The sequence below is a fragment of the Malaya genurostris genome, chromosome 2 (assembly GCF_030247185.1).
Source record: "Malaya genurostris strain Urasoe2022 chromosome 2, Malgen_1.1, whole genome shotgun sequence".
Taxonomy (NCBI): domain Eukaryota; kingdom Metazoa; phylum Arthropoda; class Insecta; order Diptera; family Culicidae; genus Malaya; species Malaya genurostris.
This window is the reverse complement of record NC_080571.1, coordinates 257,462,021-257,583,916: the sequence shown is the minus strand read 5'-3', so window position 1 is coordinate 257,583,916 and position 121,896 is coordinate 257,462,021. Positions and strand designations below refer to the sequence as shown.

Below are 121,896 nucleotides of genomic sequence, written 5' to 3'. Positions count from 1 at the left end.
AGAAGTTAAATTTTCAAAAAGAAGTTTATGTTTCGCTTATGTCTTTTTCTCCAATACAACATCGTATTTATACCTGCAAATATAGAAAAGATAACCGCGACTGAAATTTTTTTCGGTAGTAGTGTGCCATCTAGTGGCTAGTAGTCATTACGGTGTTAACGAGCGCCATATAGCTGCTAATTGCAGAAACCAATTCAACCATTTATGTTGGTTGAAAACAACGTTTTATTTCTCTAATTCAACTAAAAAATTAGTTGAATGGATATGAAGCGTGCCTTAGCTAAGAAATGACAGCACGTTTAATTGGTGAATTCAACTAAAAAAAATAGCCATTTCAACAAATATTTTATTATTATTATTAAGAGAATTAGAATTAACAAATCTAAATTAGCAAAAGTAAGATTTTTTTAGTTGTCTCAGAAAATACCTAACTAAAATCAGAAAATCAACTAATTTTTTCGCCAAAATGCTAATTTCGGTCTTTCCGTGCACGGATTTTTTTAACACGGTACGTAACCCCGTGTAAAAAGAGACCTTAGAGACGTGTAAAAAGAGACCTTAGTGTATTATGCTTCACCGATTTGAGTGAAACTAGTTCAATTTTGAAGAAGGAATACACTTTCGGGCCCTTATTACCGTTCTCACTCCACTTTCACATTCACTTCACTTACATGTCACTTCACTTGATTTTACCTATTACCGGCATCACGCATAGTGAAGTGATCACTGTGGTGGAAAAAACTAATTTTTTCAACAAAGTGTTGGTGGCGTGATGTTCATAATGACATCAAGTTCATCCAAGTAATTACTTTTGTCTCTGAAGCGACTTCCGTAATAAAGACCTACATACACTTCACTTGATTTCCACCGTGAAGTGATACCCATAATAAGGGTCACAGTCAATTCACTTGGTTTTCACCGTGTAGTGACACCGGTAATAAGGGCCTCTATTCGTCTCACATTCACTTGGTAGTACTATTCTGTTTTTTTATGTGAAACACATTTTTATTTTCTATATAGGGGTGCAAATTAGAAACTCAAGGAAAAATACACGTTAAAATGTGGTCAGGTTTTAAATACTTACAGCTCAGTATATTTTGTATCAATTAATAATATACTTACCTTACCTAACAGCTATAGGCCTGGGGTGTCCTTTGCTGTATCAAGAATACGTCTCCACATAACTCGGTCCATGGCTGCTCGTCGCCAGCCACTCAAGGCACGGATGCTTCTGAGATCACCCTCCACTTGATCGATCCACCTTGCTCGCTGCCCTTCTTTTCTTCTTGTACCAGTCGGATTAGATTCAAGAACCATTTTCACTGGGCTGTCGTTCGACATCCTTATGACACGCCCAGCCCATCGTAGACGTCCGATTTTAGCTGTCCGTACGATGGGTGGTTCTTCTAGCAGCTGTTGCAATTCGTGATTTATACGCCGTCTTCCATCTACACTCCGCCGTAGATGGTCATCAGTACCTTTCTTTCGAAAACACTGAGGGCGCATTGGTCCTCTGCCAACATAGTCCAGGTCTCGTGGCCATAGAGAACAACCAGTCTAATAAGCGTTTTGTAGATGGTCAATTTCGTGCGGTGGCGTACTTTTCTCGATCGAAGGGTTTTTCTGAGTCCAAAGTACGCTCGATTCCCTGCCAAAATACGTCTCTGTATTTCTCTGCTGGTGTAATTTTCGGCGGTCACCAGTGAGCCCAAATACACGAACTCGTCAACCACCTCGATATCGTCACCGTCTATCAATATTCGTGGTGGGAGGCGTAGTGTTTCTTCTCCAGAGCCTCTTCCTCTCATGTATTTTGTTTTCGACGCATGTATTTTGCCAGTCCGATACGCCTAGCTTCAGCTTTCAGTTGGATGTAGGTTTCCGTCATCTTCTCAAGGTTACGTGTTACAATATCAAAATCTTCACCGAAGCCAAAAAGTTGTACGGACTTTCGGAAAATCGTGCCACTCGTGCCAAAACTCGCTCTTCGAATCACACCTTCCAAGGCAATATTGAACAAGATACAAGAATCGTGCCACTCGTGCCAAAACTCGCTCTTCGAATCACACCTTCCAAGGCAATATTGAACAAGATACAAGAAAGTTCTTGCCGTAGCCCTCTCCGAAATTCGAAGGGACTCGAGAGCGTCCCAGATACTTGGACGTAGCACATCACTCTATCCATCGTTGCTTTGACCAATCGCGTCAGTTTATCCGGGAAACCGTATTCGTGCATGATCTGCCATAGCTCTTCTCGATCGATTGTGTCGTATGTCGCTTTGAAGTCAATGAATAGGTGATGCGTGGGTACGTCGTATTCACTATTCTTCTGGAGTACTTGTCTTATCTCGAATATGTGATCCGTTGTGGCGCGGGCTCCAGTAAATCCCGCTTGGTACGGCCCTACGAATTCCTTAGCTATTGGTGATAGACGACGGCAAAGGATTTGAAAGAGTACCTTGTAGGCGGCGTTCAGCAATGTGATTGCGCGGTAATTGCAACAATCTAGCTTATCGCCCTTTTTGTAGACGGGACATACCACTCCATCCATCTATTCCTGCGGTAGAATCTCCTCCTCCCAAATCCTAGAAATCGTCCAGTGCAGCGCTCTAGCCAGTGCCTCTCCTCCATGTTTGAGCAGCTCGCCTGGCAACTGGTCATTGCCGCGGCTTTGTTGTTCCTCAGCTTGCCGATCGCCTCAATTATCTCCGACAGATCAGGTGCTGGGAATCTGTCGTCGGCTGAGCGTGCACCCAGATTGATTCCTGTACCGTTCTCTGTATCTTGTGCTTCGCCATCCAGATGCTCGTCATAGTACTGCTTCCACCTGTCGATCACCTCACGTTTGTTCGTGAGAAGGTTACCACTGGCATCTCTGCACATTTCGGCCTGTGGCGTGTAGCCTCTGCGTGAGCGGTTCACCTTCTCATAGAATTTCCGTGTATCATTTGCGCGGTACAGCTGTTCCATTGCTTCGCGATCTTGGTCTTCCTGGTGGCGCTTTTTCTTCCGGAAAACTTTGTTTTGTCTGTTCCGCGCCTGTCTGTATCGTTCCTCGTTCGCTCTAGTGCGGTGTTGTAGCATCCTCGCCCTTGTTGCATTCTTCTCTTCGACTAACTGCTGACATTTGCCGTCAAACCAGTCATTTCCTCGATTCGATAACCTCGTACCTAGAACGGTTGCAGCAGTGCCTCTCACGGCGGACCTTATGTTCCTCCAGCCGTCTTCAAGAGTCGCCGCGCCAAGCTGCTCTTCCGTTGGTAGCACTAGCTCCAGTTGTTGCGCGTATTCCTCTGCAGTACGAATGCTACGTAGCCGCTCGAGATTGAGTCCCGGCGTTCCTGTGCGACGAGTATTGTGCACCGTCGATAGTTTTGAGCGCATACAAACTGCAACAAGGTAGTGGTCAGAATTAATGTTGGCACTGTGGTAGTTGCGGACATTGATGACGTCGGAGAAGCATCGCCCGTCGATGAGAACGTGGTCGATTTGATTTTCCGTATGTTGATCAGGTGATCTCCAGGTGGCTTTGTGATTATCTTTGCGGGGGAAGAAGGTGCTTCGAATTACCATTCCTCGGGCGGCTGCAAAGTTCACGCATCGTTGGCCGTTGTCGTTTGTTACTTCGTGCAGGCTCTCCAGCCCGATCACAGGCCTGTAAATTGCCTCCCGGCCTACCTTAGAATTCATGTCGCCGATGACGAATTTTACATCCCGCCGTGGACAGCTGTCGTACGATCGTTCCAGCTGCGCTTAAAATGCTTCCTTCTCGTCATCGGGTCTCGTCTCATCTGGGCAGTGCACGTTGATGATGCTGTAATTGAACCAACCTCTCCCTACCCTAAACAAATTAGATAATTTTTTTCGAGATATTTCTACCTGTTGTAGGAATCTACCTACTTCCGTTTCATATAATAGGAACAACATTGCAGCATTCTTTCAATAATTAAAAAAACCTGATACACTGAAGAAGAATATAAATTGTATTCGAAATACGTATATGTGATGTGACGTTCATTATACATGATTTACAGTGTTGTGAGATACTTAGTGAATTTGTATAGTGACGTGATATACTTAATTTGGTAATTTTAATATTACCATATTAATATATTTATCCTTGTAAAATCATTCTGTTCAAACCAGGCATGGCAAAAACACGGATCCGTTCTGCACGGTACTCACCTTCACTCGTGAGCACACCACCAGGAGTATTGAATGTTACGCTTCGTGCCCGTGTTGAAAAACACACACCGAACGCAGTAGAAAAAGCACTCGTAGCGGTGGTCGTGTAATTGTCAAACACCGGTGCTTGGATTTTCGGGCAGCACTGAAGTCGAGTGTTCCTGACTTCGGCAAACACCGAAGCCGAGTGTTTCCGATTTTGCCACATACGTTGCTTGTACTATAAGCACATATAGCGCCACGGTATAACGAAAAATGCGTTTGAATGATTAATTCTTTTTTCATCAATACGCGTCTGATTGAATTCAATTGATTGACAATATAACTAACGCATGGGTGCTCTTCGGTGCCTTCGCGAAATTGAAAACACTTGGCTCCGGTGTTTAACGAAACTGAAAATACGCGGTTTCGGTGAATGCCGAAGCTTGAAACACCAGTGCCGAAAATAAAACAGCGCCACGAGCACCGTGGCTTCTGATATTGCGTTTCGTGTTTCTCTTTGTGCACTGGCACGCACTGGCATTCTCAGTACACGCGGTGGCGGTGGTTATATGAAGCACGCAGTGCAGTGCAGTGTTTGGAAATGCCTGGTTCAAACACTCAAACGAAAAGTTAATTAGCGCAAAATTAGTTTTTGGAGACACTCTTTTTGATATAGTTCCGATGTCATTGTCTTATTTGTAACGAAAACATTCGTTTTTTTGCCACAGCTGCAAATGCCCTGCCAAATCATAAATTTTCTTGCAAATTTGTCGGCAAAGACAAATTTAAATTTGGCTGGAACATCCCCCCGAGCCGTTGCCAAGTAAAATTTTTGACCTGGGATTTGCGCGACGTCAGCCTTAACATAGGTTTCATCGTCCATCAGACGACACCCGTCTTATAGTTTCCGAGCATGAATTTTGACCACACTATTCTGTTTTATAGTCCGATTTGGCTGTTTGCTAGCTCGATACGACTTGATTCCTTCCCGGAGTCGAGCTCTTCTCACGGTACTATGGGCAGCACTGAATTTTTTGGCCAAATCACGGTCCGACAGATTACACAGATAAAAATATTTTGTGATTTTACATTTATTTTCATGCACATATTTGGAGCAGGCAATTAAATGGAAATTTACATTATAAAACGAAGCGGTTTGTAAATATACAGTCTTGTTCAATGAAAAACTAAATGAATTTTAATGTAATTTTACATCAATCATGGTTTTTAAATCAGATTTCCGTTTCAACTGATGTCTTTTTCATAGTACTATCGGTTTACATGTCGTGTAAGTTTCATCTTTTCTTTCTGTGTAGGATTCCTCTTAATCGTGTTCAAAAACTTATCACGCAGTTTCCGATCGACAGTTCCACTCCGACGATTGGCTTGAGGCTTCCGAATCATCGTCAATGTTTCCTTATACCGTTTGATATCGCGCCATACGGTATTTCTGGGCAATTTCAGCTATTTAGCTAGCCTTGATGCATACCACAATGGATTTTCCAAATAACTGTGCACAATTTTTTTCCTTCTTTCGGCTTCCATGTTGATTGTTTACAATGTACAGTCGATTTACGGAATATCAAAAATCAAACGTGAAGCTGACGAATTTCCTGACACGTGGGCGCCAAGAACTTCCAAATCCGTCCACCAAGAGCGCCACAATATGAGAAAAGGTTTGTTCCAATTCTAAATGAAGCAAGGTTTAGCAGTGAATAATGGGATAGCTTGCACAATTCACACAATCGATCAACTAATTGATATTCGGAAGTATAAAGAAAGAGTGTCAGTTTTATTCGTATTCACGACATCCATTTATGTCCCTGACATAACACACCCGTACTTGTTTAAATTCAGGACGTATTTGTTCATACTGTGGATTATATTTTGCAATGAAACTAAATGCAGATCATCATCGAAAAAGTATCCACAAAACAGAAAAAAGATCATATAGGATTTTATGTAAACGTCGGGAGAAACTTTGTGCAAGGCTGTTACTGATGGAAAAACTCATGTATTGTGTCTTGCTTGATCTGGTGAACCTCATAATCAGGAACCGAATTTCCACTGGTTAGCACAGCCATGGATAGAAGACTACTTTGAGTGTAACTTTTTTAGTTTTTGTAACAGTTATAAATATTTAGTAACACAACAGGTTGTCAGTAACGGCATGCAATACTTAAGTCTATTGTAGCGTTTGTTGTACTTACTAATTGAAAGTGCGCTGACGCGACATGGAAATAATTCAGAGTTGATGGGTGACTAACATTGTATAGTTGAGAGTAGTCTAATGCACGTCAAGAAAATAAATTAGACAATAACCGAAACCATTTGCTAAACTACTGTGATATTCGTAATCAAGAATAGTTCAAAATACATGTTTCTATCTAAAATGTTTTTTTCAATTACGTTGACAATAAACTAAAATTTGAAAACTTTCTGTCAAGAACAAATTTGAATATGAATGTGCGAATAAAAAAATATTTTCGTTTTATATCAGTTATAGTCGAACCGACCAATAATTATATTGATGAAACAATAGTCGACGGTTCAGAAATTTATGATAATAGTTATTTGGAACTATTTGATAGTGTTCCATAACGCTTAATTTGAGTGCAAATGGTTACATAGAATCATTCCATCGCAGCACGAAAACGCAGCCGTCGTTCCGAAAAATCAATACCCCACATAAAAAGACGAAAAACCCTAATGGCTGAAATTAAACCGTTCAACGTTAAATACACCCGCTTTGTCATAGTGTGATTCCCCATTTTGAATCCTGCTCTGCTCGTACGTATTTTATTACCCAACCTCGTTTACCACCCACACCACCCACGATTTTCAATCGCAGTCCAGTCGTCGAGGAAATCCAATTCATTTCATTCGTTGTTGACTCTTGCGTTCGATGCGAAATGTTGTGATTGTACACTTTTCCTACCATTCTCATTTGTATCTCCCCTGTTCACCCTGTCCCACAATGATCTCCACTGCTGGCAGGTACTAGTGTGGGTGTGCTAGTTGATGTTCAGATTGCACAGCCAAACCGAAGGCATTCTCTCACTGTCATGCAATATTTTTTTCAGCAGATTACTGTCTTTTTCTTTCCTGTGAATTTGGCGAGGAATCCTTTCGATATCAGTTTCTCACTAAAACTTTCTCTCTCACTCTCCCTTATTCTTGTCGAGAACAAGTGAGCACCGAGTGCTCTTTGTACGTATTTTCCATGTTCCGCTGCAAACTCCGCCCTACTCAGAGGCGTGGCATTCGCGGATTAAATAGGCAAACTACGTGCGGCACAAGAAGCAATAAATAAACATCACGGAGTGTGAAATGTAGAAAGAGGAAAGAGCGTATCATAGTTCACCGACCATTCGCTCAGCTGCTCCAGTCGATCCGGCTGCCGTGGGTGGGTGGGGTAAGCTTCGAAGGATTACTGCGTCTATGCCGGGAAAGGACGGCAATTCGGATGGAAGTGGTGGGCCAAAGTTGTTGGTAGAATCCTTTTCAAGCGCTTAACGGTGTGGAAGGAGAGTTTTATATCCATCGATAAAGATTATGATGTTGACTTTGCTAGGTACACTAGCAGAATTTGGTGAGTTCGTTTGTGATGGTATTAAAAAATAATTGTTTTAACGGACGTAGACTTTTATCTAATGGTTCTGTCAAAACTTTTCGTATCCACGTCGCGTATTCCATTAAGAGTGTATCCTTTTTGAATAAAGAATTTATTGCATTCTTTTTTTCGAGGTTCGGTCGCAAATAATTACCTTTTACTCATCAGTGCGTAGCTGTTGCAGTGTTGTTAGCGAAGTTTAGTAAATTTCAATTTTGCTATGTGGTTTATTTTGTACTTGCATTAGATTCTCCATAACTTTATAATTTTTTCTGTGAAGCATGGAGGGCTGAGTATTGTGTATGATCTTTCATATGTTAAGTCATATGCCCAGTTGAATTAAAATCAATCGACACTGTCGGCCATAATTCGTTTTGTACACGACGAAATTATGTTAGCAGCCGACATGTATGCAATTATATTTATACACTGTGCTTGTTTACGTTCACTGGATTTGGGTATTGAAACATTTTAAACCAAATTTTTACTTGCATGCATTTTTATAGCATTAAGTTTCGCTTGGGATTGCGTTATGCATCTATTCGAGTTCACACTATGGCTTTATCAATCTGCGATTTTGATGTAAGCTATAAAAATATTTTTCTAATAAAACGTGTTCCTTCAATAAAAAAAATATAATCTTGAGCATTCAAGTAAACAAACAAGTGCAAACAAATACATTTGCTCAAAGCAAGCTTGTCAGAGCGTGCAATCGTTTTGTATCGCTTCTTCAACCTTTCCCTAGCAAATTTCGTGTGAGACTGAAACATAAGCGCTAATATTGCTTATATTTATAGATTCAAGCGTTTTCTCAGTTTTACTTTTGCTTTGAATTATGAACCAGAGTAATGCTTCCTAAGTGATATGTCGTTCAGTCGGTGTTGAACAGTCGTTCGCACCGCACGCGTATAGCTCTTGGCTCCTGGATTTTTTTTCTGGCTACCTAGAGTTTCATTGATTCAAGGCTTCAGTCTTTTTCAAGGCTACCTGAATCACTAACTAAGTGATACAAAGAGTGATATTAGAGTGACTAAGAAATTAATCAGCCTTTTTTAAGGCTAGCTAGGAGTCTAATCGAAGACTAATTTAGCCTAGTTAATTTAATTTAAAATTTCATTAATTTCAAAAATGCCCGCGTCCAACCGGAAAGGCAACAAGCCTAAGGCTAAAAATAATTCAATACGGAATAAATCACAATCCGTTATTCAACATTTTTCTAATAACATTCACGATCTTATAGAATCTGAATGTAAAAATAAAAGACAACGGACGGATTTCCCTTCCGTTGATCCTATGCCGTCTAACAATATTTACGAGATTCTTCCTGAATCCGATTGTAGCGACATAGAAGAAAATTCTTCAAAAATTCCCAAAATGGACGCTTGTCGTTCTGGGAAGAAACATCAATCTATGCCACCAGTGACGGTGATGATTTCCGACTTCAAAGCATTCCGTACTGAGCTTTCTACTTTTCTCCCGGAAGTAAAAGTCTCATTTCAAATCGGACGAAGAGGAGAATGTCGAGTCTTGGTGGATGGATTGGAAGATTACGAACGTCTTATTCGATATTTGTCCGAAAAACTTCATAAATTTTATTCATATGATATAAAATCAGACAGACCCTTCAAGGCTGTCTTGAAAGGATTATCAAATGATCAAAGTATTGATGAAATTAAAAATGAACTAAAAGAATTGCTTGGTTTTGCCCCTTCCCAAGTAATACTTATGGAAAAAAGAGCGAATGGTACTTCTAAACCACGCTCTGGAATTTCCCATGAACTTTACCTAATACACTTCAATCGAAGTGATGTAAACAATTTGAAAACTTTAGAAAAAGTACGTTTCATTTCCCACATTAAAATTCATTGGGAACATTATAAACGGCATAATCGTATTGCTAACTTAACGCAATGTCGTCGTTGCCAAGGCTTCGGTCATGGAACCAAAAATTGTCATATGGATATACGGTGTTTGAATTGTGGTAAATCGCATTCGAAAGACGTTTGTCCAATGAATGAAACCACTGATAAATTTTCATGTTCAAATTGCAATGGAAATCATAAATCCAATTATTTGAAATGTCCTGTCAGGGAAAAAATTTTAAACGCTCGTTCGCTTAGACAACAAGTCAAATCAACGACCTTAAATTTACAGAATATACCTGAAAATTCTTCTAAGGCACCTGCCAATTCGTCTTCTAACGAAAACAATTTATTGACAGGTAGATCGACCTCGTCATCATCTTCTTCTAATGTCAGTTATACTGGTATATTAGGTAGAAATCTTTCTCCTATTTCTTCTAATGTAAATAATCAAAACACAGGACCGCCTTGCAGTTCTTCTTCTAACGAAAACAATTTATTAATAGGTAGACCGGCCAAATCATCTTCTTCTAATGGCAGTCTACCTACAAATATTCCTTCAATGCCATTCGCTTCTTTAAATGAAGTCGATATAGGCGATATAACTGAAAATAAAATGATCTACCTACAAGATCAACTTTTTCAAATGATCATCCAAATGAATTCGACTTCATCACTTTTTGAAGCATTTCAAATCGGATGGAAATTTGCAAATAATATTATAATGAATTTAAAATTTAACAGTGATGTTAAATAATTATTTGAATATTTTAAATTGGAATGCTCGATCTTTGAAATCGAGTGAAGATGAATTTTATAATTTTCTCAAAGTTCACAAAATTCATATTGCCATTGTGACAGAAACTTTTCTTAAACCAAATGTAAAATTGAAAAGTAATCCACATTATGTGGTTCATCGATTTGACAGGTTTACTCGAATTGGTGGTGGAGTTGCCATTTTTGTCCAACGGCAAATTGAACATCGAATTTTACCTTCTTTCAATACTAAAGTTATTGAAAGCTTGGGAATCGAAGTTGAAACCATTCATGGAATTTATTTCATCGCTGGAGCATATTTGCCATTCCAATGCACCGGCGAACAATTAAATTTCTTTAAAGGCGATTTGCAAAAACTTACAAGATATCGATCGAAATTTTTCGTAATAGGGGACTTAAATGCTAAGCATGTCCAGTGGAATTGTAGGCAAAATAACAGTAATGGTAAAATACTTCATAATCAACTCTCAGCTGGTTACTTTACAGTTCTTCATCCCAGTAATCCTACTTGTTTCTCTTCCGTGAAAAACCCGTCTACAATTGATCTGGTTCTAACAGATCAAAGTCACATTTGTAGTGAACCGATTACTCATGCTGATTTTGACTCAGATCATCTTCCTGTAACATTCAGACTTTCCAACGAAGCTTAAATTAATCCAATTAGTTCTATTTTCAACTATCATAGAGCTAATTGGTTGGATTACAGATCTCACATTGAAAATCATGTGGATCATGAAACTATTTTAGAAAATTCTGCGGACATCGACACAGCAATTGATAATTTGAATCATTATATTATCGAAGCTAGAAATCTTTCAGTTCCCAAAGCTCAAACTAAATTAAATTCTCCTATCATCGATGACAATCTTCAACTGCTCATTCGGTTGAAGAATGTTCGTCGACGACAATATCAACGTTCTCGTGATCCGGCTATGAAAAACATAGTTAAGGATTTACAAAAAGAAATTAAACATAGATTTACTCTTTTGCGAAATGAAAATTTCGCTAAAGAAGTTGAACAAATTAAACCATATTCTAAACCTTTCTGGAAACTTTCTAAGGTTCTTAAGAAACCTCAGAAACCAATTCCTGCTCTCAAGGAAGGAAATCAAATACTTCTTACAAATGGTGAAAAAGCTCAAAAACTTGCTCAGCAGTTCGAGAGTGTCCACAATTTTAATTTAAACGTTGTGAGTCCTATTGAAAATGAAGTCTCACTGAAGTATGATCATATTTCAACCCAAGTGTTATCACACGATGACATTATTGAGACGAATTTTGATGAAATTAAATCAATTATTAGGAAACTCAAAAACATGAAGGCTCCTGGTAATGATGGAATTTTTAATATTCTTATTAAAAATCTTCCCGATGTTGCCTTGAGACTCCTGGTTAAAATTTTCAACAAGTGTTTTTCATTAGCTTACTTCCCAAAAAGATGGAAAACGCTAAAGTAATTCCTATCCTAAAACCTGATAAAAACCCAGCAGAAACATCAAGTTATCGCCCAATTAGTTTACTTTCTTCTATCAGTAAACTTTTTGAAAAAATTATCTTGTTAAGAATGATGACTCATATAAATGAGAATTCAATTTTTTTACCAGAGCAGTTTGGATTTCGTCACGAACATTCAACTACTCATCAACTTGTCAGAGTAACGAACATGATAAAATCAAATAAATCTTCTGGGTTATCCACTGGAGTTGCTCTTCTAGACATAGAAAAAGCATTCGACAGTGTTTGGCACAAAGGTTTAATAGCAAAAATGTCTGATTTCCAGTTTCCTATTTATTTGATCAAAATGATTCAAAATTATTTAACTGATCGTACTCTTCAGGTTAGCTATCAGAATTGTAAATCTGAATTGCTACCCGTACGAGCCGGTGTTCCGCAGGGTTCGAGTGTAGCTCCAATCTTGTATAATATTTTCACTTCTGATCTTCCAAATTCCGTTGGTTGTCAGAAATCGCTATTCTGTGACGACACAAGTCTGTTAGCCACAGGTAGAAATCTAAGAGTGATCTGCAGTCGCCTACAAAGAAGTTTAAATATTTTCAGTGATTATCTGTCAAAATGGAAAATTAAACCAAATGCAGCAAAAACGCAATTAATTATCTTTCCTCACAAGCCAAGAGCTTCTTTTCTAAAACCAAACAATAATCACATTCTCAAATTGAATGGCTTGGAATTGACATGGTCTGATCAAGCTAAATACTTAGGTTTAACGTATGACAAAAAACTCACTTTCAAGGATCACATTGAAGGAATCCAGGCAAAGTGTAATAAATATATTAAATGTTTATATCCTCTTATAAACAGAAATTCTAAGCTCTGTCTAAAAAACAAATTGTTAATTTATAAACAAATTTTCAGACCAGCCATGCTTTATGCGGTACCAATTTGGTCAAGCTGTTGTTCCACCAGGAAGAAAACGCTTCAAAGGATTCAGAATAAAATTCTGAAAATGATTCTGAAGCGTCCTCCCTGGTTTAGTACAAATGAGTTACACAGACTCACAAATATAGAACCATTAGATGTAATGTCACATAATATTATAAGCAAATTCCGACAAAAATCGATGCAATCTTCAATTGAATCGATTCGCTCTCTGTATTAGTTAGTAAGTTAGTATATAAGTTCCTTTTCCCCATTACACAATACAAGTAGGTTTAGAATTTTCCCTACACAAAAATCTCAGAATTGCGGAAGCAAATGATTCATGGTAATAACCAAATCATATATATATATATATATATATATAACAGGGCTGAAAAGTCACCACTTGTGGCTGAACACCCAATTTAAATCTTAATAATTTAATTTTAACTCATATTCCAATAAATAGTTATTAAAAAAAAAAAAAAAAAAAAAAAAAGTGATATGTCGTTTACTCCTTCAAAACCATTGTCTCCGTTAGGGAAAGCCAGTTAGCCAGCGTAGTGTTTAGATGTTTAGCAGTCGAAATAAGACACTGCTCGCTATTAATAACAATTTAATTCATATGTACATGACAATAAACGGCTTAATCCACTAAAATCGATGCGTACAAATATTTCCAATTAGTTGGTGAAATAATCTTATAAACTGAAACAATATTGACTGAGCTGTTAGTGTTCAAAACCAGATCATTTTTCTGTACATTTATTTCCTTGAGTTTCTAATTTAGACCCTCATATAGAGAACCAAGATATGTTCCACATAAAAAAAATCACAGTTAAAAAAAAATTTTTTTCAGTAGAGAGCACTAGACATCTGATATGCATTCAAGTCGTGCGAATTTCATGTTTGCGCCTAAACTAACTTGTTCCTTCATACGTTGCACTCATTCAAGATGGATAATGCTCTCATAAAACTCTAAACCCTAATGCATTGATTTAATGTAGCAATTCAATTTCTATGCACTGTTATCGATAATGTTTGATTGCAATAAAATAGCATTAAATACTAATATATAGCATGACAACAATCTGTTATAAGATAATGCTTCATTATATTTTGAATGCAAATTTAATGCACGCTGCTTTAAAGCATGGTGAATTAATGTTCTTCTACATTAACGATGTTATATTTAAGTTGAAAATGTGCAATGATATAATGCATATGGTTAGATGGGTAGTAAAGAAAGACGTAGTCCTTCGTCACAACTGTGCACGTTTTGACACGAACACGATTGACACCAAACTGAATTGACATATCTAGTCATCCAGCTAATGGACAGTCTGTCTGTCACATGAAAGCGCTTGTGCAAAATCAATCCATGGATTGGAATAATTGTTGGTTTGTAAGATAATTAAGCTGGCCTGTTTAACTCCGTGTCTTGACTAACCCCGGTCTCCCATACGCAATAAAGAGTGTATCGAAAATAAGCTATCCACATACATTTGTGTTGTACGCATGTATTTGTAATGGTTTTTATGCTCAGATCACAGCATGCTATGCGTTTGGCTGTCAGCTTTCGTTTGTTTATTTGTTTGTGCAGTTGAAATTCTGCGTTTTCAAAATGTCGCGTATTGAAAAGGAAGTGAAAATTTAGGTTCGAGTAACATGGCTAAGTAAAAAGGGTATTACTATGCGAAAATCGGCGAAGCGGTTTGGAATTCATCATGCTAGTGTTAAATCATCATTAATAAGTTTGGTGAACATTATAATGCTCTCATAAAACTCTAAAATCCTACAAAAATAAGATAATTACATAACTGTTTGTCAATTACGATCAGCAATCTTCTCATTTAGTCAGATGAATGGATGGCCACAGTAAAAGAATTTTTTAACTGCAACAATACCTTGTATTTGAAACGCAAAAAACTTGTAGTAGGTAATGTTAGGAACATAACCGTGAGATTGATTGAATGCACATTTATTTTGGTACATTGTTCTATTAATAAATTATCCATTTCAAGTTTAATCTCATAAAATTTTTGTAAAATGCTTTGGATTCTTTGGATTCTGAATTCCACGAGCAAAATTTCGAACAAATCGGTTGCCTCTTGTTTGGCGAACGGCGCACAAAGGGAATCTGCCATATGCTGATGTATGTGTGTGCCCTTTCCTCCAGCGCTAAAGTTCCGCACCGAGTCGTGGCATCCATGAAGTTGGACATCGTATAAGTGTTGTCTGATTCTGATTAAACATCGATTTTATAGAACCAAATTAATGTATATGAGGAAAACCAATTAACTCTTTGTTTGATTCTATTTAGAGACACTGAAAATGTTTAGGAACTAAACGATTTGACCGTTATTGCGGATTATAACACTATCATTTATGGCCCTTAGTATTGTCGATTTGTATATGTATTGTCTCCGATGTGTTCATACTTTAATAAATTTTTCGCACTTGTTTGAAGCAAATGCCGCACTGCGAACGGAGTGAACAATTAACATAATGGATCAAAAGCTCAAAAGAGCAGCTCTAACGGCTACAAAAATACCAAAGTATAGAATTTTAAGGTTGACTACTTCATTACTACTTGACTACTTCGGATTATCACTTTTCATTTTTCGGACCGATTAAATGTATTTGTGAGGCAAACCTTGCACTGAAACTACGAAAACAAACAAAACAAACAAAAACAAGGACAACCGCTCAACAACGGAAACTAGTGAGTGCAGTGCTCCTGTTTCAAAATCACCTTCACCATCTAACCAAACAGCAACTGCAACCAATGTACAACAAGGCGCTTCTACAGTAACTAGCAACGAGATCAAGACTGCGAATAACAAGGAAAACGAAAAGAAGACGGAAATCAACAATGCCACCGATGCGTCAATGGACGACGAGACGAGCCACGAACAAAGTGCCCCTCAATCCTCGCAGGAGGGAAATGGAAGCTCCTCTCCCCCTAGAAAAAGGGTGACAACGAGATCGAATACAAAGAATTTTTTATTTAAAAAATCGGCTCAATCGGCCACGTAAAGCTTGTACGCAAATAGGCCTGAATAAAGATGTCTTTTAAATAAAAAAAAATGTATTTGTTCTGTTACTCGCACGCAAACGGCCAGCAGCTGAATGTTGTTATCGTGGGAGTCATTTCAGGCTTCCAAAAGGTGGTATTATCTACGATATTGATATGCCGTATAATGTTCCCCATCGTTTTCCACTTTTCGTTTTCTTTTCCTCCAATGCAAACGACCAGAAGCTGGATGATACAATCTCTTTTGTTTAAAGCGAATGTTTAACAGCAGATATGCTCACAGGAGAACTAGTTGTTGTTTGTCTGCGTTTAGACTGGATGAACGGAACCTCATATTTGCTATTGACTGAAGCACCAGTTGAATAATGCCAGGTGAAGTTCCACTGTCTTGACGTAGATGGCAGCCTGCGCACCTGATATGTCTTTCATTGGATTATCATGGACGGAAGCTAGCAAATGTGCAACAGGGTCTATTTATAGATTCGGTTGATTTCAATGTTTCGCGTTTGGACCTATTTGTTCACTATTTAAACAATGTTTTTGTAATAAACGTACTATTACAAAAATCTAACATCTTTTTTCATTCGTTTCGTATTAAAGAAAATACTCAAACAGGGAAAAAGTTAATACGAAAATAAATCTGCACTTTTATAATGTAAATATACAGTGAAAATGGGCACTTACACGACTAATAAAAGATTATATGTGTTTAACATGTTAATTGCATACATAATGCTGAAATACAGTATATAAGTTTTCTTTATCGATTGAATCATTGCATCCCAAATAACAATCAAACCTTTTATATACACTGCGAATGAACGCAAGACAGATATAAGACCACTAAGTCGTATGTCTGCTTTATATTTGTTTATATAATGTATATAAGACTTGTAACATAAGATGTTATGAAACATCAGCAATTAATTGAAAAACTTGAAAATGATTTGACATTTGTGAAATAAAATATGTTATGCGAACTAAAAAAAATTGAATGGCACATATCCATTACACATGGAAAGTATTTTTTGGGATCGAACATTTAGCTTCGTATATTTTTATTTAGTATATACTCATTTTCTGGAGTTGATCCTTGGATCACGGTAACATGCATTTGTAGTCCGGTAGCCTATACACTCTTCTCTGTAAATAAATCTGTACATAACCTGTTATCTGCGCTCTGTAAGTGAATGCCGGTAATACATTTTACTTCTGTTTTAGACTAGCTTTAATTCGATGAATTTTTCAACACTTTTCAACCCTAATGCATTGATTTAATGTAGCAATTCAATTTCTATGCACTGTTATCGATAATGTTTGATTGCAATAAAATAGCATTAAATACTAATATATAGCATGACAACAATCTGTTATAAGATAATGCTTCATTATATTTTGAATGCAAATTTAATGCACGCTGCTTTAAAGCATGGTGAATTAATGTTCTTCTACATTAACGATGTTATATTTAAGTTGAAAATGTGCAATGATATAATGCATATGGTTAGATGGGTAGTAAAGAAAGACGTAGTCCTTCGTCACAACTGTGCACGTTTTGACACGAACACGATTGACACCAAACTGAATTGACATATCTAGTCATCCAGCTAATGGACAGTCTGTCTGTCACATGAAAGCGCTTGTGCAAAATCAATCCATGGATTGGAATAATTGTTGGTTTGTAAGATAATTAAGCTGGCCTGTTTAACTCCGTGTCTTGACTAACCCCGGTCTCCCATACGCAATAAAGAGTGTATCGAAAATAAGCTATCCACATACATTTGTGTTGTACGCATGTATTTGTAATGGTTTTTATGCTCAGATCACAGCATGCTATGCGTTTGGCTGTCAGCTTTCGTTTGTTTATTTGTTTGTGCAGTTGAAATTCTGCGTTTTCAAAATGTCGCGTATTGAAAAGGAAGTGAAAATTTAGGTTCGAGTAACATGGCTAAGTAAAAAGGGTATTACTATGCGAAAATCGGCGAAGCGGTTTGGAATTCATCATGCTAGTGTTAAATCATCATTAATAAGTTTGGTGAACATTATTTGTTGGACGAACTACCAGAAAGAGGCAGGAAATCCGATTCTTCCAACCCGAAACTGGACCAGAAAGTGGTATCTTTAATCATGAAGAACAAATCAATGTCAATACGTGATTTGGCCAAAAAAACAGGAACGAGTGTCGGAATGATCCAGCGTATCAAGAGGCGAAATCACCTGAAGACCTACAAGAAACAGAACATCTCGAAACAAAGTGTAGAACAGAAGAAGCGAGCAGAAACAAGGGCTCGGAAATTGTATTCGTGTCTTTTGCAGTGTCCGGATGCATGCGTTTTGATGGACGATGAGACTCATGTAAAGGAAATTAATCCTTCCAGGTCCACAATACTTTACTGTCGTCATTGGGAGGATGTGAGCGATGCGGACAGGTCGATTCAAGTGGAGAAATTCGGTCGAAAGGTACTGGTGTGGCAAGCAATATGTTCCTGTGGTTTGAAGTCAACCATTTTTCACACTACCGGAACTATAAATGCAGAAATCTATTGATCTAAGTGTCTCCAGAAGAGATTGCTGCCTTTATATAAGAAGCATAGTACACCTCCACTGTTCTGGCGGGATTTAGCGTCGACTCACTATACCAAAACCACTCTCAATTGGCGTGCGGAAAAGGGTATAAATTTCGTTAAGAAAAATATCAATCCACCAAATTTTCCTCAGCTTCGACCCATCGAACGTTACTGGGCAATAGTGAATAGGGTCTTCAAGAAGACTGGTAAGGCAGCTTATACAATAAAGGATCAATTTTTAGTTTGAAAAAAATATCGTTTTTTATCATAATTTGAAAGAAAAATTTGTGAATAGCTTATTTTCTATACACTCCTTAAAACCCGAAAAAATAACGAAGAGATAAGGAAAAAGTATTGACTTTCTATAACTTTTTCTTAGATTCGTTTTATGTACAATGTACACTTGAAAGAAAGTTCATGCAAGAAATACATCTGTAAGTTTTAAAAATCCGTTGTTACAATATGAATGGCCGCATCGAAGACGGGTGCAAAGTTTCATTTAAATCAAAAAAAGTCGATACAGATTTTACAACCTTTTCAGTTATTGGAATTGCTCTGCTTGGAAAGTTCTTAATACAAAAACAGGATTAACAAATTTGCTGAGCAATAACCGGAAAATTTTAACTTGGCTTTTGCATTGAAAGTTCCTATATCAGGAATTGAAATTTTTAAAGGATTTTTACATTTTGAAGTCTAATATTTGCATATGTAATTTTGATCTGGTATTGAATATTCGTATTTTACATTCATGTTCAAAATGTCGGCTAAATTCAATGTATTGACAAATACATCATCGTAGCCAACAAACTTATCAAAGCTTCAGTCGCGAAAAACAACGCAGAAACTATTATGATAATCATCCAAAACTTTTCCACTCTCAATTTTCAGTGCACCGTACGTCGCCACTATCTTACGTTAATATTTAGCCTTTACGCCAACATCACGACCAATGCACATGTGTGCCTGTTCGATGCCCCCTCGAAACAGTAAAACGGAAGAGGGGAAGTATTTATCTCCTAGCTTCACATTTGCTCTGCTACGGTGGTGCCATTTGCCATTTTGCTACAGTGACCACCCATATCATGGGCTGGGGATGGTGGAAAAACACCCGTATTAGTCTTATATACTTGGTATTTCCTCTTTTCGTTTCACGTTAGCACAATGCACCTCACATTTACCTAGCTGGAGTTGCATTTGCACAGTGAAGGTAAAATTTCATTCACAACCGACTGCAAGCAACTACTGGCACTACTGGTAGAATTCAAACTGACTGGTATGACACGGAATCATTGTGGTTCAATTTAACGAAAGAGCAAATACATTGCTAACACCGGTTCGAGACAGAAAACGAAATACTAAATTGAACTCGTTGTTGTTCTTTCAACGAATAGTGGGGCAAATAGTGGACAAAAATAATTGCCGAAAAAGATTTTATCTCCAGACCTCCAGAAACCGATAGTCGTGAAAGGATTCTGATTTTGAAATAGTAAATGGGATAGGGATTTACTTAAAACATGTATTCATTTTATAAAGTTGTACATGAAATGTGTTAATTTAACAAATATTTCGTTGTTTTTAAACAAACTCAAACAAACGTTGTTCTCAAACAAACTAAGCCTTTCCATGAATCCCACCATGCAGTTGGAGCTCTCTCAGCCGAACGCTCTGCTGTCCGCTCTGCTGTCCGCTCTCTCTCCGAGTTCAAGTTGGTTGGGTAGCCTTCCGTAGGATGGAAAATGCCCGTCTGTTGGAAGCATGGATTGGACCGAACCACACCATTTACTCCTCCACGTATGATTTTTCCTTCCCGTACCACCCAATGACATCACCCATCGCAATCAGATCAGCAAATGTGTGTTGTGGCCTGACTTTGCTCTCGATGTTGTGTGTGGTGTATGTCTTCGTGAACGGAATCGTCCCCGCCGCCGCCGCCGTCGTCGTCGCCGTCTTTGGTTGGCAGCGGCAGAAATACGATATGGTGGAATTATTGTGCCATTTGGTATATAACATATACCAGCAGTGAGCCTGGATGCTCGGTGCTCTGATACAGGTCTGGTGCAGTGGGACAGAACGAGACGGAAACTGTGCGAGATGAGACAGATTCACACAGTCACCGACAGGGAGGAGGAGTTTGCAGTGGCTTATGGCAAAAGTAAAAAATGTGGAATTTCGACATCAAGTAGGACGAATCATAAAGTCTCCATTGCATGCATTTTCCTCGCGCGTTCTGATCTCCGGGAGATGATGATGGTGATATGACGCGGCTGCAGTAGCATCGGCAGTGCCAGCAATATAACAGTGGCAGAATTCGAGGGTTCCGGTCTCTCCGTGATGACGACGGTGGTGGCAGTGGTTGTTGTTTTCGAATTAACAGAGTGATTTTTAGTCACTGAGCTGATCGAGACGGGCGCGTATGGAAAATTCCGGAGACAGTGATTGAGCGATATTGAGCCTTACGGGATCACAGGCGAACGAAGTTCACTGAAACCTAATCATCGAATGTGTGAAATAATTTCCAATCAAATTCGTGTGAATTGCGTGAAAAAATTAAATCTTCGCATTTTGACTTCCGCTTAGAGCAAACGAGAGCAAGTGTTAGTTGATTGGCCTGTTCAGAGTTCTCGAGTGCTGCAATGGAATAAATTGAACGGCTCTTCCTATGACAGTTGAAACTACCGTCGAACACGACGAATCGGATTGTGAATCATTCTTTCAAAGTGATTTCTGAGATAGCCTGGAAAGGCTTTTGTGCGAAAGTGTTATTTTAGGAAGAAACAGTGCTGCGTTTCGCGGTTTATGCGAATGAATGTTTTCCTTTCGTAACATGGAAAGCTCGACGATTCTGCAGGATACCAAAACAGGTAGACATTCTGATACATTGATTAACTAATCGAATGTGAGTATCGAATGAACTCACAGTGTCGCGTCCCAGTAACGTTCTCTACACCGAGTACTGATATTCGAACTGATGTTTAGGGTCTTCGATTTTGTTTCGTTTCGAATATGTTTCGTTTTGAGATTTTAAGTACGTTTCAATTTTCAAGTCAATTTTTGATTCCCTCATCAGAAGGGAAACAATGACCCGAACAAAAAGGGATAACAAACTAATAACATAGTAATAGTTCCATTTACTATCATTGCTTGTTTTGGGTATTATTTTATTATTGAAATGGCAAAATAATGCTTAAATATTATATAATAATTTGTTTCGATATTATTCTGCAAATTTGAGATTATAGAACTTTGAATAACTTCTAGGGAATTTTCTGAAATTTATAGTAAACTAGCTGACCCGTCGAACTTCGTCTCGTCCTAAAATTATTTGTTCGAATTTATGTTTTCGGACAGCAGAATTGTCGACTAAGTGGTTAACGTTTCTCTCCATTATTTTTCTGAATAACCTACAATCAACGGAATTCGACACACATTCGCTTCAGCCCAAAAAAGAAATATCACCAAAAAATTAATGTGAAAATGAGAAATACTTCTGTTAAGCAAAAATTGAGCAAAGGTACAGTTTATCATCTCATTCTTTGTATCAAAGCACTAAACAGAAATCTCTCTCTAATGACTCGACATAAAGGATATAAGGTGCCACGTTTTCTCTTCCAGATGTGATTCTTGCTTTCGGTAATCGATGAAAAAGCTCACTAACCAGAGTTTTGTATTGACAAACTTAACAATATGTTGAAGAGTTTCTTTTCTAGAGTTCTTCATTTGGTAGAGTAGGATATATTTACAATTTGTATTTAGCCAAAGTAACCAAAATTTCGTAAAAAAAATGGCTTAAGAAGCATACAAAGTATTCTAAACAGTCCTTTTTTAGGGAATCACTCATACTTGAATATTTACCCAACACAACAGAACTAACTTTGAACAGTTTCTTTTAAAGCTTTTAAGTAGCGACAAAGTTTTCCAAGAAATTCGCCCAAGTTGCCAAAAAGTGTCACGCGTACTCTATAGCTCTATTAAAGTGGATATTTTTCAGGTACTGTGGAACTTGTTGTTGCTTGGTGAGACGACGCTTAAATTTTAATTTGATATTGATTCACAGAATAATGCATAGAAAATGTCAGTCTCAATCCATTATGGCAATCCTCTTGAACATTGATCTAATCAGAAAAATTCAAGGGAAATCTCTAAGTTTGACCTTAGCGCTTCTACAGCACAATCTTTTCATTGATTAATTCAAAAATTTTCAGATTTGTTAAACTCACACTCACAATGACCACAATGACCAATATCAATATCAACAATCCATCAACTGGTGAACGATATCAGGACATTTTCTCCTGCCTATTTCTACAGGGTCCGGCACTCGAAGTGTAACCAACTTCAGACCGCTCGCGCAGCTGACGCACAGGCATCAGCTCTCTAGAAATTTGCTAAATGACAGTTCGGAGTTGTATTGTTTACAAGCGCAAGAAAGCATTTTGCCAAAAGTGAACGCGAAAAAAAAATCAGTGATGGAGAGAGCGAAGGAGTTGCTTCGTTTGGCCGAAAGCGGTCAATTTCCGAACATTGTATTTTCTGACGAGAAAATTTTTCCAATTGAGCAATTCGTAAACTCTCAAAACGATAGGGTTTACTTGACCGACCGTTCATACGAGAATTTGAGTCATCGATTGGCCATCAGGAGGCAGCACCCGCAACAGATAATGGTTTGGGCCGCTGTAACCGCAGATGGGCGCTCTCCAATCGTTTTCATCGAGCCTGGCGTCAAGGTAAATGCGACATATTATCGGGAAAGTATTCTGGAGGTTGCTTTGAAGCCATGGGCAGACAAACATTTCGGTGGCAGACCATGGACGTTTCAGCAGGACTCGGCACCGTCTCACAAAGCTCGAGTGAACCAAGAATGGCTGAAAAACAACGTTCCGAACTTCATCACGTCCACACAATGGCTCTCGAATTCACCAGATGCGAATCCAATGGATTATTCTCTTTGGGCCATATTGGAGAGCAAAGTCCGAACTAAAAGATACACCAGTCTCGAGGCGCTGAAAAAAGTTATTGTCCGCGAGTGGGCCAAAATACCTGAAAGTCACATTCGGCAACTTGCGATTCGTTTTTTGAGGCCATAGTCAAGGCAAAAGGTGGTCATATCGAGCAAAAGTGAATTGATTCTGAATTTTGTATTATTTTTACACATTTTGTACTTTGAATTAAATAAAAGTAATTTTCCAAACTGAATTTATGGCCTTTTTAATTGGTTACACTTCGAGTGACGGACCCTGTAGAACAGTATACATTCCGCCAGTCATTTATTTAGTTTTCGTTTAATTCTAAATTTAACCCATTTACCTCCACGACTACTGTCGAACCGTTTGTTTGAAGCTAGTTTTAACATTGTTGAACTAAAAATCGAATCAGTTTCGAACCTGGTTTTTATATCAGGTTTGTTCAGATCCTCGTTGCTAAGTGCGAAACCAACACAGTTTTGTTAAAAAGTGTTTGATGAAACTACCCTGGGTCAGTTTCAGTTTTCTCAAGCAAAAACGACATTAGTAAGCAATAATGTTGATACCCAATTAAGAGCAAATTCAGCAGCTAGAAGTTATGTATGGAAGATCTATAATAGAGCAGAAACTGGAACAAATGTATCCCCAGCAAACCGTTCTAGTTTTATTTATTCGACCAGTTCTTCTGTCAAATTTTAAACTGGTCTACGAAGCCGTTCTATTTTTTGTATATTTGAAACACGAGTAAAACACTGCCGGGGCTGCCAGTTTTTCTTGTTATAAAATTCAGATTTAAATCTTGTAACTGACATAAATTATGCATCTAGAACTAAAACACTCCTGAACATGAATCTAGTATGAATGCGAAAACTTCACACAAAACAACTCGTTGCGCGCCAAAAGATTCTTTCTTTCGATGGCCAAGCACTTATGCAACTCGTTGCGCGCCAAACATCAATCGCAAATCTAGCAATCATTGGCGACTTTTTCAGTGAAAAATTCCATTGTCCATACAAAATAACTTTTCCCACTTTTCCGGTAAGTTTTCTCAATTTTTTTTATGTACGAACCCGGTGGGGGTAAAAACTGACCAAACAAAAAAAATCATCTCAATCCGTCCATCCGTTCTTACGTGATGCGATTACAAAGCGCATTTTTCTCTACGTGAGCATTTCGTGAAAGTTGAAATATACTTCCATCTTGCACGCGTTTTCACTCTCCCTTTCGATCAGAAGAATAAAGGTAAAGCATACCTTATTATGCCCTTATCTCCGACTATAGTAAAAGTGCTTAATGTGACTATCGTGAGGTTGAATTAAGAGGCTAAACAGAGTACATAAAATTGTCACCCGCTTGAGCAGAGTAATATCTAGTTGAGGTATTTCCAATGTCAAAATAGTAGCACAGCATAGAAAAATATAATGAAATTTACACGACTTGAAAAACAATAGTACTATGAAATAGGCATTAGTTAAATCGAAAATCTGATTTGAAACCATGATCGATATAAAATCATATAAGAATGTATTGATTTTTTAATGAACAAAACTGTATATTTAAAAAAAAACGATTGGTTTTGCTGTCAAAGTATTTTGAAAAATGAATACCTGTAGAGAAACTTTCCATTCAATCGTCTACTTTAAATATGTGCACGAAAATTGATGTACATTTACAAAATATTTTCATCTGTGTAATTTGTTTTGCTATTGTTACGCAATTAAGAGATAATATAATTTATGTAGGTATAAGATCAAAATATTTAATGAAATATAAAAAAAAATTGAGACCTTTTAATAAGGTTTTAAAAATCTTGAGTGAATCGCCCAACACCCGCCAAGGGAATGCTCCTGCCATTTGGCAATTGTTCGCTGTTATTTTTTTGAATGTATTATTTATTGCAATAGTAGTTAAATTCAAATTGTTAAGATTTATGTTAGGTGTTCAGTCACAAGTAGTGACTTTCCAGCCCTATTATATACATGATTTGGTTATTACCATTAGGACACCATTTGCTTTCACAATTCTGTGACTTTTTGCAGGGACGTTAAACCTAATACCGTGTTCGTTTTTGAACCTACACGCGAGCGACTCTGACTCTGAATAAAACGAACACGTGGTACGCGCCCTTAAAACAACTCATAAAAAAGAAAAAAATAGACAAACTTTCATGGATGCGTGGTTCGACCCGAGAAAATTTCCAGAGCGAAACTACGCGATTGGAGTCCGATCTAGAGCGACTCCAGGTTGCTAAAACGAACATATCAAAAGTTGTTTGGCGACTCTGGGTCAGCTCTCGGGCTGCTCTGATCAATAAATGAAAACGGTAAAAATATTATTCGCATCAAGAATAAGAACTAGTTGGCAAATGGCATGCTCCTTTTGTCAGCACTAATGAGTAAATTTCTGTTTTTTAAAGTCGTATGTGTAACACGAATCAATTTACATTCGATTTCCAAAAGCATGGCGGGAAAGGGTATTCAAAACCCTACAAATTTCTATATATGGGTTTCCCGTGTGACCTTACTTTTGTTTTTGTAAGTTGTTATTGTTATCGTAAACATTTATTGGGGTAGATCGGCCGAATTTTGTGCGTAAAGCAATGCGCACTTGGATATTCGTGAAATACTAACCTTTATCTGGGAAATAATATAGATATTAAGTATGTAATATGAATAGATATAAATAATTGATAAAAAGAATAACAAAATTAGAATCATACAAGGTTGGAGATTGTTGATAAAAAAGATGACTCTAATGCCATCGAAACTTCAAATGTATACAGTGTTTGTAATAATAATAATTTTGGTATTGGAGAACCACATAAAAATTCAAAAATAAATAAATTAAATAGATTGAAGAGTGGAAATATTTGATATTAATCTTGCAATTATCAAAAGTACTAAATTTGTTGTAGTGTTAAAATGTATGGAAGAACTCATTTTTTTGGTAATTTATTTAATATTAGAATTTCACAAATTAGTTTTTGCAGATGAAAATAAAGTATTGAATGCCATATTCAGAAAAACACATTTTCTCGCACTTTGAATTAAAAAAAATGGTGGTCTGCTATTGAATTTTATCCAGATTTGACTTCTGGGAATACTGGTGTGTGCAAAAAATGTTAATTTCTAGAGGAAGCGAATTTTTAGAATTGATCAGTAACACCGAGATTACAGGATTCGCTAGTTGATAACTAAATAAACGTATCAAATTCGTATCAGCTCCTTAGAGACACACCGGGTTGGCGGTTCAATGTATAGGACGCTGGTCTTACAAGCCAGTTGTCGTATGTTCGAGCCCCGACTTAGTGTCAGTAGGATCCATAGTACTTGCCATGCAATGATTCTGTACACTAAGAATCGGCTGCGAAGTCTGTTGAAACAGAAAGGTCAAATTCCACAAAATGAATGTAATGTCAGGACTTTGCTTTACTCCTTAGAGACACTGGATGAATTTTCTCTAGATCAGATTCAAATGAGGCAGTAAAAGAGACAAAAACAAAATTCCAAATCAGTTGCTGGCGGCAAAGCAGAATAGTGAGGATAGACTTATGAATAATTTCCTCAGGAGCTAGCTGCGGGTTCGAGTCACATCTCTGTGGTAAAATTTTGGCGGTCTTCGTTACATAGTTGCATTCACATGTTATTTTTTCAATCAGTTTTCCCCGCTAGATACTTATTAATCCACCTAGTGATGTAATCATGCCTTTCTTATATCAATCATACTATCATATATAATACGGTGAGATTCTTCAAAATAATTTTCTTCGATTCTTAAAAAAATAGCCGAAATCGGTTTATTTGACCGTCTACTGATAAAAACTATCAATTGGAGAAGATTTGAGGTCGATTTAGAAATTTTTTTACGGTTTTTAACCCTTTTCAATGATGGTATGAAATTTTTAACACACTTTACCCTATATTTCCGGATCCGGAAATCGGATCTGGATGAAGTTCAGAAATTATGTATGGGACCACAGGACCTTCCATTTGAACCTAAGTGTGTGGAAATCGGTCTCGCCATCTGTGAGAAAAGTTAGAACACATATTTTAATTTTTTGCACATTTTACCCCATTACTCCGGAACCGAAAGTCGGATCCAAATAATATTCAGGAATTTTGTATCAAACCACAAGATCTTTCATTAATTCTAAGTTTGTGAAAAACGGTTCTACCATATCTGGAAAAAGTTGGTGCACTTATTTTCACAATTTTTTGCACATTTTACCCCATAATTCCGGAACCGGAAGTCGGATCCAAATAATATTCAGGAATTTTGTATGGTTTCACAAGACCTTTTATTTGAATTTGAGTTAGTGAAAATCGATTCAGCCATCTCCGAGAAAAGTTAGTGTAAAAAGAGTTACATACACACATACGCACATACACACACAAACATTTTGCGTACTCGACGAACTGAGTCGAATGGTATATGGCACTCGGCCCTCCGGGCCTCGGTTCAAAAATCGGTTTTCACAGTGATTGCGTAACTTTTCTATATGAGAAAGGCAAAAAATCAAATGGTACATAAATAGTGCAACTGTCTAAATGTCAATCCTAATGGCGCCAAGAAGGAATGAAATCTTCTATACTGATCTTCTCAAATCTACAGATATTCTTAGTTGATGATCAAACAAACTCATTTCTAGCTGCGGATTCATAAGACTCCGAAGACATCCCACATCGATTCCGCAGAGATAGCTGGACCGATTTCAACAAACCTAGATTCGAATGAAAGGTTTCATGGGTTGCCATGGGATATATAATCAGTATTCGACTTCCGGTTACGGATCTATATAGTCTTGAGTGTTAAAAATTACATCCTTTCATATAAATGACTACACAAAATAAATTAAAACTTCAAAACTGATCCCAAAACTAATCAAATTTTAGAGCTTGTTATCAAATGGCTTTTCCTTCTTGTTCGGAGATATTATGATATAAGTGACGTAACCGACAAAACGCGATGTTTTTTACCACTCAATTTTCTCAGAGATGGACTAGTCTAGGCTAATTTAAAAGCTACTATTAAAATTTGGATGATGTTCTAAAAACAAACGGTTGTCACTTCTGACTCTGGAGATGAAATAAATATAAATGACGTAACCGATTAACCGCACATTCTCATCGCCTGAATTTTCTTTATGATGACTCAGCAAATTTCGATTCTGTTAGCAATTTCGACTTATTTTTAAGCTAACTATGTCGATCAAATTTGGAAGAGTTGGGATGAACATTCCCGATTCCAGAGATCAAATCTCAGTGTTTTTCAATACTGCAAAATTAATCGAAAATGGAACAATCGATTTCGAAAGACTTAAACTCGTTTGAAAGCTACTATTAGGTTATTTGATAAGCTCGCAATACTAATGGACGGGGATAGAATCTTACAAATGTTTTAATGAAACTATTTAAATGGCAAGAGAAAAGCATTACTAGTTGGATTAAGAAGGAGTTGAACATCACTAGTTGGATTAAGAAGGATTTGTTTTCTTTCGATCAACAGTTAAACGTTCGTTGTACCGATTTAAAGCACGAGATACCGTAGATTTTGTAATTCCCAGATTCCTGCCGATGGTACGATGTGATACATCCAGATTTCCAAGTTGTGTACGCAAAATTATTTTACATCACTACTGTTCTTACGACTGCATATTGTCAACGATTGCAAAACTACTATTGTCACATACACAATTTAAACATTACACATTTAGCTAGTTTCATCGAAAATTCTAATTGATAGTACCAAAATGGGTAAAAGGTTAAGGTCATTAGAGAGTGATGAAATTCGAAACCGTACACCTTATACAAGGTAAAAAAAGTCCCAAACCGGAAATGAAAAGTAATAAATGAAACCCACACCGAAAAATTTTACACGAAGTTGTTCACTAAATCATGTATCATCGTAAAGGATGATGAAACTTACGTATAGGTCGACTCCCGTCCACTTTCTGAGCCTGTATGTTCCGTTGCAAGTCTAAGGTAGATGTTCGAAAATCAAATTTTTTAAAGAAATTTCTGATTTGACAACCGATATGCGGATAATCGGGGTATTTAAGCTCACGGAAGTGTACCTTGAAGAGGTGTTACATGTGTAAAACAAAAATCGATTTTTTTTCGTACAAATAGTAAAGTTTTTCGACCGATACTCATGAAATTTGGTACAGATCTTCTCTCAATCATTTGCTTCTAGTTAAACAACAGAAACGCCAAAAAAATCAGTATAACTTTCCATTTATAACCCAAAACCTATTCAAAAAATAGGTAAAAATAAAGTTTGAAAATTTACTATATTTGGACTTTTTGTGTTTTTCGAGGTTCAACTGGAAAACTTATGTTTTATAAATACGCTCATACTAAAATTTTTGTTATCTGATTGCTAGTCTAAGAAGAATGGCTACTAGGGCGGCCGTTTTAATAAAAAATGTCTGATACTTGTATTTAAAAACGTAATGAATAACACACTATTTCTTTTCAAAAACGTGCTTAATCCACCTAGCAGTGAGATGATACCTTTTTTTTATAAATCCGCATGTGTTTTTTGCATGAATAATCTTCGGTGTTTCAATTCTCGTGACATTATTTTAATGACCGTCGATTTAAGCGGCAAATTGAGATTTTATTCACTCATTACTCTGTAATATCGAAACCGCAAATTGGATCGAATTTGAATCTAAAAGTGTGACAATCGATTGAATATTAAATGATATGTCGGAGTAAGTTCCACTTTAGAGTTTACGGTAACTTAAGGTACTTCCAGGGCCTGTTTGAATTTTAAAAATTCATCATTCTGTAATTCCAGAATCGGAATTCAGAATTGGATAATATTAATTAATTTTGTCTTCGTAGATCTGGCTTTTTTTTAGAAAACGACCGAACTTTGAGAAACGATTCGATACTGGAACCGGAATTCGAAAATCGGTTTAGCCGAAGTCAGATAAATTCACCTGAGTAGCTGTTTAGTTTACATTTGTTTCAAAATGTTTGAAAATCAGTATAAACATCTTTGAGAAATCGTAGTGCGAATTAAATCCGAATCGAAAACTGAATACCACTAAAAATTGGAATAAGTTTGTTTGGCTATCGACTATCCAAATCTGTAAACCCGCTAAACCTGATTAATTTATGTGAAATAGACATTTTTATACTAATCATCCTGTATCCCCTAAACCGGAAGTTGGATCTGACTGAAAAGCAAGATGTTTTACAGGATCTTAAAACTTTTCATTTGAATTTTAGATCGGTTCAGCCATCTACGAGAAAAATGGGTCAACAGTTTTCATTTCGTTTCACATATCATCCTGTAGTTCGGGAACCAGAAATCGGATCCAAACATAATTCAGGAACCTTGTTTAGGAGCATACGACTTTTCGTATGAATCTGAGTTTGTAGAAAACGGTTGAGTCATCTCCGAAAAAAATTGAGTGAAATTATTTGTCACTCACGCATTTGCCGATCTCGACGAACTGATTCGAATGGTACATGGTTGTTATGTTATTCCAGCATTTAATGCTGTAAGTAGTTTAAATCAATATAATTATGAAATTGCTTTCAACTGAAAAATGCTGCCATCATTTGGTTTACATATGTCATATTCGAACGATTATGTTGCCAAAAACGAACCGTGCTAAAATCGGTCCGAGGCAAAATGTCATGAGAAATGTAATGTACACAGTCTTTTTGGTACTTAAAAACAATTGTATGTGACAGTATTAAAATCGTGTTTTACGTTGCTCCCAAGCATTGCTTTGTCATACAGCGCTCGAAATTCCTACTACTGGAATAGGGAGAAAAGTCGCTTACACAAAAATATCTCCGTTAAAAATGAACGGATTTTAACAATCTATGGCTTGTTGGATAGGTATTACCGTGCGGAATCTAAGTCTAGAAACATATTCTGTTTTCACGGTCAAATGTGATAGATACTGTCAAAAAACTGAAAATTTTGACATAAAACTTCATATAACTCAAAAAGTAAACATCCGATCTCAAAACCATTCAATAACGTTCTGGGTGACGGGGAGACCTTTCATTTGCGACTAGTTTGATCGAAATCGGTCCATCCATCTCTGAGATCTCGACCTCTTAGTTGACAACACACATACAGACACACACACATACACACATACACACACACGGACATTTGCTCAGTTCGTCGAGCTACACACTTAAATTTTTTAGCTGAGTCTCGGCAAAAAAATGCCGAGATTCGCACAGCCGAGTAATCAGCAATCATCTCGGCAAAAATAAAATAACTGAGCGTCTCGGCACCCTCAAATTTGACAAACGTCAAATATTGCCGAAATCGCCAGCATAAGATTTACTGTTTGCTCAGTGAAACGTTCGCTGAATATTCGGCAATCCAATAAAACGAAAAAATGAAAAAAACAAATTACCAAATCATCAGTAATTAAAAATTTAGTCAATTAATTTTGTTTGTAATTTCTAAACATTATAAACACACCATTCAGGATCAAAAATTCATTTTATTAACACTTAAAGGAGGCTTATAAATTTGTTGCCAGTAGTGCTTAAAGCCTCTACCTTAAAACATGTAGCATAATAAAAAGCGGCGTTTCCGGATGCGGCCACCTTGAGTCGAGCTGGAAATATGAAAATAAAAATAAATATACAAAAATTTTCAATATTTAATGATGCATATACGGTATTGTTCAAAAAATAAACTTACTTTGATCTATTGAATTTGTCCTCCGTTTTGTCTCGAGGACTCTTTGAGCCGTGTTGGGTGTTTTTCCCTTATAATGTGATCTGATAAAGTCGCTTTTTATAAAGCGAAACATGTCACTATATTTATTCAATATTTTTACTTGCAAGTGGTGCCACGTTTCTTCGAAGATTATTCATTTTTTCACTCGAGAATTTCATCAGAAAATAATCGCGCAATGCGAAGCGAAAATGTAACGCAGCAATAAATGACAGCTGTCGTGCTGAATCTCGGCAACAGCTAGCGCATATTCCGAAATCTCGGCAAACGTCTCTGCTGATGTCGGCATATCTGTTGTTTACTGATAAATTCAGCAAGCAATTATGCCAAATTTCGGCAAAGTGAAGCATTTTACCGAAATATCAGTGAATGCATTTAACGAAGTTCAGAAACATGCGTATTGATTACTGAGCAATCAGCAAATTTAGGTGTTGCTGATCAGTTTCGGCATTTTATTATGCCGAGCTCAAGAAATGGTTTTAAGTGTGTAAATCGATTGGAATATGATACTCGGCCCTTCGGGCCTCGAAAAATTTTTCTAAAGTTTGAGCGAATTCTATACCTATTTTTTATATATATAAAACCTGTTTTAATCCACCTAGTGGTGTAATGATGCCTTTCTCATGTACATATTGTGGTATTCTATTCAGAAATTTTCTCTTCGATTTTTGAAAGAAACCAAGTGATTGTTTACGCATAACATACAGAATAAAACAGTGCTTTGATTGCGTAAGCCATCCTTAAGAGAAAGAAATGGGTTCACTATTATATGCACTTCCGGCGCCGGAACCCGAGAACCGGTATAATCGAAGTCGGTTCGTACGGCCACCAACTAACATGACACACAAACTCTTCTAGTACGCACCCTATAACTCCGGATTCGGAAGTCGGATCCGGATGAAATTCAGGAATTCCGTATGGGACCGGGAGACTTTTCATTTGAATCTAAGTTTGTGGAAATCGGTCAAACCATCGCTGAGAAAAGTGAGTGAGATCCATTTTGGTATATATGACCACTATTTCTGGTACTTCAGGAACCGGATACTGGGAACCAGGATAGCCGGAATTGGTTTGTTTAGTTGCCTACTGATAATGACTATCGATTTGTGTAGTTTTGAGACCAGTTTAGAAAAATTTTCACGTGTTTTGTTTCGCCGGTTTAAGTGACGATGTACAATATTGAACACACTTTACCCTATAATTCCGGAACCGGAAGTCGGATCCGGATGAAATTCAGGAATTCCGTATGAGACCGGAAGACCTTTCATTCGAATCTGAATTTGTGGAAATCGGTCAAACCATCGCTGAGAAAAGTGAGTGAGATCCATTTTGGTATATATGACCACTATTTCTGGTACTTCAGGAACCGGATACTGGGAACCAGGATAGCCGAAATCGGTTTGTTTAGTTGCCTACTGATAATGACTATCGATATGTGTAGTTTTGAGACCAGTTTGGAATTTTTTTTACGTGTTTTGTTTCGCCGGTTTAAGTGACGGTGTACAATATTGAACACACTTTACCCTATAATTCCGGAACCGGAAATCGGATCCGGATGAAATTCAGGAATTCCGTATGGGACCACGAGACCTTTCATTTGAATTCTAGTTTGTCAAAATCGGTTCAGCCATCTCCGAGAAAACCTAGTGAGATTATTTGACACATACACACACAGACATTGCTCAGCTCGATGAACTGAGTCGAATGGTATATGACACCTCCGGGCTAATTTTCACTAGTCGGTTTTTCAAGTGATTGCATAACCTTTCTATATGAGAAAGGCAAAAAAGGTAAAAAGCTTCTGAAATACGGTCGAAATTCAGTCAATTACATTTATTGTCCCCTCTTCCTTTTGTCCTTCATAAGAAAGCCTAAAGGATCAACTCTATTTTGGTCTGCTCTAGTATCCTGCCATTACTCTAGTAGCGGGTGGTACCGAAGCAACGGAGTCAATTTTGTGCCAACTGATATAACTCCACGAAATTCACCGGAGCTTCGAAAAATGCTATTGAAATTGAAAATTCGCAAATATCCTAGAACTATTCAAACAGGGGTGGAGTTGACAAAAATCTGGCTAAAAACAACGAAAGCAATTGGAAAATCGGTTCTACAATATTTGATGTGCTTAGTGCCAAGAAGGGTACGGTGATTCGGGATGGAAGACGAAATCGAATAAAACAAATTATGAAATTCACCATGAGCTGTAAAGTCCCGGGCCTAACACATAGATGGCGCTAGTTTTATTGCAGTCATCTTTTTTTCAGTGTATTCAAATCCTAACGTTTAAAAGACAGCTGTTAAAATTTCATGATATTCTATTCATTAGTTTGTGATATATTGTGCTAAGAGTGACGCTAGTTTTGTTATTTTCAGAACAATGGATCAAAAACAATTTCGTGTTTTAATTTTACACTGATTCTTGATGGGGAAAAATACCGTTCAAGCGAAGCAATGACTTGAAAAGAGTTATGGAGACTCCGCTCCATCAGAAACAACAATTAAACGTTTGTTTACTGACTTCAAACGCGGTCGTACAGATACTGATCATACAGAACGCAGTGGATGTCCAAATGAGGCTGTAACACCAGTAAGCATAAAAAAATCCGAGAGACCTTTTGAAAGACTGAAAAGTGAAGTTGCGTGTGTTAGCTGACATCGGAAAGATATCAAAAGAACGTGTTGGCTTTATATTGCATGTGCATTTGACTATGATAAGGTTTTGTTCAAAGTGGGTATCGCGTTTGCTCACTGTTGACTAAAAACGAGAACGTGTTGATGATTCTCAGCAATGTTTGGCCATGTTTAAACTTACAAACCGGAATGTTTGTGTTGATATGGGGCAATGGATGAAAGATGGATTTATCACTTCACTCCGCCTTATTCGCCAGATTTGGCTCCCAGCGACTACTGGCTGTTCGTAGATCTGAAAAATATGCCCGCCGGTAAGAAGTTTCGCACGAATGAAGAGGTTATCGCTGTTACTGAGGCCTATTTTGAGGCAATAGATAAATTTTGAACCAAAAAAATCCGTGTTCCCTTTGATAGGCCTAAAACTTTTCAGCCCATGTGTTTTGTAGTTTTAAATTTCCTGAAAATACGATAATCGGTTTAATTTTGTTGAGTGAATATGCGAGTGTCAGTTTTATCGGATACACCCTTTACTTGTAGTGAAGCATTGAAAGTTGCATGTATACAAAACAAAGGGAAAGATTCACCCAAATGTCACAATGCGTATCGAAGTGTGTTGTCGAGATGCTAAAGAGCTAAATAAAAGACTGACTGTAGTGAAGAGGATCAAAGAAACTTGCGTAATTTTGCACAGCTAATAACACTGAACTACCATTTCGAGGTCCATACCGTTTGTTGGTCTTAGACAGCTCATCGAACAATTTACCCATAACGGATAAAGAAAGTGATGAGACATCCCGAGTGACTTACTTCGAACAAAATGTATCATTTTTCCCTAGTGTTTAACGAACGCAAACAGTTTACGGAGCAAAAAAGCAGAAGCGATGTCGGGTTGAGTTGTTTGTTTCGATTTTGGTGCTGTACGTTGTCGTCTGATAGACATAAAACATGAAGTATAGTCAGACTATTTGCACAGGTTGTTCGTCCGTAAACAGAGTGTGATATGCTTTGTTGCGCGATATTTTAGAAGCTAAGAATAGTTTCCAAGTCGTATTTTCTTCAGGAGAAAAAAAAATATTTCTTTCGCTCGTGTGGAAAATTCATTTGTGAAAGTTTATAGTTTTGGTGACATTTCACAACTTGTCCATTTCAAACCGTTTCGTTAAGTGCGATTTATTCTAACGCATATTATGTAAATCATGTTCTCTCTGTATTTATATGTCGCCTGTAGTTGATTAAATTTACATCTATTGCTTTGATATGGTCCAAACGGTGATGGCGGCCTTGTTACAGCGACATACCCTTCCAAGACGGACGGTCGGATATTTGAACAGTCTATGAGTGCCACGCATCAATAGGGTCGCCGGAACGTGATTGTAATATCGATAGCAGATTTATGCAAATTCCGCTTCTCGCAATGCCATTAAAAGGCACTCTCTGTGTTGAACAGAATGGGATAATTTGCCAAGCACATTAGCAGAGCTGATTTAATGATTTTCCTTCGGAATGGGGATCGTCTTTTAATAGTAGCGCATTTAGCAATATTAAAAAAAAACTATTTATTTCAAAGTAAACTACAAAACTTATTTCTATTCTCAAAAGGTTTCAACAAATCATCCATCGCAGATTTCTATGACAAGCTAGAGAAGGATGAAAATGGTCTGCCAAGTAGTCGTGGTTTTGGACTAGATGACTCCGGCCACGTTGGCTTAGTAAGGACTGAAAATGGACTGGCGGGAAAGTCTGGTAAGTGAAGATAGATATCTTCCATAGTCCACCGGAACATAATGATACGATAATGATACCTTTTTGTTTGCAGAACACCGAGGATCACCTATTTCCTGCTATTCCCCACAAAATCGACTGCTTTCTTGGCCTTCGCAACACCTGACTCCTACCAGCGAGGGTGGAACAGTGAGTGCGCGAAAAGCGCAAAATCTAGGTCTGATTTGTGTTGTTTGTGGGGACACCAGTTCTGGGAAGCATTACGGCATTTTAGCGTGTAATGGATGTTCCGGATTTTTCAAGCGCAGTGTACGGAGGAAACTTATCTACAGGTATGGAATGATGCATTAGAAATCGGACCAACAATTCGCTGACAGATTACAACTCACCTTCCCAAACGTGGCAATCGTTCAACTCGATTGTTTACATATTTATGTTTTATTATCATAAGTTATATTTAATTTACAAACACACAAAAGCGCCTCGCTCCTGATCCCCTGCTGGACCAGCTATCAGAGATAACCTCTCAATATTCACATAAGTGAATTCGTCCATCGACGGTCGGGTCACATTTGGCCGAGTGTATCCTCAACATAATTCCGATCGATCCCTCGGGACAAGCACTGAGCCTGTCCAAATACGCTAACGCTCGTACGGCTGTAGTCAATTCACCCTTCTCGTTTTTCGGTGTAACTGATTTTCCACTTTCTTTAGTTGAGTTGAGAAGGGGAACGTTGGCCGGAAACATCGTATCCGTGTGTGCAAACAAAAAAAAACGACCATCATCGGCATCGGCATCAACCTCGGTAAAACTAGGAAGGCTGATCGTACCGATAAACCCATTGCACTAAATGGTAGATTGCATAGTAGCTATCCGAGGAGCAAACCATCCGTGAAACCCAACTATGGGTAACCACAAATTGCCGGTCATAGTTCGGGGAACGATTGATTTTATTGGAAAATACGAAAATGTTTTGAATTATGATTTAAATTGTAACGTTTATTGTTTTATTACAATTTTCCGTTTTGACACTATCATAACAAAAAAATCCTATGTCAGCTTAAGACAATTTTCCGGTCGGTTCTAGATTCAAGTACCGTTTCTTCCCGAAACTCTACGATGCGTACATATTTTCTTCCACATGAAAACTTCATTTTGTACGCTCCACCTGCCAGTCAAATAAGTATCATAGTATTATATCGGCTGACACAAGGTTCATCAGATTTATCTTTCATGTAGTACCCTTCCGGTGCCGGAACCCCATTGCCGACGGTTCGGAAGAAAAATGAAAAATAAAACAACTTTGATATCCACCCAGGACAGCACACACTCGCACTCAGTCCACATACATATCAGCCCCCACCCAGCCGGTGGCGGTCAAACATGGCTGAAAGTGAATAATGGCACTCCTGGGGGATCACACTTTATCCTCGTGTCGGCCATTTCTTCCCATGGCGCAGGGAGGACGAAAAAGCCCACGGTAGATAGAAGCGGCCGTGTATTGATGCTTGCTGGGTCGGTCTGTGCTATCACAGCAGAGCACATCAATTTGCACATCCGACGACCGAGTTCGAAGTCGACGCCAGTCCCGTAGTGGAACCCAGAGTCGGTAATAATCCGTATAACTTTTCCACTCGGCCAAACCCGAACAACGAACGACATTCTCGCTGTAGTGCTCTGTGGATGGAAACGCAGGACCACAGCACAAATATCAAAATATTGAATCAAAATTTATGTATACAGGCAGGATTATGTGGGATTACATTCTTATGATTTATGGGATTTCTTGTTTCTGCCGTTCTGCCACCGCACATCGACCGGATTCGTTTGAGCTCTGTGCTCCGACGGATCCTGCTCGTTGACGACGATGATACGACTGCCTTCGCATGCCACGGATGTTGGATGTTGCCGGATCCACTCTGTACGAGAAATGTAGCAATCCGAAAGGTCCCCGAGCGGAGGACTATGAGCGGATTATATGTTTGATGGGGCGCTCGTTCCGGATGGCTCTCAATATTTGTATCCGAATGACAAATTCGAGTTAGTTTTTATGATGAAACATAAATCAGAAATGTGATTTCTGTGCAGAAGCGTCCCTACCGCGAATTGTGCGAGTATTGCGCGAACGCTCCTGAACATTCCCGATGGAGGCAGGTGAGGCTTTCGCAGTCATTTGACTGTAACGGCCGTTGAAATGATTGCCTTTCAAAAATTGTGGCCGATTCTGCTGGATAAACAGTAATGCTGGAAATTATTCTTATTCATAAAGTTTTGAATGTGAGTCTGACTGTTTGGTCAATAGGCTAATAAAAAAGATATTTACAAATGGTAATAATTACAGGCCGTATTTTTATTACAATTCGGTGATGAAATTAAAGTTTTAATATTAATACAATTTGCTTTAGTATGGGGCTTCAGCAAAATAGAATAATTTTTTGTGAGAATGCGAAGAGCTTGATCGAAAATTGCTTCTATTGTACTGAATATGATAACGTATTTCTCAGCAATGTGCGACAAAATATCAAGTGGTCAAAAATAGTACCAAAATACTTCAAACCAAGTTTTCTCTTTTTTCTAAATCAAGAAGAACTTCTAAAATCAAGAAGACAATTTTGGGGTAAAGAATTAAATGTTATTCGGCAGCCTTAAGCCATTTTACACTTGACATTATTTCATAACTGTAAATGTAAGGTATTTAAGTATTTATTGTACCTCCTTACTTCCACTATGATTTTTTTGTGAATTGAATATGAAATTTTATTGAAATTTGGCTCAATGCATTCTCCATGGCGGGTGTCTTCAATATCTGTGAATTCGATAAACCCGATAAATTTATGTGAAATGTTTACACTAATCATCCTGTATCTCCTGAACTGGAAGTCGGATCTGATTAAAATACAAACTGTTTTTATGGGACCTTAAAACCTTTTATTTGAATGTTAGATGGACGAAATCGGCTCAGTCATCTACGAGCAAAATGAGTGACACTATTTTAATTTCATTACAAATATCATCCTGTAGTTCTGGAACCATAAGTTGGTTTTAAATGAAATTATGAAACCTTATATGGGAGCATAGGATTGAGTCACACAAGTCAGTCTAAGTTTGCAGAAATCAGTTAAGCCAAATCCGAGAAAAATAATTGAAATTATTTTTCACACACAAATTTACTTATCTCGACAAACTTAATCGAATGGAATAAGGGTGTAAGAAGTTGCATTCTTTCAATAGTTATTGTTGCAAGCAGTCTAAATCAATATAAATATGGAATTGCTTTGAATTTAAAAATTATGTTGCCAAAAATGAACCGTGCTAGAATCGATACGTCATGAAAAAGGGTGCTGTGCATATTCTTTTAGGTGCTAAGAAAAAAATTGCATAAAACAGTATGGAAAATCGTGTTTCATTTCGCTCCGAAACATCGCATTATCATCAAGCGCGTATAACTGCTACTACCGGAATTAAGTGAAAACTCGCTTAAACAAAAATATCGATATCTTCGTTGAAAATGGACGAATTTCAACAATCTATGGCTTGTTGGATAGCTATTACCGAGCGGAATCTAAGTTTAAAAACATATTCTGTTTTCAAGTTCAATTATGACAGATAAAGTTTTCACATAAAACTTCGTTTAACTCAAAAAGTAAACTAGTTTGACCAAATTCGGACTAGTCATCTCTGAGATTTCGACCTCTTTGTCAACAACACTCATACACACATGGACATTTGCTCAGTTCGTCGAGCTGAATCGATTGGAATAAGACACTTGATTCCCCGACGTCGGAAAATTTTTCTAAAGTTTGAGCGAATCCTATACCTACTTTTTATATTTATAAAAACCATTCTTAATCCACCTAGTGGTGTGATAATGCCTTTCTCTTTTTTCATAAAAGTCTCATGAAAATATATTTCATACTTTTATTAAATAATTTCGGATACCAATTTTGACACCAATTGATTCAGATTGATTCGAGTAGTTCACAAAAGCATGCTTATGTCACATAGTCAGCATCAATTTTCCAAACCAGTGCTTGACATTTGCGTTGCCTATTTGTATGAGAACAGTGATGCTAATCTAAAAAAAACCTTCTTAATCCACCTAGTGGTGTGATAATGCCTTTCTCTTTTTTCATAAAAGTCTCATGAAAATATATTTCATACTTTTATTAAATAATTTCGGATACCAATTTTGACACCAATTGATTCAGATTGATTCGAGTAGTTCACAAAAGCATGCTTCAGTGTTTATGTCACACAGTCAGCATCATTTTTCCAAACTAGTGCTTGACATTTGCGTTGCCTATTTGTAATCAGTGATGCTAATCTAAAAAAAGCCTTCTTAGTCCACTTAGTGGAATTTTCATATATCTTGAAAAATCACCATAGGGGGGAGTACATGAAATTTTCGAAATCGAAAAAAAATTTTTGATGCCAAAAGGCTTAGAATTGCATGAAACGTCGAGATTTAGTGTCATCTCGAAAAAATTTTTAGTCGAGATTTAGTGTCATCTCGAAAAAAGTCCCAGAAAGTTGATTTTTTCAAACAAATTTTTTTTGAGAGGATACTAAATTTCGATGTTTCATGCAGTTTTAAGAGTTTCGGTATAAAAAAAAATTTTCGATTTTGGAAATTTCATGTACTCCCCCCTATGGTGCTTTTTCAAGATCGAAAATTGTCAAACCTTTACCACCGGGCAGCACCCCTTAAGCATGTCCGATTTAGGTCAAATTTTGCATGAAGGCTTTTTTCGAGGTGCCTAAACTTTTGAGCACTAGAACTTTACGAAAATAGAGTTGATCCCAAAATTTTGGCACCCTTATATATAAGAGCGGTAAAAATCAACGTGTTTTGTTGGTTACGTCACTTATACCATCATATATCTGGAACCAAAAGTCACAACCATTTGATCTTCGAACTTGATCAACGGCCCGACAGTAGCTTTCAAACGAGCCCAAGTTTGTTAAAATCGGATCAGCCATCTCTGAGAAAATTGAGCGCGTTCAAATACAACGCTTTTTGTCGGTTACGTCACTTATACAATCATATCTCCGGAACCAAAAGTCACAGCCATTTGATCTTCGAACTTGATCAATGGTCCGACAGTAGCTTTCAAACGAGCCCAAGTTTGTTCAAATCGGTTCAGCCATCTCTGAGAAAATTGAGCGCGTTCAAATATCTTCGAAAAGTGCACACACATACACACACATACATACACACACATACACACACACACAGACATTTTCCGATCTCGAAGAACTGAGTCGAATGGTATATAACACTATGGGTCTCCGAGGCTCCGTTCGAAAGTCGGTTTTTCCAGCAATTCTAATACCTTTCTATAGAGAAAGGCAAAAAGGTAAAAATGATTAAGGTAGTATTTGTTCACAAATTCATTCTTTTACAAAAAAATATCATGAATTATGATGTATAATAAAGCTTGCTTCATTTAGAATTGGAACAAACTTTTGCTCATATTGTGGCGCTCTTGGTGGACGGATTTTCAAGTTCTTGGCCCACGTATCGGGAATTTTGTCAGCTTGACGTATGATTTTTGACATTCCGCAAATCGACTGTACTTTGTAAACAATCAACATGGAAGCCGAAAGAAGGGAAAAAATTGTGCACAGTTATTTGGAAAATCCATTGTGGTATGCATCTAGGCTAGCTAAACAGCTGAAATTGCCCAGAAATACCGTATGGCGCGTTATCAAACGGTATAAGGAAACATTGACGACGATTCAGAAGCCTCAAGCCAATCGTCGGAGTGGAACTGTCAACCGGAATCTGCGTGGTAAGATTTTGAAGACGATTAAGAGGAATCCTAATCTGTCGGACCGTGATTTGCCGGAAATCGAGGAGAACTCGACTCCGGAAAGGAATCAAGTAGTATCGAGCCAGCAAACATCCAAATCGGACCATAAAACAGAATAGTGTGGTCAAAATTTGTGATCGGAAACTATATGACCAGGTGCTGACCATGTTCGACGGGGGTCTTCTGATGGACGATGAAACCTATGTCAAGACTGACTTTCGGCAAATCCCAGGTCAAAAATTTTACTTGACAACGGCTCGGGGGGATGTTCCAGCCAAATTTAAATTTGTTTTTGCCGACAAATTTGCAAGAAAATTTCTGATTTGGCAGGGCATTTGCAGCTGTGGCAAAAAAAAACGAAAGTTTTCGTTACAAATAAGACAATGACATCGGAACTATACCAAAAAGAGAGTTTTCAAAAACGAATTTTCCAGTTCATTCGATCCCACGACCATCCCGTAATGTTTTGGCCAGATTTGGCAAGTTGTCTTTACAGCAAAGTCGTTCAAGAATGGTATGCAGAGAAAGGGGTCCAGTTTGTTCCGAAAAACCTTAACCCACCCAACTGCCCCCAGTTCCGCCCTATTGCGGAATACTGGGCAATCATGAAGAGGAGACTCAACGCAAAGGGAAAGGTTGTCAAAGACATCAATCAGATGACGACCTGGTGGAATAAGATAACGATGGACGAAGAAGGAGTGCGCCGCCTAATGAGCCGTGTTACAGGAAAAATTCGAGAATTGCTTCGAAACTGTGACGAATAATTTTATCCATATTTTTTCTTAAAAGTATAAAGAAAACGCTACATTTGTATAAAAAAAGATCTTGAATTCAATAATAAATAACTGAAATACAGGCAATTGTCTTTGTTCCAATTCTATCTGAAGCAAGCTTTAATCGACTCTTGAGTTGTAATGCGATCGAAAAATATTTAAAAACCAATTTTTTATTTTGTGATTCCTACTCATAAATTTCACATGAAGTCTTACCGTCGTCTCGGCAGTCAACATCCGCCAATATTTACTTACTTTGACACCCGCGAATGTCAATATTGACAGGTCACCGTTCCGAGTGTGGACATTATAACAGAAGGGCGAGCAAAACAAATTTAGCAACGATTTGCGGTACGAGTGGAAGAAACAATATTTGAGCAGGGCATGTACGCTACTTAGGAGAGGTAGCTACAACTTAATCCCCGGTATCAATTTAACGAAACACAATCGATAACACAATTGAACGAACTGGTTCCCTTCAACCAAGAAGAAGGTGCCACCGTGACTGCTGACTGTGATTTCGAGGGGAACTTTGTGGAATCCTTGCCAGCTTGAGAGACGGTGATCTTTTTTATGCTGGGGTGACACGGGCCGGTGCTAGCTAGAGTGCCACTCAATAAATTAAATTCTAATTAATCAACGATTCCAGAATGGACTATTTCCTTTTTTGTTTGGCCTCTGGCCGGGTGCGAAGAGCAGGAGGCGCAAGATTAGGGTCAAAATTTATCAGATGTCGCTATTCAATTGTTCGTAGACCAGAGTTAATGCACTTTGCTGTGCCCACCTTCACCACCCGATGACGGGTGGTGATGCCTAGAGCGAAGGGTTCGCGATTTCGGGACACCAGTTGGCGTTTTTATTCACCGGATTCGGTAAGCATGAATACAAATTTGATTCAGTTGTCTGTAAGGATGAATATGTTGCTTTTTAGCATAATGTTGCGAGAGCTTCCGATGGCAAGTGTTCGTGTTCTGGCGGCCAGGAGCAAGTTGGATTGGAGGGTTCCGCTTTGCATAGGCGACTGTCGTCGTGGTGCAACAGGGTTTTGACTATAGAGATTACGGCGGTTGATGAATGGTGTTATGATAAATTGATATTTTATGGCGTGTAATTTTTCTATCTTGATGCTGGTAATCCCCTGAAAAATTTGCCCATATGTTTGATGACATAACTGAGGGTGTGTCGAGCAATGTTTGAACAAGTTGCCTATGTGTATTCGGATGATCCTGGTTTACTCGGGAATCAATGTCCTAAATATCATGAATTGATTCATGAAAATTGAAAAAAAAATTGCTTCTTTTACCAACCATCGTCACAATTGTTCAAGGCCAAAAACTTTCTGGAAGACTTAAAGCAAATCTCGTCTTCTCTTGTATTAAACTCATTTGAATGTCGCTCTCATGCTTTAAGCACTTTTGTTGGGATGTTTTATACTTGAACGAAGTTGATTGGCAAATGGTGTAGTTTTTGCTTCTGTATTCCAAACACGATGGCTGACGGCTGTGTTCTCCCCACGAGAACACCACAAAACATGGCGACCGGCATTTGGTGGAGTCGGATTCGGATTCGACGAAGAAGGGACGGACCAGAACTTGTAGCATTTTGATGATGCTTTCTGTTCTCTCTCCCAAAGTTCAATACGTGGCCAATAGGGGGCGCCAATCGGTCGATGTTCCGAAGTTTGCCAAATGGCATTCACTTCAATTCCAATTAATGTCGCCGTCGAATGGCGGTGCTCCGTAGTGCCTCGGTTCGGATCCTATTTGCCTGGTCTTTGTTGCTACTCGCCTCGCTTTGATAGGATTTAGTGACGAGATCCTTGAAGTTTCGCTGGAGCGATACGGCGAGGGTAGAATCGACCGAACAGCACACTGCTATTCCGTACCAAAAACGACTGTCATCAGCGCAAAGTCATGCAGTCGTACTGGGAGGGAAAAGGCTAAAGAACAAAAACGAGACAGAGAAAATAAAACCAAAATGCAAAAGGATGATCCGGTATTAAAAGTCTATTCAATTGAGCACCCAGCATGCTGTTGTGCGTTTCGACGTGCCATACATACTTGGGTGGGTTCGAGTGCCTTGTCTGTTTATATGTATGCCTTTTCCGTTGGGACCCCAGCTCTGTGCACATCCACTTGAAGTCCTGTTCGTCCTGTTCCGACGGGCGGTGGCTTTATTTCGTGGCTGAATTAAATGATAATGCAGTACGCCGTCGGTTTGAGAGCAATGATTTTATTCGGGTTTAGTCAGGCGCATCCGCGGTTCTACGCAGTGCATATGGCTAAATTCTAACTTCTGTCACTTTGTCATATGAGGTTTTAAAAGGGATTAATAGCCCTGCTATTTCCCAAATTATAAATTCTATATGTCCGTAGATTAGAATAATCTTTACACAAGTGAATAAATAAAATGATTTACTCAATGTTTGTTCATAGTTGACTGCAGAGAAACTGGACTGAAATACACTAATTTCACGTAGATCGTCCACAAAATGTATGTTTTGCTTCCTTTTCTTTTCCTTTAAATCACAATGAATCATTGTAGTCCGAATTTTTCCTCAACAGGTGTATAATTTTTTTCCTATCATTCAAAACTGCTAGATAAATAATTTATAAATAATAAACACGGTAAATGATGACACTGGTAAAATTGTCTTGGATAAGCGTTTTAGTAGAATGCTTTTAGCAAGCAAACATATGATTTATTTGGAGTTTTGTCATAAACTATTAGAATCCCACTGATCCGATCGGAACTGTTCATCTGTTCTATGACTGTTGCGATTTATTTTACCTGCAGGCATTATTGGGGTGCGTATTGTTATTTATTATTTTTATTCATATTAATTCATTTGCGGTTTTAATCTTTTTAAGGTCATTCACCGACGAGTGTGCATTGTATCTTTCATATTCATTTTTCCAGATTTGAAATTTGTGATTCGTATGTAGACCGACTGAGCTGACCAATCTTTAGATTCATTTGCATGTTTTTTTCTCACCAGAACGAATGAGAATTGTGCATGTTTATTATAAGGAATTGGAACACAACCCCTGCCATGTTGAAAGTTTGAGGACTTTTGGGAATTGAAATCAATGCTGACTACACCATTTTTCTCTTTTCACTCGCTACCGGCTCGTCTCCGATAATTCGAGCGGTTGTCTTCTTGAAGGAAGTACACTGGGGTCTCTTTTTACGCGGTTTCCGAAGTTACGCGTTTTTTTTACGCGGATTTCCGAAGTTGGGTTTTATATAAGTTATTAGTGGGAAATTAATGAAAACGTTCGTGATCGCTTCTCAACAATCGGAAAAGAAAATAAACTGCAGCCTTTGTGAAATCCACCAAGAAATGATTCAAGCTATGCAAACAACATCATCATGCATTCCACATGATAATTAAGCCTAAGCATTTTCAGCAGTTTAAATGACAACTAAATCGCAAGTGTCAAGTCAATTGAATGTTGGGTTGTAATACATTTGTAGTATATCTACTGTTCGATTGATGGAAAGATTCATATTGCAATTTAAGTGTCGAGTCATCTGCGATGAAATGAAGTATAAAGTACTTCCGTCTAACGTGTCGATTTCTATCAGTGTAAGACAGTTGGTTGACAGGTTACCAGAGTTGCCTTATTTCCAAATTCATCTAACATTTGCCATCTTATCATTTCGACAGACACACTTGCAAATCAGATCTGATTTTACCAATCACTCCTCATAGTTTTTAAATTTCAGCATACCTCAATAAACTATTCATTGTCGTCTAATATGAGTCAGATTATAACTGGATGGTGGATGTTTACATCCATCAAAATTCAACAAGTCGAAAGAAACTAAAAACGTTGGATAATTTTTTCAAATTTTGTTCACTTTTGTGTTATGGCTCTAGTTGAACTGCTATGCATATATTAATGCACGAGTCAAACAAATCGAAGATGATACGTAGAGTAATAAAAATAAAAATAGAACTTGGCATCCCTGATGTGATCATTTTTCAAATCACCGCTATTATAGAGAATTTGCATTCTTCTCGTCATTTAAAATTAAACATTTGTAACATATATCCGAGTGAGTAATTGATTATTCGTTTACCGTTTACTACGACCGTCTAGTTAGATAGACACGATAACGATTACAGGTATGTGCAGAACAATTTAATATTTAAATACGGTTTAATATTATATAATACGAAGGATGTTTGTGTGTATGTTTGTAGTGACATAACTAAAGTGAAAGAAATGCAAGAAAACATTGGTACTTAAGTATCCAGTGATATTACAATCCACACAAATAAGCGTAAATTTGTAATTTACAATAGTGATTAATTTTTTAATTTTTTGTTTTTTTTTTTAAATTTGTTATTGTTGTATGCTATATTTTAACTCAACTGTTGTATGAATTTTGAAAGTCGAATAAATAAATTTGAAAAATCGAATAGACAGCAGGATATATTGTTTTATTGCCAATACAACTTCCATTTATTCTGTGATTTTGAGCTGCTCGTAAAAATTTTAAACTTGTAAATTTGTATGAGAAAAAAGCATGAAGAAATATTCCAAAACTATTTAATGGCTCTCTATGAGGTTTTACGTGGGTTTCTGAAGTTAAGCGGTCTCAAATTTCAAAGTCCCAAAGTCGATTTTTACACCAGATTACACCAGATCTGGACGTTCATGCATTCTAAGATATTTGCATCAAAAAATTTTTTCCTTAAGTTTTTCGGTTTTTTACGCGGATTTCCGAAGTTACGCGGTTTTTTTTACGCGGATTTCCCAAGTTACGCGGTTTTTTTTTGCGCGGTTTTGTTTTATGCGGTACGTATCCCCCGCGTAAAAAGAGACCCCAGTGTAACAGTTCGGCTGAAAACTTCGTATCGTTTAATAGAAACACACATTTTTTTGCCAAAATTCGTTTTTATTATTCAACATAATTGCCATCAGAGGCGATACAGCGATTATAGCGATCTTCCAACTTTTCGATACCATTTTTGTAGTACGATTTGTCCTTTACCTCAAAATAGGCCTCAGTTTCAGCGATTGCCTCTTTATTGCTTCTAAATTTTTTACCAGCGAGCATTCTCTTGAGGTCTGAGAACAGGAAAAAGTCACTGGGGGGCCAAATCTGGAGAATACGGTGGATGAGGGAGCAATTCGAAGCCCAATTCGTTCAATTTCAGCATGGTTTTTCGTTGTTGTTTTTGATCGATTGTGAGCTCACGCGGCACCCATTTTGCACAAAGCTTTCTCATATCCAAATATTCGTGAATAATATGTCCAACACGTTCCTTTGATATCTTTAGGGTGTCAGCTATCTCGATCAACTTCACTTTACGGTCATTGAAAATCATTTTGTGGATTTTTTTCACGTTTTCATCGGTAACACCCTTTTTTGGACGTCCACTGCTTTCATTGTCTTCGGTGCTCATATGACCAGTACGAAATTTTGCAAACCACTTACGAATTGTTGCTTCGCCCTGTGCAGAGTCTGGATAACACTCATCAAGCCATTTTTTGGTATCGGCGGCACTTTTTTTCATCAAAAAGTAGTGTTTCATCACCACACGAAATTCCTTTTTTTCCATTTTTTTCACAATAACAAAAGTAGCTTCGCTCAAAATACAATATCTCACAAACTAATAATCAGACAGCTGTCAAATTTATACACGTATCTTTTGAAAGTTGGTACTAACTGAAAATGGTATGGATTTAATTCTAGTGACGCCCTTTCATAGAAACGATACGAACTTTTCAGCCGATCTGTTAGTCTTCGTTTTGTCTGATAAGTTGGTAATTGGCAGAAGGTAATAAAGATGATTATTGGTACTCAGACTCTGTCAGTAATTAAGACCAACCAATCCCCAAACATGAACTTTCACACGGTATTCTACAGTCCGTTGGGATAGCATATTTGTGGATGATTTCCAGATAACCTTGATCGTCGGATAAACCCAAAACAGGACGTCTCAAAAGGCAACCACAGAGATTGAATGCCCCTTCTGAAGGATGATTTTTAAAATGTTTGGTTTATAGTTTCCAAAAAATTAACAGAAAAATTGACAAAAAGTTTTAGATTTTTATTTAGGATATAGAAATTTTTAATTGACTTAAATACAGGGTTGCGCGAAGGAACCTGACACATTTTATCTCCGGTTACTCTGGAACCAACCAAGGAAGGGAGAAACCGAGCACGACATTGGAAAGTAGAAGAATGAAGGTTTATTTTTGTCTAGTACTTTTCCATCATGGAGTATTGGAGCGTCGCTCATGAGTTTTTATTTATAACTAGTTTTTTTTTAAGAATCACTCGTACGTTACAACTGTTCGTGTGTTTAGAAAACATTTTGAATTAAAGCCGAAACTGCCGGTACCTTCGCGTAATATTGTGAAGCTGTGAGTGAAAAATTTTATGAAAACGAGCTATGACACTAAACTTAAACCTCCGGGCCACGTCCGGTCTGCCCGGATACCAGAAAATGTTGAACGAATTTGATCCGCTCTTGTGAAGAGTCCCGTGCGTTCGGGTAATTTCCCATGTGGCTTCTCTTCGAATTTCTCGTAGTTTTTTTTTCATTGAATGGTCGAGAAAGATTTGTCGTTTCATTCGTATAAGATCGTAAGTGGTGAGATTTCTCTAAGCGACATAATGATGAGTGACGAAGCCTACTTAAACCTGGACGGCGCGGTAAACAAGCGAAATTGCAAAATTGTTGTTACTATACCTAGACGAATCCGTTACATGTTGTGGAGAAACCCCTTTATTAATTTAAAATGTATTTTAAACTCACAAATAGTTGTAATGTACGACTGATTCTTGGAAAAACGAGCTATAAACAAAAACGCGGTGAACGACATTCCAGTGCTCCATGATGGAAAATTACTAAACGAAAATAAACTTTACTACTTTCTACTACTCTACTTTCCGATGCCGTGTTCGGTTTCTTCCTCACTTTTTTGGTTCCAGAGTAACCGGAGAACCACATGTGTCAGGTTCCTTTGCGCAACCCTGTAAAGACTGTCCCAGATAGTATGGCCGCACTTTGATTTCGCTGTAAATAATTCACAAGTGTTAGATATTCAAATTTTATTCGATATACTGATAATATTAGACTACAACAACAGAATATTATTCTCAACATTGCTACTTAACCATTGTAGACTAGCTGGCGCACCTTCTTGCGAACGTTTCTCATTAAATTCCGTACAGACTTCTTGGGGACAAGTTTTGACACTTTTTTCCAATCTTTTTCGAACTGTTGAATGGTTTCGGCTGCCGAGACATGTTTTCTAAGATGTGCCTTCGTTAATGCCCTAAATTCCTCCATTGGTCGAAGTTGTGGGCAATTTGGTGGATTCATGTCTTTTGGGACGAAAGTGACATTTTTGGTAGTATACCATTCTACCGTTGATTTCGAGTAGTGTCAAGAAGCAAGATCTGGCTTCGAATCATTGGTAGAAGTCGTTTTTGTAAACATTCCTTGATGTATATTTCGCTGTTCATTGAAGCAGTGGTGATGAATGGTTTCGAAATCTTACCGCAGCTACAAATTGCTTGCCTGACCATAGCTTTCTTACCAAATTTTTCGATTTCAATCGATGTCTCGGACTGGTATAACACTTGCCCTTCTCGCACCGTATAATATTGTGGTCCCGGCAAGGATTTGTAATCGAGTTTTACGTAGGTTTCGTCGTCCATGATTATGCAGTTCAAATTTCCAGCAAGAATCGTATTGTACAGCTTTCGAACTTCGAAAGCACAATTTTTCGATGTTATTCTGCTGAAAGTCCACGCTTTTCGAAACAAACTAATGAAAACGAATAAACAACTGCACAAATGATTAGCGAAGAGTGTGAAAAACAGGACGCAGCCATAAAAATTGACAGATTCTGAACCATTGCGAAATGGCAGCGGTTTTTGGTTGCGTCCATACTTTCTGGTACAGTCTTTATTTAAAGTGAATAAATTTCATTATATCTAGTTGATGGAATCAACGTTCACGATTATTACATTATTACACGATTGTGTAAGAAAATGGACTTGATCCGATCAGTATAACAGGATATTATAAATTTCGAAGACAAAGTGTTCTTACGTTTTATAATATTTTATAAAAACTAAAAAAAAAAGTAATTACGAAGAAAACTTATCTTTTATCTAAACTGCCGATACACGTGTCTGATAATTTATTACTCCTAAATCTGCCTCCTCCTATCCCTATGTGCGCGATTTATCAAGAGGTTTGACCTACCCTACAAAAAAGTAGGTCAATGGTGTCAAATCGCACTATCTAGGCGGCCTATTCGCTGATCCAAAACGAGAGATGATTGGTTCACCATATTTATTTCGTAATATGTTCATCGTTTCGCGTACTGTGTGGCATGTGACACCGTTTTGTTGAATCCACATGTTTCCTCTTGGACTCGCCATATACAGGCCGATTCAGGTAATGTCTTATGTCCCTATGTAAAAGCAGCCCGGTTACTGACTCATGAGTTACTATGGTTGATTCTGCATGGGTAGTTTCGTCAGTGCGGGTGAAGGCTTTTTAATTAGCTAGTATGAGGGAGACACATTTGTACATGTTGTTAAGATGATCAATTTAGTCATCCAGTCATTTAGTCATAACCAAAATGCTCTTATAATTGATTTTCTCGTCACAACATTAATCAAACGAAGGAATCTTTGGACTTACCCAGAATTTGTTGATTTTTGCAATAACTTTGTTCTGCTTAGTTTCAATCGGTATTAGACTCAGTTTCAATTGGCATTCGCAAGATTTCCAAAAGGAGTTATAGAGGTAGAATAGGTTTATATTTGAGGAGATTTGGAGTGGTATATATTGATGATTTTTTTTGTTTCGAGTTAATTATGTGTAAAGCCAGTAATATTTCTAAATTTTTCATGAATTTGAGAAGGAATTATAAATACTTTTCGTCCACGCTTGGCGAGTGTATATCAATAATTCATAGCTGTAGAGTTTCTAAATTAAAATATGTCGGTTTTCGACTTGTGGATACTTTTTCAAATCGCTATATAATTTGTATTTTCGGGACGGGTTTGACTATTCAGTTATTGAAATTAATGTCACATTAATTCCAATTCATATTTAGAAATCCTCGAAGGCAGAAACTATTTTTTGTGGATTTTACTTATTTAAATGAATTGATGAACTAATTTGGACATTGCATTGTTTCAACGTTATTGTCGGTTTTGTCCAGTTATGTTTCTGAGATTACCCACCCGCATTTTCTTTAGTAATCTATATCCAAACAAGGATGGAACATTCATTAAATAGAGATTTTCTGTGGTGTTTTCCTAATTGAGTGCTTCTTCTAAAGGGTGATTTTTACTGTTTATAGTTTTTTTTAAATCAACAGAAAAATTGACAAAAAGTGTTAGATCTTTATTAAGGATTCAGAATTTTATAATTGACTTGATTACAGGATATCGCAAAGGAATCTAACATAATTTGTTCTCCGGATCCCCTCCCTTAATTTAAAATGTTTTTTAAACTCACGAATAGTTGTAATGTAGAAGTCAAAAACGACACTCCTGTGCTCCATGATGGAAAACTACTAGACGGAAATGAATCTTCTGTATTTAAAGTTTTCACTATATCTAATAGAATCAGCGTTCATGATCAGCTTTTGAAAAATATGTATCAAGTATGGGATTGCTTCGAGCAACTCAGTAATCGCTTGTGCTTACTTTCCTTCAAAACTGCACATACTAGAAGTTCATTGCGACAAACGGTAATTTGAAACAAATTTTCGCCTGAATATAAACTAGGTTTCATGTTCTAGTTCGTGTATTCATTCTCTGTGCTTGTAATATGATTTCCAAATGTAATTATGTGTACACTTACTTCGTTACAGATGTCAAGCTGGTACAGGAAATTGCACGGTTGATAAGGCACACCGGAACCAGTGCCAGGCTTGCCGACTGAAGAAATGTCTGAATATGGGAATGAATAAAGACGGTAAGTGTAACTGAGATGGAATGAATTGTTTTCAGTAATGAACATTTTTCTATAGTAGTTTTAACAATTTCGAAATGTTCGAGCCTGACCACGAAAGATGCGGCTGTCCAAAATTATTTACCTTTTTCGGCTTCCATCTGGCAATACTTTTTTGTTGCCCGAAATCGTATTCAGAGCTGGCAGCACCCTCTCGATTTTAATGAAACTTGCTGTACATGAAAACTTTGCACACTTTGTTTTTTCTAAAAATGATTTAGACTGTCTTTTGAAAAAAGTCAAACTATTCTGCCAATTTTTCTCAAATGTCCCCGGTTTTTTTTTTCAAATGACAAATACTATATAAAAGTGTTGTAGGAGTGGTTTTTACAAAATTAGACAAATTTTTGAATAAAAATATTGAAAAAAATCCTTATCGACTCCTACACTGAAAAATCGATTTTGAAAATTTGAAGTCGATTTGCAAAAAAAAAACTTTGTTACAAGATAGCCGGTTATGTTTTCTTACCTACAGTCAAAAATTCAACCAAAACTTTTCCTTGTCTAAACTGAATAAAATCTTTGGAGAGCTTAACGCATCAATGTGCATGGTGAGACAGGTAAAGGAACTTGATGGTGAGACAAATGTTATGTATCAAAATAATTACATATTTTTGTAAAATTCAATACATAATGTTGCGGTGGTTATTCCGTTCCCCGATCTTTCTTCAGATCTAAACAAGAAAATAATGAAGCAATAGTGCAATATTTGTTTAATGACATAAACTCTTTTCAATGACATTTTTGATTGATAAAAATATACTTTCTTGCTATATTAGACAATATATTTTCACAAACTGAGTTTAATTGAATTCTAAGATCATTATGACTTTCGTTGGTTTAGTTTTCGATAAAATAACACAATTTTTTTTCAAATAACTTTTTTTTTCTTAAAAGTGCTCAACTTGAATTTTTTTATATTTAAAAGATATTTTATTCAGGCCTTTTTGCGTACAAGCTTCACGTGGCCGATTGAGCTGAGTTTTTAGCTAAAATTTTTTTTTGTATTGGATCTCGTTGTCACCCTTTTTCTAGGGGAAGAGGAGCTCCCATTTCTCTCCTGCGAGGATTGAGGGGCACTTTGTTCGTGATTCGTCTCGTCATCCATTGCCGCATCGGTGGTATTGTTGTTGATTTTGTTGCTAGTTGCTGTAGATGCGTCTTGTTGTACATTGTTTGCAGTTGCTGGTTGGTTGGATGGTAAGTTGTTAACTGCAGCTGGTGTACTTTGTTCTATAGGGGATACGTTGGATGGTTTCGTTGAAGGGGATGCTTCACTGTTGGTGACTGTCACAGGTGTACTGGGGTTGCTTGGGGTTGGTGTGAAGGAAGCACCGTTGTCCAGTTTATCACATGGCTTACCGTAGTGAACAGCTTTTTGGCAATATTGACATGTGACCATCTGATTGTCATAGGTAACAAGTGATTTGCACGAGATTCTTGCATCCTTACCGAATGTCACATAAGAAGGTATAGGCCTCCTCAAGCGCATGCGTAACAAACGTACGCCATTTAGAATACCGGGGAAAAAATTCTTCCACTTTTCTTTTTCGATAGAAAGAATCTCTCCGTATTGGGACATAGTTTTGCGTATAAGTATATAGTATAAGGATCGATGACGCTTGAGGGAAGATTATGCACACGCACTTCTATAGCACTATCTTCCATATATACTGGAATGTTGTACTTAATATTTTCATGTTCCACATAGTGCACATTATTATTGTTTTTAGCGAATTGAATTGCATCCAACTCTTTATAGAACTGGATATAAACAACATTATTGGTCTTATTGAATTGAAGTAAATGCACACGTCACGTCAAGATGCATTTGCTCCTTAAGCAAACCTTCAAGTTCTCGAATCGAAGGTCGAATTTTGCACTGCTTGAAGTCAACAATAATTGTATTCTTTCGTGTCGGCAGTAGCTTTTGTTCGTTTGGTTCACTCATTTTCGAGGTCTATTGTTCACTACACAATACTGTACTTGGTTTCTTCTGTTCCCAACGTAAGCGGTTTTGTTTTATCGACTGGCTTGGATGAGATGTGAAAGCGAACTGAACTTGAATTTTTGACAGTAGATAGGTAACACGATCACCTATCTTGTAACAAAATACTATCCAAATCAGAAATGATTTTTTTTTTGAAAATTGACTTGAAATTTTTAAATTTCCAAATTTTTATTCGAAAGCCTAACTAATTTTGTAAAAATTCGTCTATTGTAGATTTACTTATTTCTCTGGAAAAATATATCGAGAACAGTTTCTTGGAATCTATTTCTATTATTTATTAATTTAATTGTTTGTTAGATTGATCGTTTTGATCTTAGTTTAACTTTAACCTGCACCTGCACAGATTGAAGAAGAATTGACGAAACGTATAGCATAAATTAGCGAAAAAGTTACCACAGAGGCAGGACTCGAACTCGTAACTATTTCTATTTATCGCTTTTCCAATTAAACTATGTTCCTGCTTGTGAAACACCACTTGAAATTCCAATTTTTTGAATAATACCTCTGTACTATCTTCTAACATTTCCCCGAAATCAATTCTCCAGAATGTTGAATACCAAATTTCCGAATCCGAATAAATTTTTCCCTGAAAATTTATCACCCAGAATGAACTAATGCCGATTAAGATTGTAGAGCTTTAGAAAAAAACCAGAAATTTTTTCTCAGAGTGTACCGAACCCCAAAACCGTACAAATCCGAAGATGCTACAAAACAATAGTTCGAAAAAAAAGGATCAGCTATCAACAATTCAATGATTTCGGATAGGATGTATGTTTAAATTGATATTTAATTAATAATAATTGGAATTCTTGACAGGGAAAAACTACTCTTGGAATCATACAACCTCCCATTTGAACCTAAGTGCATGAAAATCGGTTTATCAATCATAAAGAAAATCGAGTGCATATATTTTTGCAAGTTTTTGCAAAAAATATATGCAAAAACATGCATATATTATTTGTAACTCTGCAACCGGAAGTAGAATCTAAATAAAAACAAAAAACACTGAGTCATTTTTCAATCTCGACTAACTGAGTTGAATGGTTTAAAAGTTGGTTTTCACAGTGATTACATATCTTCTCTTATGAGAAACCAAAAAATCCTACTCGCTCATAATTTTATAACCTAAAACTTATTTTAATAAAATTTTAAACGCTTTGCTTCGTTGGAATTATTTATTTAATTAAATGGCTATTGACCCGGACCCGGAGTTTCAAGTTTGTGAATTTTTCGATATTCTTTGTTTGATGCGAAAATTAACTTTTCGACGAAGCTCTCAAAAAAATTAGATTTCTACCAAAACGAGTTTTGATTTAATTTTCAAAGTGAACTTTTGTTGTTGGGTCAGAAACATAACTGGATGACGTGAATACGAATGAAACTAACACGTATCTTTACACTTCTGAATATCTAAAATCGTTCTCATAAGTTGTTGTATTGTGTAAAAAAGTGCAAGGTTTAATTTATTTGTTTCCAGAATTGTAACGGTTCACCTATACTAAAGTACGACGAATTCACGACACACTTATTTTAACACACAAATTAAAATGATAGGGCAAAAGAAAAAAAAAGTTTGCCTTCAGAAGTACATACGTTACGAATTACAATTATTTTAATGGAAAATTATCAAGTTTTTTTAAAATAATTTACTGTTATTAAAAGTCAAGTACACAGATTCGAATGAATGAAGCATGCCAATTTTTTTCATTTTGTACTTACTTAGTTCATAACACTAGAATTCAACGTCGCTCAAAACCGTCGTCCCAGCGCGAAAAAGGCTACATTGGATTTTCGCTCTAATACTCATTGATATCAAACATTTTAGAAAACTAAAAATGGTTGTTTCATACCAATGAAAATTTTATCAAAATTTAAAGATCATATTTCCGATAGAATGGAGAAAAAATTACATTGTGGGGTTGAGTACAATAAGAGATTTTCAAAATTGTTTTTCACGACAAATTTTCGGTACAGTTTTCTTTTCTGTCACTGAAACTGTTTGCACAAAAAAACCACCAAATAAAGCGCTTTCAGTTCATTATCCACCCACTCAAAGCACAGAGAACAGACATCCAAGTATCGATTTCAATGCGTGTAAGAAAGCTTAACGGCTGTTTGGCAGTGTTCACCAAGTAGCATATCGCCTACAGAGGGGCTTCGAACAATCCAGCAAACGCTTATGGGCTATTGCGTTCGAGCTTGCTTAGAATGGTAATTCATGCATGCAAAGTCGTACGCAACGGGGATTCTTGAAAGGTTTTTACATGTATGCTTTATACAACTTTTTTTGAAAAAGTTTGTACTAGCTTGTCTGTTCTCTGTGCTCAAAGTTCATCCTCAAAATTCAAGTTTTTATCCGATTATCACCAAATTCTCAGGAAGTAAAAAGAAACAATTAAAAAGTTAGTTCTGACATCATTCATTTCTGCCAATATATCCTAAAATGCAAATCTTGGCTTCAACCCCAGCCATAAGGTTTTGCATTATCACTCATGTTATCTTCATTTCTTCTACATTCTTCACTCCTTGAGGATGTTTCAGAAGGTGTTCCTTCATAATGACCCAGTATTCTACTGTTGGTCGGAGTATTTGGGGGGCTCAGATCTTTCGGTATGAAATCGACATCATCATCCTTCGTGTAGTGGCATGATGCCAAGTTCGTCCAGAAGATCGTCAGACCGTCGTTAGCCTTCTGAAAAGAGAGAGAAGACGCTTTTGGAGACACTGTTACAAATACACCAGTCCATTCATGGTGCTTGCGGTAACGAAAGGTGTACTCCGCTTTCCGCAAGTACAAATCGCTTGCCAAATCAAGAGCATATAGGTGTACTTTGATATCTTCTATATCCAGAGGCTCACGGGAACATTTATGCTTAGAAATTACATGCAGGATTCCTGAAATCTAGTTGAAGTCAGCCTTCACATATGTCTCGTCATTAAGGGGGGTAGGGTCTAAATGATGAAAAAAATCATCATTTTTGCGAATTTTTTCAGAACTATCGTTTAACAAAATAAATTCAAATATTTTGTATAATAAAAAGCATCAATCGAACAACATTTTGTAATTTTTTCGTGAAAAAATATTGAGAAAGAAGTCGGTGAAGAGGCATTTTTGAGGATGCTTCTTATCATGATTTGCGGTGTCCACTGTATCTCAGCGCAGACTAATCAGAAGTGAACAAATCAAAACAGCATAGTTAGGGCAGAAGTTTTTGTAGACTCCAACGTTTCTGTTTGATTTTTTTTAAATTTTTGGTGTTTGTTTAAATTCAAAAGTACGATTTTTCATGAAAAAGTCGGCCATTTTGTAGCTGTAAAACCTCCCCAAAGTAACAAATAACAAAAAGGAAAACGTTGGGGTCTCGTTTTTTATATGTAGAAAGTGTGTGCAAAATTTGAAAAAAAAAAATGGTACAGAATCATTTCGAGAATGTTTTGTCAAGTTTTCAAGTCAATCGAAGCAGAAATCTTGGGCCTGTGTGCGCAGCTCTTATTTCTTCGTAGTATGAGATCGACTATGATAATGGCCCATAACTTGAGGAGTTTTGTACCGATAGGCTTCAAAATTTCACAGAATATTCTTGAAATGTTTTACTATCAGAAAATAGAAAGAAAATAATAAATGATTTTTCAAAAGTGTTAGACCCTACCCGCCCCTTAATTGTGCAGGCTGACTTCAACCAGATTCTAGTGTGGATAACTTCTAGTCGAACAACTTCCGGGCACGGCTATTTGCGACCGTATTCTGTTTCTTGTCATGGTTTGGGGACTTCTGAACCATAAATAACTGAACTAAACGTAGTAAACTATGTCTACGCAAAGATTCATTTGATTTTAACCATGCGGATCAAAAGTTAGAGCAATTTGAGTGTGTGCCAATTTAAAACGGTACACTTTTTAGCTAATTTATTAACAAATTTGTAGCGATTTAGCAAAACATTTGCTCTTAGAATTATTTGAGATCAATTGAAACACATTACGAAGTTACATATTTCTGCACAAATATCCAGGCATAATAAAAGAATTCCCTCAATAATTCGCCTAAATATTCCAGCCTTAAAGCGTATAATTTCTGGCGTTCTTGGTTTCCCCTATGGAATCCGGCTACGTTTCTCTGCTTATCAATCTTGTTAATAGATACACTATTTAGTACTTGAAATAAACTAAAAGTCAACCGAAATTTTTAACGTTCTGCTGAAATAGACCTTTTTGGATCAATTTCAGCTATTTCGCAACCGAAGGCTGGAACTGGCAGGGGATTGAGTTCAATGCTACAATATGCAGGTACTGTTCATAAACATTGAAAATTTTATTTTAATGTAACATTTAAGAACATTCCAGCATGCCATAATTTAAACATCACCTAAATGTTATATTTTTGTATAATCAAAATAGCCACACTTTGGTTTCTTTCGGTTCATTTCTAGTACTTCGATTGACTATTGCATCCAAGTACTGGTGGTCGCCACATCTTTTCTGATTTCATAGAAAATGTCAAAAAAAAAAATACTATATTGCATCATCATATGCAAAAACTAGACAATTTCGGGCAAACCACCATCGGCGGAAGAAAAACTAAAAGATTCGCCAAAACAAACTATTTCCCATACTGTCATCACTCCAGGTGGTATCGTTCAGTATGACAGAATTTTTTTTTGTTCGAACGTTTCCCTCAACATCCCTCCCTGGAAGCGAAAACCGACCCGACCGATCTCGTTCTGTCTGTTTTCGCCACAAATAGAAAATGTAATTTCCCGCGGCACGTGCTTTGTTTCATGCTTTTTGCAGCCCGGTGACGGTGCTCCACCCAGGCAGCCAGCGGGAGCCCACAGCTCACTGGTCCCGGTCTCGGTAGTGTGCTGAAAATTACTACGCGCATCCGCTGGTCCATTCCAGCATATCCCTGCAAACAATAGGACCCTAAACTGATTTCAGGACAATCGTTATACCGGTAAAAGGAAGTTTTTCCAGGGCGAAGAGCTGGAATCAGGCCAAAACCGAACGCTCATCATCAAACAAAATATGCTTTCAATTTGGTCTGGAGAAGGGTGGACGTGGCAGGCGACGGATCTGCATGGCACTCATATTTTTACGGTGGGCGGTGGGTACACACGGTCGAGTAGGTGGTCCGGAATGTGTGTTTGATAAAACACATCGCCTGCGGAGCTGCTGGGCGGAGGACGGTGGGCACACGAGGCAGCAAATAAAACACAAGGATGAACCCTGGGAAATGAGGTGACAGCAGCCAGAACAATTCGTTCAACGATGATTGCGACTCGGTTGTAAAATTACATTTTTCTGTACATGCACAGACAAGTTGTGACTCGTTAAGCAAATAATGTTTCGCCCTAGCTGTGAAAATGCCTTCAGGTTAGGAAAATTTGCAAGAAGCAACAGCAGCAGCTACAACAACAAAAACAACAACCTCCCGGGTACTCGTTCTGCTTGATGGATTTGCGTGCTCGTGATGTGGGAAAATTGAAGATAATGATGTTGCGACAAGCTGCTTTGTGCTGCTGTTGCTTCTGGATCCGATTTTTATCATTATTCATGAGCGCGCTACGGTCTTTGAAGGGGAAGGGCAAAATTGTAATCAAATTGGAAGTGCTTAAATTCCTGCCGAGAGAAGGAAGCTTTTCCAAGACAATGGTTGCGAAACGTGTGATAATCGGTGCTTTTCAATGATTCGCCAGCTTTGCCGTTGGGCTGTTGTTCAAATTCAAGGCGGTATTTCGTTGATGGTCTTCATGCATAATTTTATGAATACGTTTAAATTTGATAAGAAAATGTTTTCGTTATTCGGGAAATTCTCAGACGTGCATACGATTTAGAAAATGGAATTCTGACTGAGTAGTTGGAGCTTCCTATTTCCTGTTGATTGGTGCCAGAATTTGTAAACATTTTATCACGTTTGTTGTGAGAAAAATGTTGAATAGTTTTACGTGAAGTTCTCATTGAAAAAAAAATCTATCATCATTCTACAATATTGACAAACTTTGTTTTTTTTTGTGGCCGATTGTGTTTAAATTTCTTTGGAAGTGGTAGGAGCTCCTTGTATATTTTTTTGGTTAAGGTGTTTTAAAAATAGTAGTTCATATCGAGGCCGTCTCTAATCACTGATGAAGTTTGTGTTTGTGACTTTCAAACTGTGGAAAATTTAGCTTTGCTAGCTAAGTCGATGACTTGGCTAACCTATTATGTTATATACAAACCATTTAGATTGTATTTAATTTTCGTATGTTCATTCAACAAATGCCCATTATGCAGATGGGCCTAATTATCATGTAGAATAAAATTTTATGTGGTAGATTTTTATTGTTTCAGATGGGAGCGGGTCATATCGCCGAAAGCCATTTCACCGAAAGTCGTTTCGCCGAATACCATTTCGCCGAAAGTCGTTTCACCGAATAGGTCATTTCGCCGAAAGTCGTTTCGCCGAAAGGGTCATTTCGCCGAAAGGGTCATTTCGCCGTAAGGGTCATATCTCCTGCATGTTATGTCTCCTGTATAACTGATGTTGCGCAGCCACATAACCGAAGCCAAGACGCCAGCTGAGTCGGCCGCCGACCCGCCGTCGGAAGCGGCGGCCTCTTGCATACAAACCTGTAACCGCCTCGTTTGCCCGGTCTACTCAAAGCTAGGTTTCTTTGCTTTAGTTAGGTCCGAACGAGCGGTAGCGAGGTCGGACAGCACATGAACCAAAGCGATGTGGCGTAGCCGCATTAGTATTTTTTCATTTTCACTCAATAAACGGAAAATACCACCTACATTTGCCTAGTAGATACACCTATGCAATTGCTTTAATGCTTACTAGCTAATAATCAGCAAGTTTTTTGGGAACTACTTTCTGAGGTTCATGAATCAATCTTTATTCAAGAGTACAACAATCAATCATTATTCAAGAAGTACAATGGTAGGTTTACAAAACGAACGTTAACGCTATCGTCTTTCGTTTGTCTTTAATTTTAATCAATTCTAATTTCGATTTCAGGACGATTTCAGGATTCGGCGAAATGACCCTTTCGGCGAAATGGCATTCGGCGAAATGTCATTCGGCGAAATAACCCTTTCGGCGAAATGACCCTGATCCGTTTCATATAATGTATAGAACGACCTAAAGAAAAAGTTAGCTAGTAATTTTCCACAATTTTAACAATCCAATAAAACACGTTTTTTGGGGTTAATTTAATCACAACTTCAAAACAAACCGTTCGCTTTCGTGTCTCGTTCGATACAATCATAATACGTTTGGGGTCGGGATGACATACTACTGTGGGCAAAAAATAGTAAGACTTTGTTCGTAATTTCAAAATTCTATATTTATTCTTCCAAATCTATTTCGTCCCCCTCAAAGTAATCCTTCCCGATCCCAATACACTTGTTACAACGCTTTTTTTCCAATTCAATGCACATAGCGATTCACGTTCGATGTCTTCAATTAACTAAAAACGAGTTCCCCGGCGCGGTCGTTTGAGTTTGCTGAATAGCCAGAAGTCACATGGAGCTAAGTTGAGCGAATATGGTGGTTGTCAAACAGTATTCCTTGTTGACAGTTTGACCGGCTGGAAGAAATTTGAAGTGCACCACAACTCTATAATCAAAGAAAACTGTCAACATTACCGTGATTTGAGACTTGCTTTGACGTGGTTCGTCGTCAACGTGTTCTCGACCCTCTTTGAACAACTTGTACCAATCAAAAACACTTGCTCGCGACATAAAATTATCAACGAAGGCATTTTCCATCATTCTGAACGTTTCGGCACCAGAAATTTGATTCCGCACGGAAATTTAATTGGAACTTTTTTGTTGAATAATTTCATGCATGTCACTGACAGTCATACCAACCAAGAAAAACAAATATTTCGACGAATAAGGTTTCCGCGCAAAATATAATTCAAAAGTCGTACTACTTTTTGTCCACAGTTGTAGAATACAGTAGTTTTTCCCGCAATTCATTTATTAATACTTTTTCTCTTAAGTTTTGTCCCCTAATTGGAACTTTTTTAATGATGTCTGCTGCAGAAGTGCTGGTGTAATTTTTTTCTGAAAAGGGAAGATTGCAGATATTTAGACCTGTTTTTACGTCTTTAATAACTCTTTTTTTTTCTTTCATATATACGTTTAGCATTAGCATTAGCATTAGCATTAGCATTAGAGACCGCCCGTGTGTTGCTACTCCGTTATTGATCTGGACCAATTGAGATTGCAAAATGATTTTTTGAAGTAACATGTTTGGGAATAACACATTGTTTCACACTGTGCAAACTGTATTGAACCATGCATGCTGATCAATACCGACGCCGGCCACGTCCGAATGCAGATCTACTTGGGAGGGAAAGGATTGTTAGTTCGATGCATGTTGCTACTAAGAACCGAGGAATCCTCTGCATTCCCACATGCATCACAGGAGAGGATACTTTGTTAGTAAATGTTTTGATAATGTTATCATGTGTTTATTGCTCTGGGTAGCCGGCTACCAAGAATGTTTTAAAGTATTATCGTTTTATGTGTTACTTTGTGCTGGTAATATAATGCACGAAACTGTCAATCTCCGAAATTGACAAAACTCCGGACAGCCGGCTGTCGAGTATGCAGTCACTCGTTTATGCATCTACCTTTCGCGTTTTTTTTAGTCATGCAAAAAAACACATTCGGATTGATAAAAAAAGGTATCATCTCACTGCTAGGTGGATTAAGCACGTTTTTATAAATGAAACTACGTGATACAAAATGAACGAGCGAATAGGATTTAGACAAAAAAGTTGATTTATTGCATTGAAATATTCTAAACAGTTATTATAAAATCATTTTAAATCACCAAACAAAGGTCAACAGATTTCACACGCGTCTTGATTCTTTATTATTTCCGCTTTATTATTTTAATTATTTATTAAAATTATTAATTGGTTATATTAGTTGATCTGGGCAGCCGGCTACCGAGAAAAATAATAATTTACTGTTTGAAATATTAATATCAAGTGTTTTTTACTATGTATTCAATATACCGATACATGTCATCTCTGTTATTAACTTTGTAATATAAACGGATTTGCGCAATGGTTGATTTTTATCATTCATTTTATAATCCTGAAAGACAATCAATAACATGGAAGAAGAAATCATTCCTTATAAAACTTTTCTACGAAGCTAGACGGAAATTGATAGGTTGAATAGAGATGATTTAGTGAAATAGAGTAATCAGAAGTAAAACATTGAAAATATCTGATAACTGAAAGGAAAAAGAAACTCCTGCAATTGTCGCCTTTTACGACATGGAAGCAGGAACCCAGTGGATCTATTCTTGGTTCATTTTTTTCCGCCGGATTCCACACGGCATTCAGGCTGGTACAGTCCGGAGAGAGCTAATAGGTACTATCAATCTCCTAGTGGACCCCAGCCCCTCTTTCATATATACGTTTATTTATTAAGGCAGTTTACATAAACTCTTCTTCGTTGTAGCATCACTTTTACATAGAATTCTTTTCATAATATAATTCTAATATAGTCATAATATAATTCTAATAAAGTAAGGCTGTTACTTTAATGCATTTTGTTGATAATTTCATGCACTATTTCAAGTTTGTATCATTATTTCATTTCTATTCAAATTTAGCTATTGGTTGAACTAATGGACGCAGTTGGAGTCAGAACTAAGACTTAAAAGGGTCAATTATCCTATGAAAAGTTGTTCTAAACTAACTTTGTTTGTTCGTCTGAAAAAAATTCGGATGAACGATTGACCAAAAACTCCTCTAAAATTTATGCGGAATATTTTGAAGGTCGATCATTGAATTGTTTGGAACGTAAGTTTTCGAACTTCTTATGAAGAAGTCGTTTCCGAGCGGTAAATTTTACGTTACTCAGAAAGGTAGCAAAACCGAGGGGGTATTGTTTTAAGGATCAAGAGTAAATCAGGTTAACTTGTGTTGGTAATTTCTATATTACGTACATTTTATTTGGTACGTATGTCATAGATCCACAAACGAATTTCCAGACATGACAGTCACGATATTTTTTTGGCGCACATCTACGGTCCTCCGTGAAACTGGCACCAATGGTGATAAATTGGTTGCACTGCTGAGTTCCCATCATACATTCATAATGCAAATGTCAAATCGTGAGAACCCTCTCGATTCGGTAGTTCATTTGTATATATTGAGATTTTATGGTACACTTTGGTTGAAATGATAACAATGCAATTAATCTCACGCTCCACCAAGCGGTGAGTGCCGTCATTTTAGAAGGTACCGGGAACGAACCACATTTTTCAAAAATATTTATAAGCACGTACATGTCTTTATTATTTATCTTTGATAGATCTATGTATTCATTCAAACAATCTTTTTTAACAATAATTTATTCTTAAATGAATGTTAAGCCTGACTTTTTGGATGAAATATCAGTTTTGATCAATTTTTCATCAACTTTTGATGGAAAATTGCTTACATTTTATGAATGTAGATTTCAATTCCCTAATAAAAAAGTTAGCAACACTGCTTCAATGCATTTGTATTAGATTGCGCTACACAAAATAAACAAAACTAAATATTTTCTGTTACAAATGCAGTTTTCCGCTAAAAAAAAAAGTTTTACGACAACATTTCATATTCATTGCCTTTCGTGTGTTAAATTAAGGGTTTCTATTTTGCGGAATTACGTATAGAAGGTACGTAAATCTTTATATCGCAGTAATTTCTACAAGAAGAAATCCATATAGGAATGTGTTTGTTGCTAATCAAATGTGTCAGTGGAAGTATGCTGAAACTGAAATAATTTTTCTCGAGCAGTTTTAAGAAAAATGGAAGAGTTTTAGACTAAGATTTTCGCTTTCTTGGATTGCAATTTTAAGCAGAATGAACTGATTGGTTTATTTTTCAACTATATGGAAGATTTATTGATTAAAATCAGGAAAAGAAGCACCGGAATTTATTTTTACGCAAACATTGTTGACATTAACACATGGATCAATAAATCCCGAGACTAACAATGGAAACAACATTTTTTTTGCAAAATTTTTTTTAATTCATCAACATAATCACTTTTTAGGGTGATACAATGGTTCCAACGTTTCTCCAATTTTTCTATACCATGTTTATAAAAAAAAATATCTTTCGCTTCAAAATAAGCTTCAGTTTCAGCGATGACCTCCTCATTTGAGCCAAATCTTTTTCCCTGGAGCATTTTTTTAACATCAGCAAAGAGCCAGTAGTCACTGGGGGCTAAATCTGGCGAGTATGGGGGGTGGGGAAGCAGATCAAAGCCCAATTCGTTCAATTTCGCCATTGTTTTCATCGACTTGTGGAAGGGTGCATTGTCTTGATGAAAAAGGATTTTTTTCTCTGCATGTGCGGTCGTTTTTTTGCGATTTCCTCCTTCAAACGCACCAGTAAGTCAATATAATAATCACTGTTGATCGATTTACCTTTTTCGAGGTAGTCAATGGAAATCATGCCATGCGTATCCCAAAAAACTGACCATGACTTTGTCAGCTGACTGCTGCGTTTTCGGACGCTTCGGCCGGCTTTCGCCAGCTGTGCGCCACTCAGATGACTGCCGCTTCGACTCTGGAGTGTAATGATGTATCCATGTTTCGTCCATGGTCACGTAACGACGCAAGAAATCTTTTTTGTTGAGAGTAAATAGCGATAAACTGCTTTCTGAATCATCGACTCGTTGCTGTTTTTGTTCCATCGAAAGCAATCGCGGCACCCACTTGGAAAAAACCTTTTCCATGCTCAATTTTTCATGAAGGATATTAAATACACTTCCATATGATATCTGTGTCATCTCAGCAATCTCACGGAGCTTCACTTTACGATCTTTCATTATAATTTTTGTCACTTCACTCACATTTTCCGGTGTAACGGCTTCCACAGGTCTACCCGAGCGTTTCGCGTCATTTGTGTCGGTACGACCTCGTTTAAACTCGGCGAACCACCGACAAATCGTTGCTTTTGATGGACAAGAGTGCGGATAACATTTTTCAATCCATTGTTTCGCTTGCACGGTGTTTTTACCCATTAAAAACAATGTTTTATCAAAACACGAAACTCGGTTTTTTCCATTTTTCAAACAAACTACAAAACGACTTTACTCCAACCTCGATAACTCAGCTGTTTCTGGTCGGATCGAATTAAAATTTTGACCCGTTTCAAGCAAAGGTTAGTACTCTACAAAGATGTGGTTACTGGTTTACTACGAGCGCCATCTCTGCTTTAGTCTCGGGACTTATTGATCCATGTGTTACTCATACGCTTGCAAAGAGTCTTGCTCATTAAACGAAGATTATATCATTCTAAAGTTTTCACGTTAAGAATGCTATATAATTTTTTAAATTTTCAGGATCTTCTTGTTGAATTTTACTTGAAATATTTTGGGATACAAACTTTCCCACCATTATTTTACATTTGCAGTCCTAATCTACTGCATTTTTTTTAAATGCAATATCTTTAGATATACCCGAAATTTTCTCCGAGACAGCTGAACCGATTCTCAAAAACTTAAATTCAAATGGAAGGTATAATTGTTCCATACAAAGTGTCTGATTTTTTTTTATTCGACTTTCGGTTCCGGAATTGCAGGGTGATTAGTGAAAAAAATCCTATTTCAAATTACTTTCTCACTTTTCTCAGAGATGGCGTGACCGTTTGATACAGTCTGATCGATGTAAATGAAAGGTCTTATGGTTCCAAACAAAACTCCCAAATTTCATTCGGATCTGACTTCCGGTTCCGGGGGCGGGTAGGGTCAAACACATTAAAAAAAAAACATTTATTTTTTGTTTTGTATTTTCTTATTTGTAAAACATTTTAAGAATACTCTGTGTAGTTTTCAAGCCTAGCGGAATAAAGCTCAGAACGTTATGTACCCGTTTCTCTTCTTGTCTCACACTGCGGAGAAGTAAGGTCTCGGCACACAGGCCACAGATTTCTGCTTTGACAAAGGATGCTTGAATTTTTGAACAAAAAACTTTAAACGCGTATTTCTCGAAAGCAGGGTTTGAAAATCCATGTCCATCGTCATTTAAAAACTACAGAACCAATTTTGCACACACTTTCTACATTAAAAAACCAGACACCAACGTTTTCTTTTTCGTTAGTTGTTACTTTGGGGAGGTTTTACAGCTATAAAATAGAGGATTTTTTCGTGAAAAATCGTAGTTTTCACACTGAACAATCACCAAAAATTCAGAACATAAAAAAAAATCGATCATCATTTTACCCTACCACCTCTTAATGATAAAATATTAGTTGAAATTGCTGTTTTCTTAGTTGAATTCCCCAATCAAACCTGCTGTCATTTCTTTGCTAAGGCACACTCCATTTCCATTCAACTAATTTTTTAGTTGAATTAAAAAATAAAATGTTGTTTACAACCAACATGAATGATTGAATTGGCTTCTGCTGTCTGAAGCTATATGGCGCACTCCCAACTAACCAAAAGTTCGGATAAAAGGGATTGATTTGGCTTAAGCAGCTCTCAAAGTTCATCAACCTAATTTTTTAAGTAATTATGCACACTTGAAAGTTCGCGCGACGCAACCGAACAAACTTCTATGCTGCTTCTAGAATACATTGTTCAGCTTCTATGCCGCGAGAAAGTTTACGCGGAACTTGTTCTGTACTCCGTCCTGTCAAAAATTGCCACGTGTTCTCTCAAGCAGCTAGAAAGTTTACGCGGAACTTGTTCTGTACTTTCAAGTTCTCACAAGTTCCGCGTGTACTTTTAAGCAGCAAGAAAGTGTATTTTTTAAGTAATTGTGGAACTTCTGGTTGCTTGGGTTGTCTCCGAAAAAAAACTGTAATATGACTACTAGTCACTAGATGGCACACTACTACCGAAAAGATATTTGCAGTCGCGGTTGTGTTTTCTACATTATCAGGTATAAATATGAAAGCGACTTCCCGTGTTGGATTTAAGGAAAAAGACATAAACGAAACATAAACTTCTTTTTCATAAAATTTCATTTGACTCTCTCACTGAAAACTGTGAGCAAAAGCCGAATACAAGTAGTATTCCGGACGGCGTTCCTCTTAAGAGTTCACGACATGTTTACATATCGGTTTAGAAATTTAAATGTGGATATATCGTAACACATGCAAAAAACATCAAAGCAAGCAGTTTCAACAAGACTATTCTTCTTATCTTTTTAATAGATTGTTTTGCTTTGACAATTCTCATGAGTTTTTGGCTAATAAACGTGTTAATAAAACAATTCAGTTTTGTTTGTTTTTGTGCTGTCTTCCAGCAGTGATGGTAACAGGTAGATTGAGTCAAATTTTCTGATTTTAATTACAAAATTAGTTGCCAATGAGAGTTTCGTGTTGGATTGAAATGTTGCTGGTTTGTGTCCAGAATATTCGCTAACTAAAAACATGAGAAACCACCGTTTTTCAGAATGTTTAAACCTTATCGTTGTGATATATACTGTATACATATTGTGTTGTATATTAATTTTCAGTACGAACGGTTAAATCAAGCATCGAATGCAGCAGCAGTAGCAAATATTTGAACATTTAGGAGTTTTTTTTATTGCTATATAACCCGTTTCGACCTACATCCACCAACCGTCTAGGTTAAAACAACAACGCAAACACGCACATTTCGTTCACATATTCCGGCTGCGTTAAAGTGTCACTTTGTTGTTTATTCAAATGATTTCCAAGGCGAAATATGCTTCCACTGAAGCGTTGATAACAAGCGGAACGAGGTGCTAGCTCTTGGGGCACTTTGAAGACACGCGCCAGCCTCGGACTTCCCGGTGTGACAGACTACAAAGCCACTAATTATTGTACATCTATTACTCCAAATTGGTGCATGTTGGTTTTGAATACCGCAGTGCTACTAACAACATCGATCACCACGGTCGGTTGCGGTGTGCGTGCATAATAATTGTTTCAACTCAAAGATGTCGAGCAGTTGTGATGGTTGCTCGTTTGGAATATTTGATGAACCTATCACGAAGATTCACCTCACACCCGCGGGTTTAGCTCGACGGAGACATTCGCTGTGGTTAACCCCTTCCGATGCCGAAGGCAACAATCCGTGCCACGTGTCCGCTGTTGGATCGTTGTCCTTCAACCCTTAAAATGTGTTAATCTTTTCACACACGCGCGAAACAGAAAAAAAATTAGCAAATCACATCATCAGAGAAAATTAATTATGCATAAAAACTGTCGCTCATATCTCACGCATGTAGTCCCATGTTAACTGAGAAATTTTTCCTTTCGGTTTTTTTTTGCATTTCTTTCTACGCCTCTCGATGGGTTCCATTCCATTCAAATACTCACCACACTCAGCGGTCCAAAATGAACGACAGCCACGCAATACGGCAACCATCAGACCAGAAGCCCTGCGGGACATGGAACAGGGACGTGCCCTGCGAGAAGCCGCCGTTGCGGTTGGCGTTTTCGGGTAAGTGTTTTATTTATGTGTGTGTTTTTTTTTTCACGGGAAAGTCAAACCCATTCACAGCTTGATTTTCACACCTACTTTGAATAGGACAAGTTAGAGCGCGGGGAATCGTCCTGAGTTATTGTATTTTGTTTATGTTTTTTGTTATTGGGAAGTACGATTTTACTATTATTGTAGTTAGCATCCTGTTAGTTTTTCTCCTAATAACTTACTTTTACTCATCACAGCCCTCCCGTATCGCTGGCGCTGCTGTCACCCTCCCGCTACGGTCCGAGTATCCTGCCCGGTCCGGGTCTTCCCACTAGTCAATTTTTGCATCATCACAGTCAAGTTTCGTCGCTAGTCAACAGTCTTCCCCATCACCATCCGCATCATCCACATCACGCGATGCACGGACTGGCGAATGGACTGTCCTTGGGCCTGAACGGAGTCAACGTAGCTAGTCACAACGTTTCCGCTGTTGCTGCCATGTCGGTCGCCGCAGCCAATAGTCATAACGGCAGTAGCAACAATAACAATAACAGTAATAACAACAACAACAACAGTCCGCTGGTCAACAACAACAATCTCAGCTCGACAGAAAATCTCAACAACACCCAATCTTCGAATCATTCCAATGCCAGCGAACAACATTCACCCGTCGGTGAAGCTTCACCGATGCATCAGAACTCGAACGGTGCAACGTCGGGCTGTCTTAACTCGGGCGGTGGACAGGAGAGCTCTCCGGTCAAACAGCACATCCACAGCAGTTCGTCCTGTGGATCCGCGAGCCCGGTCCTTCAGGAAGACAACGCCAATGACAACGATGGTAAGTTGGTTCAATCAAACTGATGGAAATTTTATTGCGGCGCTTAGTGAAATTTCTACAATAGAAAGGAAGGAGTTGTTTTTGATACCCCGGTTTGGTGTGTACGAACAGTAACCATGAAATAGTAATCATAATTTGATGCAGTGGCACTGCTCTGCCGAGGGTGATGAGGAAGCGGAAAATCTCTGTCTTTCGATAGGGAAACCTAATTTGACTAATGAAGTTTGGCTGAAGCAGGGGTAACTCGGAGGATCAATGAAGGGTTTCACTGTGCTGGTTGGCAAAGGGGCACCTTTAGCTAACGAGGAAAAGCACATAAAATAACTATTTGTCACTTTTCGGTAGTTTAATACCGCATAAATAATTGCCAGATCGGTGCAACGGTGGAACGGGTGTGTGTATGATTTACTCCGATTCTATGACGATACGGATATTATTATCCTTAAAGGGTTTGTCGAGTTACTGCAAAGGGTAATTGAGGCTACTATGATACTCATTTAGGATATGTTATTTATGTTATTCTTTCACTCTGATTTCTTGTTTTTCTTACATGTTTTCATTCAATGTGATCATTTTATTTAAAACATTCATTGAAGTGATATTTAGGATGCGTTCTATATGTAAACAATGTCATATAATGATCGAAGTGAATATTTAACGAATTTTAATTAAATTGTGGCTCTAAAATTGATGTCGGTTTTTTACATCGGTTATTGCATCCATTCATGAAAAGCTTAAGTATAAGTCTAAGGTTTCAATGACTGTTTGAGTACAAAATTAGATATGAAAAATTGTTTATATAGGCGTTTTAATAAGCGCGTTAAGCATGTTTGCATGAAATTGTTCTTGAATTGTTTTTTTTTATTAAAGATATTTTTATTCAGGCCTATTTGCGTACAAGCTTTACGTGGCCGATTCAGCTGAGTTTTTAGCTAAATTTTTTTTTGTATTGGATCTCGTTGTCACCCTTTTTTCTAGGGGGAGAGAAGCTTCCATTTCCCTCCTGCGAGGATTGAGGGGCAGTTTGTTCGTGGTTCGTCTCGTCCTCCATTGTCGTGGTGTTGTTGATTTCCGTGCTAGTTGCTGTTGATGCGCCTCGTTGTACATTGTTTGCAGTTGCTGGTTGGTTGGATGGTACGTTGTTAACTGCAGCTGGTGTACTTTGTTCTATAGAGGATGATGATGGATTCGTTGAAGGGGATGCTTCATTGTTGTTGGTGGCTGTCACAGGTGTACTGAGGTTGCTTGGGGTTGGTGTGAAGGAAGCACCGTTGTCCTTTGGTGTAGTTGTCTCCTTGTCCAGTTTATCACATGGCTTACCGTAATGAACAGCTTTTTTGCAATATTGACATGTGGCCATCTGATTGTCATAGGTAACAAGTGATTTGCACGAGATTCATGTATCCTGACCGAAAGTTACATAAGAAGGTATAGGCCTTTTCAAGCGCATGCGTAACAAACGTACGCCATTTAGAATGCCGGAGAAAAAGTTCTTCCACTTTTCTTTTTCGATAGAGAGAATCTCTCCGTATTGGAACATAGTTTTACGAATATAATGATCGATGACGCTTGAGGGAAGATCATGCACACGCACTTCTATAGCACTATCTTCCATATATACTGGAATGTTGTTCTTAATGTTCTCGTGCTCCACATAGTGCACATTATTATTGTCTTTTGCGAATTGAATTGCATCCAACTCTTTGTAAAACTGGATGTAAACAACATTATTCGTCTTATTGCATTGAAGTAAATGCACACGTTTAATGTCAGGATGCATTTGTTCCTTAAGCAACCCTTCAAGTTCTCGTATCGAAGGTCGAATTTTGCACTGCTTGAAGTCTACAATAATTGTATTCTTTCGTACCGGCGATAGCTTTTGTTCGTTTGGTTCACTCATTTTCAAGGTCGTTCTATTGTTCACTACACAACACTGTACTTGGTTTCTTTCGTCCCGAACGTAAGCGGTTTTGTTTTATCGACTGACTTGGATGAGATGTGAGAACGAACTGTTTTTTTTAATTGTTGAACACGCAATAATCACCAAAGCAATCGAATAGTGCTCAAAAAATTTTCCGTCAAGAAATATTGAGCAATTCCAGAAAAGATTAGCAAGTCATCCAATTGCACAGACTCATGTATTTTTGCATGCACTTTCTTCAAATCGTGGTAACTCGGAAACAGTCAGTTGTACTAAAATGGTATCCAAGAAGAAGTTGTAGGAAATCGATTGGACACTCCTAATAAAGTTGTAAAAAAAAGTTGAATGCTTTTTCAAAAATTTTCAAACCGACTGATAAACGAAAATTGAGAAAACAAAAATAATTTTACATCAAACCTGAACTTAAAATCAACATATTGGTGCAAATTTGTTTAGTGCGTATGGAAAAATGATGAAAATACAATTAAAACCATTTACCAATATATACAAAACTTTAAGTTTTTGATAAATAAAAAGTCATTTAGACAACATAGCATTTGCATTTGAAAAGTGGACGAATTTTCGATTTTTCATGTGTTTACGTTCACCCGAACTTGCGAAACTACCCATGTATGCCGTGAGTCAGCTGACAAAATTCGACAGTTCTATCAGTAGAACTCTAATCAAAGATAAACTCAAGAATACAATGTCTCATACGATCCATTTTAAAATGTTGGGTCGGTAATCGTGAGCCAGTAGGCTCAGTAATAATGGGACTAAATAATTAAGGACTAAGCGATGAAAAAAATCATCATTTTTGCGATTTTTTTCCAGAATTATCGTTCAACAAAATAAATTCAAATGTTTTGCATGATAAATAGCATCATTCGAACAACATTTTGTAATTTTTTCGTGGAAAAATATTGAGAAATAAGTCGGTGAAGAAGTATTTTCGAGAACGCTTCTTAAAAATCATGATTTGCGGTGTCCACTGTATCTCAGCGCAGACTAATCAGAAGTGAACAAACGATCGCAGCATAGTTATAGTAGAAGTTTTTCTAGACCCCAACGATTCTGTTTGATTTTTTTTTTATTTTTGGTGGTTGTTCAAAGTGAAAACTACGATTTTCACGAAAAAATCCGCCATTTTATAGCTGTTAAACCTCCCCAAAGTAACAAACAACGAAAAGGAAAACGTTGGGGTCAGGTTTTTTATATGTAGAAAGTGTGTGCAAAATTTGAAAAAAATTGGTGCAGTAGTTTTTGAATGACGATGGACACGGACTTTCAAACCCTGCTTTCGAGGAAAACGCGTTTAAAGGTTTTTGTCTATAAAACCAATGGAAACAATTAATTACTCCAGGGAGCTCTTCTTTCGCTCCGGACTGGCCGTAAACAGGGAAATTTGTAGTACGAAATGCTTGTCGGAAGTTGCGTCGTTCATCTAGAAACACCTTAATGACGAAGACGCGGTGTTTTGGCCGGATTTGGTGTCGGCCCACTACTTGGAGCGATTGTTGGCGGCTGAATACCAATGTGGTACCCAAGACGGCGAACCCGTCCAACGTCCCCCAACCAGAGCTGCAAATTGTCAGTCATGTGAAATGACCTTGACAGACTGACTAAAATCATCGTCAACTGTAATCGGTACGATCAAAGTGTCTGTCAAATGAGATACTCGATAGTTCAATGACCAAGTAGAAGTATACTCAGTCAAAGACAGGTGACGCATTTTGTTCTCTATCTCATTCTCCTATTCCCTGCTGAAGTAAAAAAATTCATGAGAGTACTAACATAAACATAAATTGATAAAGTTCATTGTTCTATGTAAAAAGTCATTGGATTTTGGAGTTTATTGGTGTACATGAATTTATTTCAATGTTTATGCTGCTTGATTAATATTTAGTCACATCGTAATCAAGCAGTGACAGGAGAAATGAAGATAATATCAATCGCATCGGCAATCAATGAGCGTCCTGGTGAGTATAATATCAAGAGAATCTCAGACACTCAATATATGACGATTGGTAGAGCCTGGTTGGCAGCAGTCCAGTGACATAAACTTTCCAATCTTCGTCGTGCAAAGTTGCTCGTTGATAGTGACATTTAGCAGCTCTGCCCCCAACTGCGTCTCATCGAGAATTTCTGGGCCAACCTGAAATATAAGACCTACTCCAACAATATTGTCGCGAAAACTGAGTATGAATTCATAAATAAAACGAAGAAAAAACTCAAAAACATACCCACACGCATATTTTCTTTCTCCATGGCGAATGATCCGGTTAACTGCCAGAAGGCCGATCTCAAGGGTGTAGAATTTTTTTGCAAGTAAACTTAAATAATCACCTTCAATGGGAAATTTATCAACAGCAATTATCTGTCTAAGTTTTATTTAATCGCCATCCTAAAAAAGTCAATTTTGTTCAATGCAAACGTTAATATAAATCTTTAGAATAAATAAGTGAATTTGCTCATAGAGAACATTCTACTTAAAGCAACCGTTCTTGAGATATTCATTTGACTTTTTGTTGATTTGCGCCGTTTAAACAAGTCAAACGTAATTCTAAACAATATAATAATACAATTTTATCTGCCATGCTGTCAGTTATAAAAAAAGTTGTTGTTTATTATTTGTAGTAGTAGAATCATAGCACCTAGCCATACAATGGTCATGTACGCCTAGAATTAGAAGAATCACTATTTTTTACCTGGAGCTGTTAGTGGAATAACCTTATAAAACCGATACACTGAAGAAGGATGTAAGTAACATTCCGAAATACGCGTATCTGTATTGTAACGTTTGTTATGCTTCATTAAAGTATGGTGACTTTGTGAAAGTGTAATAACGTGACAGTGAAATAGTGGAATTAAATGGTACAGAAAAAGTGAAACTGTAGAAGAATCAAATCTTTTGAAACGGAAAATCAATAACAGCATCGGAATGTAGTAATGGTTTTTGATCTTTTTAATTATAACATCATTGTTGATCTAGACCACACCAAACAGTACATTTTTCGGGATACATTCTTAATTCTTGAGCGTCTTGACTTGTGGAATATCTTCGCTCCAAATCCAAATGCAAAAATACTTGTTGGTATATCCATTCCAACAAAGATGCGCCTCATCACTCAAGAGAATTTGGCGCTATAGACAGTTTTAGTTGAACACCGATTTTGAAAATAAATTTCCACGATTTGGAAGCGTTGGCTTATTCACTTAACAAAAAGACATATTCGTGAATGAGTTTCGACGTCTCTGCCGAGCTCACTCATATAAATTGTTCGGCAGTAGTGATTGAATGCACATATAGTTTGACAAAGCTTTCGCGCCATGCCATTCGCTGTAAATTACTACCGAGTGCATCAAATGGTACTTTCCCACAAAAAATGCCACTCAGCATTAACGTTATCATAATTGAAAATTTACACAGATCGTGAAATAGATTCTTGACCTCAATAACTTAGCTCTTTTGACACTACAATAAATGATTTAGCTCTTGTGGTTCTCTATAAAACCTTTCAAACGGATGAATTGTTGGCTGATCACTGCTTAAAAAGTGACTCTGAACAGCATCCAGAAGTAAAAAAGAAAAAAAAATCAGTGAGATCACTTTCATCGAAATTGGCCAACATGATTTTTTTCTGATCCTATGTAGTTTGAAAAAGGTCTAACTGGATCCTTCTGTCAGATGGAGGGTTAAGGGGCGGGTATTTTTTCCTCTGGGTGATTGCAACAGATGATTCGGTGATTACAAGCATAATCCACTGCACCTGGCCTTGATCAACCAAATCCAACAATCGGCTTCCGTGATGTCTAGCTCTGAATGTCCTTCCCTTTCCATCTGTTAGCTGATTTCCATACAAAACCGTTACCGTCCGAAAGATCGTCATCGGCTGCAGACTCATAATTTTTCCAACAGATTTTAATTTTTTATTGGCTGTCACCCACAAAAGTGCGACAGTTAAAAGGCGCTCGATTACCGCAATGCAAATCAGTAGGATTTCCTACAAGCCCTGCATCGTATGAATGTTTGAACAAAAAAATCAAACCAGCACCGGGGAGAGGAAAAATAAAAATTCAATCAAATAAAAAGCCTTCCGGAAGGGATTTTGCATCAAACGTTTTTGCTGCAGCTTCTGGCGTCCCTGACTGCGATTTCTTCGCGGCTGCGTTACAGTCTCTCGGGACAGGTTGCGTGGGGGCTCCCGTATTTTTTTTTACCCTTAGTTGCACAATGCTGCTAGGAGTTAGCTCGTAAGACCGTACCACGTGATTCGCCACCGACGACGGTGGCAAAAGAAAATGTCACGGAGCTCAGTCACCGCACTGCCGCAGCTGAAGTTTTCTTTGCGCTTACCAAGGAAAAGTCAGGTTATCTGTTCTTGTGCAAGTTCCATCCCGAGATTACAGTAATAATCGTTTTCCTCTTTGCAATCTACCTGAAGTCCCGTCTGGTGTGATTTTCTACTAAAGCGCACGGATCGGGATAGGAAAGTATTTTACAACTAGCAACACTCAAAACTTTTCCAATTGAACACCCAGAAGCAGCAGATATGAGTTTTTCATTGAAATTTTATAGCCGTTTAACTGCTGCTTAGCAACCCTGGCTATCACCAAAACGAAATGGTTGTTCTGACGAGATTGCGATTCGAAGGCTTGAGTCGCGAAATGTAACTGTGCGACCAAGCAAATTCTGTGGGTGAAAATTGGAAACGGAACCGACACTGGAATGATTTTCGCTAAATATCCCTGGAGGGTTATCAAAGTGTGCTTCGTCGGTTGCGACTTTGTGACCGGGGAGTGATTCGACGATTAATTGCAAATTAAGCCTTTAGGGAGTTGCCACCGTACAGCAGGGATTTCTTTTTTTAAATGTCTTCTTATAGGATTTTTCTTAGTTAGTTTTGAAGTACGAAGTTTGGTCTTAGTTGTTTTTTATTTTAAGCCCACAGAAGCACATCTGACTGAACTCGTAGCAGTGCGGATTAATGCTAAATTAATCAAAAATGTAAAAGATCATCTTCATATTATAATACAAAATATTTCATATTTACTACTGCATATTTACTTGTTAAATTTTCTAACGACATTGCGAGAAATGGGAATAATTTTAAACAATATTTATTCAGTATTGAAGTTAATTAATTAATCCCAATTAATGCGTTGGTGACATATGAAAGTTGTGAGATGGCGTTCTGATTCGTAAACCGTTCGTTAGTCTTCTCTAACTTAACCAAGTGCTGAGTTGAAAATCTCAACTCAATGACAAGATCACACCCATTCACGGACAAAGCAAAGCAAAGCCGCCCGAACCCGATCACCGACGACAGGGATAAAATGTTCTGGTTTTTCTGTTTCAAAAAATGTTGGCCGTAAGTTCCCACACCACTACTGCAAAGATTAAAAAATTAACACTTACTGCAGACCAAATTTTGATTTTCAGCCAGTATTACAGGATTAACTTTTCGCACATTTAAATTGCACATTTCATATAAAGATTCTATTAAATCTTCTTCAGATTTTACTGTCGTGGCACAAGGACCACAATCTATTTTCGTTATACCTAAATCTGATCACACCGAAAATGATATGCAGGTGGCGTTCAGGTCGGTTAACATCGTTTAATTTTGAGCGGTAAATTCTCAGTTTCAGTCGCTTCAACAAATTTTGATTTCACGAGTCAGCATTATTCAATAAATAACACTTATAACATATTTTACTAATCAACACACACTTTCCACAGCTGCACTATCACTCAAAATAATCGTTATCGTCGTCAAATTAATCGCGAATTTTCAAGTTTTATGAACAGTATTGATATCAATGAAAATGCAGAATCTATACTTCAATCAATAATGTATACATACAATCACTTACTTGAGCGTTATAGCAGAACAGTAACAAAAACTAGCAAAGTGAAGGGTTCTTACTGTCCTTGGATGTCTTTTGACCTTTGGACTCTGATAAAAATAAAGAGTAACTATCTCCAGCGCGTCAAAAGTAATCCGACAGATTTACATCATAGCAAAGGCTTCTACATATCTCTAAAAAAGTTGATACCTTGAAAAAAAAAGTAAACAATTGTTTTACGAAAACTTGCTTACCAATACACCTCACTCAAAATTTTGGAAAAATTTGAAAAACTCATTTGGCTTAATCAAGAAAAACGATAAGATAAACCTCATAGAAAATGGTAGAAGAATTGTTGATTGTAAAGAAATATGTCAGACCTTTAATGACTATTTCTCTAGCATTGGACAAAAACTAGCAAATAATATTCCAACTAATACTAGCATTAATCATTTAAACAATGTTCGTTGTGTTCGTGACTCAATATTTTTACGTCCCTCGTCAATCGCCGAAGTTACATTGCTGATACACAGCCTAGATAATAACAAAGGCAGTGGTTCCGATGGCATATCAGCTTGTTTACTAAAATGAAATTGTACAACGTTTTCTGGGATTCTCTCTAAATGTTTTAATGAAATTATTCTGTGCGGTTATTATCTGTCTTATTTCTTATCCTTAAAAAACTTTTTACACGTTAAACCACACGATTTTACTCGAAAAGCTCGAATGTTATGGTATCAGAGGCTTTGCCAACAGCGTTATTCGTAGTTACTTGGAATCAGGAATCAGAACAAATTGGCACAAATGGCACGTTCCCCTTGATATTTGGAGATTTGTGCCTTGCCATCAATTTGTTTTTAGCATCATTTTCCCGATATATAAGAGGGAAGGATTGAAAGGAAATGGTAAGGGTTGGACTAGGATGATGGGAAAAATTGACGACACAAAAACACATAAAAGCAGAAGTAAATTCTGCACCCCTAAGGGATGCCGAACAATCTGCTGAGGATCACATTTAGTGGAAGTCGAAGTAAATTCTGAACCTCTACGAGGTCCCGAACAGTCTGCTGTTAATAAAACCTCCAACCCCCGAGAGGACACCATTCTGCACTCCCGGAAGGAAGCAGAACGATTCGCAGTATGTACGAGCAGAAGTAAATTCGGTACCCCCTAAAGGATGCCAAACAATCTGCTAAATCCTATTTAAGGTGAATACAGAAGGGATTCATTCACTCCAGGAAGAACGATGATCCCTTCTGACTATAGCTCCTTACCACATTGGGTGAGAAACGAGATAATATCCTTCAATTTTAGCTCCGCATACACAGACTCAACCATGTATGGAGAACCAAAAACCCGGATACGTAGCTGCGTCAATGCGGGACAGTTACATATCAGATGATATGAAGTACCATAATCGCATTCACACAAATCACACGAATAGTAGCCATGTGATAATTGAGTTTGCAATGTCCAGTCAGAGCTCTGACCAGAATACTGCAATGATGCTTGGAGAAATGCAGTAGACACTTTGACATTTTCAGATTTAAATCTGGTAGAAATGCTTTTGTCTGAGCGCAAGTTTGCAAGCTGCGCCAGTAGCTGGCATGTTTGGATGCAGCCCAAGAACGAATCTTGTGCTTTATCCAACTAGTTGAAAGTGGTAAAGCTGGTTCAGGACCAACGAAATCATTCGTTGCACTAGCTCTAGCCAACTCATCAGCCCATTCATTTCCAGTAATACCAGAATGGCCGGGTACCTATAAGAAGTAAACAGCATTTGAAATGCTGAGGTCTTCAATTTGAGTTCCACATGCGATCACTAGATTCGACCGTGAGTTATTTGAACTGAGTGCTTTTAAGGCTGACTGTCGGAACAAAAATAAATTCGTTTAGGCAACAATTTGTATCCATTGATGGGGAACGTAGCAACCTCGCTCCTACGAAAATTGGTGTACCACAAGGTAGTAATATAGGACCTTTATTATTTCTCTTATACATAAATGATTTAGGCAACTTGAAAACTACTATGCTTATATTTACTCGCAACTTGATTATCTTGTATCAGTCTGGGGCCGTGCAGCTAGCTCTCAGCTGAAAAATTACAAACTCTTCAGAATAGGTGTCTTAAAACCATTTTTAATAGACCTCTGCTGTTCTCTACGTATTCATTGTACTCCGACCAAGCTCATAATGCTCTACCAATAGCTTACTTATGTGACATGCAAACCATGTTGTTCGTTCACACATCGTAACATACAGTTTTCAACTCCAAACCATTTGTACGCGACGCGCCGTAATGGCAACTTGCAACGCATTCGAACAACCACAACTCTATCTGTATATCAATGTAAGTTAAACGTCAACAGTATTATATTATTCAATTTTAGATATTAAACGTGGATCCCTTAAAAAGAAACTTATTTCCACTGGGATTCCACACCAATAAATTAGTTAATTGCACATCTTAGAATAAATTGTTTTAATCTCAGTTCTTCATGTTTTTTTGTTAGTATTAAAATTTTGCCAGTGTTAATGAACTGAGATTAGATGCGTCCATTACCAGGGGGCTCCTTGTTGAGCTTTTTGGTGTGGGGGAGTGTGATGGGCAATTAAAAAAAAAAAAAAAAAATACATATAAAAATAACTGTTTCGACCAATTATTAAACTACAAGGTGTTTGATACACATTGAAATGAGACTTTTTTGAGAGCAATATTCGGGCACTGCATCGTACTTCCAAAAATACCAACTCTGTGATAAGAAACATGACATTAATGTGGAGAAGCACTGTTGATTTTTAGCAGTGTGGTAGAAAATCGGTTTAGCCATCTCGAAGAAAAGTGATTGACTTCTCTTTCTGGAGGTTTTTGCCCACTATTTCCGGTACTTTTGAACCGGATTTTTTTTTTACTATTATTGAGAAATTTGCTCATCTTCAAAAATTCTTCTATTAAGAATGGGTGGGTAATGTCAGAGACGTAACAGGAGAACGTGAATACGAATAAATAGTTTTTTGTGTGAAATTTGTATTTTTACGGTGATTGTAACGGTGCCTACAGTATGACTTATTGACAACATACATATTCTACCACACCAATCACGCTGAATAAGTGGGAGTAAAACAATACAACAGAAAATGTTATAGTTGTTTTTGTTCTTGTAGATTTACATACTCAATGGAGGAAAGCTTCGCATAGTTGTTTGTGAATATTTTAATCTTTCACAAAAGAACCGATATGTGAAATACATCCGATGTTTACAACTGTTGAGTACTTTTTGTAACTATTTATTTATCTACTCCTGAACCTGAATTCTGGACATACGGAAGGCATCGACTAACCCATCACGCTATACGCTTTCCCATTGAACAACTAAATTCAGAACCCGAAACTTGTCCCGAATTCAGTTTCGGAATCTAGATAAAGAACTCAGTTTATGAATTCAGTTCTATAATTCTAGAACTGATCTCATTCTTAGATTTCAGGTTTCAAATTTATGTATAGAATTGAGTTTTGAACTTGAACTTCGAACCTGAATAAGGAACTGATTCTGAATTCTAGTTCTCGAAGCCAAGTTCTGAATTGAACCCGGGTTGGTGGTTCAATGCATAGGGCGTTGATCTTACAAACCAGTTGTCGTATGTTCGAGCCACGACCTGGAAAGATTCTTATGCCGTTTTTCATTGAAAAACACTGGTGGCGTGGATTGCTCTGGTTTTGCACTTTTCAGCAGAAGTGCAATTTTTTGGCGGTTTTTTATTGCCAATTCTGCTCGAAAGTGCAAAACCAGATCAATCCACGACATCAGTGTTTTTATATGAAAAACGGCATTAGTGTCAGTAGGATTGTAGTACTAGCCATGCAAGATTTTTGTTTGCTTTAAAGCCTGTTGAAACAGAAAGGCCAATTCCCACAAAAGGAATGTAATACCAGGACTTTGCTTGGGCTCTGAATTCTATACCAGAGTTTTGGAAATGAATTCTAGAACTAAATTTTGAAACTGAATTTAGAAAGTAAATTCTAGAACTGAATTTAGGAATTAAATTATGGTTCAGAAGTCAGTTTCAAAATTCTGGTTCGGAGTTTAGATCTAAAATGTTGCACCAGAATCCAAATCTAGAATTCATGTCTTGAATTCTGATCCAGAGTTCTAAAATTGAATTCCTGAATCAGAATCCTGGTTACGAATTCCGAACTTAAATTAAGGCACTAAATTCAGTTCCAGTCAAGAAACCAGTTTCAGCTTCTAGTCAAGAAACCAGTTCCAAAAATCTCGTTCCAGAGTCCAGAATAAGGATTCAGGTCCAGAGTCTTAGTTTTAACTTTTGTGTCTGTATTCTTGAACTGAATTCTGAACCTTAAACGAAGTTCAGAATATAGGTCCTGAGCTCAGTTCTAAGGTTCAGTTTTCGAATTCAGTTCCAGAATCCAATCCAAATGAGGCTTTACACCACGCAGGAGGTCTGTTGTTGTTGTTGTTGTTGTCTATGGGACAATAATGCCTTACATTTAAGCCATAGTCTGTGGAAATCAATTCAGCCATCTCGGAGAAAAGTTTGTTCATGTTTTTCTCACATACACATACCTAGGCATTTTGCGTACTCGACAAACTGATTCGAAAGGTACATGAACACTTCACTTTTTTGATCAATTTTTGAATTCTTCAAAAAGCGTTTGCCTACTACTTCTGTTTCGACATAATTTTTCTACAAATATCAGTTTCCGAGAAACAACGGTTTAAAGAAATTTTCATTCGCCCTTTTAAAGATCAATTGAGTTATATTGGTCTCTTCATTCGTGCAAAACAAATGGTTTGTCAAACTGAAAACGTCATATGAGCAAGTCGATGCTGATTTCGCCATCTTTTCTGCTGTGGATTTGTAGAATTTTAAATCAACAATATTTAAAACGGAAATACCTACTTTAATTTGCTTGTTCCGAGTGTCCCTTCTCGAACACTTCTGGCATATAGGGTAACGGCTTCCTATTTCATCTGAACTCCCAATTCCATCTCATTCCTTCATTTCATAACTTTGAACATGAATCGTCTGTTTCAACACATTTTCCCAATAAAAAAAATGCTTTAAAATCCTTCAGCGAGCGTTTTTTCCATTAAAACATAAATTCACTTTCCTATTTAGGAAACATTTTCGTCTCAAGTTTTACAGTTCGTCACGTTTCTGTACTAATGTTTTCTGTGTTTCTGTAGTACTAATGAAATGACCATTACCTCAAAACTAGTAGCATTGGTCTCATGCCGATATAACACATGGATTACACTTCCATATGATATCTGTGTCATCTCAGCAATCTCACGGAGCTTCACTTTACAATCTTTCATTATAATTTTTGTCACTTCACTCACATTTTCCGGTGTAACGGCTTCCACAGGTCTACCCGAGCGTTCCGCGTCATTTGTGTCGGTACGACCACGTTTAAACTCGGCGAACCACCGACAAATTGTTGCTTTTAATGAACAAGAGTCCGAATAACATTTTTCAATCCATTGTTTCGCTTGCACGGTGTTTTTACCCATTAAAAAACAATGTTTTATCAAAACACGAAACTCGATTTTTTCCATTTTTTAAACAAACTACAAAACGACTTTACTCCAACCTCGATAACTCAGCTGTTTCTGGTCGGATCGACTTAAAATTTTGACCCGTTTCAAGCAAAGGTTAGTACTCTAGAAAGACGTGGTTACTGGTTTACTACGAGCGCCATCTCTGCTTTAGTCTCGGGACTTATGGATCCATGTGTTATGTCAACATAACGCTGTTAAGTGTGTCTGTTTTCATCGGCTGTGCATCTGATATTTTTAAAAGGGCCAATCGAGATTAATCTTGCAGTAAAATTCTAAATGTAAAACGAAAGGAAACGAAAACGACCCAAAAATTTTTGAAAATCGATTTAATTCTAAATTGGTTCTGAAAATGTCGTGTGTTGTCGGTCCTTTTAAGATTTTATTTTGTTCTGATTCCTATCGCAATCTCTATTTAGTAGGATGAATATAGGACCAAAGTCCACTGTTGTTTTTAAATATAAGATTAATTATATTTAATTGATTTTCAATGTGGAGTAAGGCAAATAGAGCAGAAATATGAAATAATTAGTGATTTTAGGGCCTGAATCAGGGTTTTGAGGTAACGTCCTTATAAATGAGATGGAACAGGGAGCCGTTACCCTAGCTCACTGTCAAATTCTAGAGAATGGAATAAAATTGCTAGGAAGCAAAAATAACGTTTATTGACTACCGAATCCAAAAATCCAATAATCTTAATTTCCAAATAAGTCCATTGCAATTTGAGTGCATCTGCTGTTTGAGTGATGGTGCTGGTTGAATCCGTTATCCTATAGATAGCTGTCATACAGATTTTGTACAATTTTCGGTTTGCAGTTCTTCGAGCAGCATCTTATTGCATTTTAAGGGGGTGGCGTTATTTGAAACTATAAGACATTGTGAGTTCCTCATTTTTCTACAATAATTTGATGAAAATTGATAAATTCCATTTTTGTTGTTCTCGGACTAAATATATTGTATAGTATATATGAACGGCTCGCTTGATCAGCCAGAGAGTTGTCATTCGTACGGTTCACTATCGGTACTGTTGCAACAAGGACGAAGTTTTGACATTATCGATTCTTTTCATTGCTTCGCTTTTATCAAATCATTTTCATTGGTTATTTGTATCACTCAAGCAAATGAAATATCTGAAGTTGGAACAGTTAGACCATCAAAGTTTGACAAATGATATCTGCGGTTGAGTTATTAATATTTTTTTTGTATTTTTGCAGATGATTCAATCGATGTTACCAACGACGAAGATGCAGATCCTGTTCAGAACAATTCGAGTATTCCCAGCTTAGTAAATCATCCACTGTACGGTCAAAGTCCGGTAAGCAGAAATCATCAACAAAATTTTCTCCTTTCAAGAATCCAAATGATTCTAAAAGTTATATTTTCAGATGTTCAACTTCCAGGAAACAATCTACGAAACCAGTGCAAGGCTTCTGTTCATGGCTGTCAAGTGGGCTAAAAATTTACCCAGCTTCGCAAGTTTGACATTTAGAGATCAGGTAATGTTCCGACTGAATCCGCACTAGAAATGTTTTCTAATAATTTCATTTTGTCATTCCAGGTTATCCTGCTGGAGGAGTCATGGGCTGAACTATTCCTCCTGAATGCGATCCAGTGGTGCATGCCAATCGAAACATCCGCCTGCACGTTATTCTCGCTAAATGAACATTGTTCTAGTGTCAATAATTCTGGTGTATTCAAGCCAGGACAAGTATGAAAACAAACAAACACAAAAATGACTTGAATGTGCTAACGAATTGTATTTCTAATTTTGCAGCTGGCGCAAGATTTGCGGGTCCTGAATGACACACTCTGTCGCTTCAAATCAGTGATGGTAGATCCAGCCGAGTTCGCTTGTATGAAAGCGATAGTCCTCTTTCGATCGGAAGCCCGCGGACTCAAGGATCCGGTTCAGATAGAAAACCTGCAAGATCAAGCCCAGGTAGTTTGAGGGAAAACATTGAAAGTCTCGAGATACGAATAATTCTTCCGATCCACTGTGTTTCAGGTCATGTTGGCTCAACACTCACGGACTCAGTTTCCCGGACAGATCGCTCGCTTTGGCAGATTACTGCTGATGGTTCCTTTGCTGAGAATTATCAATTCTCACAAAATCGAATCTATCTACTTCCAGAAGACTATAGGAAACACCCCGATGGAGAAAGTACTTTGTGATATGTACAAAAACTAACGACCTGTCGGAGCATCACTCATGCTGTCGATGCGGATCTGTGAATATAGCATAAGACTAGCCTAAATAGTTTCGAGTAGATAAAATAACCACCCCATAACCCACTGACCGGTTCACTTGAAATTACTTAAATGAACGATTTTGTGAAATATTTGACAATTCAATTGAACGTTAGGTCGACAGTTTGATCGTAAAAACTATCTCAATAATTTGGACCACTTGTGTGATTGTTGAACTTTGTTTTAGACCTTGTAGGGCATATTTGTACAGTCGGGGTTATATCTGTAATATTTGCTCTTAAACTAGTATCACATTTGCCAACCCGTGCATAAATTGACATGTGTCACGTGCAAATCCAACGCGTATAAGTTTTACCACTATTCTGTAAAATTCAACTCCGAACAGATTTCTACAATTGTGGTTTATTTTCAGATGCTTGTTGTGATAGTTAAATGGTGCACATAAAAGTTTAGATGTTTTATCTGTCGACCATAACGAACTCAGTTGCATTCAGTTTACTTTTCCAGGATTTTAGCATCGACCAGGCCAATTACGGGATATTAAAATGTACAAGTTGAACACAGGAAGTGTAGGAAAAAAAACTGCAAACGTGCAATGAATGTAAATAGATGTATGCATGTGTATGAAAGGAAATTCGTTTTCCTGACGGTATGCTTGTCAACTGACTACAGTAGCTATAAGAAAATTCTTCGGAATCCAAATACAAGGTGTTGTAGACGTATTGAATAAATTTGAATAGTTACGAAATATATAGTATTTGAAAATATCCACGAGTGTTTAGTTCACTGATTGTTTTTAGGAGTTTAGCTGATTCTTCGTAGCCATTAAATGGTGTTCTTGTTATCTATTGCCATGGCGCAGTCGTTCAACTTTTTGCTTTCAACATTTAATCAGTATCCAAAGATAGCCAGATTGTGAATAGAGGGAGTGATGAAAATACAATAATGGAATCAACGTCAAAAATCAGAGGTACAAATTCTGCTATCTGGGGACAGTTTTCTACCAATTGTGATACTCATAATGAGCTGAAATATAACTCAGAAAGTAACTCAATTGCACAGAATCTCTGTCGATGTTCAACTTTACAGGGTCGCTACTGTGCCGTCTATAAACGGAAAAAAATTCACACGCAATCATCAATCTAGTTTGCCTTCTACTCCCATAGGATATTAGTCTGTGAGATTTTTATTCTTTTTTGTCGTTTTTGTTCTTTCAAAATTGATCTCGGCAGTCTTTTGAAAAGGTTATTTGAATAAAATGGTAATAAAAGTTTAGCATTTTTATTACCATTTTTTTCAAATGACACTTCTACAAAAATGTTTAGCACTACTGATTTTCTCAGAAATAATCAAATTTTTGAATAAAAACATTGAAAAAAATCCTAATTGAGCTACACTGAAAAATCGTTTTTCAAAATTTACAGTAGAAATAAAAAAATCCCCATTTTCGAATTGGATGAAATTTGTCCGCCAAAAACTAAACGTAGAAATAAGCATGTCACTATGGGCACATTCAAGAGAAAAGTTTTTCTAGAAATAAAACTGTGTCTTTTTATTGAAAACTAATTTAAACTTCTTAGATTTTAATGGGGCGTTTACATTCCATAGGAATACATGCATTTGTAAATGTAAAAGCTTTTCAAACCCATTTCATTGTTAACTTAGAATTTTTTTAAACCCATATGTATCGACATAAATTGTCATTTGAAAAAAAACCTTGACTATAGCTATACATCTTAGGGGGATTAAAACAGGTGATTAGAATGTTTCTTTCATTCCGATCAAACGAATTTCATCAAACATAATTTCGAAGTTTTTGGGGATTTTTTATCTGAGTTTCTATGATAAAAAAGTGGCCATTCGTTTACATGTACAAAATGACGTCATACTCGTTTGGCTCCCAAATTTGACGTTTCGTTTGACTTCATAAATTTACCCTTGTGTCGACAGTAATGTTAATCCAGTTACGATTAAATGAAAATTAATTGTTTGGATTTAGAAGGTTTTGTCGTGAATACGACTTACTTTACTATAGGGTGCCTTTTCAAAATTTACCCTATGAGAGAGTGATAAGTTTTTGATCGTGAATATCTCTTGTTGTATCTAACGAATCAACATAATTTTTGCTACATGCCATTGGAAATATGATCACAATTTATGATAAAATTTTCAGTTGTGTGACATGATCTCAAATAGTTCAAAATTAAACTTTTCTGAAATGTTTGGTATAAACGAGTATCAAAGAGGATAATTCATAAGGCGCGTTTGCCTTTCTCGTATTTTGAAAGCTCATAGCTCAGTGATCTGTGGAAGGATTTATACAATCTAACTTCCAATAGAATCGAAATTTTTCAACTTAAACGTGTATAGCAAAAGCATTGAAGTATTTCAATAGTACACTATTAAAAAACCTATCACATTTGACCCATGTCAACACCAGCCAATCAGAACGCGTTCTGAGGAAGAGAAGAAAATAGCTGCTACTGTACAACAAATCGTTCGAGAAAAATGTTCCGAAAAGTGATGAATAGCGTAGTGAGTTCCTCAATTCGGTCCTTCTGAATGCTAGAACCGAATCCCTACAGCATATTGATAGGTTCTTTCAATAAATTATGCAAATCCGAAATGAAATAATCGACATTAAAATTCTGTATGTGGCTATTTTTATAGCCGTTAAGACCGCCCATTAGTGAAAAAGATACAAACGAAATCACGTAAAAGAAAGCTCCTAACAAAAATTGAATCAGTTTGGATTCTATCGCCAATGCGAGCAGATGTATTTTGTGCCGTTTGCAAAGCTAGTTTCGCTTCCGACAAGAGCGATTACGCCACAGCTGCCAGTCATTTGCATGGATGAAAAAGCAACGGTTGAGAACATTACAAAAAATCAGCCGTTCTAATGACTCTTAAAGTTTTCTGAAGAACTATTAGGATTTGTTGTTCGCAAATCGAAAGGAAATATCCTCAGTTTAGTGCAAATCTAGAACAGTTTGGTTAGATTTGTGTACTTTTCGCTGTGTGAAATTCACAGTAATCGAGATCAAGTCAAGCCTTTGTTTTTGCGAAAAATGTGTAAAAGGAGAATGCTTGCATAATTCATACAATTGATCAAATAATTGATATTCGGAAGTGTTAAGGAATATGTCAGTTGTTTTCGTATTCACGACACCCAGTTATGTCTCTGACATTACCCACCCGCCTTTTTTTTAGGTAATTAATTTGATAATCGAATACGTTATATACGTTAAGAAGTTTACCGCCTGAAGAAATTGAAATCAAAAAGGGAGTCGGCTCTATAACACAGTTTTGGGCCAAACTGTATTGAGTATGAATTAAGAGATGATGGATTGTATGTATTTTGAATTTGTGTCAGAAGGGGAACGGGAAAGTCAACAATTGCCGTGACGTCTTTTATGAACAACCCCTTACAAGATTTAAGATCTACAAAAATTACTGATTTTGATTTCAACAAAATATTGCATTGAATATCAAAAACTTATTGCCTTCAACGATCAATTGATACTTGACCGGATGACATGTTAATCATAATATACTTTGTTATAAATGTCTTCTTATCATTTTTCTAACGAACAGGAGTTTTAGACGAGAAGTTGTTTTGAAAAGGCGGGTGGGTAATGTCAGAGACGACATGAATATGAATCTGAATCGATAGTCGCTAAAGACTGTCCCAGAAAGTATGGATGCACTTTGATTTCGCTGTAAATAATTTACAAGTGTTAGATATTCAAATTTTATTCGGAATATTATTCTCAACATTTGCTACTTAGCCATTGTAGACTAGCTGACGCACTTCTTGCGAACGTTCCTCATTAAATTCCGTACAGACTTCTTGGCGACAAGTTTTGACATTTTTTCCAATCTTTTTCGAACTGTTGAATGGTTTCGGCTGCCGAGACATGTTTCCTAAGATGTGCCTTCGTTAATGCCCAAAATTCCTCAATTCGTCGAAGTTGTGGGCAATTTGGTGGACGAATTTGGGACGAAAGTGACATTTTTGGTAGTATACCATTCTACCGTTGATTTCGAGTAGTGACAAGAAGCAAGATCTGGCCAGAAGACAGCAGGATCCTTGTGGCTTCGAATCATGGGTAGAAGTCGTTTTTGTAAACATTCCTTGATGTATATTTCGCTGTTCATTGAAGCAGTGGTGATGAAGGGTTTCGAAATCTTACCGCAGCTACAAATTGCTTGCCAGACCATAGCTTTCTTACCAAATTTCTCTATTTCAATCGATGTCTCGGATTCTTTTAACACTTGCCCTTCTCGCACCGTATAATATTGTGGTCCCGGCAAGGATTTGTAATCGAGTTTCACGTAGGTTTCGTCGTACATGATTATGCAGTTCAAATTTCCAGCAAGAATCGTATTGTACAGCTTTCGAACCCTCGGCCTGATCGATGCTTCTTGTTTCGGACTACGTTTTGGTTGTTTCTGCTTCTTATAGGTTCGAAGATTCAAACGTTCTTTAGCACGAAGAACATTTGACTTCGAAGTGCCCACTTTTTTGGCCACATTCCGAATTGAAACCTCCTTCTTTTGCTCGAACGCCTTCAGTATACGTTTATCCAACTGAGGGTTAGCAGGACCTTTTTTTCGACCCGTTTTCGGTTTATCCTCAAAGGTGTTATCCTCACCGAACTCCTTCGATTTTTGCTATCTTTCTCAGTGACAGTCCGCGTTCTGTGCACCATTTGTACGCAATTTTTCAACGTTGTTCTGCTGAAAGTCCACGCATTTTGAAACAAACTAATGAAAACGAATAAACAACTGCACAAGTGGTTAGAGAAGAGTGTAAACAACAAGACGCAGCCATGAAAATTCTGAACCGTAGCGAAATGGCAACGGTTTTTGGTTGCGTCCATACTTTCTATGACAGTCTTTATAACAAGTTGAATGATTGTATGAATTGCTCAAGCCTTCGTTTCCTGAATTACAAAACATTACAAAAGAGAAAGATAGAAGGGGGGGTGGAGAGAAAGTTGTTTAGGATATTAATTGCTGTTTTGAACGGAACGAATTTTAGGTATATGGTAGTTTAGGAAAAAAAACTGCACATTTTCTAGAATCGGGGTAGTTTGTTCAGGCCTAAACTATGATATTTTTTAGTTTTTTGTTGCATCGGTCTAAATGAAATTTAAAACACACTTCTCCCTTTAGTTCCGGATTACCTTTTATTTGGGACTTTTGTTAGTAAAAATTGATAGAGCCATCTCGAAGAAAAGTGAGTGAGCTCCGTTTGGAGAGGTTTATTCCTATTTCCGGTACCTCCGGAACCGATGTATTCGAACTTGGTACCGGTAGCCATCAACTTACACGACTTTTACATTGAAATAGTTTTGGGCCTAATTTAGAAGAATTTTAGAACACCCGGCGAACCACGAAAAGGTTAAAGCCGGATATAAATGAATGATGTAAATAAAATAAATAAAAAAATTTTCTTCTATTTTCCATTGTTCATTTTCCACATATGACGGTTTGAAATTTTAAACACTTATCACACTCTACTTTCGCCATCGGAAGTCAGATCCGGACAAAATTCAGAAACTTTGTAAAGGATCGTAAGACAATTCATTTGAATCTAAGTTCAGTTAAGCCATCTCGGAGAAAAGTGAGCGAGTTCCGTTTTTGTACTATTTTGGAAATTCGCTCATCTTTAAACATTCTTCTATGATAGCAAGTTACTAAATTTGCAGCATCTTTTCAATCGCCACCCTGTAATTTCGGAAGCCAGATCCATATGAAATTCAAAAATGTTCTATCGGACATTTCATTTGAAACAAAACTTGTTCAAATCGGTGAGTGCATATTCATATCACATACACATACATACATACATACATACACACATACATTTTCTCAATTCGGCGAGCTGAATCGAATGGTGTATGACACTTGCCCCCTCGGACCTCGGTTCAAAAGTTGGTTTTCACAGTGATTGCATAGCCTTTCTTTATGGGAATGGTTAAAAGGCAAAGATTTCTCTCTGATGTTGATCTTAGATTACTTATTCTTGAATCATTTATGACTATGTTATATAAGTGGGAATTATATCATAAGTTACTGATGACATATCCGATGGCGTTTAGTACAAATCTAGAGTTGAAACAATTATGGATATTATCCGATGCTCCTCTGCTAATCTTGTTCAAATAAAACTAACCAAATTGTCTATTCAACCTTATTAACACGTTCAGTACTATTTTTCTTTAAATATATTTAATAACTCGAAATGAAACCTTAAATCCTTCCCAGTATTACCGTCGACACATTTGTTACAGGAATCCCCTTTGATATATTTCTTGCGTTGAAATATTTCAAACGTCACCAAAGCTTACGATATTGTGAACAATGCTGCATGCAATATATGTTGTTTACAAGCTTGGGCTCCTATAGAAGTTTGAGTTTATCCGGAAACTTTACTTGAATGATGCTTTCGTTGGACAAAATAACTGGATAACGGTAACGTATCGTAAAAAGGATGTATACTTTCGGAGTTCGACACCAAACGCGCCACTGTCATAGGAAGTAAAAGCGTATTCGTGACAGGAAATGTTGCGTTTGAAACTTTCGGTTTTCTCCAAAATCGTTTAATTCTTAGTTTTACGAATTGAATCGGAAGATGAGCTTTGGCTGGAGTCAATTGTAAATATATGGAAATTATTATAACTCTTTTAAGGACTTGTCTTATAAAAAAATCATATTTCATAGAAAAATTTGTCAAACTCAAATATTATTATAGAGGCTTCTTTGCGAAAGGGTTTGGAATTAGGGTGTACCGTTTATTTGTAAATAAATTGGAATTTAGTAACTCTAGTCAGATTTCAATTCTGGCGTAAAAATTCACCCCAAAGAGCGTTTATGAATTAGCTTTTAACCAAATAAACTAACCGTGACTGAACCGGTCGAACGTTGATTCAAATAAATGTCATGATGAATAAGGTTGAATTTTATCCGGATCCGACATCCAGGACAATAAAAAATAAAATTGTCTATCTTTCATACAGTTTACGATACAAAAAAGTACGAAGTTTGCGAAGCAGATAAGAGCTGCCATAACTGCAATCGAGGTTTCTCTTAGCTTATGAGTCCTCCGAAGTGTCCGAAATTTCAACCAATCGAAAAATACTGGGCAATTTTAAAACAGCGATTTCGACGAAGCGGCGTGACAATCAAGGACATCCAGCAAATGCGCGGAAACCCGGGTAGATGTAACATAATTGTCAAACAAAGATCAAAATAATTACTAATTTTATCATCATATCTTGTCTTTTTGTTTGTGTGCTATCATAACAATAGTGGATCTTTTCTCAATATTTCGTATAAGGAATCAAGAAATTTTCGTTTTAATTATAGAGGTTTTAACCATCAGGTCATTCGCCTCTTCGGACCAGAAATACTTTCTGACCCTATGTGCGGGGTTGGGGATCGAACCCAGGTGCGCTGCGTGAAAGACATCGAGTAACCCATCATGCTTCACCCGTCCCCCATAATCAAGAAATTATACAATATCTGTTTAGCATCAAAATTAGTTATTATGTCTTATTTCGTTATTGATGAGTTAATCCAATTTCATTAAGTACAATTTATCCAGTACTTCTACCTTCAAATAGAATACTATTGAATAAACTGCATCATAATCAGAAAAAAGAAATACTTATGATATTATTCTATTATGAATGCAAGAATATAAAATAACTTAAAAACTCGACTTCTATAAATATTTTGTTCTTGGTTTGATATTACAGTGAAAAAGTTTTATATTTTGTTGCCATCTTATCGTGCAGACTTTGTTTGATTTTTGACATTTTTAACTCTTATTTCAAACTAAACAATGTTAATTTGTACCAGGAGTTAGAAGAAATGCGCTGATTCCATGTCTGTTTTTACTGTGCTGATGTACTCTATAAAGAAGAAGGCTCGAGATTTCGTTCAAACTATAGAAATGAAATCATCTGATGCTGTTAGTTCGAGCTTTGATTAAAAGTACGGTAACGTAACCATTAATGAACTTTTTAAACTAATTCAGTCGCGAATAATTTACGTTAAGACAGCCTAAGTCAGTCGAAATACCGGCAGTCACCATTTAGGATTTTGGAGCGACTTTGCGTATTGCTTTCCTGCTTCTGCTCATCAAATTTGTTCCAAAAATACCCATATTGTAAATGTTTTTATGGAATATCGGTAATTTTCAGAAATCATTATCTTTGGTATTTGAGATAACTATAAATGTTATCAATGATTTGTTTTAGTCTTGTTACGATGTCGAACCGCCTTGAGCTAATTTTAAATTTGATCAGTATCTAATGAGAAAAACAGATTAGAAAAAATTACATGCGAACAGGGTCGGTGAAAGAGGTGGGTACGGTGGGTAGTACTACCCACCTGAAAATTTTAAAGGTAGGTAATTAACCACCTGAAATTTCTAACGAAAAACAATGGTAATATAAGTATTATTCATGAATATCGAAGGTTTAAGAATAAGTATCATTTATAACAATAAGAATATTTTTAATGTAACTCGGAATAATAAATAAATTCAAAATTATAGAACCCTAGTTCTCAGCTAGTAGAGTAATGGTGTGAAGATATACAGCAGAAAGATAAGATGTGATAAGGATCATTTGAGTGAGCAGAAATCTTGTAGTAACTTAACTTTTACTTTTTTCCAACCAGAGGAGACGTGCTTAAGCATCTAATCAATGAATCACTCGTGTATTGGAAAGTACCGATAAAAAAAATAAAACTACTCAAAATCTTTTGACTTAGGGCTACGTCCTTGTTTGCTATACCGAGGTGCAAGTTCAAAATACAGGAAATGAAACTGTACAAACAGTGGTTTGAACATTTACATCTCAACTATTTTTCAACTGATTTTCGATATCATTACATATACTGCTTGGATATATTTTTACGCAACGATTCGAGTAGATGAATCTATATAGTTTAGATAATCGGTGATTCAAACTTCAATGTGTAACGAACCATGTCTAATTTTTCTTGTTTCCCAAAACATTTTATAAAGGATTTCCCCGGTTTTCATAATATTTCTGCTCTTCAATGAGTACGTTCCTCTTCTGTAACATCACCATCACCGCCCACGGAAGACCGCTCCAGTCGATGACCAGCATGCGGACCACCCGCCGGGCCTTCGTAGGACAAGTAGTCGCTGGGGCTAGGTTATTGAGAATATGGTGGATGAGGAAACAGAGCAAAGACCAATTCGTTCAATTTGGCCATTATTTTCATTGACTTGTGGCACGGAGCACTATCTTGGTTAAAAATGGTTTTTTCGATGTCGCATTACAAACGCATCAATAATTTAATGTAATAATCACTTTAGATGGTGCTTTCTTTTTCAATATAGTCAATATTTATTATACCTCGAGCATCTGAAAACTGACGCCATGATTGTTCCAGCTACCTGTTACATTTTCGGACGACTTTCTCCGTATGAATGCTAATATTACTTCGGAGAAAAATGGTGGATCTAAGTTTCGTTCACTGTTTCATACAAACGAAAGAAATCCTTTTTATTGCGACTTAACAGTGCCAAACTGCTCTCTGGATCGTTATTGCGTTATTGATTTTGTTCGATTGAAAAAAAACCTTTTATATGTCCAGTTTTTCGCGTAAGATAATAAAAGCGCTTCCAGTTAATGTCCTAACCATTTCAGCATATTTAATTGTACGAAATTCAATTTTGCGTTCATTCATCGCGATTATCAAAACTTGCTTGACTTTTTCTGACGATTGCATCATTTGGTCCCGTTTGAAATCAGAATACACACAAATCTTTATTTGCAATGGATGCGAGTGCGGGTAACAGCTCTCAAACCGTTGCTTTATCAGCATACAGAACTCGTTATTTCCATTTTATCATAAGTGATCAAGTAACGCCACAGTGAAATCAAGGTGAAAATTTGACATCTAAAGGTTGATTCTTTTGAAAAGTTAGGTAAGTTTTACATTTGGGTCAGTCTTGGGACTTTTTGAGCGATGTGTTATGCACATCAGCGACTGGACTGCTTATGGATTTGTTTTATGCGCCGTTCGCTTCGCACGAGACATATTTTGATCGAACACGATCGCACGAGACATATATGCGCGAATTTAGCACCTTCCATCATCAGCCCCAACGAACTTAACGGTCAGAGTAACTAAAATTCTAAAAGAATTACTTTCGAAAATTCGTACACACAAATAAGTTTATACGGAACAAGACAAGGCCACTGCCCTAATACTCAAAACAAATATTGGCAGTGATTTTGAATCTAGTTGGGGAGTCCTATGTCAACAGTTCGAATAACCCCACAGTAATTTCATGGCGTATTTAATCCTTAAATGTGCAATTCCGTTTTAAAACAAAATACCGAAAACGCTTCAAACTTCGTATTTACACATTTCATGCAAATTAATTACGAAACAAAATATTGTTGAAAAATCGAAAAACTACCCACCTGGGCTTAACATGTTTCACCGGCCCTGCATGCGAATACAACTATATAATAAAAACTGCGAAAAGATTACCGAAGAGACGGAACTCGTACCCGTAGTTAGCTCTTAAAGTGTACGTGACACTATATTTTGGCCGGATCTGGCATAATGCCACTACAAAAAAACCGATGAAGAAGTGATGCGAAACCAACAATGTTGTTTTTGTGCGGAAATAGGTTAATCCACCAAACTCACTAGGAGTAGAAGAATGCGGAGCGATTATGAAATGATGTTTTGCAAAACTTGTGTTATATGTATTTATTCACTCACTGAGATTTCCAAGAATACCCGAATTACAATGAATTTAAAGAGACCATTACTGTTTGTGGCATATTTTTCTAGCACAGTCTTTTGAAAGCGATTGTCAATGGAAGTATAGAGATTTAATAATCGAAATTGTTTTCGTGATCAGTTGTTACTATTACTATGCCCTCTCATAAAGAAGGACTATGCAATCACTGTGAAAACCGACTTTTGAACGAAAGCTCGGAGGGCCGATTATCATATACCATTCGACTCAGTTCGTCGAGATCACAAAATGTCTGTGTGTGTATGTGTGTATGTGACAAATAATGTCACTCTATTTTCTAAGAGATGACTGAACCGATTTTCACAAACTCAGATTCAAATGAAAGGTTTTGTTGTACCATAGATCGTTATTGAATTTTATCCCGATCCGACTTTCGGTTCCGAAATTACAGGGTGATATGAAACAAACAAATGAAAAAAATTGTCACTGACTTGACCGATTTTCACAAACTTAGATTCAAACGAAAGATCTTATGAACCCATCGCTCGCTATTGAATTTAATCTTTATTTGACTTCCGGTTCCGGAATTACACGTCAATATATGCAAATCTACCAGAAATTTCTTGGAAATTTCTCAACCGATTTTTGCGAACTTAGATGCAAAAAAAATCCTTGAAATTCTTTAAAAAGTACCCAAAAAATTTATCCAGATCAAACTTTTAGTTTCGGTATTATAGCGCGATAAGTGAAAATTTCTCAATTTAATGAGTATTTTTTTCAAAAGAGAAAGGTGCAAATTTTTTTAAAGCTTATTACTGGTAAATTCATCTAGTTGGCAGACCTTGTTTGTTAGTGAATATATAAAACTACTTTGGGACTACTAGTCCTCGGTTTTCGCTTCCAAAAACACCGATAATAGTGAAGAAATGCTCCAAAACTTCGGAACTCACTTCGACTTATCAATAACGGTCAAACCGATTTTCATAAATCATGATTCAAATTGAAGCTCTCGGTGTCAAAGAAGATACTGTGCAATTTCATCCAGATCCTTTATTATAAGACGATGAGTATCAAAACTTTCGAACTGTCACACAAAATGATGCAAAACCGATACGTATCGATACGTACTGGTGCGGAAGAAGAAAACACCACCACCTAGCACACAGCGTGCTCTGTTCAATTTTCTATAGCGAGCAGGGATACTACATTTAATCTCTATTAACTTGACATAACTGTTTACAAAGGTGATGGTAGTTTATACCCAAAGAAAGTTTTCGATTTTATTCAAGTCTTGACCAAATCTAGATTCTAGTGATGTTCTTGAAAATATAAGTAATATGAGAAAGGCATCATTACACCACTAGGTGGATTAAAAAAAATTTTTTTTGCTGTTTTCACCAGATACTCCATCTGTTACTGTTCCGAAAGGTAGCTACTTTTAGAGAATATGTGATAATAATGAGTGTTGTAGTCATAATGAGTTTGATAATCTTACAACCTCCATTAAAAGCTTTCGATTCCTCCCATCTGGACTGGTCAGTATATTATAAAAAAGGTGCTTAATGCCGTCAACAACATCTTCTTCTCGATTGATAATCGGAAATCACTTCAAGCAAAGAGCACCTCAGAAACAGATACAAATCCTTACACCAGACAGCATCCTTTTCATTGCCATCGCATCGTAACCGAACACAACAAGCAATTATGTGAAAAGAGTATAATTGCGGCATTTCATTCTACCCCAAAACGACCCCCTGAGTGAAGCTGAGAGGTGGGCCATGATGAAAGGTATAACTCAATGCCTAATTTCGTCGTCTATTCACCGTAATAACAGCAATCATCGTAATGATCGTCCTTTCACCGTATCCCGGGTATCCTCGTGTCGCAGGGTACGTTTTGTGCTCCACACGGGGCTTTCGGGCGAGGGATGAGTCATAGTTGCTCTGGAGGATGCTCGTCGTCTTTTCTGTTTGTCTGCATTTGCACTGCGGAAGTTCTTTTAAGACTTTTTTTCTCCTTCAGCAAAACTGCTTAATTTTGTTTGGAAAATCTTCGCTAGCCACCGCACAGCTTCTTGAGTCGGTGTGTTTTGACTTCCGTCGTTGATGCTTTCAGGTTTTCAGCAATGCATTGGGTTGGTTGGGAAACAATTAATGCAAAATAAAAAACAGATTTGCTTTCACAATACTTTGACAGCTCAAAACTTTCAAAGTTGTATCGATTTTACACGAGAACGACTGATAGAAATTCCAAGATGACGGCTTTCCGACGTTTTTTCACATATTGTTGTGCATCCGTCATCTGTCTTACCCAAAATTAATAGAATTCGAAGAACATCATGCAACGACATTCAACTCTAAAACTAATACTCGACTGTTTATCGGAATTCAATTCGGCACAAATATTTGATGGCATACCACGGGCGAACTGTTTTAACCCTCTTCCTTCAAATTCCAGTACCCAAACCGGGGCGAGGATCACTTGAAAGCGATAAATTCTACAACAAGCAGCAGTTTAATTCGTCTCGCAAATATAATAAAACACCCCTCGATGCTCAAGTACCGCACCGGATTGATGTGCGAATGCGTTTTGAAGCTCGTTCCGGCGGTCGTCGGTGTATCGGTGGGTACTTTTCGTTCAATGAATCAAATCCTAGTCAAGCAAGTCGAACAAAAGAATCCGAAACAAATCACGAGTGGATGACTGGAACCGAAGAATCCGAAGCGTGGGAGGAAGGGTCGTGAAAAACAAGGACCTACCAATTTGACGCGTGTGCTAATGGGACGTAATCGGAATGGGCGAACGAGAGGGTGGTTGGGTTGGCAGCTAAAAATTGCGTATGTACGACTTCAAATGTCAATATTTCGAGTGCGTACTACGTGCTGGTCCATTGATGAAATGAAACAGAAACTTACTGCGGCTGAAGTGTCCTCGGCAATCGAATCAATTCGGGATAAGGGAGGCAGCTCGAGACATTATTGTGTTTACCCTTCTTGTTCTTGGTGCTCTGACACAGGACGTATGACGCGTTGGAATATGTTGAAAACGGCTAGACTACACCCCGACGGAATCACTCGTACGACGTTTAACAGCTGAAACCGTAAATTGACGATATGAAGTACCTTCGCTTGAAATGAATCGAATCGAATTGGCAACCTACTCTCACTTATTTCAATTTATATCCTGCTGGTAGTGATCAGGACCAACAAATGTGGATTGGATTCTCACGCAGAGGAGGCTACACATTTTGCAGTCATTTGAAAGTACAGGTTCCGTAGATTTTCTTTCTTAGAAGTATTCCGGAGATTTATCGTAACCAGATTGAGTTTACAGATGTGGAGAAGACCGAACTAGACTCAAGAAGCGTAAGAAATCGTCGTCCAGATGCCGTAGTAATATAATATGTAATCAAAAATTCAGTAACAAATGGAATGCAAATTCAATTTAGAGTAAATGATTGCTATTAACTGCGGCAACTAAATCTACAATTACAAAATAGAGCAAGGGGTCGTAAACCGAATCAGTTCGTTAAAACACTTGTGTTAAATGGGATTTAGTACGTAGAAAAGTTCACGTTATTTGGAATTTGTTTCGTGAAAAAAAACGGATGTGGATATTGTTAAACATAATGATACCGTAAAATGCGGTGACTTTGTAACAGGTTATGAACGTTTTTCCTTTCTTTATAGAAAGGCAATAGAATTGCTTAAAAAACCAACAGAGTCTGAGTGTAGTTTATTTGCGTGCATCTTTCAACGAATTTTCTACCGCTCAATTTTCTCAAAGATGTCTGAACCGATTTCAACAAGCTAAGGATCGTTTTAAAGTTACTACACCGAAACCTCCATTTACGAACTAAACGGGGGTTCGTAAAAAGAGGTAGTTCATAAAAAAAGTTTAAGTTATTTAGGATTGGGTTCGTAAGAAAAGTTTTGTGTAATGAATGTGGAAACCTCCATCATATGGCTATTTTCGGAACGGATGTGAAGAGTAAGTGCAAGAAAAGGAAGTTTTTGGCTAGTTTCAAAATCCAAGATGGCGTCTTCCGGTTTAGTTATATTGCTTGAAACTCCCAACAATATGGGTATTTTCGGAACGTGATTAATAAGTAGATGTCGGAAAACGATGTTTGAGGTGGTTCTAAAATTCAAAATGACATGAAATTCGTTGAAAAAAAAGAACACTGATAGCAACCGCCGCGACTTGAACCGAGAATCATTGGATCGCAAAAGTACGTCTGTTAATAGACTGAGCCAAAGAAGCATACATCTGCTTGGTTGGTAAAAGGTGCATTTAAATTCATACAGTCGCAACTGCTAGCAGAATGCAAGTTACAGTCGAAACTAGTAAAATTAAAGCTAATCTAACATTAAGTCATTACATATAAAATTTTCCATCATTTGACAAATTAGGTCTTCATGAATTACATCTTATGAGGAATTAAGTCACCTGTATTATTCAAATTTTTTTGGTATGTACTTTTGTGAACTACTCGATTCAATCAGAATAAATTGGTGTCGAAAAATGGGCCCAAATGAGTGTCAGAAATTATCTCTTTTTACCTTGATATATATATATATATATATATATATATATATATATATATATATATATATATATATATATATATATATATATATATATATATATATATATATATATATATATATATATATATAAGAAATAGGTATAGTATTCGCTCAAATTTTAGAAAAATTTTCCGAGGCCCGGAGGGCGGAATGTCATATACCAATCGATTCAGCTCGACGAACTGAACAAATGTCCGTGTGTGTGTGTGTGTGTGTGTGTGTGTGTGTGTGTGTGTGTGTGTGTGTGTGTGTGTGTGTGTGTGTGTGTGTGGGTGGTTGGGTGGTTGTGTTGTCAACTAAGAGGTCGAGATCTCAGAGATGGCTGGACCGATTTTGATCAAACTAGTCGCAAATGAAAGGTCTCCCCGTCACCCAGAACGCTATTGAATGGTTTTGAGATCGGATGTTTACTTTTTGAGTTATACGAAGTTTTATGTCAAAATTTTTAGTTTTTTGACAGTATCTGTCATACTTGACCTTGAAAACGGAATATGTTTCTATACTTAGATCTCACAAGATAATAGCTATCCAACAAGCCATAGATTGTTAATATCCATCCATTTTTAACGGAGATATCGACATTTTTGTATTAGCGACTTTTCCCCCTTATCCAGCAGTAGGAGTTTTGAGCGCTATATGATAAGGCAATACTTGAGAGCAACGTGAAACGCGATATTTTATACTGTTACATACATTTGTTTCTAAGTACAAAAAAGACTGTGTACAGCATATTTTCTATGACATTTTGCCTCGAACCGATTTTAGCACGGTTCGTTTTTGGCAACATAATCGTTCGAATATCGCATATGTTAACCAGATGATATCAGCATTTTCGAGTTGAAAGTAATTCCATAATTATATTGATTTCAACTACTTACAGCAATAAATGCTGGAAGAGCATAACTTCCATATACCATACGACTCAGTTCGTCGTGAACAGCAAATGTGTGTGACAAATAACTTCACTCAATTTTCTCGGAGATGGCTAAACCGTTTTCTACAAACTCAGACTCATATGAAAAGTAGTATACTCCCAAACAAGGTTCCTGAATTTCATATAGATCCGACTTCTGATTGCGGAACCACAGGATGATATGTGAAACGAAATTAAAATAATGCAATTCATTTTTCTCGTAGATGGCTGAACCGATCTAAGATTCAAATTAAATCTAAGAATCATCTATGATTCAAATGAGAGGTCTTAAAATCTTATAAAACATCTTATTTTTTTAGTCAGATATGACTTCTGGTTTAGGAGATACAGGGTGATTAGTATAAAAATGTCCATTTCACATAAACTAATCAGGTTTATCGGTTTGCAGATTTGGATAGTCGATTACCAAATAAATTTATTTCAGTTTAAGCGATATTTGTTCTTGGATTCGGAATATACCCCCAAATTTTAATTCGCACTACAAATTCTCAAAGATGTCTACACACTCCTCAGGTGAATTTAATTGATTTCTACACTACACCAATTTTAGAATTCCGGTTCCAGTATCGAATCGTTTCTCAAAGCTCATTCATTTTCTCAAAAAGGCCAAATCGAACTTCAAAAACTAAAATTCAAATTAAAAGACTTAAGGTCCCATAAAAAATTGGTGAATTTTATCCGATTCTGGAATTACAGATGATGAGTTTTTAAAATTCATACCGATATTTAATATGTAAATTGTTTGGCGTATTACTTTATGGCCATTAGAATCATTTTGGGTTATGCTAGTTCCTGAATACCAGCTCTGGAAGTACCATAAATAATGACAAAAACTCTAAAGTGGAACTTACTTCGACATCTCATGGAATGTTCAATCGAATGTCACACGTTAAGATTGAAATTCGATACGATTGGCAGTTTAGACATTACAGGGTAATGAGTGATTAACATATCAATTTGCCGTTTAAAACGACGATAATTAAAATATTATCATGGGAACTAAAACACCTAAGAATATCCATTCAAAAAACATATGCGGATTTATAAAAAAAAGGTATAATCTCACTGCTAGGTGGGTTAATCACGTTTTTTATTTAAATTTAACTATACATTCAATAAGGCACATTGCTTTAGCTCTTATATGCCAATTGTGTGTTGATCACCGTAGCTCTGAGGAATCCAGTCCAAGAAATTATCTCAATAAAAAGGCATTAATAATTTAATGATGCTGTTTTGATGAAAGAGAAAGGCATTATCACACAACTAGGTGGATTGAAAAAAGGTTTTTATAAATAACTGTTGAAATTTTCAAAAAAAAATCTTTGCTCTTTCGCTTCGAACTTGCTTTATTAAATTGAAATGCTAATAACTCGCTTAGTTTGATTGGAACGGCAAGGTTTGGGTTCAAAGTCACTCCATCAATAGGGGTGAGTTTGTGACAGGATAGGTTAAAAATGATTTATCTAGATTTCATCAATAGTTTTATTAAATTCATTTGATAAAACTTTTTGATAGATTAAAACAGTGCTTGTTATTATTATCAATAGTAAATTATTGTTGAATTTGATAAATCATAAAAGTGACCTCATTGTTTAATGTTTTCGAGCATGGTTTTGAAAGATATAGGATGAAGGCATCTAGTTATCACGATATGAAATGCAGGCGCAGTTTTTGCAGTTGAACGGGTAGTAACTTCACAATTATTAAAATTTTCTAACCTGAAAAAGCAGAATAAACAACATAAACTGTCACTTTTAATAACAGTGAAGTTACCTTTTGACATACGGCGTGTCTCAAAGTCACCACGCGGGGCACAAAGTTACCCCATTCTACGGTATGGGCTGTTTTGGAATGGGTATCTAAAAATTACATATGAACTAGATGCCTAAAAATGACATTTAAAATTTGATCAGTATCTAACGAGAAAAACAGATTGTAAAAATGACATGCGAATATAACCATGTAATGAAAATCGCGGAAAGGTTACCGCAGAGACCGGGCTCGAACCCGCAGCTATCTCCTATCCATGGAAACTGTTTTGCCAATTAAACTACACTGTAATTAGGATATTACTGAGACTCATATCAATGAGAATTGATTTTTTTCACCGGAGCTGTTTAGATTTCATTTTGACCATTCAACTACTCATCAACTGGTTAGATGAACGAACATGGTAAACGCTAATAAATCTCTTGGTTTATCCACTGGAGTTGTTCTTCCAGTTTAAAGTTTATATGCTTCAAATGATTTAAAATTATTAAACTGATTGTCCTATCGAGGTAAAATAGAGGAACTGTCAATCTGATGAGCAAGTGTTCCTCAAGGATCGAGCGTTACTTCAATTCTTTGAAATATTTTTACTTCTGATCACCCAAATCGACCCGTTGCACAGTGGTTCAAAAGCCCCATTTCATGCTCTTAATTGATAACTCATTAAAAACGTGATTTTCGAGTTACATTATCTTCAGCAAAGTTGCTCAGAATGATGAACGCCATATTTTGGCAAATTTCATTTTTGGTAATAATCCCCCTAAAAGTGAGATATAAGTATTATTTTTGCTCAGGACCAACATAGGGGCTAAGTTACTTCGACAGAGTTGTTTAGAAAGTCACTTCAAACAAATTTGCTGAAGGTACTATTTTCGTACCTCGAGTGTAATTCATGATATAATGTATTTTCTGGAAGGGATGTCCTAAAACTAGTTTTTGTAAGAAAACACAAATATTTTCAATTTATATGAGTTTTTTATGTTATACAAGGTTTTTCATCATTAAAAATTACACAACTTTCTCAAACATACTATGCTGCTATCATTTCAGTTTAATGGAATAGAGCCATTATTCATATTTTTTTTACAAAATTTCAACTTGTCTATCATCAAAAAGCGCAGAAAGGTGCAGATGAGACTACTTACATCCTAAACTACTTCAAAAGAGCTTTCATATCTTGGTTGAATTACTCGTCTGCGATCGTCTGCAAGCGAGATATGTTCTTTTAAAATATCCTTGTCCTTGACATTTGCAATGATAAGGTTCATTGTATGTTACGTCAGATTTCAGTATATATTCATTAACATTCATTGCCAAAAAATATGATTGTCACGACTTTTGAAAAAAACAATCATCAAATTGAATTAAGTTATGTCATCTTCTGGTAGAGAAAGTATTATCAGAACTCATTTTTTAGTTATTTGTATTTATTTTATGATAGCTGACAATGTTCTTAACCAGCTAAAAGTCTCTTAGCATCGTCCGACAGATTCTTCTTGTACTGTTTTGGCCATTCACGAATATTTGTCAACAAAGAATTCGATGAAACTAATAACCAATTCATGGGATCCCGATTCATAAGTGATCTGAATTGCTCGCGTGTATAATACTCCCGACATCTGCATAAAAAAAACTTTTTAATCATTATAAACAGTACAGTATAGCAACTACAGTACAGTAACTTACCAAAAAATGACATAACGTAATTCGACATGATGATTGCTTTTTTTTAAAGTCGTGGCTTCTTATCTCACTTTCAAAAAACGTTTGTAGTGATCACTAAACTTTTCTATTTGTAGAATTCGATGTCTATAAAAATAATTTATTGTGAGAGTTTGTTGCGTTGCAACTGAAATAGCGTAGAACAAACTTTTAACATCGTGGAGGGTTCATTGTATTTATCGGAGAGATACTGGAGCACGCGAGGGCGGGATTAATTGTGGGTATGAAACGGCTCGTTCACTGTACGTCGAATTCTGAATCGAGCTTAAAAGTGCAAGAAAATGTCTATTTTCACGCCGCTTGATATGCGTTTCTGAGGTTACAGCTATTAGGAGAAAGGCTAAAAAGTTTTCTGTGACTGAGAAAAGCTTTGAATCGCTCTCTTACAATCGAACCATTGAACTGGACAGTCGATACTGTCGCAATATCCTACCGGGCGAAGGGTATCGGTTTTATTTGATTGGATTGCGTGGCCGTCGTTCTGGCTAAAGATTATTTCGAGGTTAAATTGTGGAAACCGTATAATTCGAGCTTGTTTCGGTCCGGGAGTGAAGTGTGTGAAAAAAAAGGTCGACTTCAGAAGCAGATTACCACCTAGCTCTGGATCCTGGCCATAGCTAGTGGCCGAAGAAATCGCGTCGAGATCGCTTGAAGATGTGTTTGGCGATCCGTGGGTAAGTCTTTTTGTATTTGCTTTGTTTCTTAGCTCTCGTAGTTTCTAGATATTTTCCTTCGGTTTCAATGAAAATGAAACTTTCCACGGTATTGCAGTTCCAAAAATTAGTGCGAGCCAAATTGTCCCCCCCCTGGGATAAGAGTCCGGGCAAATTAAGTTAAAATCCGCTAACACATCTGCTTATCGCGGATGGCGCAAAAGTGTTAGTTGGTAAGGTTCGCGCCATCTTTCCCTTTACAGACAGAACGGTCGGTACTATACGTAACAAGTTACCATGGTAACGAATATATACTGAAATCTGATATGATATACAATTAACCTTATCATTGCAAATGTCCAGAACAAGGATATTTGAAAAGAACATATCTCGTCTGCAGACGATCGCAGACGAGTAATTCAACCACAGTATGAAAGCTCTTTTGAAGTAGTTTAATATGTAAATAGTCTCATCAGCACCTTTCTGCGCTTTTTGATGAGAGACAAGTTGAAATTTTGTAAAAAAAACATGAAAAATGGCTCTATTTCATTAAACTGAAATGATAACAGCATAGTATGTTTGAGAAAGTTGTGTAGTTTTTAATGATGAAAAACTTTGTATAACTTGGAAAACTCATATAAATTGAAAATGTATATGTTTTCTCACAAAAACTAGTTTTAGGACACCCTTTTCAGAAAATACATTATATCATGAATTACACTCAAGTTACGAAAATAGTACCTTCAGCAAATTTGTTTGAAATGACTTTCTAAACAACTCTGTCGAAGTAACTTAGCCCCTATGTTGGTCCTGAGGAAAAATAATACTTATATCTCACTTTTAAGGGGAATAATCACATAAACAAAATTTACCAAATGATGGCGTCTATCATTCTGAGCAACTTTGCTGAAAATACTGTACCTCAAAAACCACGTTTCTATGAGTTATCAATTAAGAGCGTGAAATTGCGCTTTTGAACCACTGTGCGTTGGTCGCCAACAGTCTCTCTTCTGATACGATACTTCTCTTTTGGTCACTAGTAGAAACTTTAGAGTTATATGCAGTCGGCTTCAGAGAAACCTATTTTTCATTGATTATCTGACGAAAAGGAAAATTTCACCAAATGCAACATAAAACACAATTCGTTGTTTTTCCGCATACGCTTTGAGTATATTTTCTTCAACCATATAATAATCGTGCCATCAAATTGATTAGTTTGGAATTGACAAGGCTAGATGGTTATATAAAGCGAAGTGTTTAGGTCTTACGTATGATAAAACTCCAATTTTCAAGAATTACATTAAAAAGAGCTTAGCAAACATATTAAAAGGTTATATCTTCTTATAGACTGAAATCCTTAGTTCTGTCTTAAGAACAAATTAATAATAATCAAATTTCCAGACCAGCCATGCTTTATACAGTACCGATTTCATCAAATTGTTGTGCCATCAGGAAGAAGATGCTTCAAAGCATTCAGAATAAAATTCTGGAAATGATCTTAAAGCGTCCTCTCTGGTTTAGTACAAACGAGTTGCATAGTCTCTCAAACATAGAACCATTAGATGTAATGGCACATAGTATTACAAGTAATTTCCGAAAAAAATAGAGGCAATCTTCGACTGATTCGATTCGCTCTTTGTATTAGTTAAAAAATTAGTTTCTTTTTTCCTGTTTCTTACAAAAAATCACAGAATTGCGGAAGCATCATCATTATTTTTTGCAAATTTTTTCCAGAATTATCGTTCAACAAAATAAATTCCAATGTTTTGCATGATAAAGAGCAACATTCGAATCATTCATTCAGACCCGTAGGGTCTAACATTTTCACAAAATCCATAACTCTCAGAGTTTCGTTCCAATAGGCTTAAAAATTTCACAAAATATTCTTGAAATATTTTACTCTTAGAAAATACAAAGTAAATAATAAATGATTTTTCAAAAGTGTTAGACCCTACCCGCCCCTTAAAATAGTTATTTTTATTGGTAGCTCAAGTTTTGTCAATCCTGATAACAAGAATCACGCACAAATTCTCGAAAGAGTTGTGATCCAGGTTTTAAGAAAACCATTTCCAGCGGTTTGATTCGACAAAAGCAGGAAAAGAAATTTGTTTTATAGACAGTTTGCTTCGGGTCACTGCACAGTGGTTCAAAAGCGCAATTTCACACTCTTAATTGATAACTCATAGGAACGTGGTTTTTGAGGTACAGTATCTTCAGCAAAGTTGCTCAGAAGGGGCTGGGGTCCACTAGGAGATTGATAGTACCTATTAGCTCTCTCCGGACAGTACCAGCCTAGATGCCGTGTGGAATCCGGCGGAAAAAATTGAACCAAGAATAGATCCACTGGGTTCCTGCTTCCATGTCGTAAAAGCAGGCCTTATGCACGCGCGCTCTTTATTTTGCGCTGAGACAAATTAATTCTCATTCTCATAAGACAACCACGCGCATGCGACGTACTTTTGCCGCTCTCAAGAGAACTCTTTGGCACATTTACGTACCGCACCAGAAACTGATGCACGCTTCGCTGTATAGTCTCATCGCATTCTGCCAAGAGCGAGGCTCAAGCGCTCTCGTCGCATGAGATAGCGCGGCGCGCTCGTTTCATGCGATCTACGAGCGGTTTGTACGTTATTTTCATCCTCTTCATCTCTTCTTTTAGGATAGGACACAAGTCGCACGAACCGCTCTAGGCACGAAAAAGTAATTATAACAGCAGCTTTTACTGTGGCTCACATAGCACACAAGCTGCGCTCATAAAAAATCTCGTGCGCTGTCTCGTGAGACCAAAGCGCACGAGTCGCGCGCAGAAGAAAATGCGATACTCTGAAATTTCAAGCAGTACATCCCGTTTCTATGTGTTCGCTACGCGTCTCGTACACGCTTTTGATTTGCTCTTTTAGTCGGCGCTCACGCTCACAGGATATATATGCGACACACACATATTCGGTGCGCTCTCGCTGTCGCATTTGTGCACGCATGAGCATTCGGAAGGCCTGCGTAAAAGGCGACAATTGCAGGAGTTTCTTTTTCCTTTCAGTTATCAGATATTTTCAATGTTTCACTTCTGATTACTCTATTTTACTAAATTATCTCTTCATTCAACCTATCAATTTCCGTCTAGCTTCCGAGAAAAGTTTTATTTGGAATGTTTTCTTCTTCCATGTTATTGATTGTCTTTCAGGATTATAAAATGAATGATAAAAATCAACCATTACGCAAATTCCGTTTATATTACAAAGTTAATAACAGAGATAACATATATCGGTTTATTGAATACATAGTAAAAAACACTTGATAATAATATTTCAAAGAGTAAATTAATATTTTTCTCGGTAGCCTGCTGCCCAGATCAACTAATATAACCAATTAATAATTTTAATAAATAATAAAAATAATAAAGCGGAAATAATAAAGAATCAAGACGCGCGTGAAATATTTTGACCTTTGTTTGGTGATTTAAAATGATTTTATAAAAACTGTTTAGAATATTTCAATGCAATGAATCAACTTTTTTTTCTAAATCCTATTCGCTCGTTTATTTTGTATCACGTAGTTTCATTTATTAAAAATAGGGAAGTTTTTATTCTTTACGCAATAGTATTGCAATTTTTTCTTCAGTTTCCTCGAATAAGAGCTGTGAATCAAGTCTTCCCGGGACTTCAATATAGGATATTGTTGAAACGTTCACTCGGGAAGTCAGTGAGTTTAGTGGTGCATCCGAGCATCTTAAAACCGTAACATACTGAGTCGCGCGCGAATAATACCAGTACTGAAATTTTTACTAACAAATATCCTTCTCCCGTGACACTTGTGGAGTGCGCAGTAGTATATACGGCCTCTAGTAACAACAAGTGTTGGACTAACATCCCTTCCCATTCCTTAGACGATCTACGTTCGGGCCTGGCCGGCGCCGGTACTGATCAATGATTTCTGGGATAACCAGAAGATGTACATTGAAGGATGATTTACCAGTCCCAGGTCGGATCATCTAGAAACTCCCTGTACAATTTCAGCTAATTCCGATCAGTAACGGAGTAGCAACCAGGGGTGGTCGCTCAAGCTCAAGCTCAAGCTCAAGCTCAAGCTCAAGCTCAAGTATATTCAGCAAAGTTGCTCAGAATGATAGACGCCATCTTTCGGCAAATTTTATTTATGTGATTAATCCCCCTAAAAGTGAGGTAAAAATATTATTTTAGTTCAGATCCAACATAGAGGCTAAGTTACTTCGACAAAGTTGTTCAGAAAGTTATTTCAAACAAATTTGCTGAAGATACCATTCCCGTAACTTGAGTGTAATTCATGATATAATGTATTTTCTGAAAAGGGTGTCCTAAAACCAGTTTTTGTATGTAAACTAATATATTTTCAATTTATAAGAGTTTTTCATGTTCTACAAAGTTTTTCATCATTAAAAACTACACAATTTTCTCAAACATACGATGCTGCTATCATTTCAGTTTAATGAAATAGAGCCATTTTTCAAATTTTTTATTACAAAATTTCAACTTGTCTATCATCAAACGGCGCAGAAAGGTGCAGATAAGACTACTTACATATTAAACTACTTGACAAGATCTTTCATACCGTGGTTGAATTACTCGTCTGCGATCGTCTGCAGGCGAGATATGTTCTTTTCAAATATCCAATTTGCAATGATAAGGTTCACTTCATGTCATATCAGATTTCAGTATATATTCATTACTATGGTACTTGCCACAAAATATGATTTTTTTTGCACATCGAAGACTATAAATTGAATAGTTTGGTAACTGTTTTGTCACGACTTTTAAAAGAGCAATCATTAAATCGAATTAAATAATGTCATTTTCTGGTAGAGAAAGTATGATCAAAACTCATTTTTTATTTCTTTGTATTTATTTTATGATAGCTGACAATGTTCCTAACCAGATAAAAGACTCTTAGCATTGTCCGACAGATTCTTCTTGGATTGTTTTGGCCATTCACGAATATTTGTAGCCAAAGGATCCGATGAAACTAATAACCAATTCATGGGATCCCGATTCGAAAGTGATCTGTGTTGCTTGCGTGTATAATACTCTCGAAATCTGTGTGAAAGAAACTTCTTAATCATTGTGCACAGTACAATATAGCAAGCGTTTATCGATCTTCACTTCAATTGATGAATGGAGGATATTTGTCCGCAGAGATTTTCTATAGAAAAACTTACCAAAAAATGACATAACGTAATTCGACATGATGATTGCCTCTTTTCAAAATCATGGCTTCTTATCTCACTTTCAAAGAACGTCTGACAGTTACTTTCAAAAATCGTCTGTAATGATTACTAAACTTTTCTATTTGTAGATTTCGATGTCCATAAAAATCATTTATTGTGAGAGTTACCATGGTAACGAATATATACTGAAGTCTGATCTGATATGCAATGAACCTTATCATTACAAATGTCAAGGACAAGGATATTTGAAAAGAACATATCTCGCCTGCAGACGATCGCAGACGAGTAATTCAACCATGGTATGAAAGCTCTTGTCAAGTAGTTTAATATGTAAGTAGTCTCATCTGCACCTTTCTGCGCCGTTTGATGATAGACAAGTTGAAATTCTGTAGTAAAAAACTTGAAAAATGGTTCTATTTCATTAAACTGAAATGATAGCAGCATAGTATGTTTGAGAAAATTGTGTAGTTTTTAATGATGAAAAACTTTGTAGAACATGAAAAACTCTTATAAATTGAAAATATATTAGTTTACATACAAAAACTGGTTTTAGGACACCCTTTTCAGAAAATACATTATATCATGAATTACACTCAAGTTACGGGAATGGTATCTTCAGCAAATTTGTTTGAAATAACTTTCTGAACAACTTTGTCGAAGTAACTTAGCCTCTATGTTGGCTCTGAACTAAAATAATTTTTTTAACTCACTTTTAGGGGGATTAATCACATAAATAAAATTTGCCGAAAGATGGCGTCTATCATTCTAAGCAACTTGGCTGAAGGTTTTGTACCTTAAAAACCACGTTCCTATCAGTTATCAATTAAGAGCGTGAAATTGCGCTTTTGAACCACTGTGCACTGTTGTGATCAAATATGAACTTCTCTTCAAGTCCCTGGATTTACGATCAGAGTAGCCAGACGTATTTTTCCAAAAATATTTATCAGTCGCAAAAATCTACTGCAGCCATACTAGGAACTGTGTTACATTGATAATAAAATGTGCTCGAGGATTTTTTCAGTGAGCAAATGAAATTTTCGACATAGCCTCATAAGTCAAAAACGGAACTCGGTATTTATCAGTATGAAAAACCGGACATTACCCCATCGATTTTCACGATGATTTCGACTACATTCCACGAGAAGTATATCAGATCATGCTCCTCAAAGTTTCTCTTTGCCATGGATTCCATAACTTCTTCACATGGTCTTTACCTCATGCAAATTCCATAATCGACCCTGTAGATCAGGGGTTCCTAAACTATTTTGGGTCATGGGCCCCTTTACTAAAATTAACTTAGGCCGTAGACCCCCATCAACAAATTCCTGTGAAAATTCAATGTCTTGCTTTTTTGAAATTGATGTAAAATACTTACCAACTTCTGCGGATGGTCAAATAAAAACAACTTTTTTTAGCGTAAATATTTCAAATAACAACTTATATCAAACAATAGGGGTCGATTTCTAGACCTCGGCGACCCCCATAGTGAGTTTTACGTTTACGTCGACCCCCGCAAAAAGGATATCGACCCCAAGGGGTCCATATCGACCACTTTGGGAACCCCTGCTGTAGATTAAAGAATATCGAACATAGACAGAAATTCAATAACGGTCAATTTAAACAGCATGTGTATAAGTGAAAGCTTATGGGAACTCCATGCAACGGGGCTACAATCTGGTTTCAATTTTTCCTCATTAAACGCAATTATAATCGTAATCTATATGTTTTTCAACTCCCCCTGGAACGAACACATTCGCCCATTCCACCGTTTGGTTCCAATTAAAAATAAAAATTTAATTATTCCAATAGGAAGCATAAACTCACCTCAGGGGTCCGTACTGGCAGGAGCTTCCCGAATGAGGATAAACATAATCGCTGCTCGGCTCATACTCTCTGTTTGTTGTTTCATAACAGGCTGGTGCTGGTTTACCTTTACCATTTTGTAACAATTGGAAGGTATAACAATACTTTACCTACATACACATCAAGGATAATCATCCTCAGATATTCATCACGAACAGTCAATTTGTATTCTCCACATGGGGCATACAAATCGCTGGAAATTCTTTTGAAATTTCAAACTTAAGAATCAAAATGAGGTCAAAAGTAAAATATTGTTTGAATTATAGCACGTTTTGACATTTATACAAAGCATGCACATTATTAAAATGCACACAGTACATCGTTTAATTCAAGTTACATAAATTACTGTTTGTGAAACTATTCTAGATCCGGATGGTTAATATTCAAAGCGATTATGGACCCGACCAAAAATGGAATCGAAGTGAAACTGATATTATAGTTTGACTACCGTTTTATTTGTAATTGATACAGATCATTTTGTTATAATATCAAAAGATATTTAAAAAATGGCACAAACTATTACTCCTCATCCGTTCAAATAATTGTATTGTTAAATGTACATATGTAGTTTCAAAAAGCGAAATATAATCTTACTTTCATTGTCATGTTCTAAATATGTAAATTTCAGCATTGAAGTTTAAAACAACTGTTGATATCTGGATAAGCTTATTAGAGCAAATTCAGCAACTAGAAGTTCTATATGGAAGATCTATAATAGAGCAGAAACTGGAACAAATGAATCCCCAGCAAGCCGTTCTAGTTTTATTTATTCGACCAGTTCTTCTGTCAAATTTAAAACTGGTCTACGATGCCGTTCTATTGTTCAGATATTTGAAACACGAGTAAAACACTGCTGGAGCTGCCAGTTTTATTTGCTATAAAATCCAGATTTAAATTTTGTAACTAACCTACATTATGCATCTAGAACTAGAACATTACGCAATATGCCTTACAGTGCAACTGTCCTGACCCCTGGCACATTTGACACAGATGTTTAATTATTTAGAAGATTTCAGACATGTGTTACAGAAATAACAAGACAGTAAATGTAATACAATTGTATTGTCATTGTATAACAGCTTCAGTGAAAAAGTTTAATGTGTCTGTTAAAAACATCCGTAAAAGACACACCGAGAATTAGGTACATCAGCAATCTTCAGTAACATTATTTTTTTATGTTTGGGCCTCTCCCAAAACGAAATCCTGGGTACGGGCCTAGTTCTAGTAGAGTGTTCTTTGTTAATGACAAAAGTTAAGTTGCAATTCAATCAGTGTCAACTGGTGTTTGAAAAGGAAGTGCATTTTCGACGCCCATCACACGTATATAGATTCTAGGCTTTCTAAATCTTTGTATTCGGATGAGGATAAGAATGTTTTCTAGACTTTTCGTAAATGGAAAGCTATATTGTTGTCTGAGAACTCCAATAAGCGTAGCAGTGAAACGTACGATCGGTAACTACATTGGAAGGAATTTAGGACGATTAAAGTAACCCGAATGATTATTAATAGTATCGGGTCCAATTTATATATCTATAGGGGCTTTTAGGTACAAATATCAAAACTAAAGGGTGATTTTTTGTAGCTATTTTTTGGCAACACTATTTTTGACAGATCACGCGTAAATCGTGCCTTGTGTTATTATGAAACTTGTGCAGTTTAATCTATAATTTAATCATGAATCGACTTACAAACGAACAACGCTTGAAAATTATTGAATTTTACTATCAAAATTCATGCTCGGTTGAAAGAGTGCATCGCACCCTTCTTCCAATTTATGGGCAGTTTGGTATTGAATGGAAGCAAAATTGTCGCATCTGTAGTAAAGACCAGCCAGAAGCATTGCGAGAGCCACCAATGTATCCCAAAAAAGTCACTGTCTTTCAACTACTATATCCCTTGAAAAATCACTCTTTACTTACAATTTAAAAACAATTTGAACAAGGTTTACGGTCGGAAAAGCTTAGTTATCGCCCTTTCATATAACCGAAGTGCAGGTACAAAGAAATAATGTAAAATATCTAAGCTGAAAGTTAGCAAGCGATTCGTTTTTTCAAATATTTTTTAGTTTAAGTAAATGTGCGTGGACAAGAACGGAAACTATTAACTCAATTTTACATAGTTTCAATCCTTTAATTCAATTCAATCAATCAATCAATCAATCAGTTTCTACAGTGAATACTACACAAGGAAATCAAATTATGATATAATTTCCACAAATATAGATACTATTTTAAATTAGGTGAAGAAATTTTTTTAGGTTGATTTTTTTGAATAAAGATCTAAAATTTTATTAACTATATTTTAGGTTTAATTAGAGGCTTACAATTTGAAGCAATTTCAAGGCAATTCACTGATCGGGACCTCACCCGAAGCTGGGTAAAGCCAGTTAATTGCTCCATTGAATCGCGTTGCTTTCACTTCCAATTTTACTTGCACTTTTTTCCGGCAACGGCGAGAACAACACTGTTCAATCAATTAAAACGAGTCTCATACTGTTGTTTTATAAAATATCCTCCTCCCCTCCACCAAGAATCCAGTCATCAATCCACCCAATGTGTGGTGGTGATGGCACACTGCCAGAAACGGAACCAATTAATATCAATTGCACTGACATGATTGCGACACATGAAATGAAAATTAATTAGATTTTTTTGTTGTGTTTACCACCATGTCGGGCCTATTCGAATGGCTTTGAATTTCACATCCCGGAAAAAAAATTGTATACCTTGGTAATGAGCGCCAATTTGCAATACATTTTATAGGAGCGATAATTACATATGTGTTGTTTTGCGAATCATAGCTTCAAAAGTTAATGTTCTTCAAAAGTGTCAGTGGAATGCTCGTTCGCAATGCTAATTTAAAATAGTATAGTACATAGTACATTTCACGCAGGAGCATAATATGCTTTAAATCCGGATACATGAAACTGCGCGCTACCCAGGATTAAGGAAAATGTTATCTATATAGTCAAAGTGACTGTATGAATCTGAGTCAAACAAATGAATGGGCTTTGATTGACGTGACAGTTGCATCATATCTCATCGGAAATGTTATGTGCTAGAACACATCGGAAAAGATCGGTTTTCGGTCCATCGAAAATTCAATCGATTGACATTGAGCGGGCGCCCCGTTTTCAAGTTCCTAAGCAGAATTATTCTGTGAGGCCGACCATTTGAAGGTTGATCGGTAAAACTGGTTCAAGGTCTTGCGTCCTCTTCCAAACACCCCCGTCTGTCTCTAATTGGGCGCAAAATTTTGCCGAAACCGGTTCGTTGGATGGCAGTTCCATGTTTTATGGATGTTGACGAGAGATAAAAACTCGAACGAAACTAGACTCATTGGACCAACCGGCCGACGACGTGCAGTTGATGTTACTAGATCGTCCCCAAACACAAAACACATAAACCCGGCCTTTGTTGGCCGTCGTGTTGCACCGTGCGTCCAAAGGTGTGCCGGCCGTTTCTTAAATTTAACCTTTTATCATAATACCGATTTGATGTTCGCGCCTATTGCATCACGTAGCTTGTTTCTGATGGCGTCTCATTTGAATACTCGCGAACAACGCGACTGATTCTGAGAAGGGATATTCCGCTTCAGGTTAACGGTTGATATAAATATCGAATGCATCGTCGCCTTTTACTCAGTTCAGTGAGGAATAACCAAGAATATTTGGTGGATTGTGATTTGTTGTGCCATACTGTTTTTGAGCAATCCGCGAAAATTAAGGAGCAATGAAGTTCTTTGTCGTTTTTGCTGTTGTTTTAGCTACCGCTCTAGCTGCTCCGCCTCAAGAGGAACGCGATGCGCAAATTATTAACTACGAGAATGACAATCTGGGAATCGAAGGATACAAATTCGCGTGAGTATATTTTATGGGGTGCCAAATTAGATTAGAGAGTTCTGAAATTATTCGACTATATCTTCAGCTACGACACCAGCAATCAAATCAACCGACAAGAACAAGCCCAGCTGAAAAGCTTCGGTGATGATATCAGTGCCCTGGTGGTGAAAGGATCATATTCGTACACCGGCGACGATGGTCAGGTTTACACCGTGAATTATATTGCCGATGAGAACGGATTCCAACCGGAGGCTGCCCATATTCCACGGGCTTGAGGTCGTGCACCGAGCGTCTCTGGGAAAGCTCTGAACAGTGTGTGAACAGTGTCTCTTTGTCCTCTGTAAGGTGATATTATGGAATAAAACAACTAGTCATAAGTGTAGGATATTCGGGGATGGTTTTTGCACATATCACAATCGAAACCATCGACGGTGGAATTTCCCATTACAGTTTGGATGATGAAATGTATTGCTACTCCTAAAATAGTTAATGAAACAGTTTGATTCAATGCAACTTCATGCTTTTTACTTGCCAAATCATGAAATTTGTAACAGTCATATTCAGTAAAGAAAAAATCGATTTCCCAAGACAATCAAATTTAATCGCCGAATTTCCACAAATATGAAAGTAAATGTGGCGAAATGATACTTACACACAAAACCATGCAGGTGAATTGTTCCTTACAGAACATATTTTGTTCAATAAGTAGAGTGTCACAGATTTTCGGAAAATTTTACCGCGATTTTAACATTATTCGATCAAACCAAAGTCTAGAAATATGTCAAAAACGATTTGTTGGGTTAATGTACGATGGCTTAGGTGATATACTTTTTTTTTATCAAGGAATACGTCTTACTTTACTAATACGCGAATACACCTTACTTTACGTATCAACATAAGTTTTGCTACATGCCATCGGAAATATGATCAGCAATTAATGATAAAATTTTCAGCTGTATGACTTAACCACAAATGATTCAAAATTAAAGTTTTCTGGAATGTATGGCATCAACGAATAACAAAGAGGTATGTGTGTTTGCATTTCGCGTACCCCGACAACAAATTTGAGGTATTAAGCGACATTTTACCTCTGCGATACCTGAAAAAAAACGCAAGTTCAGATCCAGAGTTCCGGTTCTAGTATCAAGATTTCGTTTCTTGAATATTGTTACTGTTTGAGGTTTAGAATTCAGTTCTAAATAGAGATTCTAGTTTTTAATAGAAGAAGAATATTCTTCTATTCTAACATTCGAGGTGAATGACATCAATATTTCGTTGCGTGTATTGATTTAAATGCATTCCGATGACTTCAGGATATGCAAGTGGTGTCAGATATTTTATTTTTCACATGCATTAAATTAGATGAAATTATTCGTATTCACGTCAATCCGGTTATAAGCAAAGTAGTGGAATTTGACCTTCTGTTACAACAAACTTTGCAGCCGATTCAGAGTGTTCAGAACCATTGCATGGCTGGTGGTACGATCCTACTGACACTACGAATCCTTCCAGGTCGGGGCTCGAACATACGACAACTGGTTTGTTGGACCAGTTTCCTATGCATTGAACCGCCAACCCGGGACGAATCCGGTTATGTTTCTGACTAGATAGTCTACATGAAGCCATTATGGTCTGTGCAGATTTTTCTGCAACCGATTTAGGTGCTTTTGTCCAAGATTTTAGAAATATATTTTCTGTAGTTGTAGCATACTGTTCATATTGAGAAAGAGTTCTTTCTTCATGACAGCCCAATACTGCTCAATAGGTACAACTCCTTTTTAATTTTTTTTTAAACTTATGATTTGCATCTTTCAGTACAACATGGACTCCATTCGCTTTATATCATTCCAAAATATCTTTGACGTAGTGACAAGATGCCAAAATGTAATAATCGCTTCTTTAGGCATTCTTCATTGTATGTTTCTTTGTTTACCGTTCCGATAGTGGTGAAGCTTTGGTTTGCTCGTCCACAGTTTCATATTGTCTGCCAAATCAAACATTTTTTTTGGGAAACTTGACTTCTTCATTTTGAAATGTCCTCTATACCATTCCGTTGTATGGCGGTATGAAAAGATATTCTGTAAAATTGTCCATTATCATGCAAGAAAATTTCGTCAAATATTCGCGATTCAATCTGCCAACCCATGCTTAAACCGTCAATTTCTGTTTACGGTTCGGTACAGTTTTCATCTTGAACGACCTCAAACCTTGCCGGCGCTTGCAACGAATGTTTGAGATCTGGTCTCTCCTGCAATATTTGTTTAACCCTCGCGTCATTCTGGTGGTTACTGAGAAACGTTTTTGTTCCGCTCTCAGTCTTCTTGGCTGTTATCAAACGTGTATCGAATGTTTACGAACGTTCTGGACAGTGCTTGCAGGAAAAACAAGCTTTTACCCTTCTTATAAAGAAACCAATCATATACCAATCGACTCAGTTCGTCGAGTATGCAATATGTCTGTGATAAAAATGAGCACATTTTCACAAATTTGGACTCAAATGAAACGTTTATTGAATTTTACCCGAATCGATCTTCCAGTTCGGGAATAACGGTGTAAAAAAATAAAAAAAATGCACTCGATTTTCTCAAAGACCGCTTAGCTGATTGTCTTCAACTAAGATTCAAATTAAAGACTTTAAAGTTCCATAGCCTGTCATTGAATTTTGTCCCGGGTTGGCGGTTCAATGCATAGGACGCTGGTTTTACAAGCCAGTTGTCGTATGTTCGAGCCCTGATCTGGAAGGATTCTTATGGCGTTTTTCATTGAAAACCACTGGTAGCGTGGATTACTCTGGTTTTGCACTTTCGAGCAGAAATGGCAATAAAACACCGTCAGAATGTTGCATTTCTGCTCGAAAGTGCAAAACCAGAGCAATCCACGCCACCAGTGTTTTTCAATGAAAAATGGCATTAGTGTCAGTAGGATCCATAGTACTAGCCATGCAATGATTCTGTACACTAAGAATCGGCTGCGATGTCTGTTGAAACAGAAAGGTCAAATTCTACAAAAGGAATGTAATGCCAAGACTTTGCTTTGCTTCCATTGAATTTCATATGGATCCGATTTCCGGTTCCGGAGTTATAGGATAAGATGTACAAAATGAATTAAAAAAGTGCACTAGAATTCCGCTCATTCAATTTTGACAAGCTTAAATTCAAATGAAAGGTCTTAAGATACCATATAACTCTACCGGATTTCTTTTAAATACTATTTATGGTTCCGGAATTACAGATTGACAAGTATAAAAAATTAATTTTCAGGAGTGTGTTTTGATATATGACACGAAAAAATAGAGCCTACTCAAATAGCCGCGTAGAATTTTTCAATTGGCCAGGTCTAGTTAGTTGATGACCAAATACATTGAAGTGCCGGTAAAGTGCTCGTGTGCTCCAAAACGGAAATTATTCAAATTTCTCAAAAACCGCTAAATCGATCTTCGCAAACTCAAATTTAAATGAAAAGTTTTATGTGTACATAAGTTGATGTAGAATTTTAACCAGATCCAGTTTCCGGTTTCGGAAATACAGAGCAATAATCCCAATACATACAAATGAACAGCTTTTGACTTTTGTTCAGATCTGACTTCCGGTTCCGGTACAACAAGGTGAGATGTGCTTAAAATACTGAGCCGTCATTTAGATAAAACGAAGAATACCTATTAACTTGGGTCAAAAGTGTTAAAAATTGAAAACGTTATGCTAGTGTATGCCCAAACAAACTTTTTTGCTCTTATTCACTA

The 121,896-nt window shown here is 37.0% G+C and overlaps 2 protein-coding genes across 3 annotated transcripts; both read left to right on the top strand.

Moving 5' to 3' along the window:
• Positions 1–20,453: 20,453 nt before the first annotated feature.
• On the top strand, positions 20,454–87,559 carry LOC131429622 (photoreceptor-specific nuclear receptor-like). 2 transcript variants are annotated; one of them, XM_058593858.1, is made up of 12 exons: positions 20,454–21,259; positions 36,314–36,457; positions 36,531–36,768; positions 52,890–52,993; positions 59,265–59,324; positions 70,340–70,454; positions 70,682–71,262; positions 85,830–85,930; positions 86,001–86,111; positions 86,174–86,323; positions 86,390–86,554; positions 86,621–87,559. In XM_058593858.1, the coding sequence occupies exons 1-12, from the start codon at positions 21,205–21,207 to the stop codon at positions 86,801–86,803; spliced, it is 2,007 nt and encodes a 668-aa protein (XP_058449841.1). In that variant the 5' UTR covers positions 20,454–21,204; the 3' UTR covers positions 86,804–87,559. The 2 variants fall into 2 exon arrangements, with proteins under 2 accessions (XP_058449841.1, XP_058449842.1); XM_058593859.1 differs by lacking the exon at positions 59,265–59,324 and having other exon boundaries at positions 20,455–21,259.
• A 30,387-nt stretch (positions 87,560–117,946) lies between these two features.
• Positions 117,947–118,539, top strand: LOC131433012 (flexible cuticle protein 12-like). The gene is made up of 2 exons (XM_058599721.1): positions 117,947–118,175; positions 118,243–118,539. The coding sequence occupies exons 1-2, from the start codon at positions 118,048–118,050 to the stop codon at positions 118,430–118,432; spliced, it is 318 nt and encodes a 105-aa protein (XP_058455704.1). The 5' UTR covers positions 117,947–118,047; the 3' UTR covers positions 118,433–118,539.
• Positions 118,540–121,896: the final 3,357 nt, after the last annotated feature.

Coding starts and splice junctions, on each gene's coding strand:
- LOC131429622 (XM_058593858.1), top strand. CDS start 21,205: ATGTTTTCCTTTCGTAACATGGAAAGCTCGACGATTCTGCAGGATACC. Junction 36,458..36,530: donor TGGACTGGCGGGAAAGTCTG/GTAAGTGAAGAT, acceptor TTTTGTTTGCAG/AACACCGAGGATCACCTATT. Junction 86,555..86,620: donor ACCTGCAAGATCAAGCCCAG/GTAGTTTGAGGG, acceptor ACTGTGTTTCAG/GTCATGTTGGCTCAACACTC.
- LOC131433012 (XM_058599721.1), top strand. CDS start 118,048: ATGAAGTTCTTTGTCGTTTTTGCTGTTGTTTTAGCTACCGCTCTAGCT. Junction 118,176..118,242: donor ATCGAAGGATACAAATTCGC/GTGAGTATATTT, acceptor CTATATCTTCAG/CTACGACACCAGCAATCAAA.